The sequence below is a fragment of the Adelges cooleyi genome, unplaced genomic scaffold (genome assembly GCF_023614345.1).
Source record: "Adelges cooleyi isolate 19-005CV unplaced genomic scaffold, UGA_ACOO_1.1 ACOO_flye_CR_arks_rails_tigmint_CR_PRNA_30, whole genome shotgun sequence".
Classification (NCBI taxonomy): Eukaryota; Metazoa; Arthropoda; class Insecta; order Hemiptera; family Adelgidae; genus Adelges; species Adelges cooleyi.
Window position 1 is genome coordinate 2257014 of NW_026095971.1, and position 144179 is coordinate 2401192.

At 30.9% G+C, this 144179-nt stretch overlaps 9 protein-coding genes across 12 annotated transcripts; 6 read left to right on the forward strand and 3 right to left on the reverse strand.

Moving 5' to 3' along the window:
- Positions 1-20546: 20546 nt before the first annotated feature.
- LOC126839238 (calmodulin) lies at positions 20547-28631 on the forward strand. Of its 2 annotated transcripts, none has more exons than XM_050574410.1 (4): positions 20547-20957; positions 24271-24445; positions 24516-24758; positions 26587-28631. In XM_050574410.1, the coding sequence occupies exons 1-4, from the start codon at positions 20955-20957 to the stop codon at positions 26613-26615; spliced, it is 450 nt and encodes a 149-aa protein (XP_050430367.1). In that variant the 5' UTR covers positions 20547-20954; the 3' UTR covers positions 26616-28631. The 2 variants fall into 2 exon arrangements, with proteins under 2 accessions (XP_050430367.1, XP_050430366.1); XM_050574409.1 differs by lacking the exon at positions 20547-20957 and adding an exon at positions 21974-22098.
- Positions 28632-34019: 5388 nt separating this feature from the next.
- LOC126838974 (uncharacterized) lies at positions 34020-37257 on the reverse strand. Its single transcript, XM_050573815.1, has 4 exons — positions 37016-37257; positions 36760-36937; positions 35184-35254; positions 34020-34245 (listed from the first exon to the last, which is right to left on the reverse strand). Exons 1-4 carry the CDS (start codon positions 37145-37147, stop codon positions 34033-34035), a joined length of 594 nt encoding a protein of 197 aa, XP_050429772.1. The 5' UTR covers positions 37148-37257; the 3' UTR covers positions 34020-34032.
- A 1278-nt stretch (positions 37258-38535) lies between these two features.
- On the forward strand, positions 38536-43444 carry LOC126838774 (calcium-binding protein LPS1-alpha-like). The gene is made up of 7 exons (XM_050573464.1): positions 38536-38726; positions 41102-41212; positions 41314-41485; positions 41576-41652; positions 42032-42197; positions 42365-42598; positions 43253-43444. Exons 1-7 carry the CDS (start codon positions 38637-38639, stop codon positions 43297-43299), a joined length of 897 nt encoding a protein of 298 aa, XP_050429421.1. The 5' UTR covers positions 38536-38636; the 3' UTR covers positions 43300-43444.
- Positions 43445-52419: 8975 nt separating this feature from the next.
- LOC126838492 (uncharacterized) lies at positions 52420-89717 on the forward strand. 2 transcript variants are annotated; one of them, XM_050572982.1, is made up of 4 exons: positions 52420-52526; positions 83245-83462; positions 85142-85310; positions 88972-89716. In XM_050572982.1, the coding sequence occupies exons 2-4, from the start codon at positions 83264-83266 to the stop codon at positions 89339-89341; spliced, it is 738 nt and encodes a 245-aa protein (XP_050428939.1). In that variant the 5' UTR covers positions 52420-52526; positions 83245-83263; the 3' UTR covers positions 89342-89716. The 2 variants fall into 2 exon arrangements, with proteins under 2 accessions (XP_050428939.1, XP_050428938.1); XM_050572981.1 differs by lacking the exon at positions 52420-52526 and adding an exon at positions 71511-71540 and having other exon boundaries at positions 88972-89717.
- LOC126838493 (la protein homolog) lies at positions 68651-69884 on the forward strand. Its single transcript, XM_050572983.1, is given in 3 exon segments — positions 68651-68734; positions 69277-69501; positions 69504-69884. Coding segments are annotated over 2 exon segments (504 nt in total). The 5' UTR covers positions 68651-68734; positions 69277-69281; the 3' UTR covers positions 69788-69884.
- Positions 89718-94691: 4974 nt separating the features above from the next.
- Positions 94692-107878, forward strand: LOC126838118 (uncharacterized). The gene is made up of 20 exons (XM_050572261.1): positions 94692-95048; positions 101813-101991; positions 102078-102284; positions 102351-102506; positions 102753-102886; positions 102957-103107; positions 103198-103376; positions 103461-103786; positions 104247-104419; positions 104483-104700; positions 104775-105220; positions 105279-105483; positions 105551-105824; positions 105900-106033; positions 106132-106243; positions 106349-106783; positions 106876-106993; positions 107089-107249; positions 107326-107474; positions 107544-107878. The coding sequence occupies exons 1-20, from the start codon at positions 94994-94996 to the stop codon at positions 107731-107733; spliced, it is 4002 nt and encodes a 1333-aa protein (XP_050428218.1). The 5' UTR covers positions 94692-94993; the 3' UTR covers positions 107734-107878.
- Positions 107879-109207: 1329 nt separating this feature from the next.
- Positions 109208-114557, reverse strand: LOC126838119 (TATA box-binding protein-associated factor RNA polymerase I subunit B). 2 transcript variants are annotated; one of them, XM_050572263.1, is made up of 10 exons: positions 114028-114557; positions 113205-113515; positions 112914-113088; positions 112741-112853; positions 112288-112515; positions 111966-112186; positions 111710-111890; positions 110830-111017; positions 110522-110753; positions 109208-110236 (listed from the first exon to the last, which is right to left on the reverse strand). In XM_050572263.1, the coding sequence occupies exons 1-10, from the start codon at positions 114118-114120 to the stop codon at positions 109777-109779; spliced, it is 2202 nt and encodes a 733-aa protein (XP_050428220.1). In that variant the 5' UTR covers positions 114121-114557; the 3' UTR covers positions 109208-109776. The 2 variants fall into 2 exon arrangements, with proteins under 2 accessions (XP_050428220.1, XP_050428219.1); XM_050572262.1 differs by having other exon boundaries at positions 109209-110236; positions 111710-111893; positions 114028-114411.
- A 3590-nt stretch (positions 114558-118147) lies between these two features.
- On the forward strand, positions 118148-121228 carry LOC126838355 (co-chaperone protein daf-41). The gene is made up of 5 exons (XM_050572712.1): positions 118148-118394; positions 119966-120152; positions 120217-120408; positions 120666-120818; positions 120891-121228. The coding sequence occupies exons 1-5, from the start codon at positions 118381-118383 to the stop codon at positions 120960-120962; spliced, it is 618 nt and encodes a 205-aa protein (XP_050428669.1). The 5' UTR covers positions 118148-118380; the 3' UTR covers positions 120963-121228.
- Positions 121229-123496: 2268 nt separating this feature from the next.
- Positions 123497-124849, reverse strand: LOC126838356 (proteasome subunit beta type-6). The gene is made up of 6 exons (XM_050572713.1): positions 124644-124849; positions 124451-124518; positions 124260-124391; positions 124068-124197; positions 123872-124016; positions 123497-123799 (listed from the first exon to the last, which is right to left on the reverse strand). Exons 1-6 carry the CDS (start codon positions 124725-124727, stop codon positions 123618-123620), a joined length of 741 nt encoding a protein of 246 aa, XP_050428670.1. The 5' UTR covers positions 124728-124849; the 3' UTR covers positions 123497-123617.
- Positions 124850-144179: the final 19330 nt, after the last annotated feature.

Below are 144179 nucleotides of genomic sequence, written 5' to 3' on the forward strand. Positions count from 1 at the left end.
ATAATTGTAGGTTTTGGCTAAAAAAAACTTAATATTTCATATTGTACTAGTATATTTTCAGTTCGACTTTGATTTCTTCTTGCAATCTTGGCCATTTTTTTATAAACACATTAGCACGGGATAATGCATTATGAAAAGATTATCTAAAAACCCTGCGTTAACCTCCCTATCATCGAAATGCATAAACAAAGGTGTTTTTTTTTTTCATTAAGTGATTCGTATATTGGCGCCGCGCTGTGCCGGTCGAGTTCAAAACGGTATCGACAATGCTGTGATCATAAAAGTAGTCGGTGTTGTGTTTATATTTTAATTGGTTTTTGTTTTAAATAAACTTTTAATTGTAACGATTTTAATTAGACAGAAAGAAAGAATCGACCAAAGAAACTTGTTCGTTACAGTTAATTGATAGCGGATAATAATTGGCTGAACTTATATAAAATAACTAATAACTTTTTTGTACCCACACGTAATACGGTTTAACTTAATTTTAACTTGTTTAATCGAATTAATTAAACGTGTTTTGATAAATGAAACTCGTTAGATTCAAACGCGCGTTCACCTCAATTAAAGTTAGTGCGGTTCATTATTTAATAAGGTAACTTGTGCTGTTGAAAGCACACAACTTCGTTAAGCAAACAACGGCTATCGCTGTGACGTTACAATTTCCAGACTTTCGTTTGAACAATATTTGGCTGAATTCAAACAAACCTTGTTTTTTTGTTATTTTTTGAAGTGTGGTAATTAAATAAATACACAGCGTTTTACTCAGTACTACCTTTTTGCAACGTAAAAAAATTCAAAATTCAAATAAACAACAATTAATTCATATTTTTTGTTTAGAGGGTAATTAAGGTTTGTCCGACTATGTATAAATGTTATGCAACCTCGGATTCTTTTGTTCGAATCTAGAAAGGCCAAACAGTCTCGTTACAAAAACTGTGGCCAAATCTAAGGGACCGTTTTTTTAAACTTACTGCAAACAATAATACTTAGTATATCGTTAAATTAATAGCATTTTTGGCTCACGTTTTCAAGGTATGTGTGTACACATAGTGTGATTGACTGTCGTGTGACAATCAATCGAAGCAAAACGTTATGCGAACAACCCAGTGTTATTCTAATAATTATTGTTGGCCTAAACTCGAATAAAATCGCCTAGTGGATGTTTTGGGCAATATGTCTCAATTGTTTATAAGCCATAGATAATTTCTGTAACTTATTTCTGTTTATATAAAGTATACATGTATACTATGGCTACATTCCGAAATCCATTAAACGTCCGCTTACGGTGATTGTACTCAAATTTGCTTATTCAAATTATCAAAACTGCAAAACTTGTATGTCCCTATTTTAGAATATTATTATTGTTAGGTATAGTGAAAATCTACACGTTGGGTGCTTTCCTGTTAAAGGGCGGATTTACTTTTCTCCGTATACCTAATAATCTAGATCCGAGTTCGGGTTCTCGCGAGTGCGGCAGATTTGTTTAATTAAATTTCTCGGTGGCCCTGTAATCTGTATAATAATGCACTACTTTAAGGAAGGCAGAGCATAAGGGCTTAACGTTCAGAAATCTCAAAGTCCTCGCTCGACAGTATTTGTACTAAGATATTGTTTGCACTAATTTTCTGTGTTCAGCCAGTTGTTAAAAGATTTTCTCGCCATAAGCTGCAACTTGCTCTGTATGATTCTCATAAATATTACGGACGTCGTGAGTGCTTGGATTACACAAAACGAGTAAATTAAGTTGTACTAAGGCTTCTAAAGTTCAATTCCTCGATAATTTTCTCTCAATGCTACACCGAATTGTTTGTTAAACGTCATTTAAAGCGAGTACTGATTGTTGATATTAATGTATATAAATTTACTTATAATAAATAAATATTGTATATAGTATATATAGTACTAGAATCTTGTATGGGAATGTCCTAGGTAAAACCAAGTCGTATTAAATACAAATTTTCTTTACTCAAATAATATGAACTATTGCTACTTTCAATAAAAAATTAAAAATAACCCCTTACTGTTTACAAAATCAATTGTACTAGTGTTTCAATGACAGTAGGAAATTAACAGTAATTACAGTTAAGTGGTAAATTTAAATCTGTGGTGAGCGCACGCAAATATAAATCTAATAAGAAATTTAACAATTTATTGATTTGGTATTATGTTTTTAACAATGGTTTTCGCACAAAACTTCTTATTCAGGCAACTTTTTATTAATATTTCCATTTTAATAATAGACTTAAAATAATAGGATAACTACTTTTAAAAGTCGTTTTCCTACTGTCTAATAAATGTTTGTAATATTTGTTATTGTTCGGAACAAAATTCAACAGAAATAACGTACCATAATATTACTTAATTTGTCTTGAACTTCAATCCGAGACACAGACATACTACAATAGTATAATATGATGTTGAAACTTGTTTTGTTGAATATATATTTTCGATTTTTGAATAAGTAATATTGTAAAATTCGAATACGATACAGCGTTTTAAAATATATTCAACTCCGGTTCAATATTCTAAAACAGAGCAATTTCTGTTACCAAACAATCTACATGAAAAATTCACGAAAACTGAAAACCCTAGGGAGAAAATTCTGATTTTTTTCAACAATTTTTAATTTGTAATTTCTATTTACTATTTTACCAAGGTTACAAGTGTTTGTGGTTAGTAGTCATTACGTCAAACAAAATAATGTAAAATATAATTTTTCCAATTTTTAATAACATATTTAAATAATGGTCTTAAATCTATAATTTGTAAGTCATTATAATGTTAATAATTAATATAAGACTATAGAATAAAATGTGGCTAATACAAGTAGCTAATAAGTAGTTTTTCTGTGAGTTAACAAATGTCGTTGAACGAATAGAAGCCAACGTAATAGTCAACGGTCTAAAAAATCTATGATCCAATTACATCAAGATGACGTAACTTTTCCAGAATACTACTAAACAGTTATTTTTTATTTATAATATTAAGTATATATATATATATTGTATACAGAAAGTTTAATTTTCAAATTATAACTTCAAGTATTACAATTTACAATAATTTTTTATATTCTATAGTCATTTGTTTCATATAAAGGAAAATGTCTATGAAAACTATAAGACAACAAAATCAAATCAAATTTGTTAATAAAAAAAAATAAAAAATTATACCAATGACTGGAAACCACACGCTATAGTACACGCTTTTAAAACAACACAATGTTTGCATATTATATGTATGATACAAAATAATAATAATAATTTATATACTAATTTGTAGTAAAGTTTTCTGTGAAAAATACTGTGTATTCTAAATGTTATAAAGAAAAAATATTTGTCCATTTATGTCATTATACTATTAATGTTTTATTAATAAAAAACCAAAGTTGCAAGTTTATTATTGAATTTCGATAAAGCCTTAAGTCATAAGGGAAACAAGGGCATCGTTTAGATTACTCGATAATGTGCGGAAGGAAAGCAATATATTTTACAATGTAATATATATATATATATATATTAACAATACAAATGCATTAACGAAGAGAATACAAAGGATTATATCTTGAAAAATCCTTTTTGTTGGCGAATAAATTATCAAGTAGACGCACTTATTGAACGCTTGAAGATATATTGGTATCTAATATTACAGTCCATATTATTTTATATTTATTATTAAAAATTCATATTATATTGATATTTAAATTGAAGAGCTTGAAGCTATAACCTAAAATGTTATTTACATTTTGGTGCAACAAATAGTAAAATCGAATTATTACTTACAAAGATATTACAAAACCATTATTTACCGCCCATTGTAAAGTAGGTAAATGGGATACAGAATTTTCTATTAGTCGTCCTGGAAAATATTAAATGTGGATTTAGCTGGTTGTTGCTTCAACCCATTCTATACAATTATTTTGTTATATAAGGAGCCTCGTTGTCATAATTTATTAAAAGTAGCCGTACAGCTGTAAAATATTAGAAATTTTTATTTATTTAGACAATGTGAGACTTTGTGTACATAGAGAAGAAAATAATTAACATTTTTCTTGTTTTCAATTACTTCCAAACAAATGTTTTAAAACTCTGTATCAAAAACACACACGATGTATATAATACCATTTTTAAGTTCAATTTAAGTGTTAAGTTTTACAGCAATCATTTAAAAATAATGTACTTAGTTTTATAATTACCAAATTACTTTTATACGGAATTTGGCATAATTTAAATCAATTGTTATTTTTAAAAAATGCATATATTAATACCATTACATTCTACTATTAATTTAAGAAAATTTTTTAAAATAAAATATGTTTTCTCAAAATACACTTCTATCGTATGTTGTTTTAAAATAAACACCTTCATAATGATAGTCAGAAGAAAAATTAAAACTTAATTAGCCCATTAAGATTTAACAAAATCGTCTGGGTCGAATGCCTTACATTCAACTTCGTTGAATTATTATAATTTTAAAGAGAAGCCTTTCAGGATTATATTTTTGCAACATTATTTTCAAAATAATATTAGCTAACTAACTATTTTTCTTGTTATAAATTTAAAATGCAATTTTCTCAAAATACTTTTTTCCTGGCACACATGCGAAAAAGTAGTATTTGACCTATTGAATTTTTTGCTGACATTTTTTAAAAACAATTTACAAGCTCTTTCAGATTACAACTTTTTTGGAAAAAAAATTCAATTTCCAAAATTTGTATAGCCCAATTAAATTTGTTTCTATTCTTATACTTAAAAAGGTTTATTTTAGTTTCCATCAAAAATTACAACAAGTAGGTTGTACGCCATAATATGCCGACGAGATAAATTTTGGCGGGAACAACACAGAAAAAGTGTTCATTGACAATTATAATATTGTGATGAAAAACTCAATTTATAAAATATTTATCACTTGTACCCACTTAATGTTTTTTTATAAACAGAATTTGGCTGTTGTTCATATGACATTCCATAAATTATTATTAAATTATTAAAAGATTTGTCGTCATTTAAAATATGTGTAAATCCTCTAGTTCTACTAAGATACAATTTTATTTAGGAGCTTTGTGATAAATGGATGTATCAACATTTTGTAGTTTGTATCACCGTCCGCCTCTGATAAAATTGTATTAAAAAAAAATAAATCTTACCAAATAGATAAATTTAAACCGTTATCCGTATTCAAACAATATTTATAGGTTAATTAGGTTGATGGAGATCTTGCGTGTAATGGACGCGAAGGATATCTTACAACGTTAGAATATAAGAATATATAAAACGTTTTTTCTTGTGCATAGACAGCGAATATGTATATAGTATTTTGAGGAGTGTGGGAAATTCTCAGGGGCGAATAAAACGGGCTTTCCGTCGAAATCAAAAACGTTTATCGCGGACTATAGGCCCCCTTTCGATGGTAGCACTCTCGCCATGACAACCGACATGTCCGTCGCCGCCGCCGCAGCTGTCCGAATACGTTATGTATAATAAATAATGTTTTGTGAAAATTTTGGACGAAAGGAAAAAAAGATACGGCTGAAGCGGCGATGCTGCCGTTTCTTTTACACTTCCTCCTCTTTTTTTTGCTCGCGTTCAAACCCGCCGTTATCTTCTGTAACTAACGGTCGTCGCCGAAGCGTTTGGGTAATGGAACGTTTTCCGTGTCTGTGTGTGTGTGTGTGTGTGTGTGCGTTTGTATATACATTATATATATATATATATATATATAACAACGCGTTAGGGTATAGGAGAGGGGAGGGTGGTTAGTTGCGACGACGGTGGATTAAGAGTGGCGATGGTCGGTGGAGGATGTGGAGATCAGCGCTGGGAAAAGCCGCGGCGGTGGCAACGGCAGCAGCACCGCCAACAACCGCCCCTATCCACCATATAATATACCATTCCGCCGTTCTATTCTCTTTTGAACGACGATAGCTACGCGTATATATATGTGTGTGTGTGTGTGTGTGTAGAAAGCGGGGAGAGAGAGAGAGAAAGAGAGAATAGGCAGACACTCTCTGTACAAAAGGAGAAACGAGGAGAGGTCGTTGGTAAAATAGGGACGGCGGCTGCGGCGGCGGCGGCGGCGGCGGCAAAAACAGGATCGATACTGCCCCAGTCCCGGGGACGCGGTCCAAATGCTCCACAGCTCTGCCCGGTCGCCGCCGCTTTTTGGCCTCGTTACGTGCCGCGAATGAGAGGCGTGACATATACGTAGTATAGCGTGTAAGCCTGTACACCAGTATAACCCACTCCTCCTTATTTATGTGTATAATATAATTTATTATATATATATATATATATATTTATATAGGAATATCCATTCCCCATATATACCCGCTAAATCATCCCCTATACACGGGCACGGAGCTTATAACCGTCTGCCCCGCTCGTTTATACGCCCGGCGAGCGAGATGAAGTGAAGGCGGGTGGTCGTTGAATAGTAAACTGAAGAAATATATGTGTATGGATATACCGCACACCAAACGAGGACGGCTATTACTAGTGCAGTCGGTGATATATATTATTATTGTATTATTATTATTATACATACCGATCAAAAACATACCACAAACTTCGGAGGCTACGTTGGTGATTATGTTTTTAGCGTAGGTATGTGGTTCTCTTTCAATTTTCACACAAATATTATATTATATTCTAGAAAGTATGAAAAAAAAAAACTAAGGACAGATTATATAAAGTTTTAGTTTGACGAGTCATATTGAATACCTGCAAAACATGGCAACTGCAAAAAAAAGATGAGAAAATTCCTCAGACGAATGAATATATCCAAAAAGAGTAAGCAAACAGAAAAATGTGAAATAAGGTTAATACCTAGTTAAAAGAACTATTAAGACAGGAAGGCATAATTAAAATACTTAAAGGACGAAAAGTGAGTTGGCTTGGGTATGGTTTGTGATCGGGCATTAAGGCGAGAGATGCACTGATAACGAAGCTAGATGATACGAGACCGATAGAAAGACCAAAAAAAAAAGTAGATGGATAATTTAAAACAAGACCTCCATTGCTGAACTTGACGATCAAAAACTAGTGGCAGGCCATAGAAAACTATGAGACTTTGGAGGAGACTGTATGGATCAGGGCCTAAAGGCCTTTTAGGCTAACAAAAAAAAATTATAAATATATGTAAAAGCATTTAACACTATCGTGTTCGTGATGTTTTTCTTCGTTAGGTACGTTATATATACCTCTATGGTATACTTAACCGACTACCAAGGCAAAAGCGAGATTTTCAAATAATACTACTACTACAATATTATTAATAATAATTATTATTAGATTTCCAGAATTAAAACAATGGAATTCTAAGGCTATTAATATTTATAAAAAGTATTAATACTGCATTCCTGCAGTCATGTGCATATCCGCAGGAGCATTGAGTGTTTTATACAATCACGATGATTTATATCGATTGTAGGTATTGTTATGTAAGATACATATAAATTAAAATTATTTTTAATAATCAGCGCATTATTAATTTAATCGAACAAAAAATATAATTTGTTAGTAGTTGAATTTTTTTTTTGTTTAATTAAAAGCTTAAGTTTTTTAAAAGAAACAATTATCAAAATGCACTTGGTAAGTTAGAAGGGCGTGAGGGTATAAAATATAGGGTTTTCGGTAAAATTTCGTGAATTTTTTTTTAATATTATGGTAACGTATTCAAAGTTAATTCATATTTTCAACGGTTATAGATATAAGAAAAATAACTATATTATATTCTCAAAACGATTTTCAATCATGCACTCGTGTGTTTTTGCGGAAGGGATTTCATAAGGATTCACTTTCGGCCCAGCAGCCAATTCGGCTTTATATTTCTTTCCCCAAACGCCAGTTAAAGCGAACGAAGTTTTATTAAAAAAGTCTTGTTTTATATAGAATGTGATTCTATTTTTTTTTTCTCTCTCTTGGTTTCTTCCATTTCTAACTTAGAGCTAAAATCATGCAGTTACATGTGTAAGTTAATATTTTATTGCATAAGATATTTCCAATTGAAATCCCGTTTGTTTGAAAGATTCATCCTTTACCATTTTTCGTTTATAAATTTCTACATGAGTTTTGTTATCATACCCGTAAATCACATTTTTTAATATTAAATTTGTTAAACATTGTAAATAGGAATTATTCAAAATGTGGAAATATTACACACTCACTTTGAATTGCTTTATAGTTAAATAGTGTTATATTATACTTAAATATGTTTACAAAACTAGAATTGTCGAAATTATATTATTTTCCGATTATATTTTGACCCCGTCTCGTCTTGGCTTTAAAAACAAAATGCCATAAAATGGTTACTACGTAGCTTTTATTAATCGTAGTATACAGATGTATTTAATAACTCTTATTTTTATTATAGAGTATAATATTTGATGAGTTTTTACATCGATGAAACACATCATAGTGAAATATGTAGTTTATTGTTTAGGTCAGCACATTATTACAAATATTTAATACAAACATAATAAACATCTTCTAGAAGTCTTTATACGGGCGTCCATATAAAAGTTAAATTTTTTTTAAACTAATTAGTGATATAGATTTGATAGATTATAATAGATTAAACAGACGTTATAATCTAGATACTATGGATTAATTCTTCTAGAAGTACCTATATTGGTGAGCTATTTTGAGTTTCATACGTGTGACGATTAGAATTTCACAACTTGCTAACTTCACACATTACTGAGCAAATAAAAAATAACAAAATTCGCCCTTAAAACAACATTTTATTTAGGTTGTCCAAACTGTTTTAAACGCGTGCGATCCGAATTCTCTAATAACTGCGAAAAGGATCTACTTGTCCCTCAAGTCGAAAGTTAGAAAGTACCCCTGATGTAGTATGCAGGCAGAAGCTTGAAGTTATTTTGATAATATAATTCGGATAAAACGACCGAAATTGCGATCTTGGCCGTTTGAAAATTATTTCGTGGGTGTTGGTGTTTGGATTATTCTCAAGGAAATCCCTTTTAATTACTGTCAAAGTCCTCTTACAAAAAAAAAAAAATACCATGTAATGTTGTAAAAATAGTAAACAGCTATTAGTTTTACGAAGCGATGTCATATGACTGTTTTTTTCAAAAATAATTTGTTAAGTACAAAACCGTCAAATCTTCTTTAATAATATTATTATGTGTTAAGTATCGGAGGTAATATGGAGCATTCTATATTTAATTTCTGGCATCAATGTTTACACTAAAATTAAACCGAGCGTTAAATTGTTTTTTTTTATGCGTGGACTTGGTTTTATTTAAAGCCCAAACGAAATGTTTGTTTTTTTTTTCATTCCTATTTATTGGACACCCGAAAAGAACAGTTACCGGTTAAAAATGTTATTACTTATTAGGTATAATGTTTTTATAATATTTTCAATAAATCACAACGCACAATCGTTTTGCAAAAATAATATCCTGTCGTGTTTCCTTTGCTTGATTACTTTACTGCATATTCTACGAGTAGCTGAAATATTTTAGCGTAAACATTAAAATGTACCTAAACCAAACGGATGCAAAATAAGTAATTAACAGTGACAATGGTTTGATCATTCATGAACGGAGACGGGATTAAGCAGTATTTGTTTACTGTCATTAAAATTAATAGAGTTTATAATCTAAGTTTTGGTTGAACAACTAGAAAATCTAAACTAATTGGACAAACACTGTTAATAAGTTTTTCTAATCGCACTGCAATTTATAAGTATAATTACTTTCTAAATGATTTATTAAAGTTTGAATGAGATTATAAAAGTAAACGGTGAGTAGGCTTAATACGAATTACATGAGTCCCGTCAGCGGTCAGAATATTAGTTTCTATAATAATATTGAAGCCTAATCGACTATGGATTGTTTATATGAATCGCTTCATGCAGAAAGGGCTAACTTTAAACTTTTGGAAAAATGAAAAAACCGTGTGATATGTTATTTGATATTTAAGATGCTTGTTTACAATGAGTTCTAGTAATGGGACTAAAGCCGTTTTAACATGAATCGATGCGTCTAAGTAAAGTGATAACGAATCTATAATAATCACGTTTTTGATAAAATGGTGATACTTAGGCCTTTTTTGCACGAAGCAATTCATATGGTACAATTCTTATATTTACCTTGTGATGTAATATAATTTTGTATACATTTTCATAATATTTTGTACTATAAAATATCGAAAATAGTACAATTTTACATGGTAAAATAATATTTAGGTGCAATATGGGTTACGGTCACGACACGCATTATACATTATATTACTAGCGCCCTATCATACATTATCTATATCATTATCGTGTTATAATATATACTATTATTATTGTTTACACACTTTGGACAATTTTTTATGCATTATTAACACCTGCGTGTATGAACGATAGCGTTATTTATTGATGTATTTATTTTTGATAATAACATGTATAACATATATAATAATTTGATTTATACAATTATTATAATAAAAATAATCTTTTAAAAATACATTAATTTAATTTAAAAAAAACTTATTTGCCTTTATAAACTCTTTTGAAACGATATAATTAAAATATTTTTAGTGTAAATAGCCATTTGTACAAAATGTTGTCCTAAAAGTTGCAACGCATTAGAAAATCAATAATAAAGTAGATATGAAAATATGTATTTTTATTACCATGTACAGTACATTTTTCAAATAGGTACAGTATAACTCGTGTTTATTATAGTTAATTATTTAAACTATAATGTAGAATAATTAATAGTAAATATTTTAAAAACTGAACTAAAAATTGTGTTAAATATTTGATTTCCTTTCATTCAAATAGTTTAAAAATATTTTAAACATTTTTATCAAATACTGTAATTTTTCAATAACATGTTATTTAAATATTTTTTGCAATGTGTCATTTATAAATACGATCAATTTATAATCAACGGTGGTAGACTTTCGAATTTAGTTATAAAAATGGTTTTAAATTAAACGAATATATCTATGCTACAGACAGAGCCCTTTTTTCAATCTCTATATTCCTTTAAATCACGAAAACAAGGCCAAACAATCTGCATACAAAAGTAATTTTTAACTTTGGTATTTTTTAGCAAGTAATATATATGAATACAATTCTATAGTGAAAAAAAGGTCAGTTTATCCTGCTTCCAAAACCAATATAAAAGTCCCTTCTCAATACTCATTTCCATCAGCCTTTTTTTGCCTTATAAGTTTGGAGCTTAATGCAAAAACAAAAGCGGTCTGCTGGCCTATCGCATGCACACTATTACGTTTTATCTTTTTAAGGGGATTTCTAATGGGAAACTGCGAAAAGGCCGACTTGTTCGAAATTGCTGATCGGATTCACTCCTATCCGTACATTACATTATCGTTATATTATTCTTAATGGTTGCAGAACGTCCAGAATCGTTTAGTATTCGGCTTTAATCTGTGTGCAGCTATAATATTATGCGCAAAAGGGTATTTATCCTAAAAGGGGTTCAAGGCGAGCCGAGTACATTATTTTGAGTTTGAAGAACCGTGAATTCTAGAAAATTGAGGGCGTTTTAAACAAAAATTTCGTTACATGAACAATATTATATTATAACGCTGCTGTGTTATATAAGTTCGTCGCCTCTTTTACGAAATAAAGCCCGGCATTTAGGTATGTACCAATAGATACACTGTACATATATATTATATATATTATTATATGTTTACGTTGTAAGACAATTATTATTTATGAAAAGCTGTGCGCTTATAATCGTGTTGAACAAATGTGTAAACATGTGCTAACCGTTCACGCAGTGGCGATCGGAGGGAGAACTGTACTCTAATTTGTAGGTTTTTTTTAATAAAAAAATGTTTACTACACGTTTTTGACATTGTTCGTACAAATCATAAACTATTAACCGTGTAGTCGCCGGTTTGTATTATTACAGACTTCATAATATTTTATTTTTTTAAATAGCGGCGGGTCGGATGGGTAAATCGAATAGCAAAAATACACGAAATTTACAGCCGCCGCCTTCACACGAATTTGACCTAAATTTGAATTATAACACAGAATACCTATACTTGAAATTTGAATATATATTATAGTATAATATCGCATATTCCACAGACCGCTCCCTCCCTCTCATTTCGTTTTATAAAAAAATCAATTTGCAATCGTCTAGCTCCTATATCATACTATTGGTTTGCATAACAATACCACTGTGCAGCTGTTTGCCAACTCGGGAGTAAAAAATGACTCGACCGACCGGCTGTATAACAATTTTATTTAATTGGTATATAATTCTTGGGCTTAAAACCAAAACGCGATCCCTTAAGTAAACTTTTAGCATTTTTTTCCCGATCAAAGTATAAATTAATATTTTTGAAGCTTTAACAATATTGCTGTAAATATAAATACAAATTTCGTATAATTTTGAGCTAAAACTAGAAATATAAAAGCATGATAATGTTTTGGAAAAAGTAAATGCTTTAAGGTATGGGTTAAATTCAATTAAAGGCGAAATGTTGACAAGACTTTTTTTAAATTTATTTACAGACCATTGAATTGCGGAGACCTTCAAAATTAGTACAATTTTAAGAACAGGTCTAATGTACTAATATAATGATGTATTCTATGTATTCACGTTTTTAAGTTTACACTTATATTCTTTGCCATAAATGCTTATTAAATGATAAATAGCTTATTTGAAAGGAAAACTAGAAAATCCTACATTAAATACCGTATAGTGAGATTGGAACGATCACAAGAACTATTGTAATAAAAATTGATAAAATCACACCAAAGAAAAGGAGCTTTAATCCGAATTAGATGATGGTAATAGTATTAAATATCTTTTAAAAGTACTAGGATGATTCACCGGAGAATAATTAAAAAACCAGCGAATTAATGTTTAGTAATAATTTAGTGGTTTTTTTTTACGTTGTGACTACGCCTGTGAGTGCCGATATTGTATGTGCATCAACACTCTGATCAGGACGGTCTGAATGACTGTATAGTCCATAAATACCTAGGCTAGATTAAGAGGTACAATCGAGAGATTAAGACCTCTAATATGTACGACTTTGCTCTACAAACTATATTGTAATGTAACATAAAGAAATCGGTAGTTATAAAGTTATCGCAGGTTCTACTTCAAATGCACACAATGTTTTACGAAAAATATCATTGTAAAACCAATACCTTTTTAGTTCGGCATCGAAAAAAATAAATGAACATTTATTATTTTTTCAGTTCCGTGGTGAGCCTCATTGGTTTTTTTTATAATTACAATATTATTTATTGCCATAATATACAATTTTGTAGCTACGTGTGATGTGTTCAGTTAAACTTTATGGCCGTTACAATGCGTTTGTCTCCTCGTTGGCCGTCGTTTTAACGAAACTCCCAGCCGGGGCAGATGTCACTGTAATTACTGTTAAAATTTCAAAAACAGTTTGGCCTAGGCACGTGCACCTGCTGCTGCCATATTCGTTTTGCTTTTTACCGGGCGCCGGAGACAGGAGGCAGCCAGGTGGCGGATACGGTTATGTTCTTTTTAAGCGCATATTTTTAATACAGTCTTTGCGACAAGAGAAGCGCCTAGAATAAAGCCGTGAAGTATCCACTTAAATGTTATTTATAAACTTTCAAAATTAAGACGGACACGAACGGTCGACATTGCGCCCATGTCGCGTAACGGAAGCCATGTTTCATAAAGTAATAATCTAAGGAATCTAAGTTATTTAAAAAAAAAAAAAAAATTTAGGAATTATAATGTTTAAACACATTTTGTAGTTAAGTTCTTTTTATACATACTAAAATGGCAATCTAAAATGACAAATTGCACACTGTACATGCCATGCAAAACATTACTGTTATTTTATCATTTATTGTTTTGTTGCATTAAAGCTCATGTTATAGCTATAGCTTGTTACACAAATGCTAGTACTGGTTAACATACACTAGTTAGGTTAAACCGCTATAGTTCTTTGAATACTATATAAATATATCTATAACAATTGTCTTTTTTAAGCACAACGGATGATGTTATCCGGAGCTCCGTGTATATATATATTTCGGAGCAATAATATGTACTGGTTAATGTTACACAGCTCTATATATATAATATAGAGCTGTGTAACATTAACCAGTACATATTATTGCTCCGAGATTAAAATGTGAAACTTTAAGTATGGTTTTATTGTTTATTCGGACATATGATTCCAACAGTAGTTGATTTATTGTATAATATAACGAAAAATAGTTACAGAATATAGTAGGCAGTTGCTGAAGGTTTCGTGTACCAAACATTTTAAATTAGTCCGACACCGATTCTAAAATATACTAATTAGTTGACTTTTTTGGTATCAACTACAAAAAAAAAACAATTCATTAGTAATAAATTGTATTTGTATAACTCAGGTATGTTAATTATTTTTAGTTTCGATGCAGAGCTGAAAATATATTGATTTTACTACGATGTGTTATTTTTTTTCTATTTTTGTGTCTTGACCCGCGATAGCTCTTAAAGCTGAACTCATCTAAGTCGTACCTACTTGTTAGGCCAAACAATTAAAGAGTTCACTCCTTCCCCTTTAAAAATCTAAGAAAACACACAATAAATTAACGTGTTTTCAACTTAAAATGATGGCGCTCTATAAATAATTATAAAATATTCCGGAAAAAAATGTTTACATCGTCATAATAATACCTATGTTGTAGTTATAACAAATCATGTACATTTTAGCTTAGTAAGGATTTTTATTTCTGGTTTTAGGACTTTTAGTCTGAAATTTTAATTGAATGGAGGTTCCATACATTAGTACGTACGTTAATTGGCATAGAAAAGAGTATATTTTGTATAAAACATCTATATTAAGAATTGTTTGTTCAATATCTGTAATTATTTACTTACAATATAAATACTATTTGTAATAATTGTAAATTATTAGTACCCGGTATTCGTACCAGGTTTTCAACAATTTTTTTTTTAGTTTTCATAATTACTGTTGGACATAATAACATTATTTATTGCCTGTGCACTGAGTTATTTTCTGGCTTCTATTTAGTAGCCATGTATTAAATATCTCCATTAAAACGTCACACTATGCTTATACAGTAAATAGTAATATAGGTACTAATACTAATAATAATTATAATATAGTAGCGCTATGTTTGCGTTATATTACTATTGATTTTATAAAGTCGATTAGCCGATTATTTATTTTTGCTATGTACTATAAATTGTTGCCGAGTATTGATTCGGTTTCCATTAGGCCAATGTGTAGGGGGTTGTATTAATTTAATATGTTGCAGGTCAAGCAGATCTATATAGAAGGATCAGGAGGCAAACCAAAGGGCGTATCCTTCGTGTTTAACTTTAGGGTTTAGTACACCTAAATCCTATAAAACATAAATTAATGCATTAAAACTATGATTTATACTTAATATAACTTTAAATAATAAAAATAAAAAATTCTGAAGCTATACCTACTATATGTTTTTATTTTTTACACAATTTTGACTTTTAAGTATGTTTATTTTAATTTTGTTTAACGTATCTACTACTATATAATATGCTATATAATTACAGTAAAATTACATTTTACAGACTAAGAGCTCATTTCTTTGACGCGTTTAATTAGGCTTGACCAATGCCATTAGTCACAGTACATATCTACCGTGATATATATATATATATATATATCATATTAAACGTGTGAACATGTATAATATGTGAACGTATTGCAGTTAACCAACGAAAAACAAGCAATCGCTTTTTTATACAGTGACAAATCACCTGTTGGGGAACTATGGACAATCAACAATGTATTGTATTACTATGTATAAATTATAATTGCAATAGCTAATCATATGAAATATTAGAGTAGTTATTTTACGATTAGGTGAAAAAAAAGGAAACCGTTATAAAATTGGAATGTGCAATCAGGATGCGTCACTTATTTGTATTTGTTTTTGCTGCTTTGACGCGAAGCTGAGTCTTTATTGTTTTTTTTTTTTTTTTTTTAATAAGACCATACTTATTCCGTCACGAGCTGTTGAATTGCTTCTATTTCGACTGATACGAACGCATACGGGCAAAACTTTCGCGTTAAACCCTAAAACTCTCACCCTAAAATCTATTATAAATGTGTACGACGTTTCGTAGTCTTTGTTCAAATCGTATTTAACCGATCTTGACTGACACTGGGTGTAATGGTGAATTGTGCGGTTTCGCGGAATACATACCTAAATCGATAATACATTTGTCTTGGGCTTTTACAGTCGCTCTGGATTAACACTACTCCTTTACCTACACCCTCAACACTCTGTCTTAACAATCTTATCCTGTTGGTATCGTATAGGTATAGTATAAGTTATAGCCACGTTTGATTATGGGGTGCATACGCCATTACGTCGTTTGCGCTTTGATTCGTTTCGTTCGTTCTACATTCACTTTACGCCCCGAATGACTTATGTATGGTAACCACCTGAACCGGTGTAATTTTTCAACTTTGTGTTCTATCGTTGTTATTCAAAAACACGTGGAAAAGAAACGACGTTTTGCCTTACTAATAGATACGGGGTTTAGAATCCTACTTGGCACTTGTGTGCAAATTCCAAATAGTCACAGTAACGCGTTAAATAAAATATAGATTGCTTTCTGTTCGGTTCAAGTAATTCTACATCGAATAACAGCTATTTTCTATATGGAATTGTTAAACGGGCCGTTGAGTTACCGCTTGTGTTACAATACAATGATTTCAAATCCGAATTGTCAGCAACAGCTAATCTGGAATGTAAGACTTAGGTACCCATGCGTTATACACGCTAGAAGGTAGGTAACCTAATACCCATAACGAGCATTTTAAACACAGACTCGTAGCAGTCATTCTAATTAGTGCGTTTCTTGTAAAGCGATATTAATTTAAAGATAATTGGATTTCATCTTAATGCCACGATGGCTTTGAAGTCGAAAACTTTAGTCTTTACTTATTCGTTCGCTTCGACGGGTTAGGTTAGGTTATGTATGTTGTCTGTTAGAATTATTTTATATTAAATTATGCGTCGCATGCCATATGTTGGTTTTAGTCACACGCCGGCCACCCTGTGGACGTATGTGTGGCCAGATACCAAAAAATAATGTTACATATTAATTCAACAAGATTTTTTCTCCCGATTCCAAATCTGAAATTATTTTTTTCGTAAGACAATTTTTTAATGAGATACGAGTTCTATTTTAAATAATTTTAAAATTAAAAAAAAAAATGAACACCATTTTTTGTACCCATAGAGCATCCTGAATGTCTCAATTGAAGCTCGGTAGAACTTTACATTACACCCCGTATATTGTACTGTAAACGCACATACTTAAAGATTTCAAAGAGGCTAATATCCCCCTAACGATGGTCCTAGCTCATTTATGTTTAAACTTCAAAAACAACAGGGGAATGTCTGATTCCCTGAATTTACATGCCTTAAATTCTTCATTTTTATTAGGTAACATTAAATAATACGTCTCCACGGCATAACAATAATCTTATTCAATACTACACACATAAATAAATCTTGCAAGTTAGTTAAATTCTAAGTCTTTACCACGTACCAATTTACTTTTATATAGAATATAGCTTTAAGTCTAAATGCGACGTACATCATGCAGTGTTTTCAAATTAAATAAACTTTGTTTTCTTTGCGGTGCTGCACTTAGTTCTTATTAAATTAAAAAATATATTTATTTGCAAACAAAATAAACATATTCTTTTATTTAGCCCTCAAGATGACACACATACACTGACAATTATTAATAACTATCTATACACAATTCAGTAGTAAATATTACTTTATAATAGCATTGATAATTTTGTAAAACTAATAAGCAAACTTAAGAACTATCTGTTACGCAGCTTATATTTTTTGTGGAGTTTCTAGGAAAATGCGAATTGGCAAATCGAAATTGTTATCCGCGTTTTACGCGACATTTTCTGTTGTAGTTCCCTTACCGTATAGTTTGTTTCTGAAATAATAATTATTTTCCTTTTATAATTAGCTGCGTAAATAGAACACGAGTTGTGTGTAACACAGCATTATTATTAAAACCTGACTTGCTGTGTGCTTATGCAATGTTTCTATAAAGTACAGTAAGTCGTGTGCAAGAGAGTTACACAGAAACTACTAACTACTCACTACACAGTAGTTTTTATTTACTCTGTAGAACAAAATAATATAATATACTATACCTATTTTATAAAACTATCGTTTCGCACGGTAAAATTACTGTATATTAAAATACATATTTTAAATGTTTGGAGTAAAATGCAATGTCGTTCTACGGCGTTTAATTGTACAGCTGGCAGCCGATTTCTATAAATTCATGAGATATTATATGTACTACATTTTATTTAATATACTGATGGTAAAAGTTACTATACGACTCTGAATATCAGCATTTTCCAACAGTGTGCATAGATTTCTTACTTTTAGGTTAAAATCTAGTATTTTATAACATATTTTAATGTACCTATAATAAATAAAAAAATATCCCAAGTCACTAAATTCAAACTATCTTAAGTCATTTACCCGTTAGGGAACCTCTCCCAGCATGCAAACTAGTAATTACCTTTCTCCTCTGGTAATACTGACAAAGTTTTGAATAACAATAGAGGGGTTCGATAAAAAAATACATTTTTCTGATGATTTGTTTTTAGGCTAGGGTGGCGATAGTGAAAACTTGTTTGCGCACATGATAAAATGTTTGCCAAATATGTAGCATGACTCGTCACTCGTATGCACACATTGTTATCTTATATTTTTTTTTCGGATTAGACCTTTTTTCCGTTGCATAATAGATCGGGAGTTTCTGTTTTCCGCCAAAAGTTACACTGCGATTTCCGACAAAATAAAATAAAATTCGGTACTTGAAATTGTTTAAGAAAAACCTGAATCTAAATCTACAAAATCATTACATTGTTAACAGAGTCTTAAACGTTTTGAAGTGAAAATTAACAATAGTTAATACTCATAGATAGTTCACTATGTCAGTGTTAAATTAATATTAGTTAGTGTTATGTCTACTTGTAAATGTGCGCAAACGACACTAAATTTACCTAAAAATAGGGCAAATGCACGCGTTAATGAGTACCAAGTTTTTGCACAAACGAGTTGTCTTTTAGGTAAATGTGCAAAGTGGGATGTAGCCGTTGGCGATGTGTGGTACGATTAGTCGTGAGGTATCCTTGCTGTTATATTCACTCACGAGTGACACATGTTATTTATTATTCATATTTAAAAAAATTCACACGCTCGCCGTTGCTTGGATTATAAAATGATGGCATTGATGGTACTTCCAACGCATTTATAATAATGAGATAAAACGCGTCGAATAGAATTTGAATGTTACATTAATTCGTAATTATACAAAAAATAAATGAATGAATGCATACATTTGAACAATCGACATTCGACGGTTATTGTATAGTTGGTGAATGAATATACATTTTTTATTTTGTTTGTGGGAATTCCCGAAGGTTTTTTCTATTATATTTATAAACTTTGCTGTTTGAAGCTAAAAACTTCAAACTTCACGCGTCGGTTGTTGTTATAAATAATACTAGTAAAAACTAAAAACCGTACAGGTAGATATAGAGATACACACAGCGAGCATATAGAATAGGCTACTCAAATAGGCGAACAAAACCACACATACCGGATTTTTTTACTTTCTACACTCATAAGTTTAATGCCGGCCAACAGGTATACTATATTATTATAATGTAAAAAAACACAAAGTGCTCTCTTTTATCAAATTTGTTAACGACTTTCTCTTCGAGCCCCGGGTGGTTGCGTCCGAGTATTAGACAAAACCAAATGTCTGAACGTATTGTCATCAGTTATCACTTGTCGCCTACGCACAATTAGCGAAGCTATCAATTATCTAGTCATAATACTAATAATACTAAAATCGAAAGTAACAATTAGTGTATGCACCAAACCGGGATCGATCGCGCTTAGGGATAATTTATATGAGTTGTCGCGCTGTTTTTAAAAATTTGGTAATCGCGCAGTTCCAACGCCACTTGGCGCATTGCAGGTGCCGGCGGGCCAATGGTTGGCGGCGGCACGAGGTTCGCCGCGTCGTTTGCCTGCAAAAATCCGATACCGCCGCTGCCCGAAAATGTGTCGGCTCGTCGGATGACCGTCTGACCGGTGTAAAACGGACGACTATCTTATTATCGTTGGAAGACAAAAGGGAAAAAATAACAATTACACGCAGACGCCGTGCACGGGATACACCGGCTGTACGGGCAACTGTTATTGCGTTGTAACTCGTACCTGTATTGTATTACGATCATAATGTTCAATAGTAATAATAATAATAATATAATATGATAATTATTTGAAAAATGTATTTTTCTCCTCTTGCGCAGAACGGTCTCGGAGCCGCGTCGGTGCACGCATACGACTATTATAGGCTAGGAGGCGGCGGCGGCGGCGGCGGCCGTGGCGAACAGGCGCGCGCCGGGGTGACGTCACGGCCGCCGTCGGTATCGCCCCGGTCGCACCGCTCCTACCGCTGCCGGCTGCCGTCCGTCACCAGTTTTACACTGAACGCGGTTACGACCACACTATTCCGGTATTACCGCCGCCGCACACCTTTTATTCTCCGTGTGTACCGTATAACCATCAATTTTTGCACGCGCGTTCAACAATCGTGTAAAGTTTTTCAGGTTCGTTCGGTCGTAAAAACGTTCCGTGTTATATTACGAAAAATATAAAACCACCGCCGCCGGCAGCCGAGTCGTCGAACGCCACCGCACACACACACACGCAACGGTTTTCGGTATCTGTCGGAAGCGCGCGCGTTAACCGCTGACGCCGCCGCCGCCGCTCGTCGGGTGACACACCGCACACACGAACGCATCAACTCACGGACGCGCGTCAGCTACGTCGTGTGCCCACGTCCGGATTTCTTCAACGTAATCAGATAATAATACATTAAAATGGTGAGTTACTCCGATTGTATTACTAGTGTAATTATTGTTGTTATTATTATTATTATTATTTTCGGGGCCACAATAATTGCCGACACTGTCGTCGTCCGCCGGCGGCGGCAGCGTTTTTCGGGTCGTTTGGCGACACCACCGCCGCGTTGCCCAGACAGTTTTATTTTTAGCACCCGGCCGTTTATTTCTATTTTTTCGCATCTCGGTCGTTGATATAGCGAGCGGCGACGGTTTCTCCGTTGTCCGGTCACGCCGTCAAGATGCCCAACATGGCGCTGACGCTAGTTTTTTTTTTTTTTTTTTTATCGTTTTGTACAATATCTGTACAAATGCCGGTATTTTTGGTGTGATTACACATATAGATCGCTTTCGCTAAACCGTCGTCGGGTGAATAAGATAATAGGGGAAAAATCGAAATTCTCTCCGCTCTCGTCCCGGTCTGCTCAGCGACCTTGACCCGTCGTCGCGTTGCGTGATGCGATTTTTTTCCTCCATTCAAATGTTTTTTCTTCGCCGAAACGCGGTTACGAACGTGGTAACGAGGTCTCGAGAGTTTTTTTTATCTCATTCTGATAATAGTGTGTAATGAGAACGATAAGCGTGTACACGTAAGCTGAATAACAATAATATTATTATATTACCTAGGATGTACCTACGTAAATAAAAACGGTGTAACGGTAACAAATATTAAATAATAAATATTCAAAATGGCCCGTCTCGCCATTACCGCAAAAAAAAAAAAAGAGCTGTGGACCCGGTCGTTTTCCCCTCCCGTCAGACTCGCCATAAAAGGAACGAAACGCCATCTAGCGTTAGCATATTGAGATTTCCTCGCCCCCCGTCCCTCCCATACTTTGGACGGCGGTGTGGAGTAGACACAGATTATAGGTAATTCATACCTACTGCAGCCAGGTTTCTAGTCTCCGGGGCTTTTATTTTTTCTTGTACCCACGTTCAAATTTTCATTTCGTTCTTCTCGAGTTTTTATTTTATTTTGTTTGAGTAGTCTGGCAGATTTGTACGTTTTTTAATATAATTGTGTTAGACAACGGTTGTTTTTGAAATAAATCTGGAAGCTTTATTTGAATTTTAAAAAACCATAGATTTTAGCCGAAGATTTATATTACAAATCACAATGCTGGTCGGTTTGATTTCATGTTGCCAATGTTCTCCGTTGTACAACCTTTTTTCAGCATGCTAGACATAGGTTGTGTAAACTAGCCATTCTATTACTTATAAAATTCTGCGTGTTTTGTTTTAATTGCACCTCCAAGATTAATTGAATACTAGTCTTATTTATTATTAAGTTCACCGTAACATTTGGGGTGTACCTGCATGGCCGCTACTTGGTGGTAACTGTAATTCATGACCTTGATCTATTGACCTCCGATTGATTTTTTCTCAGACTGTTGCATGATTGAATTTCTATCCTTGTTACATTTTTTTTAAGAAATAGTTATCATTTTAGCTTTTTTGGGGGAAATCAGGTTAGGATAATCCCTAAATGTTTAAATACAAGACATTTCTAGTACATTACTAATGTCTTTCTTAAATTATACCTTATGTTTTTTTTTTTTAATTTATATTATATTATTTATATTTTATGTTAACAATGAAACTATTAGATTGGCTTTCTTTAGATAAAGTCGATCAATTAAAAATTGAACGCCGAAACTTTTTTTGGTAATTAAAATAAGTAAAATTCCATACTTTTTTTGTTAATAGCAAAGGTCCCTTACATCACTTTTATATATGCATTTATAAATTCTAAAATTAAGATGTTTTAAGCTAACCTTTAATAAAGACCTTAGTAACATCTATTTCAGTTTTACAATAAATTGACCATTTTAAAATAATTATTCAAATCGCTATGAAATCCTATCTATATCACCAATGTCCCTTTTTTGATGAAAGTCAAAAACAATGAATGGAAATAGCGCTATATTACTTGCAGGAGTAAAAAACACAATTTTTACTTTTTATGGTTAATTTTACTTACTGTCAACAGACTAACGACCTATTTCGAAATAGTAAATACATTAAAAAATATTATTATATGATAATTATTATTACAAAAAAATATTACTTATATTATCTGGCAGACCACAACTAACGTTGACCATCAGGCATTAGAAATCTATATCAGTGGTAACCTCCACCGAAAAGATGGTTTCTTAGCGTATTCACTTTTTGGGTTGGTCGCTAAAAAAACGGATGAAAGATCTGTTTCATTGTACAGTTTTATTTTCCATAATTTAGCTTCTTGTGACTTGAGTTTCAAACCATCTACAGTGATCTTGACACACTGCCTATTAATGAACTCCATCACTCTTCTTCCTTTATAACTTTATGCATCATAAAAATATTACCAAGTTTTAACATTTTAACTGTTACTTAAATTATTGAATTTTTTGAATTCTTTTTAATGATATGAAGTAATTAATAAGTTAAAGTACATTTTTTAAGATTTCTTTATTGGACAAGCTTATTTTTTTATATAGTCGAAGCACATTACATATTTGTTTTAAACTACAATGTTAAATATATTGGTTCATTATCTCTGGGGATTTTTTTTTTGTGTATTTTCTTAGGATATTAGGTTTTTTTAGTTATGAAGAGGTATTGTTTTTATCTTATTACACGAGTAATACAACTTTTGTATATTTAATTATTATTGAAATACCTATGATAATTAACTTATAAAATTCTGTTATCTAATGTCTTTAATTTGTGTTTTAAAATGTGAATAAGACTTGTTTTTTTGTTTACAATGTACAATGTGCTTTATTCAAAATATATATTACAAAATAAAATTATCGAAACCGTTTCCTACAACTTAAAACAATATAATTGTTTCAATACAAAAGGCTGTATTTAATTATTTAAAACAATTATATTATACTTGCCTAATGTGCTGCATTTACATAACTTGATTTTTACATAAAAAATCTCTTTTGGGTTAGGTTAGGAAAAAAAAAATCACTTAATTTTATACTGCTCATAACGTCGTTATACTTTTTTTAAGTAAAAATGTTTTTTATATGAATTATTGACAACTGTTTATTATTGTTTTTTGTTGGTACAATTTTTAGACAGTCATTTATTTTATATATTCTTGTATAAATAATATTGATTTTCTTAAAAATGGTTGTATTATATATAAATAATTCCCTTTTAAATAAAAAATTGGTTGCGAACAATTCAATACATTTATTGTAGTACGTATTTAATACCATAGAATTCAAATTTAGTAAGTTGATTGAGCGGAGCTAAAATTTAATAATTAAAATGTATTTTGTTCTTATTGACTCAGGCTGATCAACTAACTGAAGAACAAATTGCTGAATTCAAAGAAGCGTTCTCGCTCTTTGACAAGGATGGTGATGGTACCATTACCACCAAAGAACTGGGAACCGTCATGAGGTCTCTTGGCCAAAACCCGACTGAAGCTGAACTCCAAGACATGATCAATGAAGTTGATGCTGATGGTAAAATAAAAATCTTTTCAGTAACATTTAAATTCAATAGTAAAAACATCTGTGTGGATTATATTCTTAGGAAACGGTACGATAGACTTCCCAGAGTTCTTGACCATGATGGCCCGTAAAATGAAAGACACCGACAGCGAGGAAGAAATCAGAGAGGCTTTCCGTGTCTTTGACAAGGACGGAAACGGTTTCATCAGTGCAGCTGAACTGCGTCATGTAATGACAAACCTTGGTGAGAAGCTCACCGACGAAGAGGTAGATGAGATGATCAGGGAGGCTGACATTGACGGTGATGGTCAAGTCAACTATGAAGGTAATTTATATGGAAAATATATTTTAAAATACTAAGTATTAAATACTATATAGTATAAAATCTCTATAGTGTAATGTATTATAAACAAGACCTAAGTATTGACAGATATTTTTAAAAAATAATATATTATTTCAACTAAATGTGTTATAAATCTCTAATAATTGTTCTTCCTATAATTTATTTCCATAACAATTATTGTGTAGCATTTAGCTGATTTAGTCTACATTATTTTTTTTTTTATTAGTTAAAGTTATATACATATAAAATACTTATTATTTATTAAAAATATAATATTTTTACCTACTAATTTACTAAATAAACATTAATTTCATAAGCCTTTTTGACAATGAATGGAAAATTATTTGACATTACAATTTGGATTATTAAAAAAAACTCATCAGGTGAATAATAAAAAGGTTTATTTGTTAAACAGACACTGCACATGTGAATTCACTACTCCCATTGAAATAATAGATTATTTGTCAATTATAATGAATTAAAACAATCTCATGAATTAGAAAATCTCAACTGAGACACTTGACACTATCAGAATTTGGTATTCTAATAAACAAAACAAAATATTTAAGAAATTGGATTTGATACATTCGCCACATTAAAAATTGATCTATTAAGCTCTAACCATCATAAAATTGATAAAATTATAGTGATGTGTAAATAAAAATAACATTTTTCGAGCGGAGTGTCAACATTTTAGAGCACATTAGACCTGATGTTGGCTATATTCAAAAGAAGCAGCAAATGTGTTAAGAATTTCAAAATGTATACAAAATATTATTTATTTCTGTATTATATTTGTTAGAAAATCTGATTTAAAAAAAAACAGTTTTTTGGTTTTGGTGATTTTGTTATAATAACGCCCAAAGTATATTTTGCTATACAATTATTCTACATGATATCATTAGATAAAATAAGTTGTTATTTTCACGTGTTTAACTACATCGTATAACACAGACAATATTTTTAAAAACTTTTAGTCTATTTAATTAACGCTTAAAACAACCCACCATTGACGATTATTTTGGACCTAAGTAATATCTATAAGAATACACTCAAAATATCGTTATCTTAAAGACTGATAATGTATAAATTCTCTTCTATTTTTCTTTCTTTTTAACATGTTTGCAGATTTCCACATTTTAGCGCGGACCATTTTCTTACGTGTTATGGTCAGTGTTAATTTCTATTTATGTATCTTTGTTTCTATATTATCTTATTCTTTAATTGTTAAGTTGAATGTTATCGTATGATATACACCATCAATGCATTGTGAATAAAAATCAAACATTAACATATCTAATGAACACACAAATTGTTATGTGTACAGCCGATTTTCTTATGTCGTACACAACGACAATACTTGGCAAAATTAAAAACATTGTACGTGTCTTTTTAAATTATTTAGTTTTAACACTAGCATTATTTAGAGCATGTGCGTGTGCGTTTTTGTTCCCCTAACAATGTTTATTTTAAATTTATTTATTTCTCCTGTCATTGTTTTCCATTTGTGTTTTTCCTATGTTTATAGCTTATATACTCAAGTTAAAAAACCAAATGGATCAGTATTTGGTGACGGGCAAGAAAAAAAATAAGGTCAAAAAGAAATTGTAGTTTTATCACAACCCGAAATCAGTCCTTTGTTGTTGTTGTTTAACATTCTTATAAATTTCCATCAATTCCTCGGTTTCTGTAGTACGGTAAACGCAGATGTGATATAAAATACTTTTTGTTTTTATTATGTTAAAGTTTTTTTTAAGAAAAGTGTAACATGTACCTTAACTCATCTGTTGTTTGTTTGTATCTGTTTCAGAGTTCGTGACCATGATGACTTCTAAGTGAAATGTGTTTCATTATTAATAACTATTATTATTATTATTATGTAATTTTTTTATCATATATATAATTTTTTCAAAAAAAAAAAAAATTAACCTGCATTTTTTTTTTTTTTTTGTTCAAGTAAGCTTTAAAAATGTTTATGTGATTGATCGAAATGTAAAAAGGTTTATAATCTTTTTACCACATTTTAAACTTTGTGAACATTTTTTTTTTGTGTTAAAACCGTTATACTATTGCCTTCTAAGGTATAATATGTTTTCATTTTTTTTTTCGTAATCGAATCAGTTTTTATTTGGCGGGTAACCTGCCATGTAAATTTTGTAAAAAAAAAAAATTAACAAAAAGAATGAAGAAAAATAATAATCCAGCATTCACATATGTCTTTTCTTTTTTTATTATTAAAATTCTTTTAAATTTTTTTGGCCATCCAGTTTTGTCTTATAACATTACATTATTATACATAAAATTATGGTAATATGACAAAAAAAAATTATCTTAATTATGGAAAATTATATTAAAAATATATTATAAATAATTTGTTTTACACTTAAAACATAATTTTAAAATCTTGTAATTTTTACGATTAATTATAATCTCCAGTGTTTTTAGTAATTTATTATTATTATTATATTATTATTATCATTATGATTATTATTATTATTATTATATAATTATTAAATATTAGGGACGTTTTCACATTCCTCATTCAGACCCATAAAGTAATATAAAAGTACATACATTAATATATATATATATATAAATAAACTCAAGTACCAACCAATTACATTTTTACAATTTCGGTATGATAATAATTATTAGCCTATTGCAGTAAATTGTAATTTTTTTTTTTATTTATAATTATTATTTTTAAAGTATATATATATATTAAAGACACACATTAAACGTTTTATTTGTTCACTTGTAAAAAACCTGCAAAACCATTTTTTTTTTTATTTATTTATTTAATCCTTATTTATTGTCTATGATAGAAACTGGTTTAAAACTTTTTGTGCACGTTAATCATAAACAAACACACCATACACGTTAATATTTATTTTTTTAAATGTTAAAAAAATGTATGAAATACAACACACACTTTTAACATATGTATTTACATCATTAGTTAAGTATATGATAACTACTATGCCATTATTTAGGGGGAAAGGGGCGAATTATATTTTGCCATAAACACATTAGAAAATAATTCTGTAATTGTCGTTAAGAAAATAAAAATAAAATGTGAAGAAAAGCAATTCGACTTTGGTATGGATATATATATATAGATATAATAATACTTTTTTTTGTTCTCGTGTATACACTTATGTTTTCACTATACTATAGCTAGTATAAGCTATCGTCGCTTACATAAACATTGGTGGACACCTCGTGAAACAGGTTTTTAATTAGATTAAGAATATTTGTTTCTTTTTATACTTAAATTTTTAATACCCACTGGTGTTCGCCGACGAAGTACTGTTCGGGTATTCGCTATAAAAACAAATGGATAATATATATTATACTAATAAACAAAAAAATTAATCACCATTATAAGCTTTTTCTGCAAAAACTCACAATACAGCTCAGTATTATAAACGAGGCGCCTAGAATTTTAGGGGTATGAGTGATATTTTATTGAGTTCGAGAAAATCAAGCTCAAAATTTACATTTATATGGCGGTTAGGTGATATGCTACCAGACCTCGGCAAACTGTGATGAATTATTCACTTGTATATCTTTTACCACCAAATAAAATGGACAATTTGTAGTTAAGCTGTCGACATAACTCAGATTTTGTAAAAATGTCACTTATACCCCTCGTGTTCTAGGAGGCGCCTCAATTTAAAAAAATGTGTACGTTGTTATACGGCGAGCATTACGGTACAGAAACATTTCTTCTTCTATTTGTTTTTAGGTTAATTTATAAGTTGTTTTCTGTTCTACTAGATTTAAACTAATAATATGGTCGATAACCGCAGTTGTCCTACTTTTTGTCTAATAAACACGTTTTATCATTGTTTACTTGTGCGTGATGTGTCTTATTTCTATATATGGTCACCTTCAACTCGCCACAACCATAGATTGTGCATTATAAATAACATTTTGTACCGACGATATGTTAACCAAATGTGTATTTATATGCAGGGTGAACAAAACATTTCGACGTGTCCAACAAAGAAGGACACGATTTTTAAAACAACTTTTTTTTTTCTTAACTGAACACTCGTTTTTTTTTTATACCGGCGAAAAATATAGTAAATGAGTGTGCAAGTAGATTTCAGTTATTTTAAAGGGGAGCGAGATACTTTGACCAGCTGCTATAAATCAGGATTTCATTTTAAACATTTGGTTTTTTTTTATGATTCTCTTATATTGATTAATACTTTAGTGGTTTCTTTCAAGTTAAAAATCGCTCTCCTGTAAAATCACTGAAATCGACTTGTGCACGCTTATTCACAGTTGTTACAGATTACCTACCTTTAGGAGAAAACAAAAAAAAGTAAAAATTTGAATATTATCTAATATTGAGCATATTTTTAGTCATTAAACAATATAAACTAAAGTGTCTCCAAAAAGAAAAAGACACAAAATTGCAATTATTCTAAGAGAAAATAAGTTGTCTTAACTGCACAAATACCTATCTATGAAATTATCTAATGGTACTAGACTGGGCATCTAGCAATTAAGAGGACGCCACACCGACCATTTCTAAGGAGTAAAGTATAGGCAATTTTTCGAAAAATCTTAATTTAGAGTTTCAACTATAATGTATACGAATTAATACAGTATTGAGGATACTTTGTTGATTGCCATGTTTTGTGTCAGACTATCACAGTCATTTCTATAGGATAAAATACAATTGTTTTTTGCCATCAAAACTGCTTTGCGTGGATTAATATTTCTCAGGCTTCATACATAGTTAAGGAAAGAAATTCATACATATTATTTATCACAAAATTATCTGAGTTCACAAACTCATGAAAGAGATTAGTTTTGGTAACCAAGCTTTGAACTCATGAAAATTTCATTTCCCCTGAGGTCGCGCCTACGGTGTTTACACCGCCCTGAAAAAACTAAATGCATTGCGTTTTTTTCGGCGATTGTAAAGTGCGCCCAAGGCACAGGTAAACACAAAATCATACACATAAACTGCGACCGAGTTTTTATCAGTGTAAAAAGATTACATGTAAACTGCGCCCGAGTTCTTATCAATTGGTAAAAGGTGACATGTAAACTGCATTGAAAACAACTTGGTTCGTTACAGCCATATAATATTATACAAAAAAAAATTAGAACAAATAATAACATATTATTGATACATATTGATAAATTGTGTTTCGCCGCTAATATATTTATTTAATTAAACTTTAATTTTTCACGTTTTTGTTTTGTTTTAGAACTTTTATACTTGAAAGGTTCATTTATCCTATTGTTATCCATTTAATGTATGTTTCTGTTTGAATTTTTTTCAACTTTTCTATAAACATATTTGGATGAGTTGTATAAAAGCTAGAATTAAAATGGGAATGGAATTACTCACATGCATTGGTGGTTAAAGTTTGCATTTCATACCGATGTTAAGAAGCTGGGCGCAGTGTTCATGTAACCTTTTTCCGCACTTGTTAAAAACTCGGGCGCAGTTTTACATTTACCTTTTTTGAACCAAATTATAATCGGGGCACAGTTTACCTAAAACAAGGTAATTTGGGCGCAGTTTACGCGTAGGTATGCCCGTTTTTTTAGGGCGTGAGGTGGTATTATTCTTTATTCTCTGATTAATTGATTATCATTGTTTACAAATCTTTTTCATTTTTAGTGACTTTTACACGAAATAGTCTTAGTTTAAATTTTTACCGGTCTAATTAATTTTTGTCGAAAATTGCCGTTGGCTTATTTAGACCTACAGATTTAGACTAGTCATCTGTGTGTGTTTTTTTAGCAGTGTATTCAACATATATCGAGTTATTCAATGAAAAACAATTTTAAACCTTAGATCGTCATGACAAAAATAACGGTGGATTGAGTATATAATCCTAACACATATACCTGTATGATGTATGATGTATACCTGTACTTGCCTGAATCACGTGAGTTATAATCAAAGGACGTATTCCTTTAAAAAAATCAATTTTCGGTATATTACACTATTTAAAAGAAAAGAAAACGGCGTCGACTGGTATATTAATGATTATATTTTAGTCATCGGTGTTTTTTTTTATGAAATGTGTGATAAACAGTAAGTAATTGTCATTGAAATATATAAAATAATTTAAACGTTTTTTTTCTTTTTACTGTGAAACATCTTGTACATACAATAGACACAGCTTACAGTCTCTTTATTAAGTTTACTATCATATATTGTTAAAACAGAAATTGCGTTTCACGAGACGGCATCTACATGACCGATATCCAAAATCTTTAGTACATTAGAACTTTGTGTATTCAAACATTTCTACAAGAGAGCACCACTTGTTTGCTGTTTGCATATTTGGAACAAAAAATAATATAACCTTAGAACATACTCGTATAATGATACTCAATGCTATTTGAACATAAAATGGGGTTGGTGTGAAGTAGTTCCATTTAATATCATAATAATAAGTACCTAGTGATAATAATGCTAATGAAATATTATGACAGAATTTTTTTGGAAGTTTCTCGTCAGTTTTGTAGAGGAAGGAGTAAATATTTTTAACTTATGACCTTATAAAGTACCTTCAGAATTTCTGTATAAAACCCCATCCCAGTGGGTTAAGAGATATCGTGGGTCCAAGCACACATAACAACAAAATAATTAAAATATCATTGTAAAATAAATACCTTCTCAGCTCTGCATCAGAGCTAAATTGTCATATACATTAAATGTTATTATCAATAATAAATGGGCAGTTTTAAATCACGAGGAAGTATCAAAGTCATCAAATTTTAAATCTTGATAGCTATAATTTCAATGCAAACAATGGAAAGTAAATTCAAATTTTTTAAACTTCATCATTGTTAATTAAAAATGATCTGATTTTTTTTATTGTTTAGGCTGGTTAGGTTACCTATGTGTTTAACATTTTTAACTCGTTGGTCTTAATATTATCTAATATTATTATGTCGCTTTAGCTTAATGCCTGTGGTGGTTTTATAATCGCTAACACATATTATATGTTAGGAGAACGTTACACAGATTTTAAACTTAAAGGTATTCGAAGTGTTTGAAATAAGTTTGCCTTAATAGTGTAAATATTGTAAACAAATAGTTGAGTATTGTCTAAGCCGTCATGACCCAAAACTGAAACAAACACCAACACAGTATTAACAGCTTTCGTATACAGTCATTCGTGTGTTTTAAATTCTAACATCCGTACAACAGAGTTGTTTTAATGTTTGTTTACTATAAGAACTAAAATATATTTTATCCGATAGAACAATACAAAACAGCTTGATTGTAAAAAAAATCTAAAAATTTAAGCAAATTGGTTAAAATACTTGAATTTTTTGAAAATATGATATAATAATATACTTAATAGAAATAAAGAACTCAACTAAGTTAAGTATTATAACCTAATAGAAAATGATCAAAATACTTATTTTTAATGCTCATAGAGGGGGGGAAAATGAAAATTAATTAGCAAAACGGGTAAGATTTTAAACAGATTATCAGTGTATACTGTAGAGGAAAAATGAAGAAAAAGTTCGAGTAGATAGAGTGAAATCAGACTGTAAGAAAAATAGCGGACGAATTAAGCTAAAAAAAAGATAAATTAGGAGAAATTTTATTACAAAAGCTGTTCTGTTCTGTCAGTATAAAGAATTAATTTCTCCGTAGTGTGTTTATAAAATATTTATTATGGTGCTAGAGATAGGTAGGGAAACAAGTTCCTAAAGAATAAAGAGCATAGGGCTCAACCGCTGCGTATATCCGAGTTTAAAATGTTCTTCCCGAAATTAAAACTGGAGCGTTTGTCTGCATTCGGCCACTATCCATTTTTTCCAATTAATAACAGCTTGTCTAACTTTATTGGGTATTTTTTTTATACTTAACCACGGTAACTAATAACCCGCTTGGCCGTATTTTTCATATTATATTGAGTCTGCACTCTATTAACATTTTAGAATAGGTAGTTATCATAGAATGTCGTTAATGATTGTCTATCGTTGTGAAATATTATTTCCTGAATAATAATTTTTTTTTTTTTAAACGCCAATCACTCACGCGGTACCATTCTTCTTAGTAAGATTTAATTTGTATTATTTTGACCATTTGGTTATTTTAATCATCTTGTAAACCTAAATGAGCTGTATGTTGTGGCGGTGAGCAATTATGATTAAATTTTATAATCGTACTAGTTGACATGTCGCTGATTAATATGATTTATTTATTTATTATGTAATTCGTATGTCATGAATAACAAACACACATTTGTTGAAATTTAAAATTTAATAGTGTATTATTACGTATTATGTGTTTGTTATTCATGTCATACGAAATAAATGAATTAAGTAATATGATAACTTGACAATTAGCTATATTTACAATAATTAAAAATATGCAAGTAGGTATTGAAAAATCGTCGTACTAAACATTTATTGTATAATATGTGGTACTTTTACTGTAGTTAGAATAAAATGAAATAAACCTGACTGCAGTAAATATGTTAATTAATGATAACGACAGTGGTTAACAATAGATGAATGTGATGTCATTAAACACGAGTTTCGATACGTTATACAGGGTGTTCATTAAGTCTGGAAACTTATATTTAATACCGATAGGTATTCTGTCTGTTTTCGATTTTAAAAGTTCTTGCCTTTTTTACATAAAAACTAAGTTATGCAATTTATTTTTAGAAACTACTTTTTTTTTTTAAACACTATTTTTGTAAATTTGTAGGAAAATAAAAACTGTACAAGTTTTATAATTTACATAAGTATAAATAGTAAATAAAAATTGCAATTTTTTTTTCTCAAATAAATTTGTTTAATTGGGACTTTGCGGCAGAAGACGGTATTAACTATGGTAATCAACGGACCTAGGTAAGCTATTCAAATTAATATTAAAGCAGACGAGTGTTAGATAATTTCAAGTTGATATAAAACCATGGGATTGTGGTAATTTCCACAGATCTCGTTGTGGACAATCTTTCACAATAAATGTAAATGATATAAGGGTATCATGGGTATGTTAAAAGATTAAAAAAATATGTCTTTTCGTTATTGAAATTGTCCATTTATAGTTAGTAAATTACAGAAATTACATAATAATGTTATCATAATATACAATTAAATATTTAACAATATCTAACCATTTATATTTAATACGATAGAGACCTTTAAATTTGAAACAATAACAATTTTTTTTTAACGTGAATGTTTTTATGATTAAGCGATTAAGAATCGTGTATTAGCTAATAATAGTAATTAGTACTACAAATTATGGGTTCTTATTCCCAACGCTCATATTGACAACAGCATTAGAACCTTCCTTATGTAAATCTCCATAAAAAACATGACCATATGAATTATCATAGTTTAGAGTGTCAACGAGATGATCGACTTCTTCGTCAGAGTCCATTGACCAGTTTTTTTGCTTCTTTCGGCGTAACTGTACATTTTCTGAATTCGTTGTACTTAATGGAATTGTTTTCTAAAATTAGATAAGTTTTATTATTTTTAACCGGTTAAATTTGTATAGCTCTTATTCAAATAAGACTGCGTTTATTACTGTCAACATTGTTTTTTTTTTTGGAAATTTTTCTATTCTAAGACGGATAGCCATTCATTTTTTGTGATTTTTTTAATTTTTGTCAATGTCAATATTGTTAAAAATGTTTGTCATTTCGTTATTGAATTTTTAAAAATAGATCAACGAGGATATTGTACTACTTGTTGACGTTACTAACAAGTAAAAATAAATGATCGTGTTTCTATAATTTCCTATTAAATCAGGAGCTCCTCAAGGTGGCCATATCTCACCACTACTCTTAGTTCTATTTATTAATGACATTAAATACACTATTAAATGGGCTTAAGTTAGCTTATTTGCTGGTGACTTAAAACTTTATATGCAGATTCAATCTGTTTATGATTGCTTGAATCTTTATATATTGCTGCCTTTGTGAACTGGTGTACAATAAAAATCTCTTAATGTAAACAAAAGTCAATCATCTCTTTTTCGCGTATTTGCAAACCTATTCATTTTGAATATAAAATCATGAATTCAATACTTCCTAGCGTATACTCCAGGAAATTATACTTAGGTGTAATTTTATATAGTAATTTAACCTATAACAATCACATGCAATCTTTAATTTTTAAAGCAACCCGTGTTCTTGGCTTTATTTTCCGCTATACTACTGAATTTACTAGTTTGTACTGATACTCTAAGCTTTTGGGCGTTTATAAATAAATAAATAATTAATGAATTCAAAAAATCCAGTACAGTGAAGTTGGGACATTATAATTTATCATTTAACTTATTATGGGTTAACTAAATTTATACATTGATACAGTTTGTGCAAAATGGATATAGTAAAATATTGTACCACCTACGCATGAATATAAAATTGTAATTCATTATAATACCTCTAGTTTTTGAGATTTGTTATACTCGTTTAACAGGATCAATAACTCTTCAAAGCTAATCTTCTTATTTCCTGTTTAATACATACATAAACAAGTATAAGATATTAATTCAAACCTGGGAATTTACGCGTTAAATCAACTTTAAAGACAAGTTTAAAGTGAAACAGATGAGATGAATTGAATTTTTTCAAGTCAACTTTAGGCAGTGTTGGGCATTTTTTATTCAAATAACGAATAATAATTATCTAATATATTTTAATGATCTCTTTATTTGATACTATTTAGATGATTATTCGAATATTTTTTTTTTCGACTAATCTAAATAATGCCCAACTCTTGACTTTAGGTAATAGTAACATTTATAATTGGAAAATTTAAGGAAAGCACTATGGCCTTACCAGTTAAATAAATCGCTAAATACAGAAAGGGCACTTACAAAAATCACTTAATTGCATAATCATATACTTAACACATACATTATATACTTAATTGCATGATATGTATACTATATATTGTATAATTCATGTGTACTAAATTCCGAAAAAAATTATGAAAAATTTCGTTAATTCAGATTGTAATCTGGACAAAAAATTATATTGTAGTATTGTAAACTTGGTGAAAGGTGATTACAGTTTATTGTGAAATGCATGGTGGTATTTTTAACTGATAACATTTAATTATTTTTAAGTAAACGAATCGCTAAATACAGAATGGGCACATGTCCAGATTTTAAATTTTCAAGACAAAAACCTTAATATTTTTGGAAAAAAATTGAATTACAAATTTCATTTTACTAATGTGTTTTATTTTTAAATTAACAAATGGACACATTAACTGCCTTGCATTACTTTCTAGGTTAAATTTTTATGTTCCTTGTCGTATGACTCGTCAGTTGGATACTTTTTATGTGCTGCTGTTCCAGCGCTCAAACTATTGTCGCGATGCCCCTTTAAATCGAATGATGCGACTAGTAAATAAAAATAATATTGATTTATTTGGTAAAAATTCGTTAGAAGCTTTTGTTATTATTTTAAATAATCTAATTGTGTAAATATTGTTTATCTTTATCTAATAATCTGTGTTGTTGAAATCCATTTTATTTGTCAGCTGTTATGTAACTGTATACTTTTATTTTTGTGTAAATTCTATGTTTATGTGCCTATTCTTCTTATATTTGTAATTGGGTAATAACCCGTTTAAAAATACAATAAATTAATAAATTAAATAATATAGCATTAGACATTATATACATGTTTCTACAATTATTTAAAGACAATTTATAGTAATTTGATGCATAAATGGCTTATGTTCATGACCTTAAAACCCTTAAGGTAAAACCCTTGAGTTTTATAATACGTTAATAACGTAAATACGTAAATAATTGTAGAAATAAGTATATTTTGTTGTTCTATTATTAATATAACATGAAAAGTATAATTAAATATTATTCAGAAAAATTATTTATTAAGTTTTTTGTCTTCTGAAAAATTTAAAAATCTGGACACGTGTCCTTTCTGTATTTAGCGGTTTGCCTACATTATTTGTTAAAAAATGTAATTTATTTATTTTCTTTTACCCTGGCTCATGTAATCATTTACAAATTGTTTGAATTTTTCTAAATTCTCATTTTTGTCTTGCGAACAGCTGAAAACTTCTTCTAGTTGTTCTATTGTAATTTTAGCGGTTTTATCGGGTTGTTGATTGTCGAAAATGGGTTGGAATAACTTACTTATTTCGTCTGCCGTTAAATAGTCCTTAAAACAGAAAGGTAAATATTGAAATAAGTACGAGTAAAAGGTGCTAGTATCATGCACTAATATTGTCATCCTTACCGAATATTTATGGTTTGTGGTGTCGAACAGATTGTCGTGGACGATGTGTTTTACCGGCTGAGTCACTGTTAGCATAACACAGTAAATCATACATGTTGAAAGTGTTAGTATTAAACTCACATTATTTTTCATTTTTAATGCAGCTATACTTTTATAACACTTAACAATTAACTTGAATTATTTAGAAATTCGCAATTCGTTGTAGTATTTTTTTTTTTCAAAACCATACGTTCAAAACAATATTTGAATACTCGTGTATAATATGAATGCATACTCAATAATATGGCCTTACTAAAGTTTAATAAAAACAACAATTTGTTATTGACACATTCTGTTTTTTAGTTACGGATATGTTAGCATATTATATTTGTATCGATTTGGATTTTGTAAACATTAAACGAGGTGTTTATGCTGTTGATCTTTACGGAAAACCACATAGTTGACTTCCATTGTTTTGACTCTTTACTCACATACTAGTATGGTTCAGTTTTTGTAGGTCAAATGGAATAAAATATAATACACTAAAGAGGAAAAATAGGCAAAATACAAATAACAAGCAAATTACAATTTTGCTTACTCAATAAAACACTTTTGAAATACTTAGTAGCTAGTTTAATAAAATTTTCAATCAGTAAATTAGTTTTAAAAAAAAAAATGTTTTAATTTCGAGTTCATGCTAGATTATTTTTCAATAAAAAAAATGTACCGTTCTATTTGTCATCAGAATCGTGATGTAAGCTTAATGAGCCTTGAAGGCCCAGCGCTGCCATCATGAGATATGGTTAGACAAATTTGCTATCCGTCTTCAGTCCATTACTCCCTTTATCGTTCTATTTGTAATAGAATAAAAAAATGTCAAATGAATAGAGTTTTAATAGTGTGGATTGGTTGTTTGTAGCATGGGCTTAAGCGTGCGTTTTCCTACAATGTGTCATCTTCGCTTTCATTAAATCTATTTTACCACTTTAATACCATTGTTAGAAAAATAGTTTTCGCTTAACTTTTTGTTCAATTATTAAGCAACGACCTCGACGTTATGACTATCTACGAATATTTCAATTGAATACCTATTTCTCGCTCTAGCGACGATTTAATGCTTTTGAGGAAAGAAAATAAGTTTAAATTAAACTTATAAGTGTGCTATTCTTTAAGATAATGGATGCATATTATTTTGACATACCAATCTCATATTGACAACATGAGAATAAACAGAAATAAATCACTAGCCCACCCAGACATGTAGTAATATATAATAAATAAGATATTCTGTATTCAGTATTGCAAATTATGAATTATGTAATTGTACGAGAATGAAAATACTCAAAATACTCTTGAAAGTATTTATGCCTCAAAATTAAATTGTGTTGGCAATGCTTAGAAAATATACCATATATGTATTGGCACGTAGTTAAAAATGATACCGTTTAAAATGAAATACGTCATTCTGATAAACACAATTTGCACATTTTTTTTTATCTTACAAATATTTGTACATATGCTTATGATTTTTGGTTTATATTGTAAAGTTAGGAAGATCTTAAGTTTAATATGAATAACATAAAGTAGACTTAAAAAATACACATAAAGCAGTAAACAGCTATACAATTTTTCATTCGAAAAAATGTATTTTCAATTTGTTGTTATTTTCAGTTTAGTAAACTATGTACAATTAGATATGACCAACGCAGAAGAAAATAAGACGTCTAGAGAGGTAAATAATATTCTTAACTTTATATCAGTTAGTTATTTGTTGCGTTGATATATTGATTACTGTAGGTAAACGCTACGGCGCGGCATTGATAAAGTTCTTCTCTATACAATGCGAATATCTTTCACACAAAGTAGGTATTTCGTATTAGCTTAAAATTTAAAATACATGGTCGAGTCGTTCTGTCGAAGCATCAGATTTTCTCCGAGCAAACTCCTTTGAAGATAAATTTGTATCAACCACTCCTTTGGGAGACAACGTTGGAAAAACAGAATACAAGAGTAACGTTTGCGAGTCTGTTAATCCAACTTGGTATTTCTTGTCCACACATCTACTGTCAGTACTGGCCTCACATACTTGTCCAGCGCAAAGCAGTTTTGACGGAAAGAAATTGCAATTAATCCTACAGAAATGACTGTGACAAAAAATGCCAACCAATAAAGTATCCTCATTACTGTATTAATCAGTGGCGTGCGCAGGAATTTTGTATGGGGGGGGGATGCCATAGGCTAGTACAACGATTAACGAAAATGTATTTCAATCTTTATTATAATAACAAAAAAATATTCGCAACAGTATTTATTACTGTTTGCTATTGAACTGATAATATTAAGAATTATGCATACTTTTAAAGAATTATTAAATATTTGTGTTTACTAAGTATTACGAATATTTATGAATAATAACACTAAACATAAAAAATATATACTAAACTATTTAGTAGGTAACTAACAAAACTATAGCTTTAATCGAGACGGAAATTCATTCTCCTGGCTTTTACAGAAAACTCATTTATAACCTGTTCTGAAGTTATTGGAATATCTCGATGAATATTCATTAATACCAACCCATTTAATGTTGACTGCCCAGTTGTATTTCTTATGTATGTTTTCAAACGTTTAAGTGTAGAAAAAGAGCGTTCACTGGTTGCTGTGGTTACTGGAAGTGTAATCAGGATTTTTAGAAGTTTGTTGATGCATGGAAAAATTGTGTTATCACATTTACAAAACAATCGCACAATATTTGTAGATATACTCATCGATTTGCACTTGTTTTGCCATAAATACATTTCTCCTATTATTTGCATTTCACTGCAGTCTAAGTCAACTTTGTAAGTTTCAATAAGTAACTTAAAGTCATTATCTGTTTCTGAATGAACTTTATCCTGGAAGAAGACAGCAAAAACATTGCAAATAACTCTCGATGTTTTAAATAGTCTATTCTACATTAATTTTCTGATTTCCACCAACTTTATATGTATGTACTATAACCACGGTCCACGGGTAGAGTGTAATTGTCGTTACTGGTTAGTGGTTAATGTTTGTGGTATCGCTTATCAGTTATCACTACAGAGCACATATTTGCGATGATAAATTTTGTTTTCAATGTGTATGTATAAATACATATTATTTTGAATTTAATAAACTTAAATGTTAATTTCATGTTGATGAACTGTCATGTTTAAAATATAAAAAAAAGTCCCATGGGGGGGGATATATCCCCCATCATCCCCTCCCCCCTGTATACGCCACTGGTATTAATAAGTAAACACTATAGTTCAAGCTCTGAATCAATATTTTGAAAAGAATTGCCTACTACTTTACTCTTTTGTTATGGGCAGTGTCCTCTTAAAGACATGTTACGATCAACCCTAATAGTATTCTTCCCAATACTCAAAATTTAATTTTCAACATATTATATCTTTTTTAATGCTGTTATCGATTTTTGTATTTATACTATCTACACATAGGTATGCATCGCATCGTTTATTTGAAAATTATTTTATCACTTTTAGTTATAATATTCTCTGGGTAGGAGTGTGGCGGAGTGAGATAAGGCGGCAGTGTATCAACGCACAGTCACCGGTTCAAACCACGGCCACTGGTGGTTTGTTCCTCCGGGCGGGCAACTGTCTGGGGGAGAAATGGCCACTCACAACTCACACTGAGGCCAACTTGTCAGGTAGCGTTAGGTCGGCACCAGACCCAAAAATGCCAATCAACCGTTTAAGCCCGGAGGAAAAATGCCAAATACATAACCCGTGACCTCCCCGGTCCAATATGCTGCGTCCCCATTATGCCCCGATCCCCTTGTACTGACTTTTTATTTTAATCTTTAGTCAAAAATGTATCCTAAGATATAATGTTTTAAAGTATGTATAATATCTACTATGTGATATGGTGTCATACATACTCACTAGTAATGTTTTTTTGCTAACCACAAGGTTTAGGATGACGTTCGTAAAGAGTGATTTTGGCATAAGAGTCATTTAGGCTGGGTTTAGATTAAATACATTTGTTTATTATTTTGCTAATATCCGTGAAATTTTTTCTATTACTATAAATTAAAATGATGGTTATTTATATTTTAAATTGTAGAACGATACTGTGGCTAAAACACTGTCTGATAGTCAAGATCTGATAAAAACTGTCATGGGTCAATTGTATCAACCGAAAATTGACGTTGACATTTTGCGCAAATCAATTGAGGTTGGTTCGACTTTGATATTAACATTTTAAATTGGCATATATATCTTAACTCGCATAACAATTTATTAGTTTTTTTTATGTTATGGTTTTTGGTCTCACAGGATTCTAAGCTAACCAATAAAGAAATTGAGGAGCTTGAAATTGCATTCAAAAAACACACAACACAAGACAACGATAATATAACCGCAGAACAATTCCTAACTGTTATTAATTCTCAGGGTGTAACATGGACATTGGACGAATGCAAAAATTATTTTAAAGCTTATAATATTGGTAGATGATAAAATAAATATCGGCTAACGATAATAATATGCAACCAAGTAAACAATTTTGAACATCTAATGAGTTTTTTTTAATTCGCAGAAAATGAAACAATTAATTACGAACAGTTTATTGGTATGATAAAACGTCTTCATAAAATATACCTTACACCATTAGAGGTAATTTTTTCAGTTTAGATTAAACTTAACATTTTTCAAGGATTAACTTTCACAGTTCCGTGTATTTTCTTCTTCAATTTTTCATTTTAAGCCGATACACTTCATTCGTCAGGTGTTTTTTTATGTTATAGGGAAATTATTATAATAAAAATCGGTTAACCAATCAGTTTTTTTGTCAGTTTATGGTTTTGACTTTACGTGTATAATCTTCTCCCTGTTGAGAGATTTAAAACTGGCATAAAATGCAAAAACTGGGTTAAAAAAAAAATGTGTGCATAAGTTCTGCTAGTTTTTTATTTTTGTATTGTATTGTAACTTACGAATTGATTGATTGTAAAACGTTGATGTTGTATTTTTTTACTTTAACGGTCATTAATAGGCAATGACAGTGGAAGATATCGAATGGTTAAATATTTTCAAAATATACGACCTGGATAGAGACGGTGAAATAAGTGCAAAAGAGATGTACACAGTATTGAATTCAAACAACAGATCGTGTAAAATGGAATGCATCACATCACTTATTGATTTACACGATTTCGATAGTAATATTTACCATTTCAATTTTAAATCGCAGATATTAATTATGAAAATTACAATATATAGAATACAATTACCCATTAATCGTTTATCATACATGTATATTTGTTATTTAAAAATACATATGTTAACAAAAAATAAAATAAAATTATAATGCGACCTTTTTTTTTAGAAAACGGTTCACTTAATATTGAAGAGTTTCGATATTTTAATATGATTAAGGGAAACGCAAAAGATCATTACAAACAAATGTTCAATATTATTGACGAAGACAAAAACGGATTGATTAGTAAAAATGAGCTATCCCGTTTTTTAACACTTCATCACTTTGGGATGAGTCAGGATGCTATAGTAAATCTCACGAGATGGACTGACGAAGATGATGACGGCCAAATTAATATGAACGGTACATTATCTAAACGACTATAATATATTTCTTTATGATTATCCTAATAACTATCTAGAAACCGATATGCCAATTGATAAAAATGCAATTATTTTTTTTTTATAATCATCAACTTGGAAAGAACTACAACACATATGTTTTAAGACAACTAAATACATTTTTTCTCTTTTCATAAGTAGGTACAAAATTATTAAAATATCTCATTTTTCCCTTTGTTTCAAATAATTTGTCTTAGTTTTGCTAATATTGGTCCGAATATGTAATAAAAAAAATCTAGAGCAAAATTTACAATTAATAACTTAATAATTTTTGCATAATACTCTTTTTGATGTTTATGTCTCTGACGAGAAGTTCTGATAACATTTGCCTGAAAATATGTATTCGTATACTTACCCCAGGAAGACAATATTTTTGTTTGGACATTTTTTTTGGCTTTTTATACTATGTAACTAATATAAGGAAATATATTTTTAAGAACAAGTTTGTCAAAATTGATGTACTATCATTTTCTATTATAATGCCACAACATTTTATAATAATACAAATTTAATAAGCATAAAATTGTAAAATATGTTTATTATTTTTTTAATTGTATTTATTATAAGGAGATTTTTAACTTTTTATAAAAACTTAATTCCAGTATTTTTATTTCAGAGTTCTTTAATTATAATAATATCAAAGACACTACCGAGGAACATTAGATGATGTAGTATTGACTTATATCTACATAATAATAATTAAAATTATATAACACTTATGATAAAAATAAAATAAAAAAATTATATATAACCTATAACTATGTATGATACACCATAAAAAAGATTTAAAATAATAACAACTCTAAATAATAAAAATAAACTATGTATGTCAAAATAATTATAAATTCTGAATAAACCATTAGAATAAATACTTGTGTATTTTTGTAAAAATTAAGTACATTGTATTTATGTGCTAATTAGTAGCCATTACCTATGTCTAGTCTGGACTTTTGTGATCATTAATACAGCATTTGACTTAATATAATATATATTTGAAAAGAACTGTATAATATTATGTTAAAACCCCACTCTAAACCTACTATCAGTAATTTTTAGATTTTAAGTACTTAAGGGTTTTTGTTTGTCAACGTTTATTGGTACAGCTACAGGGTTAACGTAAGACGCTCATTTTCAAATAATAATTACAATTTTATAGTTTTTTTCTTTTTGGAATCATTTTAGTTGAAGCTATTTTACAATATTAAGCAATATTCAATAATTTTTGGTTAACTCTAGAATTTTAAATTGGAAAACATTAGCCTAGAGGCACTAGCGGAAGAAACAACATCGTAACCAGCACGTAACACAGCTCTGAAGATGAAAGGCTTCCGAAACGTTGACGAAGCCGATTTGTAAATATACATTTTGTAGGTATAACTAAAAACGATGTAAGTATTTTATTTCTAGAGTTCCATCGACTTTCGAAACTTAAAAGGTAACGTATATACATTACTACATTTTTTTTTAAATATAATTAATGTAGACCAAATGTTAAGAGACTGTACAAAAATATCGTTGTTATTACGAGCAACAGGCAAACAATTTAATATTGCTTATGATGTGAAAACCCTAATCAAAATAATCGATACGCTGAAAAAACAAAATGGAAGAGTAAAACTATCGAAGATTTTAATAAACCAATTCGTAATGGCGAAATCCTTAATGACACAGTTACTCGCAGACGTACAGGAATTGCCTCTTCATTTAATGCCAGAATTTGATCCATTTCAAAAAATGATTACAACGGATGGCATACAAGAAAAAGAAGAAAAAGGAAAGGATAAAATAGAAACGAATTAATTTACTAAATAATAGATATTTTAGAGATGTACGATAATCAAATTGGACACACTTAAAAAAAGAAATATCAAACATAAAAAATTGAAATAAATATGTTATATGTATTCATAATATTACTATTGTTTATGTACATTTTGTTACCATGAAATTTGGCTTAAAAAAGGCTTAGCTCATACTAAGTAACTTTTCAAACATATGGTCATTACATTTAATTATTTTGTAAAATAATGCATGAGTTTGCTATAGTGCTATAAATAAACATAACTTTTAAAACAATGATTGCATAAATTAAGTATTTGTATAATATTAACATAATTAAATGATTGTGTATACTGTATATAATAAAAAATCTAGCTCGTTTTGAACAGGAATCAATAACTTTTCAGCTTAGAAAATAGCATCGCAGCTGTAACATCTCGTTATACGATATAATTATATAGTGAACTTTGAACTTTTTCAATTATATTTAGTTTGCAAATAAAGTGCTGTAGATTTAGAGCTGTTTCTTGAGTTTTAAATGAATAGTTTCTAACGACCTCAAAATGTACTCCTGACCAACAATTTAACTATTTACCGTAAAACCACTTCATTAAAGTTCCTTATGCAATCTCAAATATAATCATGCATAGAAAACGCCTTTGGATATTCTTTAGGTTACCGTTAGACAATTTGAATTATATTCTAAAAAACAAAACCATAGTGAATTAACCTTTTGAATTTTTTTTTTCAAACTTTTTAATAGCTTTTCTTATTCATATTTTAAAAGAACATAGTAAAAAAGCCAGCACAGTGGGACGGGAAAGTTACAGATCTACAGGAATTTTTATAACTGAAAGTGATAAAATCACTTTAAATTAAACGCTTCGTTGCGAATCTATGGATAGTGGGTTCAAACTAGTACAGTCCAAACCAACCACTGTATAAACCAGCATAGTAAGAAAGTATTATACATAAGTGAGTAAGTAAGGGAGTCCAGTGTTCACATATAAAAATACAAATATCAATAAAATCGTTGTACCTAATGACAATCATATGCTTAAAAATTATTTGTTAGTATCAGGGTGGATACGATTAGGGTTGATCGTCTATCTATACAATTGTAATGCCGTAGCATCATAATTAACAATATAATGAACATTTGTTGATTTATTCACACGTAGCAACCTGGAAATTGACTACAGTCAAAGTGTAATTTTCCCATTTTTTTTTTTTTTGAGTTTTTTCTTAATTAAAAAAAAAATTGATTACAGATTTTTGAGAAAATGTTAAATGTTATAGTTTCATTTTAGATCTACATTCGACCTAATTTTCAGGCCTAAAACTTTGCTTGGAAAAGTGAAATAAAGTAAAAAATTCTATCCTTTCTAGGGAATAAGTTTATGATATTTTTTTTTGGTTTGTCAATGTTTATCGGTAATTCTATGTTTAAAGAATACTCCATAAAAATGTGTAACTAATTCGACAATTTTTTTTAAAAGTTATAGAGCATCGTAATTTTGAGTTGAAGAATATGTGAACCGCTAACTACAGAAAGGGGACAAGTCCATTTTTATCAATTTTGATTTTATTATCATTTTGAACTAAGCACACGTAAACGCATCGACTACTGCAGAAAAGAGAAAAATTTGACGAAACGTCTAAAAGTAGCGCTTGGAAATTCCTACTTACAACAGAAAGAGGACATCTCCATGACATGTTCCGCTTCTGCAGTTAACTGATATTTTCAACAAAAAAAACTGATATTTTCGTTTTTGTCAGCTATAAATTAAATTATATATTATATTATAATATAATTTATATTAAATTATAAAACTCAATAATAAAAATTATATAATAATAATATGAACTAATTAAAACTAATTTCCATTATTTTATACAATATACTATTTCGTTCATAATTAATTATATTAACATTATTTATTATATAATTAATTCCAATATTATATAAATCATACATTTAATTTTTTTATATTTACAGTTTTGATAAGGGGGATGGGTAATTGTACCAATAAGTTCAAATATTCATAAATTACCAATTTTGTTAAAATATTAATTACAGATACATTTTTAGGGATAAAAAATGTGATTATATTTTATCTTAGCTACTAGTATTATTGTTATGTTTGTAATGAAAAGAAAATCAAGTAAAAAATCATTAGTTTCCTATGAAAAGTCTACATAATATTCAACATTGTACCTTAAGTTATTAATATTGTTGAAGAAATATGTTTTCTGTACTAAATATTTTTACTCGCTATTGTCGTTCAACCTATTTCACAGACAGGAATGATGTAAGCCAACAGTGGAGATGATGTTGCAGCGGTAGCGTACTTAAGACAATGTCTTTGGTCGCGATAAAGCGTGTGTCATCATTTCGCTTTAATACCGAAAGTATTCGCAGCACGTTTCCGCTTAATAACAATTAATAATCACACACTTCGGCTGGTAAACTATATAAAGAAACTAGTGTTCAAGGACACTGAAAGTAGTAAGTCTACACTCCGCATCATGTGGTCTGCTCCGGCAGATATGCAAATCACTTGGGTTTCAAAGACCGCGGTATACTAAACACCGAGATAGAGAAAGAGAGAGAGGGAGATTAATAAAATCATAAGTAATTATTTTCTACATCTACATAAATACATCTATCTCGGTAGAACAAACATAGTTAGTCGAGACTTTTTTCAGTTTAAATTTCTGATTTATAACGCCCCCTCCAAATAAGCAAAGCTCATTAATAAGATATTTTTAAGACAAACGGCGTTTATGTTGAATATGTACAGTCTACTTAGAAAAAACCGAATATATAATATTTATTCTAATTTCTACCCAGCTGTGTTCACGGTTGAATGTTTTTTTTAAATTTAATGCTTCAAAATTCTACGAAGGTATGGATTTGGTTTTAACAATGGGAGGAGGTCTGAGAAATGTTAGACTGCGATGGTGATATCGCTATGTTGTAGCAGCGTCTTAATGTTAATATTTAAAGAATCGACCTTATTTATTTACAGGTCTTTAGAATTTTTACACATTTTAATAAATTGGTATGCTACTTGTGTAAATAGATTCAAAAAAGTGCAGAGTATCTACGAAATACCAAACATAATAAAGTAAAATTATACATTTTTAAAGCGTTTAATCGAAGCAAAACAAAAATGTAATTACACAATATCACTTTTATCGATGATGTTTTCAAGATTCTACAAAATGTAGATGAAAAAAATGTTTTCCTCTCTAGAGGAAAGATTAATGTTTGATCGGAATATAATAAAAAAGTACCCAATCATTTCCGGTACAGGGTAATCGGCAATTTCAGGTATTTTGTTGGTTCGGATACTCGGTTGTTCCGGATGTTAGACGTGTTTGCGGGTACCTGTGTAACCAGCTATATTACCTGTACCAGTAATACCCGTTAAAAAAACAAAAGCTCTATAACATAGAGATGATTATAATCATTCAATCATTCACTCATATTTAGATTTTACTATTAACGCATAATTATATGTTTACGTCCTCAAACTTTGTTTCCGTTTTGTCGTGTGATTTTCAGTCCTACTTTGCTTGATGAAACTTAATAAAGCGTGACTATGTAATTGACAAAAAGCACGCATAAGTATCTAACAACCCAATGATCATTCGTGTAAGCACAGCATGTATATCCGGCCGTGGAACGTTCAAAATCCAAACTAACTCATAGTAACTACGTCAGGCATTAACAGCTCGTCTCTTTGAAACACTTCACGAACTGCCTTATTGAATAATTATTGTTCATCGCCGTTCAGCTTGAAGATGTATTGTTTCCATTTAATTTAATTTAATGGGAACTCAATGCGAGTATTCACATAGTTAAGTTACATTGAACGTTCAATCTAATGACAAGTTAAATCTAAATAACTACGACTGCAACGGGTACAAGCATGGAAAACTATTTGCCTTTCACTAATCACTATGGTATCTTAACGAACCATTATAGTATAAATACAATTTTCAGTACACCCCCTTGAAAACATCTTACACGAATAACTGTTTATTATTTGACAACAAACAAAACGTTGGTTTTAAATTAATTGGTCGAGTAATTAAAACTTCGGGTGTTTCGACTAGTGAATTATATTGAAAAATAGAAAATTACAGACAGACAATAAAATATTTGGATAGACACCAAATTAATAAAAGAAATGATGTTGATTATATTAAGTCGAAAGCCAAACTTAAAAGCCTCAACCTCTCTGTCTCTAATTAACCTCGTGAATGAGAAAACATATAATATATATTTGTTTTTAACTTGAAGAGCCTATAAATGTAAAAAAAAACACATCGGTGCCAAATTGAAAAATTAACAAATTAATTTGGTCTTTCATAAATCAATTAATATAAAAAAAAAACTAAAAAGTTTCAACAGCTTAATAGTATTCAATTGTCTGTCTTTTTCAAACGAATTCCTATGTATTTTTATGATATGTGTTAGATGCGGTATTTACGAACTTATTGTGCAATAATGGAAATCAGAAATGGCCCATTTAAGTGCTATAATAAATGACTATATAAAACTTATTTTCCCACCAATCCTTACCGTAAACTAATTCTTTTTTATTTGATATTTTCTATAGATTATTTTACGCATTTTGATTGTAGTTTTAAACAATAACTCAATAATCAACATTCTATAAACGTCTACCTATCCTAATGTGAACAGGACAGAACAATTAAATACCGGTGTTGGATCTAAGTTTTCAACTTGCTTGCTGTTCGTGTAGACTAGGTTCTCAAATCGACAGCCGGAAGGTAGAACTCTGTAGCGGAATGATTGCATTATAATATTTGAGCGCTAAAGAAAAATTTAGCTATTTATTAGAGTAGCTGTCTTACATATTGTATAATTATTATTCATTAATCCAAGAGCGGACCGCGTAATAATGAATGATTATGCGCAAAGTGATAATTCAATTTAAAGTTAACTACAACTCAAAATTTGCTCAGGAAATGGAACGACTAAAACGTTTAATAGTGTTGTCTGCAACATTTTCTACCGGTCTCTTATCACGATATTACTTGGAAATAATGTTTTAACTTTTTGTTGTCTAAATGGCATATTCATATGGCCATTTATTATTGAAATATACATCAACGGTAGGGATAAAGGTAATCACTGTCTCTAAAATATCATTCATAAAGAAAAGACTATAGAGCATATGTAGTATTCTTAAATGAATATCGGAAAAAATGTATTCTTACAATATTTAATGCAATTTGTTTTTAGTGGCCTTTTTCTATTTATTAAATCACGCATGATATTTGCAAACAAAGATTGGAAACAATATTTTAAAAAAAATAGTTAAGGACAACTAATACTTTCTTCCGCTCGATATCTTCTCGTTACCTAGGTCTAATAAAAGACAACCGATTAATACATTTTTAATTAGCAACATTTATATTGACCAAATAAGAACAGTAAAAACAAAAAAAATTAAACAGTTCTTTTTATTTGTAAGTCCAAAAACTAGGACTACGAAAACCAAACAAAATAGTTTCCATCCTATCAAAGATAAAGTCGTTAATGATATTTTCTTAGTTTTAACTGTATATTTATTATATCCTACAACAGTTTAAAATTAATTTTTAAATTTAAACATACATATTATTTTATTTATTGAAACGTAAAAACGTTGTATAAAATTGTATACCTTTATATATGAAATCGTATGTATTGAAATGAAATATATAACGTAAAATAAGAAGACAGGTCTATGTACCTTCAAAAAATAGCACCAAAATATTAAATATTTTAAAATACTAGGCGTAGATATATATTTTTAATAATATCAATTATGATGATTTCTCAAGTCCAATCTAATAGTTTTCTAATTAATTATTATATTTCTACATAAAACGCTGGTAATACACATAACGATTAAACATAGATACATTTTGACCAACCAAATTGCAACAAAACACATTTTAATTATACTAAAACTAATTCCTCAACTTTCAGGTACCGATTAAATTTAAAGTTTAAACCTATTTAATACCCAGTATCGTTTCCGCGCTTAACCTAATCCACCGTATCACTGAGATTAATTGGAAAATCGAATATGAACTCAAGCGAACTAAGCTTCGGATAATACCTAATTATTCATTGCCTAAAATGAAGACGTATAAAAAAGCATCGTAATGGTAATTTATGTACAAACCTACAATGCTTTTATTTCGATGACAACTAATTTAATGATTATAACAATATAAAGTATAACATATGACCATGAGTTTTGACTTTGACTATTTATAGGTATTTATGCTGTTAATATGTAAATCTTTAGCTTTCAAATAATATGCGACAAATATGTATACCGTTAATTTTTTTATTACTAAAAAAGACTATTATATGTATAGAGTTCTTGTTTTTAAATTTTACTAAGTAATGTAATAAGTATGCTAAATGGACTTTAGTATAATTATTAGTAATGAAAACATGCAAGCAATTGCCGGGATATCTTTTTTTTTTTATTTACAAAATTTATAATACGTAATGGCCCTACTGAGCGAGCTTAAGTGAGTGCCCATGAAGTCTTATCTATAAACTAAACCATAAACTAAATCGCCACATTACTTAAAATTATTAGTAATACAAATACCTAAAGACATACAAAACGATAATATAAATACATATTGCAGTTGAGGAACAGTTAACAAATTATAACAATATAGGCGCAAATTTTGTAGCTTGTTACATAAGTCAATGTGTTTAATTAACTTAAGTTATAAGATATAAGATAATTGTATTTTGTATCTTGTATATTGTACTTAGTCGAAAAGATACTGTCTTTTGCCCATCCCTGGATGCACCCCATGCAATTATGTCATAATTATAGGAGGACTCTACCAGTGATTTGTAGACCATTTTAACTTGTTTATTGCTTAAAATAGATCTCAACTGTTTTAAGCCATAAGAAAGTTTTCTTCTTTTTGTTACTAATACATTTTAAATACTAACCATTTTAAATTACAGCTCATTTCTATACCTAAGTACTTGATGGTAAAATTAATTTTTAATTTATTATTACAAGAGCATGAGTTAGTTGAATGTAATAAAATATGGTCTGTATTTGGAAAATCTTTATTGCTTAGGTAATACGATAAAATAAATGTTTCTTCTATATTTAAAAACAATTGCCGAGTTATAAACTTGTTTCGCGGGTTTTAATACTTATACCAGAATATGATTTGTAATGACAAAGTTTTTAATGATTATATGTTGAAAAATGTAGATACATCATGAGCGCCACTTGTGTTTGATATTGAGTATTTTTGCTTCCAAATGTTTACTATTGATTAATAATAACTTAATGCTGCACTGTATGATATTTTTCCATAAAATATACAGCCCATAGTATTGAATTAGGATTTTAGAAAAAAATAGTACAAACAAAATATATATATTATTCGATCAGAAAAATATTCGATTGTACAATATTTTATTAAATTTTGTATACACAAATAAAAAAAATGGTAGTCTACTAAATTTCCTGAAAAGTTGCCACAATGCATATATGTATGCTCTGTTATTTAGAGTAAGGTTAAATTAACATTTGTTCTAATTACTCAACGAATACTTTAAAAAATAATATTTTAACGTTTTACATTTTTTTTTTTGTGTATTTTGATTTAATGAGTCACTTTTAGGTGTGAAATTGGGTCCTAACAGATTGATATTGTATAAATAAATAAACGGTAATTAATTGTTGTTTATAGCTTAAGTTTTCACCAGATTGACGGTGTCATAGTTATACTAGCTTTTATTTATACATTTCCAATTTAATACCGGGCCTAAATATCAACAAACATAAATAACCGTTTGTCTGTATAGAGATACGAACATAGCTCTTCTGTCAGGAGGTGGGACTTGTTGCGCGCACGCTGAAAAGAGTGGTGTAGAATATTACCCTCTCGGTTGTCTGATCCACCCTCATCGAGTGCGTAGTGCACGAAACAAGCCTTGCGTATATATAATATAGAAATGGAGCAGTAGATTTCACTCTGCTGTACAGTATCACCGTTTGTACCGCAAACTGGTCGTGCGCTTCGGGCCACAGGTAAGACACATTTAAATATATATATATATATGTAAATATTTTTTTAATCAATTTTCACTTATTTAATTAATACACTACACAACATAAAAAATATTTTCGTTAACTACATATTTATCCAAATCACTATTTAGTAACATTAGTATATAAAATATGGTTTTTTTAAGCAGGCACACTGGGGTTCGGGATAGTAGGAAAAGAAAGATATTGGGATCGGGAAGTCAGTCATAGCAATTTTCAGGATAATTATAAGAATATCGAAAATAATTATAAACGCTTCGATGCAAATAATGTAAAAATATTAAATACCGATAAAAGCATTACAAATGTGTTTAAAATTGTATTTTTTTGTATTAAAGTGGATACGATTTCAGTTGATCGTCTGTCTTTTTAACAATTCGTCGCTGTTACCAATAGACGAATTATAAACATTTTTATGAAAAATGTTTTTCGTATATATTCACATAGAGAGTAACCTGGAAATTTAATACGACAAGTATGATTTTTTATTTTTTTTAATTGGGGGGGGGGGGGAGTTTAAAAAAATAAAGTTTGGCTACAGATAATTGAGAAAGTTGTACATGTAGACATGCTACACGAAGGAATCGTTTCAGCGGTTTGGTAGATGGTTTTAGACAAAAAAATAAAAACTCGTTGTTAAAACAATACCTTGTAGCACCTATAGTCCTAACATGCAAGGAGCTCAATATTATAAATATATTTTATCGTTATAAAGACTCTTCGACGATTAAGACGTTTTTAGCTTTATTCAGATAATAATTTAAATTAAAATCCCAAAGCAAAAAACATTTTAGTGTGCTTGCATGGTTGTTTAAAGTCATGAGCATTTATAAATGTGTATTAAAACTTTAAATAATTTTAAAGACACTACGTTAAGACAAATGTTTGCTCATCGTTTTTCTCGTATTGCTTGTAAAGAGCTATGAATAGTTGTATAAATAAATAACAACAACAATATACAACAAGTATTTCGGTTTCCGGAAGAAGATATAGCGTTTTGATAAATAAACTATTCGATGATGATTTCAAAACGATACGTTAATGCATGGAGACTATACATTTTAGTAAAACCGGAAGAATATTCCAATCAATTTAACATGTCGATACAATTTTTTTTTTTGTTAGTAAATGATGTGACAAATAAAGCGAGATACTTCGCACGGTCACATACACAGTTGTGTAATGAAATTGCATAACTAGAGTGCCGTCTTACAAAACATTGGTCCCACAAAATATATTTTAATTATTAATATATTATATCATTATTAGCTTAATACAAATGCATTAGTTGTACATGATAATACCTCAAGTCTTAAAATTCTCTACTATTATACTTATATTTTGCTTATTAGTAAATACATTATAAATTGTATAAATAGTTTTGTATTTTTTAACTTTACACTATACATTTTAGAATATATTTTCTTCCATATGACTAAATTAATTTTCAAATATTTCAAACTTCTCTCTGAAACCACATAAGGAAGAGAAAGAGAAAAAAATCTAAAAAAATAAGGGTTTTTTTTCACAATTTTGGAACTATTGACGGGTGGTGAAGAATGTTTTTTATTCACATAAGGACCACCATTATATATATATAACAATAAATGTATTTATTCTTGTATCGCGAAATTTTTCATTCTATAAGCTATGTTTTAGTTATAGAATAATAGATATATTTAGTTGGAACATTTTTGTATGTGATCTAAATCCTAAGTACTCAACGATTATGCTAATATATATTATAATCGGCTCTATGCTAATAGTATACAGAAATCGAATAAATTAATACAATTCAAATCTCTCGATTTACGTATACGGTCAAATTTTTGGATTAATATTTCCAGAAAATTAATTTATGCAAATTGTATAAACTTTTTTCATATTCCATACCGGTTACTAAATTAATATTATTAAAAGTTTTTTAAGTCGCCAATTGGTATTTAATACTTGAAACAAAAATTAGTTTTTGAATATCCACCGTGGAGAACATATTAAAGAGTAATTGAGAATTTCAGATTCTGAGTAAAATATAAATCAAGTATATAAGTTTTAAAAAATCAACGGTTTTCATAATTTAAGTCTACACCGTTAGTATCTTTTAGAGTTGAAAATATACGTTAAATTACCGTCATTTGGTCTTCTTTTATTTGTCTCAAATCTAATTTATTACATTAGAAGATCAAAAATCCTACATATCACTTTCCAAAAAACTGACAAGCGTTGAATAAAAATAACTGCATTTATAATAAAAATTTGGTTTTTAAACAATAAAAAGTCTCTTTTGCTTGAAACAATGTAATATAATTTATAAAAAAAAATATGCAACCGAAAAACAGCAACCACTAGTTTAGTTTGTAGTTTTTAATATAAATTATATGTCTTTACAATTTACTAAAACATGTGTTCATATCATTGTAGTAATTTTTTATATTAAGCTATAAACCTAAACTCTTGAACCGGATCCCTAATCAATTTATTTTATCTAAATGTAATGCATAATTTTACGTACTAAAATAATATTATTTCAAACACCACAGTTGAATGAAAACAAAATAAATATTAATTACGTTAGAAAATGTAAGGATTTGAGAAATAAATTATGTTTAACATTATATTGTTTCCTAATAATGTATGGTGCACATTTCGGGATCATTTATTAATACAACTTAGATGCTAGATAAATGAAATCTCTTATAGTCGTATACAAACAATAACAAGGCTGCCCAAATAATTAACTCCTAGTAAATAATTCCATTAATTCGGGTTTGCATTCAGCATGAACACAGATAAGAACAATGAATGAATAGCACAAAATGAATAGTATATACAATGATAAACCATGTGTTGCCTACATAACTAAATTGTGAGTAATTTACTCGTAACACACGTTGAGGCAATCATTTTGGAGCGTTATCGTAATAATTTAAAACAAAATAAAAACAAACAACAAATTTGTCCGTGCAATGTTTGCACCGAAAAAATGTGTTTTTCCGAAAATGTGTAATCGAACAATTACATTTTATTTAATGAGTAAAAATTAAGCGTTTAGGTGTTCAATGGACATTTATCCCAAAGAGAGAAAGTCGTGTTATTTTAGTTCTAAGTTCTAAATCTACCAACAAATGTTAATTTATGTTTCTTAGCGATTCAAGTGATTTGTAGCAGATCTAGACGTTTACTTATTTTTTCAACACATCGTCTACACTCTTTTCAATTCTGCATCTAATCTAATAGTAAAACAGCTGAAATGTAATTGTTTTTAAATCCATGCGACCATATGGAGAAAAGTGACATTTGGCTATTGTTATAAGTTATTACTATACAATTTCTATTGTGCAAACACATTACACAGTAAGAACTATTATCTGATGATTATACAATGTTTTTCCATCCTTTGTAATCGAGTACTATTGACATTTATGCCTTCTTTCTTTTTAAGTAAACATTTAGAATTAATATGTTATCATAATTATTTTCTACTTTAAATTAAATTTTGTTTAATGTCAATGTAAAAATTGATACAGGTGACGAGTAGTTGTTCTGTTATTTAACTATTAACTTAACCTAACTGAACTTATGCTCATTATTGCTTAACATTTTTCTGGTCACTAGAGAATATTATGGTATATTAGCTAATATATATAATATTGATAATAAACGATAACTTTATGTTTTTTGGTTAACATTAAAGAAATTGCTTGAAAATATTACTTAGTAGAAAACGTTAAGTTTGCAGTTGAATAATATTAAATTTTATTTTTACACTTGTCCCCGAAATGATACCGTTGGAAGAAGAATTATGATATTATCAAAGTACTTATAACATAATAAGACAATGTAACATAGTAAGACAATAATATTTGTAAATACATTTTGCCTTTCTTTGGATAATGTTTTGCAGACGTCCTTGGTCGAAACCTAATGGCAGAAATCGAAATTCCATTTATGTTTTTCTTTGTTCGAATGCGATGACGATATCGACCTATTCACGAATAAATATTTACAAATAATTATTATCGGACAGCTCAAATGCTTATACACTTGACATTATTATAAAGGTCCTTTTTCTTACATGACATGTTCTTTTTGCTTTAGACGTTTACAAAAGCTAACGAATCAGTCGATTAAAGTAACACTACACGCTATAGTACCATAAGCAATAGCTAGACCAATGCAATGTTTAGTTATAATAAATTATTATTAAGTCGTGTAACGATTGGCAAAGAGAAAATTTTGTACTGTTTTGTGATTTAACTTAATTACATATGTTTAAAAACCGCACGCCGCCGCTCGTATTCTGAATAATAGCATATTATTTATGTGCGCCTGTATAACTAATTTTCGAAAAATAACATTTTTTATTAAATAAAAAAAATATATATACAATTACTGTTTCAAGATTGTTTTTCTTCTATCTCCAAATATAATTAATAAAATTACGGTTAGGCTGTACTACATACGCTGTATGATGAAAATTTGTAATAATTACAAGGATTTTCACAAATTGCTATTTTATTAAACTCGAGTAGCTCGCTCTTCTGCATACCATCGTCTTGTCGTCGTCAAGTACCATTTTTACATCTAACACGAAAACAGCCGAGAGGATCTCATTAATATTAAACGCGTTAAACTCATTAGACACTTAATTAAAAAGTAAAAAAAATTGGTGAAATTATTAAGTACTAAAAAAAACCCTTTTTTTGTCATTCGACGTATCTTATGACACAATCTGAATCAACATGAAAGTTGATACAAAGTGTTCTTAAAATATATGCATGATCAGAACAATGATAATTACACCTAACTACAGCAAACGATAACTGAAGCATTTTTCCTAGCTCTGTGGACAGATATTAAAATTGTTTTACGGATAATTTTCTGTAAAATAATGTACGTCATATAGTTAGAAGTTGAAGGAACTCGTTTGATGTACTATAAAGGACGAGTGGCAGCGATCATAGTACCTTTAATCTAATTCTAATTTGCAGCGCGTTTGGTTTATAAAGGTATCCTCTGAAATACTAACAAATATCTGTATGCGTCTTATGCTCAGTTATAGCAGACCTATTTTGTTTTGGGCTTATTCGAAATTTCTCTGTCGTCCCAAAAGATGGGTTAATGCCAGTTTTGCGAATGCAAGATGTAGGAATAATATTAATAATTTATCAAAAAACTATATTGTTTGACCTAGAAATAACCATCATTGATTTTGAAATGGCATATACTCGGTAACCGCGACACTACGGAGACAAATTACTTTCTTTGCAATTAAGTTCATGTATAAAATTAAAATAATAAATTGTTTTCGTTTATACATTTAGTCGCCGCAATGATATTAATTTTTAATCATGCTAAACTTTTTAACTAAAATCTCCACGGTATTTTAGTTTGATATATACTGTATACACATTGCACATAATGTATAATGAACCAATATAGACAATAATGTGTGCAAACATTATGTATGCAACATCATACAGTTCTGAAAACTAATTTTAAAATGTTATACAACAAACTTCTCATTAACGAGAAAAGTTGAAAGAAACGGTACTAAACATTATCCCCACTTACATTACAAAATTATTAAAAAAATCTTTAAAAATAATTTTATTTTATTTAGAAAGATAAAAAAACAAAATACCAAAACTACATTAAAGAAACACAGATTAATAAAAACCATATTTTTAGGTTTATGATTATACTGGTCAAAAATTGTCAACTGTTTGTTGCCTCAAAAATGTCTTTCAAATAAGACATAAATTATTCCCAAAATAATGGCTATACTACATTTTTTGTAATGATTGTATAAGTTATGCATTGTTAACTATGTATACATAGTTAAAAAACATTTTGTTTTATTTACATTTTTTTTTCAATTTTCAATTTTAATATAAATTAGCATTTTAGTTACCATAAAATCTTAAACTTGTCTAATATAATCTCTAAATTTTCAGCGCAATCTCGTTTAATCAATACTTTATGCACAGTGTAAAATATTACGATTATTTATCACGCATCAAATACGGTATGCTGACTTTATCCTATGACCGTTAATCTACTAATAATGAATAGTAGAGTCAGTACAAGCTTTTCACTATGCGTTTTGGCACGTATTTTATTTATCCGCCAAATGTATATCTAACTATACTGCAATAATAGTATAAAACTATGAAAAATAAAATAATTACATAATACAATAATTGAATACCGTTCTAAATTCCAAATAATAATAATTGTTTTAGGTAAAAAGTTTTAAATAAAAGCTGTATTCGTTATTACACTGAATGGTTTATATACATTTTTAACGTTTTAATTAAAATATTAATTATTAAAATTATAAATATTGTATAACATTATTTCAAATGATTGTTTTAGAGAATAACATTTATAAGTTAAATAGCAATATTCACCTATACCTACATACAATTGTTGTTAACCTATTTAATACAAAATAACACAATACGAATAATAACTGACCGATAACTAGTTTTAATTGAAAACGTATTAAATTATTGTGTTTAAATAAATAAGAGATGCGAAGGCGGTAATAGACTGTAATGGCATTATCATCTACGTTCATGTGATTCCCTTCACGCTTATACTAATTAAATTGCTAATAAAAAAAAAAAATACTTATTGAATATTATTTATCTTAATTTTAGACTAATTAAAATCTATTTTTGTAATCATTAGTTGTATGTAACTTTGTAGGAAGTAACACTGTTTATGTTATTTTACCACTGTACATTAGTTTAACTTTTTCCAAAATTTGCTGCATCTAATAAATAAAAAAATATATCTTTAAAAAATTAGATACCCCCTAAAACTAAAATTAAAACTATCATTTAAATAGTGGTTATTAAAAAGTTTGTGTAGTTATTTATTAATGGTTTCATTAGTTTAGCTTAGTATTTAAGTATAGTTTAGCCTAAAATGTTAAAATTGGTAAACTTCACTTAAATTTTAAGCTGAAGTGGTTAGATTGGAAATAACTTAAACAGCCCATGAGGGCATCGATGCCCCCGTTTAGAGAGGAGTATTTTTGACAAATTTGCTACCTTGGACGCAACCTGTCCTCCTTCCTGAACACTCACCTGAAATACTGAAAACGGCCATTAGTAAATATTTTATTTGTAACACTTTTAGAAAACCTAATTATATTATAGTAAAATATAATATAAAATGGGTAGTAAAATTAAAATTAATTTTTACAACAAAACAAATTTCCAACTAAACCCCTGGGTAGACAAATATATTGTAACACACACACATATAAATAGTATAAAATAATAATAAATAGACCGTTAAGATTTTTATTGGTGTCTGGGTTCTGGACGTTTTTATTTACTAAGGTTATTGCCGGAAAAAATATAAAAGACTTGTGACTCGCTGTTCAAAGCTTGTGTTAAACGTTCATGTATGTATAGAAAGGTAGAGCATGGCAGTGTTGTACACTCGTAAGTGTGTGTGTATAAAACTGAACACGTCATTGTATACCTAATATTATTATGTTCAATTTCATTGGGAGCTAGGAAATTTTTACGATATCATAATAAATTGGCTCATAAAACGTCATTTGTTAAGAAATTTGTCAGCATGTTTTTTTTCGATTTTAATTTTACCATTTTCATAATACACATATATTTTTATATTTATGGACAAATCCGGCCTTAGGTTAAACCAAGTTGTGTGTCATTTGGTGGACACGATTAAACTTCAAAATAGTAACACACAAAAAAACGTTATTTTAAATTCAGGTTAGGTATTATCGGGTTTACCACTATCCTTAGAATATCTTAATACTTCTTGCATCAAAATACTAAATACAAAAGTACAACCATCGTTGTCGTCGCAGTAAAAATAATAATTAATTTTTAGTACTTTTGCGGTCGCTGTTTTAAAAAAATAAAATCTTTTGAACTGCTATACAAAAAAATAAAAAGTAGAAATTACTTTCAACCGACAATTTTTCTGTTCTAACAAACTTAGGTGTTGAATATTCACTTTTATTTCACAATAAATGCACAAAGCTAGAAAAATCAAACACCTAATCATATTACTTCTTAAGGATCTTAAGAACCAAATTTAAAAAAAAAAATGGATGTCCATTGTTAAATTTTACAACTATTATAGAACAAGGTTTCGGATTCGTGGATATTACAAAATACGGCAAATAGAACCCATATCATAGCATTATAGTATACATAAAACTTCTTACAATTTCTGCCACAGACCTTCGTTAAAAAAACAGCCAAGTTAATTTGTGTTTAAAGCATTGATCAATTAAGTTACAAGTTAATGTTTAACTAAATTTTCATTAAACTTATTTAAAATTTAAAACTTATAACAACTTAATAATTTAACAAGTTGATTTAAAAAAACAGTGTTGGTACCCCATTTTACAGTTTACACACACCAAATCGAAGGGTTTCTTTTTATCTTATCAATTTTCTTATTAAGAAGTTAGGTATAGGTGATTTTTTGCAAAATTTTAATTTAAAGGTTAAACTGAGGTGTGTAATATTATTTTAATAATTAGAATTTTTTTTTTAGTAGTCAATTTATTTATCGGACTATCACAGCATCTTAGTCAGTGATTTCAAAACATTTTTTCATTTAAACATAGCATCGCAGAACGCGTTTTACTCGGTAAATAGTGGTTTTAGAGTCTTCTCAGAACCAACAATTCCGTAAAAGCTTGTCGTCACAGTTATGCTTCTACTCTAAATGCTCCTCACTTGACTATTTTGGAGTGCAAGGATGGAACAGCATAGATACATTAAACTATGAAGAGTTCATAGCAGGCAATAAAGTTGGGTTATACATTTTATTATTATTTTATATGACTCATTTTAGAGTAATAAACAAATTTCTACAAATGATTAATTTAACGAAACGGTCCTTGCGTGTGTTTTTAACTTATACATTTTCCCGATTGCTCCGTTTTTCTTTGTATTTTTCTAATATTTTGAATTCACTTTTGGCCTATATCGATACCCGGTTGTGTATATGTCGCAAATATAATTACTTAGTATAAAAACCACATGAATGACGGACTAGAAGATATTCATTGAAATGCGTTAAATAGGAATATACATGACAGTACGGACTTGATTAATTACTTCTAAACACAGGTACGTGTCACGGAAACGGACCGATAAAACCCCATCCCTCATACCTATGTGTAATATATTGAAACTACATCTCAAACAAGTACATTATTAGAAGCTATCACGTTATATCAACTAAAAGTGACTTGCGGCAGGGTTTATCTGTAGGTACCTGTGGCATACGATACGTGCAATAGTTCTAATTACCTATTGCAGATTAATCACTGAATGCGTTATGTTATGTTCTATAACATTAAAATATAATTGCGTAAGCTAGCCACAATGTATACTATTATAGATTACAGACTAGCCGTGAAATTAATCATTTCACGAGCAGTTAATTCATGGACTAAGTTAATGTCACTATATTATGTATCCATTTTACTCAATTAACATTTAACACACATAAACAAATATTTGTGTATAGTATAGTACGTATAATATCAACATTAATATGTACTGACAAATTTAATTCAAATAAATTAACAAAAGTGAAAAAAAGTTCTCCTCTTTCTTGAAAATTAAAACGGGTTAAAACTTTCCGTACCCAAAGTAATGTGAATCAGAAGAGTTAAAGGCTACAATATTTGTTAAGGGTCTACATAAAATTCCGGGCAAATATCACATTTTACTCACTAACTAAAAAAACAGTGTTTACAAAATTAAATATTTTTTCATAATTGACAAATCATTTTACAGGCTAAAAAAAAATTATTTTATATATATTTAAAATAATTAACCGATCCTGAAAAACATTTGTTTTATATTCTATTAACACAAATTGTTGTTAGTGAATAAAGTGTGATTTTTATCCTGTCCCTTAATATTTGTCAATGAATCCTTTTTTATTTACTGTATATTAATTAAATTTTGTTTTATTGATTTTTAAAGCCAACAATTTTACTCTTCAATTAAATTGGAAAAATCCTTTATACCTTCTTGATTGCCAGAAGAAGGTTATTTAGAATTATTAAAAATCAACTATTTAAACATTAAATAGTAATGAACGACTTTACCTATCTGAGATGGATTGTGACATTTCACACATTCTTTTCAACTGCCCCTCTCTCCTCCTCAGTCGTAATTTACTTTTTCCCCTTCTGTCCTCCATACGTTATATTTCTCCGGATATCCAACTCCTCCTTAATATATCTTGCTTCTCCTGTAATTACAAAAGCAATAAAAAAAAAAGTAATGAACTTCTAAAAATAGTAAATAATGATAATTTTTAAAATCCATTTACAGAAAATTCAAAACGGTTAGGTTTCAACTTTTAATGTTGGATAAATAATAAAATTACTTCGAAGAAAACGCTTTGGTTTTACTTTCAAATGTTTGACTACTTTCACGTCGGTTATTACCCTCAACCCCACTGTGCTTACTTCTTACTCTACTGTTGTTTTATATTATTTTAATTTAACTTCTTAAGTTTTACATGAGCTCCATCGCACCCTGTCCGTATTTGTTATTTTTAAGTATACCACAAAAAATATTAGTTTCGTTTATATATTTTGTTTTGTAAGCAAATCCACGAGTCTTAATAATTAATTATTTACCTTTTCTGGTTTAACTGGATATCTTACAGTTGTCTACACTGCCCGAATTAAACCATACTACTGACTATTAAATAAACGCAATTTGTAATTAAAATTCAAAGTTTTGTTTCAAATATAAATAAACCTAGTTTTTGAACAACAACCTTGAACTATTTTATTCGGTTTTCTAGTGAGAAGAAAACAGTTTTGGCTCTGAATTATGATTTAGTAAAAAATTGCATATACTTTAAACTAAATGGGTGGGTAGCGTCCTCTTAAGGGGTAACAGTATAAATTACTTGACTGCAAAATATCTTTAAAGGAGGACAAATGTCTTACTTCAAAAACAGTGCAATACGAGTAATAACAATAAACACGGATATTACACTTCAGCTTGAAAGTGGCAGGTGCAACGTTCAAGCGTGGTTTGACGTTTCAACAGTTTGTTCGCATTCGTTTATGTAGTGTGTACCTGTATATGAATTTGATATGCGTTGTCAAAAGATCGAGTACTGTTGTGCCGTTGGACAAATGTCTGCACCCGTTTTGACTGTGTAATTTCGGGGCGTAACATTTGTCTGTGTAGAAAAATGCGCTGCACTTCTTATGAAATGTACAAACGTTGTTGTTATTTATGAGTTTTTCATGTTTTACCACAAAGCAATTACTGATTACTAGCGACACGAAAACGGGTCGAAGTAAAATACAAAGCCCGTTTTTACCCAAAAGTTTGTTTTGAAATTGTATACATCTATAGAAAATACGAACTGACTTTCGGCGATTTCCATTTAGGAGCGGGCATGAGTGAAATATGATATCCAAATTTTTAGACCGCTAAGATTCATGCAACAATATCTCGACAAAATCTTATTAAAAAAAAAAAAAAGTTATTTTTAATTAAAAATTATACGGATTGTACGTTTTATAATTAGAAATATAACGGCTACTGCTATTAGTGGCAAGTAAATATATTACTGCTAACTATTTTGTTTTATTGATATCTGATCGCCAGTCAAAACATGATGTGAACATATTTTGACGGTATTAAAAAATATATCATAATTTTTCATTGAAATATTTTCTAAGTACGTTATTCTGTGTAGGGATAGTTATAATAGATAAAAAAGTACTAATACAAGCTACCTCATTATTATCAGTTGTTAATAATTGAGTACTAACACATGAAATATGTGCTTAATATTTATAATAGGAGGTAAATACGGTGTTGTTTATACATAACTACAGTTTTAGTTACTATATTACGTATTTGCCATGATAGCAACCAAGATGTAGGTAAATATACTTGCGTAGCTACTTGTTGAGTCCATTGAACATATATGAGAGGTATTTGCTTTAAAATACCTCTATATTAAATATTACTACTCTCTTTCCAACTAATTTCTAACTTTAGTATATCTAACTGAAACTGACGAAATTTGTAGAATTTGTCTGTTTCGAACATATCTTATTAAAGAATATAGATAGTATTAGCCGTTATTAGCAGCTATTTTACTTTGTTTTACTTTACTTTTGAGATTATTAACTCTACCTAGATCACAAACATCTGAAAAGATAAGATGGTTCTCCCTTTCGACGAACTTCTTTATAAGTTTTAAAATGTATACGTGTGGTGAATCACCGACGAGATTTTTAATGCTACAGCGCTATCAGCCTAATGATAAATTTTCTTTTTGGCTTAAAGATATTGTGGTTTCTATTTTTTTCTCGAAACAACATACTTTTAGTCTTAAAAATGTACTCACAAGAATTTACTAGACATTAACTTAATAACTGTAATTATTAATTTGTATGAAAAAAAAAAATAACACGTTTTCACTTTTGCGAAATGGTTATATTGAAATAACTGACCCTTTCCTTGGAGGGCTTCAGGTCCCTACAAAAATTATATAAACAATAATCTATAATACACATAAATTAACCATTGCCGTAAATTAACCGTATTTACTTTTTAATAAGTCAATTAAGTTTGAGTAATTAATTAAATACAGAACAATGGTTATTTTTTTTTTAAAGATAATCAGGTTTTTTAGCATCGTTACGGAGTGAGAAGGTATTTATTTTTTAATAATGATTTTTTATTTTATATTACTTAAAATTTCAGATGATTTTTACTTAAACTCATATACTACGACGAATTGCAAATTTAGGTCACACAAATTCACTCAAGTGCCAAAATCGTGCAATTATACTTATTTTAATACGTTAAAACTAAAATTCTACTTTTTGCTTGGGTTTTTTTATTTATAGTTTATTTGTTAGTTTCATTCGGTTATCGATTTTTCTAGTTTGTGATTAAATGTAATTTTGTATTGCGCTAATCATAGTGTAGCCCTACCTCGCAGACCTTTAGTATATATCAAATAATATTAAAATAACGAATTTAAGAGCCGATAAAGACCCGTTGCTAAGCGGAGTTATATCCTTTTAAAATTTACGTTAAACAGCAAAGTAGGCGTAAAATATCTAAACGGCTTATGGCAGGTGTGTTGTATAGCGTATATACAATGTATAGAATCCAACCCGAGTCGCTCCGACGAAGCAAATTGCCGTTTATCACATGAATGATTTTCGGATATATCCGTTAACCGACGTTTCGGACTCTCTGCAGAGTCCATCTTCAGGGATTATGTTAACTGTTAAGGCATTCATTTTAAAATAATATTCTGTTACCAACTGTACTTGAGCCCTCTTGGACGTTTACCCTAAATAAAAAAAATAAATAAACAACCCGAAAACGTTGCCGACAAAATAAACTAAATTGTTTTTAAGGAACTGCGACATTTATGCTTGTTTATTTCAAACAGGTATACCCGAAACATTAATTAAAATACAATATTTGAATATAAATACTTAATAATAAGCTAATGTGTTTATATATATTTTATTTTAACCCAAATCAATATTTCCAGAATAATTACTATATTTAAATTATACTTCTACTTTTAATTTTGAACAAGTATACGAATAATTATACAAATAATCCGGGTAAATTAGGTTGCGCCGAATGATGAAAATCTATTCTACAGCCATGCACATAGTCAAAATAATTTTGTTTGGTATGCAGTGGCGTGCACAGGGGGCGGGATTTATGGGCCTTTTTTTTTGTACTTTTAACATGACAGTACATCAACATAAAATCAACATTGAAGTTCATTAACATACTATGTAATTTTTACGTACTCGTTTAAAACAAAATTTATCATCGAAAATATGTGCTGTGGTGATAAATGGTAAGTGATACCAAACACATTAACCACAATTACGTGACATTATTATTATGGAATCCCCCCCCATACAAAATTCCTGCGCACGCCACTGTTGGTATAAACTTGTTCGCTTAAAAGCGAGTGTACGGTGTACAATAACAGATGGGAATAGATAAAGTATAACTTACAACACGGTACCAGAAAATATACTGTAGAAAAACAATGAATCGGATTATTCATAAAACAAATACAAAAAAGTGAAATGTTGCTATGAAAACACTCAAAAACTAGCTGTGTACGTATCATAACGTAATAAGAAATAACTCATATAGGTATAGGTATAAGCTACAGCTGACTGCATTTTTGGGTGCTGAAAAAAAACAGACAAACTTACTGGTTTTTCGACAAATTGAAAAATAAATAATACAGATAGTCTTCCTCTTCAAAAATAATTCGTTTTGCGCAGAGAAAATACAATGTTGATGTTTTTATTATGGTTGCACTCATATACATTGACGCGAGTTACACACGTGGAACTTGAAATATAATCGAATCCATTCGAATTCGGTTTTACCGTTAGCAGAATCAATGTTACCTAATGATTAACTGTACCAGAATATAGTAATCTGTCTAAGTAGAATTGATTATTAAATGAACTAATTTCTCCACGGGGTGATCAGAGGAGATAATATATCCACGTCGTTATTAGAAAGTAGAATACAATGAGTGTGAATTGTGTGACATCATTTTGTTGAGTTCATTTATTAAAGACAACAAAGATTCAATTATTATGAAATATAATGTTTCGCTCTATTATCGTGATTATTTTATAATACTCGTTAAAATAATTTTGTGTAAGTAAATGAGTGTCATATTATTACGTTATTTTCTAATAGAATCTTCTTATAATATAAAGCGGTCAAAAATTGTTTATATATACCCTGAATATTAATTTTTTTTACCCTCTTTTTTTGGAACAAAAACAAAAGAAAAATATTCAAAAGTGGACCATTAAATACAATGTGTGCCCTCCTCTGACCAAAAATATAGCTAAAAGGAATGTTCTGTAATTCGTTGGGCTTTGAGGAATTTCGGGACAGGCCGTGAAGTGGTTACAAATAAACAAACAAACTTTCGCGTTATTTTTATATATTATTAGTATGAATATGTTTAGACTGTCCCCCCTAAAAAAAATATTCATCGAAAATAAAATCCTACAAAATGTCAGCCTTCTAGGTCAATCCTAAGTGCTTTGTTTCCTGGTTTTAACATAATATTATAGTAATAATATGTTGGTATACGTAAAACTGTTACAATAATTATTCATACATTGAGCTATCAATAGTTAAATTTCAAAACGAAAAAGAGGGTTTGTTAAAATATTATATTTAAACGTTAGAATTCACAAATAACACAGAATTACTGATTTGTATACGAGTTTATTTTAAATAAGTGAAGAAAACATTTTTTTTACGTTTGATATCATAACAAAGTTGTTTTAAAAAGTCTTCTAATATTTCGTTTTCCGGGTGTTATATTTTACTTTATTTTTTGACACAATTTTGAAATTTTAGTTTTAGTTGAAATTACATGTACTCATTCATTAATTTTATTCAAATACATAAGTAAATATGAGGATGATAAGTATACAATTGTCCGTATCATCCTCATATTTACTAATGTATTTGAATAAAATGAATGATTGAATACGTGTAATTTAAACTAAAACCTCTTTAAAAATAGTGTCAAAAAAAAAGTATTTGTTAAGTATACAATTGTCCGTTACATTGCGTATCTGTCTGTCATCAGTTTCACTAGCCCACAATTCAAGTAAAAAACCAGCGTCAGTCAACAGAATTGTTCATCAGTTAGTAAAGAATATCCATGCTTACAGGAAGGGATATTAATATCATTACACATTATCATTATTTAATACATTATATGTGTGCGCAAACGAGTTTTCACTAATTAAATGTATCAATTAATTATTATTAGCTTACTTAACATTGTGTGAAAAACCAACAACTCAAGTAAGTAATAATAAAGAAATAATATCTTACAGTAATAGCATGTAAATTATTACACAAATGCATTTTTAATTAACAACAACTGAACTTTATACAACCAATTAAAAGTGGGTATTTTTTTTTCGTCCCTAATATTATAGTAAATCAGCGATAAGATGACGGCGGGTCATGATATGTACGGCTGGTATAGTACATACCGGTCAAATATTATATCAGTCAACGGCTAACGTTTACTTCGGTCGCCTCAAAACCTTGTACATCCGTATTCGACCACTGCAACAACCTATGGTATGCATACAATTTTTTTAATAATTTTCTACTCATACAGTCTCATACCTACCATTATTACTAACATCAATATGATTAACTGTTTGTTCGTTTTTTAATTTATGACTATCAATAATTGTGATACATCTAAGTGAATAATTAATTTCAAAAATGACATAAGTGATTTTTTACAATAATGACTTTTTGGAAAATTTGATACATTTATATGCTAAAAAATAAATGTTTGGGTTATAAACCTCCAACTCCTTCAGCTGAGCTCCTGGTTATCTGCTTATTTAAATTATCAATAATTAAATTTAAATACCATACTAATAACTATAATAATTTTATTCTTTTTATAAAATTGTATTTTGGTAAATTATACTCATTTTTTACTTTTTAGTTCACTTTTTTACTATTTTAAATTTTTTAGAAAAGCATGTTTTTAAAAAGAAAAATGTTTTATCTATTTAATTCTTATATTTTGGCCTACCTACTTTTCCTTTTTACTTTCATTGTACAACGAATAATACATGACTAATAAATTGTCCATGACGGTTTAGCAACAATGGACGTTAAAATTGTGGAACAATTGGAATTCTATTTTGGCGATGCGAACTTACCTTGTGACACATACTTGCAAAATCAGATAAACGCTGACGACGAAGGATGGGTGAGGTCGATGTCCGGGGACCCAGCCGTTATAGCAGCCGCCGTTCGGGACGCTCCACATGGTACTTTAATCGAGGTAAACGACAACAATGAATGTATCAGACGGAAGCCTGAACGGTCCAAAAGACACTCAAAGACATGGTAGACCGCACAGTCTACTGTACTGGTTTCCCCAAAAACGCAACACAAGATGATTTACTAAACTTTGCCGATTCCCTCAAGCCAGAGTTCAGCGTCATTAAAGTGTTTCCAGGCAGAACAACCGTCTCACAGAAGTTTACAGGAACGGCGTTCATCACTTTCGAAACCAAAGAACAAGCTGACACGTTCAGGACAAAAGACTCGGTAATATACAAAAACACTATTAATCTGCGGCGAATGCGTCGCACGTTGTTCATATGAGTAGCAAGCAAAGTAAACTAAATATAATTGTTTTTCACTAAAAAAAAAATATATTATTAATAATTAAATTATTTTTTTTATTTTTATTTAATTGAATAATAAATGCTAGTATTAATTTTATATTGTTTTTATTAAAATATACAGTCTTATTATATAATATATTGTGTGTATTGAACTGAAATCTTTATGCAAAAATTACTCAACACCCGCAAGTTCAAAGAAGGTAATGGACTATAAAAAAAGTCACCATAGTGGGGTTAGAACATAGTGTAAACGGAGCATAGTGACAGGGAGGTCGGTGTAGTCACAAGACTGTAAAAGTTCACTGTGAAAGTATTAAAATAACTCTAAAAAAACTCGTTGAAAAATAAAATCGTTGGTATACACATACATAATAACCTACAATATAATAAAAATAATTTATTAGATACCTGTTAACTGTTGACATTAATACCGTAAGTTGAGATTAAACTACTAAAAATGTTGATTAGTCGAATAAAAAATTTGTAATATTCTTAAATATCCAAAAAAATATGTTAAAAACTAGTTACAATTATTTCCAAAAAAAAATCCTTCCACTAAATTGATCACTATGTATACATTACAAAAAATAAAATCTGATAAGTAATAATTAACCGGTAACTATCAAAATGTATAAACACTACGACGGGGTACCTAAAAGAAACCGAACTATTTTTGTACAAAGTGATTTATTTAATTTTTTTACAAAAAACCGTTAATTTCCTTCAAAGTACTCTCCATTCGAGTTAATACACTTGTCTAATCTTTTATTCCACCGTTCGAAATATTTTTTAATTCATTTTTTGTGATGCCTAACAGCGCCTCCGTCGTTTTTGTCTTTACTTCAGCCACGTCCGCAGCAATTTTCATTCCTTTTGTGTCACTTTTCATTCGGGGGAATAAGAAGAAGTCACAGAGGCTAGATCAGGTGAATAGGGGGGATGGGGCACAATGGTCATACCAATTTTGGTCGAAAATCGGTGCACAGAGAGGGCTGTGTGAGCGGGAGCGTTGTCGGGATGGAAAAACTAGTCCTCCGACTACCAAAAATCAGGGCTTTTTTTTTGCAAACTGTTGTTCAATCATTTCAAAACTTCCAGATAATAAGCCTGGTTAACTGTCTGACCCGGTGGAACAAACTCTGAATGGACGACTTCTCTCACATCGAACAATTTTCGAAATTCTCGTTACTTCACGCCGTCGAAGGACGTCCAGAGAGGGTTTGATCATTAATTGATATTTCCACACTTTTAAAACGGGAAAACCACTCAAACACTTGAGTTTTCCCCATAGCATCATCCTAGTAGGCCACTTTTAAAATTTCAAGAGTTTCTGTGCCAGTTTTCCCGAGCAGGAAGCAAAACTTAACGGCCGCGCGCTGTTCGCGAAAATCAGCCATCACAAAAACGACGAGCGCGCAAAACAACTGTCACAAAAAAATTAACAGATATCAGTTATCTTTAAAACGATTTCGCGATTTATGATTTTAAGACATAATGATTTTTATTAAACAAAATATTGATGAATTTATTAACAAATTGCTTACATTTTTCTCTTGTTATAATGAATCTGGTATAAAAACCTATTTTAGGATTGACACACTTTTGTCATGCATACTTCTAATTTAAATACCGGTCATTTATATAATTTTAATTATTTCATGACCTACAGGCTACAGTTGCAGTTGCAGTACGCAGTTTGCGCCCTCAATGAAGCCCGTGGCCGGCAAATCGTAAGCCTTTTTTATCCTAAAAATAAATACTTATATAAATAGCTTTATTTATATAAGCTATAGCTTATATTATTATACAGCTTATTTATATAAGTATAGCTTATACTAATAGCTATACATGTACATGCTCCCAAATCAGCTGGACAAATCCGGACGGCAGTAGGTATTATAGCTTTCTTTAGATCCGATTTTTATAACTGGTGTGACTAAAGTAACTGTAGCCAAAAATCTTTCAGATTTACTTGAACATGGAAACGTCTAAAACTGTAAAATTATATTTACTTAAAATATATCTAATATACCTATAATAGCGGTTTAAAGGCAATTACCTCAAGCTGTTTGTCTGTATTCAACGTTTTTTTTTATTGAAAATAACGTTACGAAATTAACGTGTTAGTATTTTTTTATCAATTTTATAATTATAATTATTATTTATTATTCAAAAAATATTGTAAACGAAAAACTACTAAACGTGAACGACGAGGAAAATATTTATACATATAACTGAACTATAATGATAAATGTCCCACCTCAGAATTCTGTGGTACCCCGATAACGCGGATAACGGCTCTGAAGGAAGACTAGTTACTTTTGTCGATTTCTTAAAATAAATATCATCTTTATTTCCGTTAATATCAAGAATTATAAAAAAACATATATAAATATATATTATACAAGCTGTCCAGACCCGGCGTTGCCCGTGTATTAGAATAGACACACAATCAGCTGATCGGATCACTGTATCCCTGTGGTATGAAAAACCATAGAGATGTATTGATAACTATTGATAATCATAATTAATCATTTTAATCAATTAAAAATGGTCTATCGGATCAAATTGTGAATCTAAACCTTTCTCGAATCAACTTAATCGCGCACACAAAATTTCATAAATATCTGTCCAGCCGTTTAGGAGGAGTTTGCATACTTACACACGGATAGAAGAAATTTATAAATAAAGATTTAAGTGTAGAGTTAATGTTTGTATGTATATTTCATTTAATATTCTAAAACAATACTAGTACACTATACTCTATAGTTTTTCGCAAACAAGAAATAACAATTAAATAGTGTCTTCCTCATCGTAGACACAGTCTAATAATAGTAAAACTATAGTCTATAGGTAGTAAAAAATGAATGTGTCTTATTGATAGCGCGGTCAACCTTGTATCAGTACTTAAAACTTAAAAGGATTTATAACAGCCTAGTTTAACAGGCGAGATTTGTACTATCGCTTCGGGCAGAATGATCGATACCTACATAACATTATAGCTAGACATTATTCGCTGTCAAGTGATTTATGCTTGTTGAAGTTGTAAACTGTCTAATCCTAACCTGAATAATTTGTAACACCATCTAGTTTACCATTTATTATTAAATAAATTATATGATACACATTTAGAATAATGGATAATAATTAGTCCCTGTAGATAAATAGAAATGTTATGCCTAATAATGTATGAATGTATTAGATATACGACCGAAAATAAAATGATGAATGAAAATTGCAATTTTAATATGAAAAGTTGATAAGAATACTTTTTGACATTTTCATGTCTTAGCTCTGGCACATAACCGAATAACACTGTTTTCGGTTACTTAGTGTTACCAAAAAAGCGTTACCACACGGAGATGGGGTTGAGGGTGGGAATGGGGATGGGATGGGGGGTGGAAAAAAGGGGTGATAGATTGGGGTGAGAGATATGTTGTATTCACAACGATCAAATTATAGCTGAAAAATAAATTCAATGTAATTTAACAGGTCATATTTCCTATGAATTGTTTAAGGCCAGATATTATGAAATCACTAAAATATAAGCCAGAAACTTGATATGTTTACTAGCTACCTTAGATACTAGATTGTTAATATACTATTTCATTATCAATAATTCCACCACTATTATAAATTTATTCGGTACTTCAACGAGACATGAAAATGCTCTTTCGTGGTTGCAAACTCGGCAGAAAAACGTTTTAATGGCTATTAGATACATGTTAACTCTTGACATCAAAAAGTGATCTTTAATCTATTTCTGTCATAATATATGATAAATTATACGAGGTGTTTAACATTTTATAAACCAGTACTTTTTTTCAATACAAATTTGATCGCCTGACTGATTTCTAAAAAGTAAATTGGCAATTAGGATGAATGAAAGTAGTAGGTATATCTGACTCAATCTAATAAGAATTAAATTTATGAGCAGCAACCTTAATATTTATAAGCAATATTTTTATTTTCTAGCCAACTTGTTAGTTTTAGATGCTTTATCCTTTCAATTTACATATTTTAATGGATATTTTAAATTATTATTTATAAAACCGACAACGGACATCCACGACCTAACAGCTTTATTGTAAGATTGAACTACACGCATACAAATAAATAATAATTGATGTACTCGAGTTGTTTTTTTTTTTTTTTGGAACTTTTTATAAGTAATAAGTGATAATTTGTGTTGGCAACAACGATAAATAGTTAATACCAACTCTTGTTAAGATCTGATCGGGATAACTCGAAACGGCAGCAGTTTTTAAATAAATAAAACGCATTCTCAGGAATAAATGCGAACACGATGATCTCCTAAAAATAATAAATTTGATTTGACATTATTAGCCATCGAGATGCACTTTTAAATCTTAGTTAAGTCACAGACTTGATATCTCGACATGTGATGAACTTACACATCCTTAAGACTCGCTGACAGTGTGATTAATTTGTACGATAAGGATTTATTACTGAACTGTTCAGCGGGATTTATATTTTAAGTCCGTTCGCCTAAACTTCTGACTTCACTGTACACGTTCAAATGTATAGCACACCTTGCGTAACTACAAGCCTTCGGGATTTTTCTTGTAAATAAAGCAGTATTATAACAGATAACATAGGACGGTAGCTTTTCCCATTTTCGCTCAACGAAGGTAGAATAAACCTGTCAAAAGCGTTTTGAAAAATCTATATACTATTACCTATAAAGCCGATTGACACCGTGGTAATCGCAGCCATTAGGTTCGTACTTCCGAGTGTATACAATCAATTTCGCGTTTACAATGTCATGTTTACACAGTTAAACCGATCCCCACAACAAAAAACTAACAGCTGTTACCTATAAATAATGAGCCTAGTGTCGAAGGCCAACTGCTTTTAGTTAACGTTTTAATTAATCGTTAGCACACTTGTGCGGGGTGTCGCTATAATTGTTTACCGCGGTCCGATTATTTTTACTCGCATGTTAATAAAATAAAAACACTACGTACCCAAATATTAATCACGCATATTGGCAAATTGATTGGAGAAAATCCATATACCTTATCCTCTAACTGTGTCCAAGTATACACAATCAAATATTAAAGTACTTACTTTTTCATATTTAAAATACTCAAGAGGACGGTTAGACCCAGTTTTAATCATATTATCTTTAATAATATAATAATGATAATAATAATTATTATTATTTATTTTATAAAGTGCAAAAACGTTATTTTGAAAAATTACTTTGATATCATGATACTGTTGAAGTTTACTTAATTTATTAAAAATATTTAACAATCTTTTATCGTCATTATAATTTAATAATAAATTAATTACGACCAACACGTCTTAAATATATTTTCCATTATTATTTATAGGTACCGGTTAGTTGTAGATTTAATATTTCAAAACAGTAAAAATAAATTTTCACAAATCGTAACTGTCCAACACTTTGTTATGCCGGGTTTGCACCAAGTCGACAAAATGGAAACAATTTCGCGACATTATCCAAACTGGCGACACAATGTTTCTGTTTTTGGAGACATTCTCGTGTCCCCTCGAAAGCGGTAAACACCAAAGGGTTTATGTTTTGTTTCTGTTTTCGGCAACATCTGTCTGTTTAGTGTAAACAGATGTTGCCGCGACATATTGTATTTATAAATATAAATGATAAATTCATTATCATTATCACCAATCAAAACTATAATTGTTATTTTCTAATTTTACCGCGGAATATATAGATAATTTTACTACTAGGAGCGCTAGTGTGAGAATGGAATTTTTTTTAAAACTACTTTTTTAATAAATATGTTCTGGCTAGAATATAGACTGATCGTTTACTTTTAAAAGGAGTCAAATTATTTTATTATAAGAAACAGTGCTATGAGAAACAGCTTGTTTTTAATTTCCCGAAAGTTTTACCCTTTGGTCTTAACCCCTTTCATGAAATATAATCGATTTATGTATGAATGCATATTTTAATACTTTATCATTAAAGCGTATTAATAGTGGTTATATATTCTCTCTGTCGCTGTCTCTATTTCCATTTTATTGTTTTTTTATGTAAACAGAATGTCTGCATTTTGTTGCCGTTTCTAATTGGTCGCCAAATTTAAAAATTCAGTTTGTTGCTGTTTTGTCGGCTTAGTGTAAACCCGGCATTATGGAACAAAAATTAATATGAAACCAAAAAACTATAAAGTTAATTTGTATATTTTAGTATTTTTTATCAGTCATTAGAACTTTATTTTTTTAATTTAATATGTATTAATCATATTAATATTTCTAAAGAATGCTGAATACGAGGAGCTGAAATTAACCAAAAGATGTTAAACAAATTTTCCTAACCTTATGATTTCTTAACTTTTAAAAAAAATATTATTTGTTACTTTTGAACATTCTTATTTTTATATATTAACTGGATATATTGTTATACTAGTCCTGTTGGTATGGCAGAAAGAACAAATCCCAAAAGAATGGAAAACTGCTATCATTTGTCTCATATTTAAAAAAAATTACCCAAAATGAGTAGTAAATTATAGAGGAATATCTCTACTGGATGTAGGATACAAAGTTCTATCGTCTCTCCAGCTGGGAAGTTTACAAACATGTGCAGAAGAAATTATTGGCAGCTACCAGTGTGTCCAAAGTGAAACTAGTACACAGTTTATTTAAGACCAATTACTACGTATGGCCGTAACACATGGGCCACAACAGGAGGGGACTACAATAAAAATCTATGGCACTGTATTCGACGACGTTGAGCAAAAATGGATAAGGAGGTCAAATGAGGAACTAAAGAATCTGTATACAAAAGAGGATATAGTGTAGTTTGCAAGGAGTTCAAGACTTGCTTGGGATGGTCATGCATGGAGAGCCGATGGTTCTTTCATTAAGATGATAATGGTAAATTTGATAGATCGGGGAGAAAGACCAAGAAGACGTCCAAGGCAAACATGGCTTGATGTGGTTAGAAAAGGCCTGGAGGAGTTAAAACCGGATTGGAACGGAGACTTGAACCTAGCTTACGAACGAAGAGCCTAGAATCAAAGAGCCTAAATGGCTCGTAAAAGCTTAAAAATTTTTTTTTAAAAACTGGTTATATTGAAATATGTGCTTTATATAAATGTGCATTGATATAAGTAAAAAAAAAATTTTTTTTATTATGTCTGGTTTTAACATTGAATTTATCGTGTAAATTATTTTGAAAGCCAAAGCGCCTTATCTTATTAATATTGCAAAAAAATATGTGCTCATGCCTAGATTTATAAAATACAAGTGTTTAGAAAAGCTATATGGAAACTGAGAATTATTTTTCGTATAGAGTCTTAAGAATATCTTACTTCTAGGTATGACTGCAGTTTATTTTTCTACGTCCAATTTGATTTTTAATACCCTCTGTACGATTTGGAAATTAAAGAAAAGTTGGTAGATAAGTGATTTTTAAAACAGCCGCCTCAACTGATACCTGTTATTTGAAATAATTTGAAGTTAAATTGATGGTAATTTTAGAAAATTAGATGTAAGAATAATACCTTAACGTTTCTTAATTGTGTTTAACAAAACATAATGCTTACTGGGTAATTAAAATCAAGTATAGACTAAAATTAATTTAAATTCCTAAAGACTATTCGCGTCCTCGGCATGGGTCTTTAATATAATAACATTTCTATGGTTTCTTTGTTCTGTCTATTTTTTAGCTTAACAAACAACACTATTATTATATTGTTGCCAATTTTATTTGCTACTTAGCATTTACATTCGGTAAAACAATGAGTTTGTTCATTCTATTTTTTTCACTGAATGCGTTCTACACTCCAACGATGTAAAACAAATTGAATCTCGTCGGGGGCACAAATTGAATGTAATAAAATCACAAAAATGTTGTTCATAAAGTACGTAGTGCGCGTTATTCAATTGTGCAATTGTTTAAACCGTTCAGTGTTTAATTAGGCCTTCGGCGTTTGAATCGGGTGATGTTTATACTACAGCTGTGCTATTATAATAATTTCAACTTGCAAATAAAGTACACTATGATAAAAACACGATTTTGAGCAAACAACGTAAAACCGGGAAAATGTATTTAATATGAATCTTAGTACTTGGGATCAGTTGTGTAATTAATGAAGCGATTGAAAGTATTATGAGTAGAATAAAGTGCGGTTGGATGAAGTAGAAAAAAGTCACATAGGTGATTGTGATAAGCGACACGTAGTATAGAGTGAGAGATTAAGTAAAAATAAAAAAAAATGTTCAGAGAAAATAAGTGTGTTATTCTAAATTAACCTCCTGGAACGCATGTGTTCTCATTTATAAAATGTGCATACTATGTTCACATACACATAATATACATATTGACCTAACCAAGATGAAGAGACAATAAAAGGGACAACTATAAACATTCCATGTTAAAACAAAAACTAATTTCTAGGGTAACGCGTTTTGGTTTGTGTGGAGGCATGGTCAGTTATAGATTAACGAACAGAGCCCAGAGTATACTGTATAGTATAAAAATCCCTTAGAGTAATATTATAACGGTCGGGTGTAATCGTAGCTCTCGAATTCAAGTATAGATCAAAGGTATTTTAGCGTTTAACCTGCGTAACATAAAACTAAATTTTGTGTTTTTTCCTAGACACTTGAAACTATAGAACCCTATCGTCGGTGTTTCGTTGAGCGTTCGTACATATTATACATTATTGCTTATTCCATTGATACGAAATGGAAGAGGTATTTTGTCGATGGTTTGAAACGTAATACATATACCTATGCACTGTTAAGTAGGTTTTGAAAACGAATAAGCGTCGAGTCGAATAAGGACATTTAGTATAACTTCACCGCTCGTCCTGAATAAATTACACAAAGGCATCACGTGCTCACAGCGCATACCGTTCCTTTGTATTTTTTTTAAACTTAAAATAAGGCGTAAAATGGAGCAAAAAAATAAACAGCCGTTGTATAGTATATCAAATTATCTTATTTTTCATTTGATGACGTCGTGTTAAATTATGCTTTTTCCCTTTACCGACGATGCTAAGTGAAATAAAATTATTATCAACCCACGGGCCACCGCACACGTTAGATGTGCCAAACATAATAATTCTCAAGCCACTCACTCTTCGGCTTGATCGTGACCAAATATACCACACAAAATATATATATATATTTATATTTTTTTAATAAAAATTTGACAATTTTTCAAAAAATATACATATTATGTTTTGATGTATGGGATATAATCGAACATGGGGATAGGACTTTGAAAGAAATATATTAGCTAGTTAACGCCTGAATTGCTTTTGAATGAAGAGAAGACATCATCAATTTGGCCGTCGCGTCGAGATCAATTCCGTTCGATGATTTTCGCCTGGTCGGTGTTTTCTCTAACCATCAGAAAGTGTTATAAATTATATAATAATATATCCACGCACGCGAATTTGATTTAATATGAAAAACGTTTTACTATAACTAATGGCCTTTTTTTTTTATCGACACACGCACAGTAATTTTACATATCAAATGCAAAAATGTATCATACAAATACGTATTATGTAGCTCGTGTTGTACACTAATTTATAATAAATGTACTTTGGATTATTACAAACATATAAAAACTCATACACCAGAAAAAAATGTTATCCGATAAAATTTCTTTTTATTAAACTTTCAATATTTTCCTTTTAAGCACCTATTGTATGCTCAATATTTTCAAAAAAATTTCCGGAATAATTTGTATCCTCAGTTATAAAATATTAAATAATTAAAAGATAAATAGAATACCTACTACAAAACACTTTAGACACTCTTTTTGTGCTAATTTGTAAACTAAACTTTAATTGCAGCAATCGTTTGGCAAAGAATTTCACGCAAAAATGAGAAAAACCATAAAATAACGAAGACAAGAATTCAAGAAATTACCTTAATTCGTGTTGTATCACCGAGAGCATAAACCTGATTTACCTACGAATCTGATAATAATATAAATCTTGGGTTTTCTTTAAAAGCACGTTCCACAAACATGGACTGTGGTAAAATATTAGTCCACGAGCTTACTTTCTTACTAAATTATTAAATCGCTTGTCAACTAAAAGAAAAACAACGATTTATTCATTCTACAACATTACACTATTTTTTCCAAACACATAAGTATTTAAAAGAACATATTATCGTACTTCTTTTCGATCACAAATCACCGTACAGATATTAGACACAGCCCAAAAGTTTTTTTTAATAAATAAACCTCATGATTTATTTAACCAATACATTTGTCTAGGTGACTTTTGTTGATAAAAATATAAAAGAGTCCATCAATTTTGTTGAATTCAAAATAATTCTGATTTTTATTGAAACTTGAGATCCTCTTCTAGGAGATAGGGGTTTTCTTTGTCAACCTAAATTAACATTGAACTATTAATGTTTTTTTCTCAATAAAGTACTTTCATATACGCGGCTACTGATCAATAAACGTGTTATATCATAAATATTTCGGCTAAGTTGCTTTGGAGATATCTTAAGTCTAGAAAAATAAATAAAAAATAATATATAAACACATATTGTATATTCAGCTCCACATCTAAGCTAACAATTCTCATCCGACATGAATAATACTATGATTATTATGTCATATTCTTGAAAGTTGTATAAACGGTGAAATAATGTGTTTCAACCCCTATCACGGAAAACGCTAATCACATTATACAAAACAAAAAAACTGGCTGTTAGACAGCTGTGGTCGAGTAAAGTCTATAGAACAAAAAAAAGTTGTACAAAATGTGTTAAACGCAACTACGTAAAGTCACATGCAAACTAAATCTTATAATTTTCCATATAAAATTTAATTAGTGTATTACCATTATCCACTTAAAAAATCTTGTTGGTATAATTTTGTGAGAATATTTTTGCTAAATCAACAATCTAAAACACAACTACATACTATTCAAAATAATACACGCTACATTATTATATTGTTACACAATAGCACCGCTTTTTTTACTCGAGATTCGAGAAGATTTTATTCATATATTCATTTATTCATTTGGTACGCAACAGCGAAGGATAGGTAGAGTAAAAGATAATCATTGTCTTCTCGTTAACTGTTAGTATTACATAACTTATTACTAGCGCTGAATGTTCATTTTATGGTGTGAATAAAAGCAAATATTTACAAGTACTTGTAAAAATTCAAATTTTTATAATTTGTTATATTATGAAGAATTTTTACTAAAATGTCACAGTTTTTGCTTATGAATACACTTTATATCACAGTGATGTGGGATTATTTTTGGGGCAGCTTTTGGACCCTTTTAATAACAAAGTCTCCCCGTTATCAAACTGGGGCACTATTTACACTCATTTGGATATCATGGGAAAACTCATCAGTCATCGAACTTGGAATGGTCCCAGGTTGAAAGGAAAGTTGACTAGCTTCAAATGCTACCTATCTTTTAAAAATTTAAATGACGTCCTTACTAATAAAACTTGTAAGTTGTCACAGGTAGATATCGAAATATTTAACTATTATAATCAAAATCATTTTTTAAAAAAAAACTTAACAAGTAGTAAGCAGAATGAATCATAAAAAAACGTTTCAGCTTTATTGAGTGCATAATCGGAGAGAAGAAAATAAATATTAGTCTGCGATATTTTTAGATTAAAAAAAAGTTTTAAAAAGGCTACGATCGCCTGTGGTTGATGGGTATTATTTACCGTCGTCTCCCATTGTATTTTTGTAACAAAAACAAGAATTCTCCAAGAGAAAATTAGAGAAAGAATATTGTAACCGTTTTTTCAACACTGTTTTTAGTCATATTGTTTGTACATTCCAATCGCGCGAGGTAGACGCGGTGTATAATCGGTATCGCTCATATTGAATTCGTTTCCAAAATTTCAAACGTTGAGGCGATGGTAAAATAATCGTTTACCGATTACCGGAGTAACGTGGGGTGTAGAATATAAATTGTTTTCGCTTAAGTCCGAACATGTTTGAAACTCGCGTCTCAAGAAAAAATAATTTAAAACCCAATTTATAAAGTAGGTGGTTTTTATTAATATAATAGGTTTTTTTGTCTTGTTTATATTCGTTGTATTTGTTATAATTATGTTAGTCATACTTAAACAATGTTTGAATTGGAAACAAAAAAGGCCAATTCTGGTAGAAAAAAATATCTAAAATTATTAAAAACATTGTCATCCCTTAGTTTTTATCTTACATGCCGTCATCTGTTCAAGTATTAAGTAGTTTACACATTTTATAATTTTAAATATTTTAAGTTTAGTTTGCTAGGGCTAAAATAATTACAAATAGGTTAAAAAAAGTCATGCTGTATATTGTAAAGCTTTAGCATACCCCGTCTGGGTTTTTTTTTGGATCTACATAATATGTACATTACATTATATTGATTATGTCCCCCTCTTACTCATGGGTCCCAATCCCAATCCCAGTTCCAATCGTGAAAATGTTTAATAGCGTCCCCAAAATCGTGGTACATAGAATCGGCTTGTTCCTTTAATCATCACCTACCATTCGATAGAGTACCGCGGTTACCATGGTTACAAACCAAGTGTTTATTTTGGGTTAGCAACGAAAAATATTTCGTATTTGAAGTACAAAATTCGTGCTTGAGGCCACTCTTAGGGGTAGAATTTTCGAAAAGTCTATGCCAGTTACCTTCGCGGGAGTGTACTCAACAACTTTCCTAAGTTCATGATCGAACGGTGTACAACTAATGCATAAAGGATACACAAACAGACATACGTTCATTCATTATCCCTGTGGATAGGAGAGAAAGAATACTTCCAAGGTTCTCGCGGCTGTCGTAAAAGGCGACTATTGCGACGTCGAGCCGAACGATAAGTGGCCTTCAGTCGATCCACTTCTCTTGTGACACATCTTCCTATATACTGTCATAACAGTAGTGCTATATGTACATCAATTGCTTAAACTACTGCTATAGCAATAGTTGTCCACGAATGTGTTAATAACGTATACGTAGAACCCCGTCCAGTTAAAAGGCCCCGTCAATTTCTAATGTTCAAAAAAAAAGATTGAATTAAAACGAAAACGTAAAACTAAAAACATGCATAAAGTCTGTCGCGTACGTTGTAATTAAACGTGTTATGTCTTGAAAACAATTTTAAATACACGTGTTAACAAATTAAAGTCTCGGTGGAACAACAACGGCTGCAACGATACTTTTCTTAGCGCTAAAGTCTTGTTACACATAGCCTAACCGTGTACAGCGCAACTTTTCGAATAACTGTCGTTAAAACCTACAACAAGCTCATGATATCTTAGATAAGTACGACGAACACAGTATTCTGTTTGCTCGTGAATTGCACGCGATTCCCGCGAGTCAAGTAAAACGACTTCGCTAAATAGGAGGATCTCTAAACTTCGTTTATTAACTATACACCTAATTCAAGATCTACATTACTTGGCCATTGTGTTCGCAGTGCTCAATTAGGGTTTCCGATGACGTACTGGACCGCAGTGTTTCTGATGGTGGCTGCCAGCTCTTTGGCTACGGTCGCCGCCGTTTTGGACTATTCCAGAAGCCAACGTTACTGGGACGAACTCAACCCCGAAGAATCCGGCCGCTATCCCAACGAAAATCTCAGGACTTACGTGTTCAAAGGAGGCAACAAACATTTCGTCACTCCCGTGTTTCCAGGTAATGGCTTCTATTTATGTTCACACTAAACTAAGGAAGCCAGAAATGTGTTGAAAAACCGTAGTAAAAATGTCTACATTTATACTATTTTATTATGGCCCATTATTGTTTTTAATGAAAAATCAAATTGATAATAGAAAGACTCGGTGCAAAAACAAAGTAGGTAGCTCACAGAGAAAAGTTATTTTAGAAAAAAAAAAAGGATTTATCTGGTTTTTGTACTAAGTAATTCAACCATCTAATTTATTATTTTCAGTTTATAATAAAGCTTTTATTTATTAATGATAAATACATATTTAATACTCTTACAATAACTTCGTCGTCTCAAAAAAGTGTATTATTTCGAAATATATAAAATATGTTTATCAAATGCATAAATAATTAAAAATTAAAGCCAAAAACATAAAATGTGTTAAATCAAATTTGTAGTGAAATATATATTGTGATTTTTCATTGATATCAATTCCAAAATGTTGTTCATCAATATCCCAAAATATTTATTTTGTCTTACTCAGTAACACGCAGTGTGCGATTTGGAAAAAAAACCCTGATACGTAATTAAGTATTAAAATTTGCATTCCAAACGCAAATTGGTTCTCACTAACACATGAAAGGGCTTCACACCCCATTGTACATTCCCATTTATCAATATTGCTGCCACTTTTTTTTTTCAATTTAAATTTCAAAATTAAAGTCACACGTCAAATATGTTCTTCTCGTTTTACTTTGAATAATATAATTGAACAATTTTAAATTATTGTAGTACAAATATTTTTAATACTTTAGTCCATTAAAAAGGGGTTCAAAATTAAAATCACTCTTAACACTACTTTAACAAAAAAAAACTTACAATTAAGAATAAAAATATTTAAATACTTAACCATATATCGATAAATTTATTTATACTATTATCCCGTATTTTTAGTATCAATGTTATTAAAAATGCATAATGTATAATATCGAATATTGTATTATACTTATTTTAGGCATAGTAGGACGCCACTCCGTTAATTTTAAGGAGTAAAGTATAGGCAATTTTATACAAAATCTTAATTTAGAGTTAGAACTATACTGTATAGTAATGAGGATTCTTTATTGATTGCCATTTTTTTTGTCAGATTATCAGTCATTTCTATAGAATAAATTACAATATCTTTCCCATCAAAACTGCTTTGCATTAGACAAGTATGTGTTGGCAAATAATACCAAGTTGGATTAACAAACTCGCATACGTTAGCTCTTGTATTCCGTTTTTCCGACGTTGTCTCCCAAAGGAGGTTGATACCGATCTCCTTCAAATCAGTTTATCTCAGAGGAAATCTGATGCTTTGACAGGACAACTCATCCCATAACATGTGTATTACATTTTAAGCTACCTAATACGAAATATTTTGTGTGAACGAATTGTGAAGAATATGAGGGCGGTATTTACAGTAACCGTATAACATTTTCACAATGTATAAAGAAGAACTTTATCGATGGAGTAGTGTTTTAACGTAAAATAAAAGTCATACATCTAAGTTTTTTTATAACATTATTCAAAATTGCATCATGTACAAGTGTACCTTAATCTTTAATGTTGTATGAATGTTCTTTTACAATTAAATTGGTTAGTCAGAAGAGGGCATCTCTTGAAAAACGGCGTATCACATTATGACAAGGTTGTATTTTATCCACAGAAATGGACGCCAGAGGCTTTCACGAGTACGTGTTTGACGGGCTACAACCGGACTTTCAGTGGCCGTCAATCAAGTACAAAAGGAACTACTACCCGCAAGGCATTACTTCTAGAGGGTTCAGCGATGACATATTCCATCAAAGCTTTGGGATGTTCGAACCGTTAAAAAGGTAAAAATTGCAACGGCCTTTAAATTTATAGCTTTTTTTTTTTCTCTCGATAGAAAACGATAGTTCTATTTTTATCAATAGAAAACATCCTACGTGGCTTAAAAAATAGATACTCAAACCTATTATTATCGACGGATTTGTCTACCGGCTTAATTGATTAAAACACGTTTTTCGTGTTAAATGAAGTACCACAATCTACACATTCACTAAATCTTCATTTGAAATGATACTACTCACAATGTATTACAGAAACCGATTGTGAATATTGTCTATGTACATTTGGCCGTCGATAATCAATAACGTCGGAAAACTAGGAAAATCATTGGTGTAAGAAAAGTAGTTGAATGTCGTGGGTTTGAAGTAAAGAATTGTTCTTTTTCTTCTGGTAGCATTCAGTACTCTCTAAGAGTTTGAATTCATAGTATACATATTCTTTACACGTCTACAATAAAATCGAGCTTACAGCAATAGTGTTGTGGTGTAGGTATAAAGTTAGATTGTTTGAAGTATGGGAAGTAGGACAAGCCAAAATTAGATTTTAAAACGATAAATAATATAGATGTCTCGCGGGATAGGTTCCAAAAGTTCTGAATACTAAATGAACGTGCTAACGTCTAAAGTCTAAACTTCATAATCAGATAATAATAATAAAAAAGAGAAGTGCTTACAAATAGTGACCAAGAAAATGTTTAAAAAAAACTTGTCGAAATCAAATTTTAAAAAATCAATATATGTACGTTTAAATGTTTGTTGCAAAATATCTTATTCAGAACTAATTTGAAGTTGAGGAAAAAAACATGTTTTTGATTTTAGAAAGTAACGGTTGTGGTCGAATAAAACTATCAGAATAAATAATTAATGAAATAAATAAAATAAAGACATCTGCAAACTTCTATACTGCAAAGTGATTTAATTTTGCCTTTTTGGAATACATAACGCGTCCATTTGTTAGCGATTTTCATCAGAGACGGTAATGCAAACTGAGATAGTTCCTCGAGGAATTTTTTTTTAATTTCACAGATCAAAAACTCTGTAAAGACTTTGTGTAGTCGAAAGTCGGCGTTGCGTGTACCATACAATTGAGTTTTAAAATAAAAACCGTGATGATTATCGAGTCTCGTAAAACGGAATTAAAAAAAAAGTTTAGACGAAAAAAAGGAATCACGACCCAATATAACCGCCATAAACGTTAAAATAGTTGTTCGGCCTTCACATTAAAGCAAATAAAAAGACCTGGTCTCGATCATTAATCAAACGCGTAAATACAACAGTTTAAAGTAGTCAATCACAAATTACGTGGAAAAATGTTGTAATTTATCTAAAAAAAACACACGACGCTATAATGAGATCAATGATCATACAAATACAATACTAAAATTAGAACAATTTTATTATCGCATCCTAATATTTTTAGCTCGCCAGTTATAGAAATAGGTACAATGTTTATCAATATTATCGATATAATTGTATTATTCCTGCTGCAAATATACCGTTTCCATAATACTTATTTGACACGGACCGTGTTACTTATTGAACATCATATCTATCATGAAAACTCTATTGTATCTACGGCTTATATTTTGTATGATGTTTTGTTGCAACACATTGCTTGTATTAACCTACGTTATCGATTAACAACACTTCTACTGAAATTTAACACAAACCGACATCCCGGTGACATACATTATACCGCAATGTTACCCATTTCTTGACTTCTCACTAAGTACTTACGTTTCGGGGTCAAGACTTTGCTTCTAGCGTTATTAACTTGAAAATAACGTTAAATAATTGAAGCAAACACATTTTTAATTAAGTATTAACGTCGTAATAGCATGTCGCATCCGCGGTAACAACTAAGTGAAGCTTGACTACTTTTAACATTTTTTTCTTAAAAAAAACTTTAGAACAATTGAACTAAAGAAATTAACTTATTATTTCGTTTTGATTGCAGCGCAAGTATGGTACACACTAATTAGTTTATTTTGTATTCATCACCGTAAAAATAATATAGCCCGATGAAGATTATATTAAATGAATTATTAACTCAATGATAATTGCCGAGTGAAAAAAAAACATAAAATATAATTTAAGTATCATTACTTTAAGTGAATTCTTAAAACCCCGCTTAATTAAAAACAAAAAAAATTATCAAATAAACGGCAAAAAAGATCAGAGCAAAACAAACACTCACTATAAATGTTTCAAGGAAAATTTAAAAACTTGAAAATGCACTTTCAAAAACCCATGAACCTCCTTAACTTAAGTAAAAGGACATAATATAACTACAAATATATTGTAATAACGAAACACGTGTTAATTTTATACTTACCACGCCATGTGACACTTAAAAAATACTATCAATTTTTAAAAAAAATAATTGGTCCTTGAAAGTAATTTAATTTTTGAGTATGACAGTTTTTCTTTAATTTAAAGAAAGTAGATTGACAAGGCTAAGCTAAATACTAAAAAAACTTAATTATAACAGTCCAAGTCTATTTCAAATCACAAATCATGTAATTGAATTATATTATAAAGAATTTATGAAGAAGTTTCCTTTATATAAAAGTTTCTAATTTTTAAGAAAATATTAAACATTACAAAATAAAGTATAAACTTTAAAAAAAGTTATAAATTACGTATTATTTATTTATGTATATTTTACTTAATTTAAAAAGTTAAATTTTTTATGTTGTATACAATTAACTTTGATGCATGGTTGGCTTAACAATATTATTTGTTTTTAGTTTTTTTTCTATTTTCTATTTCTTGTCTAAAACCCACGATAAATGTTCAACCACTAGACTGATTTATTTATGTAGCAAATCTATAGATAGTACAAAAAGTAATCAACACTGCTAACGTTTAAAAATTACCTCCCTTCTCGTTCAAAATAAAGAAAAAATGTACATAATTTTCTAATTAATAGTCCAATTTATTGGATCAACTAGATAGTAGGGAGCTAGGAGAGTTTAAATCAAAATGAATCCAAGGTAAGTTGGACTAAGTAGGCCAAGGTAAGTTACCTAAAGTGTCTGAAATTTCCCAGTCCACTCCCTCTAGTTACAAAATGGTTAAATTAAATCCACATTTGAATAGCTTATTCCTAACAGATACAGTTCTACGCAGCCAAGTATAGGCAAAATTATTCGAATAATGATTAAATCGGTCATTAATAACATAGGTACAAATTCGGTGATAATAAACAAAATATATTTGTTCATGAATGATGAACAAGCAATTAATGAATAATGAACGAAAATCAATAATAATGAATAAAATGTATGTAAGGTATGAATAATTGTTTACTCTGGATAACTATTTAAAAAAAAGAATGTATAGAATAACGCTCATCCCGATTAGCTGTGAACAGTCAAATACCGTCCACTGTTTTCTGCAGTATGACCAGACTTAACTTCAAAACTTTTTTAAGAGTTTACAAATTTTAGCTCAATGTTAAGTGTTATTGCAAAATCGCCTGCGTATATTGTATATTAATAAATGCTAGTTTATTGACACCTGAAGTGATTTTACTTAAATCAGCATTCGAAATAAATTTGATTTGCCTTTTTTTTTTTTCTTTGGTGGGGAGAAGATTTGGCAGGATACGTTGTCTTTATTACCCGTTGTTTTTTCTTTTTTTTTTTTTGCTTTGTGTCATTAGGTCGGTGTCCAGGACTTCGCCAGCCGTGGCCAAATTGTTGCGTCGCCTAAACCCGAACACTACTGCGGTGAAACGCAGGCCCGAAATGGACGCCAACGGATTCCACGGCGATTCGTTCACCGACGGAATGGACCGGTTCGACACGATGAAGCGCCGGCCCGAAATGGACGCGACCGGTTTCCACGGCGATTCGTTCACCGACGGAATGGACCGGTTCGACACGATGAAGCGCCGGCCCGAAATGGACGCGACCGGTTTTGAAGGTGACTCGTTTACCGGTTTCGGTCGGTTCGAGACGATGAAGAAAAATGCCCACAAACCGTCCGACACCGTCGCAGCTCATTTCAACGACAACATCAACAACGCTTAAAAGATCAACCATCTTTATAGGAGCCGAGCGCGCTATTAGCGTTTTACGAATCGTAGAAATAGTTCATCCATACAGTGTTATTATAATTCATCTTTTCATTATTATTACCTATTATTATCGTTATCATTATAAAAATTTAATTATTTTATTCCATAGTTAATACATTTTATGAAACATTTTCCGAGAGCTATGGTAAATATGTGTACCTTTATCAAGACAATATATTTGTTCTGATGTGAATAAATATTTCATTAAACCTCTGATCCTGAACACCGTGCTACTTGCAAAGTACAGAACACCAGAGGTGGAATCACACAACCCGAACTTCAATCCATATGTGTAAACAAATCTAATTAATACTCATTTTAGATACAATTTGTAGAATATATGTTAATTTCAAATATTTGCTGAAAAAGTTGTTATAAAGTCAAAATTGAATTAGAAAACTTTGAATAATTTCTAATCGTTTTTTTTTTTTACTACATTTTTACTTAGAAATTTGTTTATTAATATATAATTTTTTCAAGACTTAAAAACAGTAGCTTCTATTTGTTTATATCTATGTAGACGTTGAAAGCCTCACGTCTACAGTATACTGTAGCTATGATAAACCGTATGCAACGGCAATATAGAAAGTATGGTTTTGGATTTTGATAACGAAAAAATAATGTGTAAGAATGTTAAAGTATAAAGTATATATTTATATTTTCTTGGGCATCCGAATCAAATGGCGTTCGATTTTATCGATTTTTGTATTACTCACTTATTCTACAGTTTTACGACAAATAGTTGTGTCAATAACCCTGAACCCCTGTCCTTATTTAGTTTAATAAACGCTTTTGGGTTACTGACTACTGTTATAGCAAATAAACGGCAAACCTCTTTCTAATGCATTATAATGTCGCTACCGAGTACCGTATATATACCTTTTGGAACTTTTAGAACTATAGCAATGAAAACTCCATGCTTTGACGTAGAAACTTTCTGTTTGTACTGCAGAATAGCGGCGATGGATAGGCCACGATGAAACGATAAGAGGTAACAATAAAATAAAGAAACAATTCCGGTAGGATCCTATCTAGTAAGACCCGACAGTATCAACAATATTATTTATAACAAATTCATATTAAAATTTTCAAATATATTATTTATCGAAATCACAGAACCTCACGTGACGCGCATGCCATTTTGGGGAATATGTGCACTTAATTATTCAAAATAAACAAAATTGAGTGGTTTATTTTAAAAAAAAAAAAACGACAAGCATTTTCGTGTCCAGACACTAATCGGACACGGATAATCAATTAATCTGTATTAAAACATATATAAATTAAAATACATGTATATGACGTGTGGGTATAATTTTGGATCGTGACTAATTACTATTGCTTGGCTAAATTCAAAATACAACAAAACGCGATCCATACCTACTAATGGAAATTACATCATACACAGTGTACTACAATAATAATAATATTGTTGTTGTATTGTATTGCAGTACCTAGCAACGATGACGGTCTGCAGAAATGTCTAAAGTTCTGTCAGATTCTCTACTGTTTCCTATTATGCGCACAACGCCTACATTAGTAAGACGGGAAGTCCGTCTTGGATGTACTACATTATTATTAATAGCACATGCCATGCAATGCTGTGTAGATAATGTATTAAGTATGATAACAGATTAATTATTTATACGATAGACAAAAGCTGATTAGAAGTTACATACGAAATTGAAAATGTATTATCATTGGGTCAGCTTCATTGATGTATTTTTACTTTTTAGTATTTGATATATTATTTATTAAACTTGACTAATAATACAAAAAAAAAACAATTATCTATTTAGTCCTACAATCCAAGGTCAGGATCATACATTTCCACTTACAAACTGTTACTGTTTTTATGCCCTAGGGCACAATGTCACATTGAACCTTTGTTTAATGTTAAGAATTTAAATACTAACAACCAACAAGTGATTAGTTACTTAAATCGTTTTACTACGTTGGAACACAAATACCACATATTTTATCGCACAAAATAAACCCAATCTAAATTGTATCTAATATATTTATGTACCGGTTTTATAATATTATAGACTCAAGTGATCTATCTATAATTACATGATGGAATAATTCAAATTATTATAATATTTAAATAAAGATTATTGTGTTTAAAACACTATACAAATAAAAGAAACTTGTTTTAAACGTAGAGCAACTAAAAAAAACTCGCTGTAGGTAAAGAAAAACTTTACCTACATTATATTCGGTACATAAAAGCGGCTAGACTTAAAAGTACTAAGTTTTGCCCGTACAAAGTGACGGGAAAATGTTCGCAAAGAGAAACACTTCAATTACCTTCTAAGTGATTCGGGATACGGAAACTTGTGGGCTTAAACGTCTTGGCATCATCATTGCGGTCATAATACACTTTGTACTATCATGTATTTTTATAGTAGTTGTTGTTGGTTATTACTTATTACCAACTAAAGCCACATTGTGCTTTTGAAATCGATTTCCCTTACAATTCTGTCTTCCTTTTCCAGCAACAACTGCGGATTATCCATCGATCGCACAACAATTAATTAGATGTCATAGGCGCCGCGCCGTTGACCAATGATCAATATAACTATTATAAATGGTACCTAATTAACCGCATATAATATTCCTAATACGTCCGCATGTAATCCGTCCGATCTGTCACAGTTCACAAATATTATGGAAAAATTACCATCTGTTAAAGGTGCTAGCGGTCATTGTGATAATATTACTAGTTTTATTATTTTTATGATGTACAGAGGTACATTTGAAAACGATCGTGAGCAATGCGAAAAATCTATTCTGTTCAACATGTTGTATAGGTACATCGTATGCGAAAAATGAAAATCCATAATAGAAATTGACCATCGAAGCAATTTTTTTTCTGTCTATTCGTCCTGTAAACTGATTTCGTTGTACTAACTTAATCAAGTAACCATCAGTGCTTTTCGTTACCTCTAACATAGTACTTTGTTCGCATTCTCCTAATTTGGCAATCTATTCACCCTCGATAATTGCGATTTGCGCTCTTCCATCCATGAAACGGTGTAGTCAAGTAATATTCGTACGATAAAGTTCGAGTTTGTACGAACCATCAAACTTAGTTTTACCCTCGCCACACCTAATTCCACCAATACAATAATAATCAATAGACAAATAGCATTTTATAAAAATCACTCATCTTTTTATTTTTTACTTAATAAGTAGTACGTAGATATTTTGAAATGCAATTAAAATTACCATTTTATGAAGGTTTGTATTTTTTAACTGACTTAGTTATCCAAAGTGGATATCTACAAATTGATAACAATTTGGAGGCAGTAGGAATTTAAAGAATATATATTTTTAATTCGTATCTCAAAATTTTGTTTTACCGATTATTTTCGGTACTTTAATTCATATAGACTAAACTATTTTTATGTATAAAATATAAATCCATCTTTATTTAGACATTATATAGTAGAAATACAGGCATATGAAGGGCACAAGGGAAAAACGGTAGTAGTCACATTATGAAAATTTTAGAGTGTAGCAAAAACAAATTTCGTGAATTCCTCTCCCTTTTACATAAGAACAAAAAAAATCACAATAAATGCTATTCTAATAAAAAATGTATTTATTTAAACAATCTATTGACATAAATAAAAAAAATTAATGACATAAATTGAAAAAAACTATTTGAAGAAAAACAATTTTCATAATGTGACTACTACCGTTGTTCCCCTATGCCCTTCATATAATTTATGTAATATATGTAGTGAAAATCCCAATGATTCATAATTGGTAATGTTGCGGTTTGCTGTTTGATGCCTCATTCCTAAAAATAACAACCGAATGTTATCACAAAACTAATGTAATATTATTGTTTTAAAAATATAATATTATAAAACGCAAACGAAAATTTCGATAACAATAATGATAAATTTTCAGTGGACAGTGTCGAAAAAATATCGAGGTCTTTATGGCTAACGTATCGATCACATGTTTAAAGTCTAGCTATTGAATTTATTACATTGTCTTATATGATGCATTCGAATTGAAGTAACAAAAATAATAATTGTATTTAGATGGTTAATTGCCAATTCAGTCGATTTTTTTTAGTACGTGTGCGGTGTGGTAACTGAGGTTTTTCTCCTTTAAATTTCTTAGAAATCATAATGATTTTTAAGAAATAACTAAGTAATGACCTATGTGTAATCTAGAATATAATTATAATGTTAGAATATACATACTAAATATATATATATATATATATATATATTTAATCTATATTTTTATAGATGCAACTTGTGAACTTTTTTTCATTACTATTCAAATTTCATTCCAAAACGGTAGCTTATAAAATGCAGAAATAAGTAATAACCAACGAGAACTAAAGATGAAATCTGAGTTATTATACAATGATATTTCAATGTTGCAATATTAAATTAAAGGGAAATTCGATCGGATAACCAAGAGTATAAGGTATCTTACTTTGAAATCAAAGGCCCAATACATATAAGATTAAATTACATTTAAGGAGAGAAAGACCCGAGCTTGAAGAACGTCTAATCTCGCTTTGAAACAAAACAAATGTACATAAAATATTTTTAAATCTCAACTTCGTAAAAACATTTTTAATAATCTTTTACAATACCATTTTTTTTTTCAAATATATAATTGTATTTTAAGCATTATATTACAAAATTTCTTAGATTTGAACGTTACTACAAAAAAAATATGTATTTATACATCAAAAATAATTTTCAATATATTATACACTTTATAGTACAGTCATGCGTGTAGATAATAAAATCGGGTGATTATGAATAGTCTAAAACGGTCTTGATGCGAACATCGATAGTAATCGATTCGTGGCACCGGCAAATTAGGTAGAATGTGTAGGGTATACTATGTATTTAGGTACCTAACATTAATGTACATACTTGTCTGCGTGCAGGAATTCGGTATGAAGAAAAATAGCGCGTAGAACATAATATTGTCTGAAAGTGGCAGGGAAAAAATGGTTTAAGCCTTGTACAGTTGTACCCACGGTGATAATATATTTTGTTACGCTGCCTCGCTTTATTTGTATTAAAGCATGGGTGTACGCTTTAGTGTTAAGTTAGAATTGATAATGTATTATGTATGAATAATATGATTAACGTATTATGTTGAGTTAATATTATTATAGGAAAAATGACGGTACAGATAACACACAATCTATACACGCGTAAAGGTCCATAGGTCGATCAGACGTCTGAAATTGGCCGACTCGACGACCGCTCGTTTCCTACCGAACGCCAGTATACCTGTGCGACGTGATAACAACGGAACACAACTTTCTAACCTTTATAAAAAAATATATAATGTTTTTTTTTTTTTTTTTTAATTCCGAGTGTGCATAGTGTTATTTGATTCAGCTGACGGAAAATTGAATTCGTTTTTCTACCCTGGGATTCCTTTTTCGGCACTAACGCACAGCCCCGGAACATCCCAGACCGTTATGACGTGATTCGATACCGCCAACCCTGAGTACGGGTTTTTCGACACCGTTAACACCGACAACAGTTGAAACTAATTCTGACAGTGATCGTCACCGAAACGCATATTCTGGATCGCTGAAGGCGGCGCCATGTCCTCCTCCGGCGACACGATGAGGATCGTCGCCATCGTCGCCTTCGTGTCCTGTAAGTGAACGTACTTCCGGTGTAGCTCGATCAAAATGTAGGTTACGAAACCGTGTCAGTGTCGGGGTAAACGGCTGTATTACACCGTGAACCAAAAGGTTATCCGTCATTTTATTGTGCGTGTTTTTAACACATGGACACGCGCGTTAGAACCGCGTATGTTAGTGGGAATACAAAAATATAATTTTCATAAATGCTGCAAAATTCAAAGGTCGCCAGCAGATTTCTCGCGTTATACAAAATACTGCAAATCCGAGTTTGAGCACGAGCAAATAAATGTATTTAAGGTTTAGTAATTTAAATCGCGCGCAAAACCGCCGGGGGGATCAAGTGACGTCATAGAATTGCACTCCATACCTATATCTTAAAAAAAGAAAACACGAGAAAAACAAGATTAGTCGAATTACATCCACTGTACAATTCATAGAAACTTAGAAACTTGGCTTATGATTTTCGCCTAGACGGAATCAATAATAGTTAAAAAAGCGAATTGTTGGAAAGTCGGCTCCAATATGGTAACTTATGAACACACTGGGCTGGTACTCATGAACACAATATCATATACTTACAATTCCACAGAGAACATTATCAAAACGTTAAACTAGATATTTATCTTTAAAAACATAAAAAAAACTAATTTTTAAAAACTTTGATTACAATTAAAGCAAGTGAAATATTTGCATTTCAGAGTTTTTACGAAACCTTAATTTAAAGCCGTCATCACTTATCACTTATCACCTTATCAGCGATGAATGATGACGGATTTAAATTTGGGTCATAAATGAACATTTGTTTTCCATTTATATATATTTAAAAAATATTTAAATATATATATATATATATAAATATTATTCAATATTTGTTTATAAAGGTTATCAGACCGCACGATATTGCTGATAAATTTTAAATTTCATTTAGTTCAATGATAAATTCAATGATGAATATAATTAATTTTTAATTTAATTAAGGTATAATAAACATAATCAAACAATAAAATCAATGTAATAGAGTCGCAAATGGTAACAGTTAAAATCACAAACGATTCGAATTGGTTATAGCTTACCAATCAATTATTGAGTTAGAGGTTATTCAGAAAGATTATTTTTAACAGCCAGATATACATAAGACAGATGTTGCGTGGTGAACAATAGTGTAATTTGTGCTTGAACCATTATGGTTATTAGTGAAAAGTGAAGTAAATGACTAATGACCTGAACTTGTTTACCAAATAATGTATATGTACCCTACCTGCCCTCAAAAACGTCAGTTATTACCCACAATTCGTCATTTCATTTTACAAGTAGTGTAATCATTATATTATTTCGCTTGAAGAATTACATAATTGATACGACCATCCTTTCTGGATTTCAACTGAAACTTTATCTTAAACAATTTAGTCTCTGTTATTATGTTTTTTTTTTATATATATAAAAAGTCAGCTATTTTTTTTTTTTTTTTGGCTTATTTAAATTTCAATAGTAACGTAAAACCGGAGTTTTTGAGTTTCATATTTCGGTAAAAAATCTCATTAAAGCGTTGAAAAAGACACCGATTTCAGGGTTTTTTTTTAGTTCTTGAATAATATTATAATTATGACTGTGTAGGTATTACATAATTATTATGTTACGATTTCGACCTCAGTTGATGACTAAGCCAATATTATCACCGGCTAACACGTCACGCAATTTAATATCATTAATATGGTCTGTAATGATTGTTTATTAAGTGTGTCAACAGTTAGTTTTATTTATACATTTTTTATTGTCTACGTCCAGGAATGTTCAGTGAACAAGCGACGCTTGTCAACCAATGTTTTCACATTTGACTATATCGTCAGCTGAAAGCCAATACATATTGTTGTTAGAGCAACCATACAGGCATACAGCGGTTCTCCCAAAATTGAATACATTTTTTAAATTATCCTATTACATAATAATTGAAGTTGATAGTTTTACCGAGCAATTGGCCTGTATAAATCGAAAACAATTAACACGTGATACTGGGAACCATAAACCATTGTAATATTTTATACCTACTACAAAATGCATCGATGCTCTTTTATTTATCATCAAAAATTATCTGCATAATATTTTTTGTATACCACAGTTATATTCATAGACAAAAATAATTTATGTTTTATAATACCACTAAATACTATTTTTAGTTCGAAGTCAGCAAAATTACTGACAAATACACAAAATATAAATGTAAGTTTACACGTTCTTCAAAATATATACATATTATTTATACATACTTATTATTTCATAGTATACTTTATATTTTTATCGTAAAGTCAAATTAAATGTGTATATTTTGGCAATTACAATCTTCACTACTACGTTATTTTGAAAAAGACATGAATAGATAATATTTCAAATTTAAGCCAAAGATTTAAAGTTCCGATAATATTTTTGTATCGTTATGAATTGATCTATAATGGCATGCCTAGAACAAATAATTCTGTTAAAACAAGAATTGTCTATACTCATAAGTAATAATATCTCAGTAGTACAAAATAAGTAAATCAAAGCCTGACACTAATTTTTTTTCATATATTATTTTTGAATCCTTATTTGCATAAATTGCTGCTGATTTTATTTCATATGGTTTTTGGATTTGTACTACGCCCTTCACAAGTTTTGTTACATTTATTGCTTCCCATTGTTTTCCGTATGGATTTTAATATTCAAGTGATGTATCACATATCTTTGAAGACTTTCAGTTAAGCGAACTTGCCAAGACCATTTCCAGATAAACAACTTTTTGAATAACATTAAAATTTCCAACCATTTTTATTTCCACCCTGAATTACCCAAATTTGGTTTAGACTTTAGTTGTTCGATGCATTTTCATATAATGATTAGAATGTTAAGAACAAACGATAAATTAGGTAGAGATCCACATTTTCGGAGTTCGAGCCGTTCGTTGTGCTCATATTAACCTAAACGAAATTTGTTATGTATTTGCCAATACCATGCAATCCCAATACTATGAATTAAAAATAAATTATCATTTCATCTGAATTCACTATTCGTACAGAAATTAATAAGGACGATGAACACGTGCTAATTGCACGTGTAGGTACCCGTATTTTACAAAGGTACATGTAAAATACAAACATCTATTGTTCTTAGGTCAGGATTTTGTTGTTATTTGGTACCATAAAAAACATACTATATAATTAATATTTATTATTATGTCGGTAAAACTGAAGATAAAGTATGTAAAACACTGATATGGTTTGTTGTAGATCAATTATTACCTAGTGTACATAACAGCTGATAACGGAGAAATTTATATAACCTAATATTACGTTGAAGCACTAGAATTTTCATGTTTAATTTTACTACAAACAAATACTGCCAGTATGCCATGCGCTTTTTTTAAAGTAATAACAATGAAATACAGTATAGAAATAAAAATTAGTCATTTGTCGGGTGTTAACAATATTGCCTAACCCTAACTCAACGAGGAGTTAGATGCAAATACAATAACGATGATAAGTATTTTTTTTTTTTTAAAAAAAGCTCGTGCTGCTTTTTGTTTCCGTAAGAAGCAAATTACCATATATTACAATTATACTTTGGGTCGATTAAAGTTAATTTTAAGAATTTTTGAAATTCTCCAAGCACGTACGCCGAATTATTAGCATACTTGCGCACTAATATAATCGAATTTTCCTTCGGGTACCACCTTGTAAAACGTATCCAATTTACATTTAAAATGTTTTCGCTTAAAGTTTCCTAAATAATGTCGTTTTTAACCCGTCGTTAGTGTCGTCCTTTTTTTCTACGTCAGTGATCGTGTGATGAGAGGTTCTCTCACTCTTTTTTATATACAACCTTAAATTGTACTAATTACCCAAAGATATATACCACAAACGCATTATTAATTATAAGCCTATATCATTCATAAATGTAAATCCATATGACACCCATCGTAAAATAAAAAACTTGCTTAGTCGCGAATGGAAAATTCTATCACTTTGTGTACACTAACAGCTAATTAGTAACCTGTTAAACGGTTACTGATAATAAACGGTTAATCATTTTTTCTGTGTGTATAATTCTATACTTAGACTATCATGTTATTGATAAGGTATATGTATGAACAATTTGTCATAAACAAAAATAATTGCCAGTAGTGACGAACATTATTTTATGTTGAGAAAATCTCTCACCACGTGACCGACGACGGGTAAAAAAATTGTTAACGCGATTAGAGAATTGCCTTTGCTATTAGTCACCACAAACGTTAAACTTATAAATGATACATGACATTATATATAATTTAAAGCCATTTAATACAGGATATTATGTTCTTGTAATAAATTATAGACAATCCTTTCTTGTAGGTTTTCGAACAGAAAAGTTTTAAAATAAAAATTATCAGTACCTACCTATTACAAATAATAATATTTTATAACAATCGTCAAGTATAAACCCTAAAGCGGTTTATAAAATGAAATAATAAGTTTTTAAAGTTCGAGTATTGATTATCATGGGAAAAAAATTCATAGTTAAAAGAGACACCATACATGTAGGTACGGTTAGAATAACTATATAAAAAGCCAGTACCCCCCCTCCTCCCAAAAAAAAAGGAGATAGTAGGGTCGATGCATAGTGGATCGAAGAGGTCGCAGGTTTTCAGGAATTATTATAACTGAAAATGATAAAATCACTTACAAATAAACGCTTCAATGCAAATCTGTAGACGGTAGAAATATGAAATTTCAGGAGTTAAAATGGTATTGTTTTTACAAAAAAATTTATTTTATTTTTGTGCCTGGCCAAAAATTAAAAAAGTTCGCCCTTTCCTTTTAAATATAAAGAAAAACACCTAAAAAATGTACATATTTTTGAACTTAGGTAAAATATTGACAGTTCTTCTTCTTTTTAGCTTACCGGTCCATTAAAGACCATTGCTGCCTTTAATAGGTCTATCCATCTCTCTCTCTGTAGTAAGTCGACTCATATGTCACATTCTGGTCTATAGCTTTTAGATCCTTGTCAACTACATCGATCCACCGGGTCCTGGGTATTCCTAGGGGTCTTTTTCTGTTCATTTTTTCCACGAGTACTCTTTTTATTAGTTGGCCATCCGCTCTACAAGTGTGTCCAACCACTCTAGTCGTTTATTCCTGATAAACGCTAGAATGGTTGGTCTGTTGTACAATTTCTGTAGCTCTTCATTTTTTCTTCTGTCATACGTATTTGTTTCTCGGTTGAAGCGTGGTCCAAATATGTTCCGGAGTTTTTTCTTTCAAATATTATTACCTTTCTCTGTTCTCTAATCGCCATTTTGTTAATGACCGCGTCTCACTCGCGTACGTCACTATTGGTCGCAAATAGCTGTGGTATAGGCGTATCTTTGATGTCCACGATAGTAATTTAGATTTTAGGAGTTTAATTATACTATAGTAACACCTGTTCCCGCGCATGATTCTTTTATTTATCTCTTGGTGCATACTATTCTTGTTTTTGACACTATATACCTTTTTTAAAAATTATCGAATAAGTCCAAAGGGCAAAGATGAAAGGCGAAGATGAAGAAGAGAAGATCGAATAGTTCCAATTTGTAAGGAATATTTTTAAGATAAAGCACTGTCGATAAACATCGACAGACTAAAAAAAATATCGTAAGCCTTTTTCTAGAAGGGGTGGAAACTTTTTCTTTATTTCTCTTTTTCCAGTAAAGTTTTAGGACTTAAGGTCAGAAAATTAGATGAAGGTTTAAGATCTAGAGTGGTGATAACAACATATACGGTTTTCATCAAAATCTGTACTCCAACTTTTTTTTTTATTAAGACAACCCAAAAAAGGGAAAATTACCTTTTGACCGTTGTCAAATCAATAGTCACCAGCTATGTATTTAAAGATATTTTCATTTTAATTACAGTTCATGGGTAAAACCCCTAATCGTGTTCTTCTAATACTTAAAATATAATTTTAAGCGTATAATAACTTTTACACTGTTTTTATAGATTTTTGTATTTATAACTAATGTGTGTGTTACAAATATCTACTTAGAAAATTATGGATGCACATGAAATTTGTTCATTCTATTTAATTTCCCATTAGAACACTTAATTATCCAAAAACTATATCGAACATTATGTTTAATTATTATGAAGTAGATACAAAAGAAAACAACGTGTGCTCTTTTTTTCTGATGTAAACGTTATTTTAATTACTTAAACACTATATTTCACAGCCAATCGGATATTTGTATAATATACAAATTTTAGAAATAAGAACATTTTATCCGTTGCAATAACAGACTAATTTGGCCTATTTTTTACTAAACATTTTATTGTGAATCGAACGTGCACATGATCGTGAATAAAATATAACGAATAATTAAATAACTACTGCTATAATTCCAAGGCCAAAGTTCTTCTTTAGTTTAGTCGAAAACGGCGTAGTAGAGAATGCTTTCCTTCCACGATCTAGGCTATCCAAAAGTGTGTGATCGTTACGCGGTCTATGCTGGCCATTGCTGCGCTGCATTATTGTGTACATGCTATGAATTACGTCATCATTCTCACAATCGGCTTTTCTATTCTAATTAATCTAATTTCATTTAGTTTAGTTTAAAAAAATTCCCTCAGGTCGGGCTACAAAAACCTTTCGCGTGTTACAATACATCATTAATAACTTATTTTCCCAATACGGGCAAAAAAAACAACAGATGAGCAAAACGTGACGCATTCGTTAATAACTATAGCCTATTTTAATGATTATGATGGATTTTGTTACACGCAGGTTATCTGATCTATCCGAGCCATTGTAATCGCCAACTGTTCCCCGATGGCTTTCAGCTCGGGTACCGATGGAGTGCAACTACGCACGTGGGCACCGTGCTACCTTCGAAACATGTCACAAAATACTCCTTCGACGCATACTTTTCGGTCCAAAACTATCAAAACTATACCACTTTCCAGGTACTAACACTATCCGATGGTTTATCCTCGGTCACCACAAAGCAAACTTCTTGTATTTTCACATAATGATATGTTATTATTATTAGATTAAAGAGTTCCAAACGTCAGAGAAACAACAAGAGTTCCCGTGGATCACTCTGCCGTTTCGATGTGCTTACAAAGACGGAGAAGTGCAGAAAATAGAAACCGAGAACGGAGACGTTTTCGGCTCGTTGAACATAAAAAGGGCCTTAGTCGCCATGTTTCAGTTGAAACTAGAATCGCTTTCGCAACCAGCATTTGCCACTCAAGAAGTTCGTGCTTATAATGACCTAATCCTAAGGTCATGGATAAAATTATGACTATTTGACTATTTACAGACCGGCGTCCACGGAAAATGCGGTGTTCAATATCTAGTGACCAAAGAAAACAACGTGACCAACGTAAAGAAAATTGTGAATTTTTCCGCGTGTGACAATAAACTCGGCCAACAGTGGGGCAATACGCCACCGTTCACTTGTCCTTCCAATTACCAGGTAACCTTTAATAATTGTCCTATGTAAAGCGCTCTTTATAATGATTTTTCGACTTGAGTTCGACGTTTTGTATGAGAGATTCTCTACCGAGTCCTCAGCTGTCCTGACATATTAATTATAGACGCCGCCTTTGCCTTGGTTAGTCCTGCGTACAATTGTACTTGCCAATAACTCGACATTTATTAAGACGATCTAAACGTTCAAAAAGTTTGAATCGAAATATAAAATAATATTTGATTTCCGTAGGATGGAAGCATAAGTCACAGCGTCCGATCATACACCCTGGATGATAAAAATATCATTCGTCGTCTCAACGTTATCGGTACGGTGGAGTTCCAACCGTTTCAAGCGTTGGCTGAAGCGCATCGCATATTTGTCAAGTGAGTTGAAAATACAAATTTACTCAAACCAGCAAATTTATTATGTGTATTGCAAATATGATTTTTTCAGCCAAACGTTTGCTTTGGAGTATATCAGACCGTTAACCGATCCAATAACGATGTTTACCAAGTCCGAAATAGCAATCGAATACGATTTTAACCACTACGAAGATCCTACTCTGGGCTATAAGCCGTCCAACAAAACTCAACTCCTCACCGAGGTAAAACAAATTATATTTGTACTAGTATTTTTAGTCGCAACTCCGTAGTAAAGTATGATTTTTTTAATCTAATATTGTTTGCGTTTATAGATTCATGACATTCTCGGGCAACTGACCGAAAGTCTCAGTTGGGAATTGGGCACGTCCGACTTGGATAACCAGACGGCATTCAGGGCTTTGGAACTTATGTGGTGGCTGGACACCTCCGACTGGGTAACGCTGTATGACACCATCAAAATCGGGACGAGTTACTCGCAGGAAACTATACAGTTCGTACGATTTAATATATGGGATGTAGTTGAAAGAAGAGAACGTGCAAGATCCCAAAAACTATAATGAATTTCGTGTTTCAGACACTTCTTTTGGGATCTCTTGCCGCAAGTGGGGTCTGCTTCTTCGGTGGAGTTTATTCGTGATTTGGTCAAGACGCAGAAGGTCAAGAGTTTCCTGGCTACCGGACTTCTAATGACCTTCCCCTATAATGTACGATATCCAAACGAGAAGCTCTTACAAGAATCCGAAATGTTATTGTACCTGGACAAAGATATTAAAGATGTCGAAATTAAAAAAGTTGCTGTTTTATGTTTTGCTTCTCTGGTACATAAAACTTGCGGCAATATCATGTGCTCGACCGACACTCAAAACAAATATATAAAACTATTTTTGGATAGATTCATCGGTGAGTTTTTTTAATAGTACAACAACAATACAATCGATTCAATATACGTACTGTAATATATCATGTATCTAAATTAATAGAAATTATTCAATTAATAGAAAACTATGAAATATAATATCTAAAATATTTTTAAAAGTTATTTTACAATTTCATGATTTTTTAATGACTGTTGTAATTCATTCGTCCCGAAATCGAATTCGCCAAGAAACCATCTCATAAGGCAGCGGTGGGTCTTCAGGGAGTATTAACCTACACAATGATAATAATAATTAATTAATACGTTAAAATTGTACTAAAGAGATTTTATTTGTTTCCAAAACGTTCCAGAGAGAATAACTCATATCCAAAAACATAATTTATGTTAGGGAAAAAATGAGTTAACAGTAAAATGTGAATTTTATTTTTCCCGTAACAAAATCTGGTTAGGGCCCTTGTTAAAATATAGTGTATTGCATTTCAGAATCGAATAGTTATGGAGATCAAATGCTATACATTGAAGCGTTTAGCAATATGAAAATCGACAACATTTTAGATTTTTTGCAACCGATTATCAACGACCGCAATCGTTCCAGACACATCCGATTAGTAGCCATTTGGGCATCAAACCCTGCAACTACTACTTATCCAGAAAAGGTGATTATCAAACATAAAATTAGTTTGTTCGAGTCCATAATTTAACTGGTATATTTTGTCCAGGTAGCTGATGTTTTCTGGCCATTGCTGACAAATCGTTCGGAACCACTGGAAATTCGAACTGCAGCACTTAACATGTTGCTGATGTCCCAGCCGACAATATCACGATTACTGACACTATACTGGTTTATGCAAACGGAACCAAATCAACAAATGTACAATTACTACTACACAACTATTAACTCCATGGTCAACTCCAAATACCCCTGCTATAACAAAAAGTAAGCAAAAACCACTTGCACCCAATGACATTGACTGCACTGACCGTTTTCGAATTTTTTTTTGGTCTTTGTAGCAGTAGAGCAGCTTCACAAATCGTGAGGTTCGTGGCCCAAAAATGGCACAACTGGGCGACTGGAAACTATTTGTTAGACTACGAAGACCCGGTAAGGGGATATGGTGGAATCGTTCAGACGATCCTAATAGCCAACGAGCGCACAGGTTTCCCTTCGGTATTGCGACTGAAGGCTGAACAGCATTCGTTTGGCATGTCTTCGGAGTTTGAGATTCACATCAAGGCCGAAGGGTTGGTCGCCGGTATAAAAAAAGAGATATTCAGTTCATTTGGCAAACCTCCCGCTGAGCCTATAGACGTCTCCGAAATACTGAAAGCGTTAGAAAAGGCTAAGCTAACGATACGAGAAGATGAAGAATTACACTTTGAAATGATAATCAAAATAAACAAACAGACCATTTACTGTCATCATTTGAACAAAACCTCGTTTGAAAATTTCGCTAATAGTAAGCAAGTCAACATAATGTTCCACTTTTTCCTTATACTCGTGAATTCATATTTTAGCGATGAAGAGGATTAGCTCGCTGTACTTCCAGTTCAGCTTCAACTATCAACGACTATCATTCCCAATATGGTTCCAGAGAACTCAATTTACCGATTTCGGCACACCGATACTCTTGCAGTTCAGGACGGCTTCGCTGTTGTCGCTGCGAGGGAGTATCAAACAAGCGGAAAGCGGCAAGTCCAGAGACGCGGAATTAGACTTTAGGTAAGGCGAATATAAACTTGATAAATAGTTAACGTTGCGCTGTTAACCGATGTGGACAATATTATAGGTACTCCATGGACACAGTGACTAGTCTGAAAACTTTCAATCCACTAAGCAACACTTGGCGTGGGGCCGACCGTTTTCGGTGTATTCACACGAGGATACCGTTTTCCACGGAGATCATCACACATTTTTACAGGTCCTACGTAAAAGCGTCTGCTCACAGATACAAGAATTTTGTGGACGGATCGAAACTCGGCGTAGTCTGGCATTCGGCGACTAAATTATTCCCGCTAGAGGAATCAGTGACGAAAGACACTAAAAACGATTTGCTCAACGACGTAAGTATTTTTAATTAAATTATACACTAGTTTGCTGTTAGTACTGTAATTGTTTATACGAGTCGTTTCCAAAAGGACTGGGCGTTTGAATCGAGAGACTTGGGCGCTAAAATAGCCACAGCCGTGTTCGACTGTCAGGACGATGGAAAATTTTCAAACTCTCTGATGATCATCAAAGAAGCCTTCCAGATCAACAACAAGAATTACAGGTAAATTACAACAACGCGGTACACAATATATCTACGGTATAAAATACACGCTAAAATATATGATAATATAATATGGTAAAAATCACTTAATCCATTAGATCGATACCGGGTGGAATGGCGTTCTTGGGCGTTTACTCTCTATCGAACTACTTCACTTTCATCCCTCCCGAAGACAGCTGCGGCCTTATATTGTCCGTGTCGCCTTTACAGGTTAGTAAACGCTAGTCAGTCAGGTTCAATAATTGCAATCATTACATTCTTGGATTTCGGCTGAAATATCCATTAATGATCACGACACGCCGTTGCCGTTATTAGGTAATGCCCGTCTACGTCCAAGAGGGCAACACGATGCACGTGACCATGAACCATTACGACCAAGTGCTGTGGGACCTGAGCTCTCACTACACCCGACTGGCCGACGGAAACCAAGAGCTGTCATTCCGTCTGAGCCATTCTAATCGAGAGCGCAACATCACCATCACTAACGGCTATTGGAGACTGTTGCAGTTCGAAGGCGCGTTCGTTTTACCGTCTCGCAAGTCCGGCGCCCTGCACCCGCCACCGCCACTGCACGGGCAAGCCGTTGTGTCCTGGGGATACCATGACTCGGCCACCACAATGACATTGTCCATCAAACCGGAGAACGCGCACGAGAAATGGCCCGAACAATGCATAGCCGATTCGTCGACGTGTCTGCAAACCGCCAGCGACATATCCACCAGCCAAATCATATCACTAGAGTTCGTCAACGTGAGCGCCATAGTCATTCAATTTTGTCCGCTGTTACACGGCAAAAAAAAAAAAACTATACGCCTATACGTTTTTGTTGTGTGTAATTTCAGCTACCGAATTGGATGATAATCACCATGCACTCGCTGTTCTCGGACTTCGTCCATGACGACGGTAACACGACCACGGCGAAATTCACGTTCCCGACCAAATTGCCGTGGACGACTAGAGGTACTTGGGGGGGGTGTTTGTTGAAGTAAAGGGGAACGACTGATGTAAGCAACGCGGGAAGTAACAATTTACGGGGCCGCCGTGCACTTTTTCAGGAATCTGTGCGGTCAACGAGAAAACCGTGTTAAACTTGGACAATTCGACCACACACAATTTCGACTTGAACCAAGACTGTTATTCTATAGCGCTGGCTGACTGTTCGACTGCCACTCGGTTCGTGGTCGGTATCAGAAAGACTCCTACTAACTCGACCCTGGTAAGCAGCAAAGTAACGGGACTTGGCAACTATTATTATCGATTAAACGTCCGGTTGCTCACGCGTGTCTTTTCAGGACGTCCGTTTGATATCCCAAAACACCGTCATCGACATGATACACGACAGTTCCAAAGTCAGAGTGTACATTAATGGCACCGAAATAGAAGTCACCGAAACCAGCTTACAGTATCCGCCAAAACCCAAAGACGAAACGTTCATTTACAAGTAAGGAGAACGTACGACTTTTCAGACGACTCGCTTGAAAAAAACTAAAATGACATTTTTTATTTTTAGAGTAAAAAGATGGCATGAAGAAATGACCGATCTAGAAATCAACCCAGGAGTAACTATTCAACATTATGGTCAAACGGTACTTTTATTAGTAGAAAGCAAATTTAGAGGACACACGTGCGGCCTGTGTGGCAACTTTAACGGCGAAAACAGTGACGAAGTAAATGACACGCCAAAATGTGTAAACTTGTAATAAAAAAAAGGCGATTAAAAAGAAAATGTTATTTAAAATACAATTATATCGTACATTAACATATAGTATATATATATATATACAATTTTATACATACATCATAATTATTATGTAAATAAATTGACTATTGTTATATTAATTTTAATATTGTCTCCGATTAGTTTTACTTAGCACACGTTAATCTAGTTGAAGAGTGAAATAATATTATTATGCGTATTTTTTTTACGACCCTTAGATCAGTTTGACAACTCTTGATGTAACAATAATTGCATCATGGGTAGTGGATGATGGTTTACCGTTTCCTTCCGCAAGATTAGGTATTATGTGTATAAAATCGATTCATCATTGGTAGGTAATTAATAATAAAACATCAAAAACGACGTGCACGAGTGAGAATGTAAAGAATATAACAAAATTATATTTTTTGAAAAGTAAAACTTAACAAACAAGGATAAGTAAAAATTACGATTTAAGTATATTTAATAAGAGGTAGTTATTAGGAACATTTCCCCCGAATTCAATATTGCTTATGCCACTAGCCACACATTATCATTAGAGAAAAGTTATACAAAACGCTATTGCATTATACTTGTTTAGTTATATTATATACTTACATATATATATATATACTGTTTACAGTATACTTATCCCCTTTACATATAACCATTCAAGTATTTAACTTGATCTTAAAGCGCGGTTATTATTACTTACACTGGAAAGAAATCATATGGTTTTTAGTGTTTTAAGTATAAAATAATGCCATTAAAACGCTGTTAATTTCAAACAAAATAGAAATAGAATGTTAACTACTTATATTTACACTTTCCTAGTGTTTCTACACTAGCATTTATTAAGGCACATTGTATAGGCAAAATTTTCACTAAAACTTTACAATAAGCTAAAATTTGTATACTAATATTCAATTTGGCTTTCCAACTTCTCTACAACGCATACAGGTTCTAGTTTTTTATACAAATTTATGTTTCTACTTCAAACAGGAAGTTATTAAAAAGGATTTGATTTAAATTTTGAAAAAAAAAACATATGGATTATTCATTACGTTTACAATGTATCAATCGTGGCAGAAGTTTAAAATTATTTTTAGTTCACTAATAATTTCTATATGAAAAATCGCAATTTTTTTTTTGCAAGATTTTTACAATAAAGTTTAAAACGGAAATTCAAAGTGCACGTTAATCAATATATCCAGCAAATATTGAAAAATCGATATTGGTTTTCAAAACTATTGTCACACCATGCGTTTCTTCAGTGTTTACTGTGTCATAATTTAATTACACGGCTTGAAAAAGATGAGCATTATACATTTTGACATTTTGTTAAATAGCTTTTAAATACTTTTTTATTTCTTCTAAATTTACATAGAAATATAATTACTTCAACTTTATAAAAAAAAACGTTTATAAAATATTCTTTTATTCCTTAAAACAAAAATTTGTATTACTTTTACAATTCATAATACTGTACAAGTATACTGCCCTCCTAAGCAAAAATGCCATAACTCGAAAAACATTTTTTTTTTTAACCCTTTCGTTCCTGGAAATTTTTTTTTTTCGAAAAAAAATCAACAATTTTTTTACGTATTGAACTGATATTGATTATCAATATAGCTGTGTCGATTTTTTTATTAACAATCTATACTAGAACTTGCGTTTAAAGACATTTTTGATAATGATAGTAGGTTGTTGATATTTTATTCAATTTTTTTAAGTTAATTCCTCGTACGAGGATGTCAGTAACGAAAGAGTTAAACTGATTAAACCAAGTAAGAAACCATTTTACTTTGTTTAACCGGTTTTTAACAAAAAAAAATGTTTTTTCGAATTACGGCATTTTTGCTTAGGAGGGCAGTATACATATTATTAATGAACTATACACCAATTACATTATAAACAAAAATCAATATTAGATTTGATAAGTTATTGCAACTTATAACTTAACTTTTATTAAATATTTTAAAAACAAACTTTATAAAAACAATAAAAAAAAGTATAGTAAAAGTCAAGCTACATAACGTTATGTATGTTACAACTTATTACAGGCAACAAGCTTCTGGAAGTTCTTTTCTACTCTGATGAGTTCCATATACAATTCGGTCAATTTACAATCGATTACTCTACGACACTGTTTCATAAACCACACAAAAGAATCTGGCAATTGTTCATCAAATACTTTATTTACTTTAGCCATGCTTGTGTCTTTTAAAAATTTCATTTTGAAATGCAAAGACCAGTAGTTATAGCCTTTTCCTAGAAATATAGTGTTTGGTTTTTCTTTAACTGCTGTATGTACATTTTCTGGAATTTTGTTATCTACTAAAGTATAATTAACGAGATTAACATTGATAATAGCTGTGGATAATATATGCTTCCCGCAATGTGGACCAGTCGTATCATGTTTGTCTTTTTTTTCTTGCACATAGTGTGATGGCTTTTCGTATGAGATTTCTATAGGAACGTTACATTGTTGAGATAGATTTTTAATTCTGTAAAAAGCAAGCAAAAATGTTCTATGTAAGCGATAATAAAAAACACATATACACTTAAGTATAACTAATCACAACAATTGTGATATATACAATCCCATAATTAAGTAGATATTATTAAATGACAGATTCAGCTTGACGGAATAAAGAAATTAAACATAATATAGAGTAACCTTTATATATTTTATTAGAAGAGAGCATAGATTGAATGTCAAATGAAATGAATAGACACATGTAAAGTGGTTTACACTTAGTACAAATAATTTAAGATAAAGATCAAATCACCTTTCTTCGTTTGTTAAATATGAAATATCAGTTCGAGCGAAATCTTGTTTTAATATTTGAGAAGATCTTTCAGATAATTCATGCCAATAATTTTCAAAAATCCATTGAAGAGTAAAAGCCAACGGTTTTGTTGTGTTTGGTATTTGTCTGAAGTTCAAGGGACCTCCACTTTTTGGCAGTGCTTTAAATAAAACCTTAGCATTATCAGTGATTTTTTTATTTAATTGGCCTCCTAAAAAAATATAATAAAAAGAAAGTTAAAAAATATTGTAAAAGCATAACCCACTACAAGATTTTTGGATATTTACTTTTTTGTATGGGCAACGATGATTGCATCATCATCCAATCGTTAATAAATAGCTCTGTGTTGCGTATTCTACCACCGTATAAATCTGTATGCAGCAAATAATTGTGTCTGGAAACGACTGCATTTCTGCATTCTATGAATGTGACATAATCGTTCCAATTAAAAAGTTTTTCTTTCAAATTCTCTGATCTATAATAACATAATAGTATATTAGTAGCATATTCAATTTTTATTTTTAACACATTCAACACTGCTATGATGGTATACAAGCTGAAGACATAAATTATATCAACAGCAGCGTATATACTGTTTATAATGTGGTTATATTTAGTTTTAAAAAAGTTGCATTTTCAGTAATAGTAAACTTATTTAACAATACTATACTTTTTTTATATCTACAATACTAAAGAAAAAAATTAACCAATTAAAACTTAATAATATCATTATTTTACAATATTCCAACAGTTTCTTACTCTAAAACTTTAATTTTGAAAAAATGAAATTACCCTATTACATTTTTGAAATACATTTCTTACTATAACATAACTCAAACTTTGAAAATTATGGCTATGACATTACACATATGAAACAAACAAAGGTAACAAACGTATACGATTATTTTCTAAAAAAATTAATTACAGCAATGTAGTAATTTTTATTATTATTCTATACTATTTAAACCTAATCATATATTTAAAAAAAAATATATATATATATATATATTTAGTATTTTCAAGTACCAATTACAATCATCTTTTGAAACTCGAACGGTAATATATATATATATATTTAATTTTTAAATCAAGAAATATGTAGTGATTTGTTGACTGGTTGCTTTAAATACCTAGGGTCTAAGTAGTGGTTTAAAGATAAGTTTTTACTTGTTAATTATTTCTGCAAACTTTGAAGAGAATTCCTCAGTACTTCCATCAAGACAAAACAAAATCTTTGCAGCAAAAAGTATGTAAGCCATTACTTTAATCTCGGGGTCAGGCAACACTGTTGTAATCTCCATGTTTGGCGGTAGCAAGAGTAACAATTTACAAACAAACTTAGTAAATCCTTCTATATAATAAAAATAAAAATATTACATATATTATCATATAGAAATAATAAATAAATCATAGTCAATAACACCTGGAAGTTGAAGTTCCTCACAAAATCTAACTGCCAATTGTTGTAAATCAATATTAGGCAATTGTTTAAAATGTAAATAGCGCAACAACATAATGAATTCCAAATTTAAAGCATGTCTCGATGTATTTCGTATCATAGCGGATAGAGGAATACTATGACGAGCATCTAGTGGTAAAAACAAATTGACACGGTTCACATGAAAATGGCCTTCATGAATCCATCTAAAAAAGGAAAGAAAAATAAGCCATTTACAAATAAGTACATAATGTTTGTTTGTTTGTTACAGAAAATGTTTAAACTTGAAGAAAATTCACCAAATTACCTGAGCAAATCTGAAATATAAATATTATCTTTGTTAATCATTAAACCTAACTGTATTATTGATATCAACTTTTTTATAGTCAAATGATTTTTTTGGTCTTGGTATTTTGATTTTTCCCACAACTTTTGCATATTTTTAAGTACAAATTTTGAACTATTATCTGTTAAGTCCACACTTTTGGAAGCCATTGACTTCATTGCGTTTTTCATAAGTGTCGACAATTGAACTCTAAAAAAAAACGAGTTATTATCACTACTGACTTCAGAAGTATAATGAGAAGCAAACCAATTGTTAAGATAACTAGCAACTAATATGCACTTAGAAGAGAGATAAATGCACAAAGCAGGGGCAACAGCACACAACTCAGGGATAAGGGTCATAAGGGTACATGCAGAGCTATGACTAATTATGTTAATTCGTTAACATTAAAAAGTATTAATTTTTTTCTTTTACTTGGCTTTTTCTATTTTTGTACTTCTTTGCAATAAACTCAAATCATTTGATATAGGTGTATCAACATTCGTTGAATTCATTAAAGCATCTATTTTACGTAGTCGACGGCTTTGCTAAAATAAAAAAATTATTTATTTTACTTATAAAAAAAGTGTAATTTTTAAAAATATTACTTTCATTCGGGTTTGAGATAAATTCATAGAGTCTGATAAATTACCAGACTTTGCAGAAACTGATCCTCTTTTTGATTGTACTTTTACTTTTTTTCCATGTCTCCTTTTTTGTATATGTTTTGGTTCCAACAATTTTCTTTTAAGGTTCTTAATCCCATAAAGGATTTCACCATCTCTAATATAAAATATTAGATTACAGATTTATGACTACTAGACAAACAGTTATGACGATATAATACAATAAAGCTCTCGTAGTATTTAACTTCTAAAAAATAAAAATAAAAAACTTACGTATTAACAATGCAAGTATTTAGTTTGGGAAGTTTTTGGGATCTTTTGGATGTGAATGCGCCTTCAATGACTTGCAAATATCGAACCCATATTTGTAATACTATAATTTTCAAAGATGGATCTGCTCCGAGTTCTATAATTTCATCTGTTAGTCCCAAAAGCATTAAATTGAAACATTCCCAAGACAGCAATGTCTTTGGTTTATCGATTTGAGTACTGTTAACTAATTCATGATCTTCTTCTCTACAAAGTTCCTCCCTTAATGCAGTCCTCAAATGTCCACTAAAATCAACTTGTTCTTCTCTCATAGCCTGTTCAAATAGCAATTATGTAACAATTTCACATTTGTATTTAATTCAACAACGTTTTAGTTTTGGTGCAATGCTGAAAAATGTTATATGTTCAGATGTATTTTTTGAACATAAGAGACTCCGATAAGGTTAAGTTGGCTATCTTAAACTGTCAACAAAACCAACATAGTGGAAACAGAACAAAGTGGGTTTGGAATGGTCACAAACTAGTAAATATTATTTTGATATTTAGTCTAAATATTAGATGAAGAAAAAATCAATAAATGGTCAAAATATTAAAATAAGGACGATATCTTTTTCCATAATCTTTAGAAGTTTATAAGAGATCAGTACCCATTCTACTTCTGAACTGCAGAGAACCAGTTCTTGTGTATATACAATTTAAATGAAGAGCTCGGTTCAGCGTTAAAAAAAAGTGTGGCCCAAACGCATACAAATACATTGTTGTAAAACTTTAAGTTTTCAGCTTCGCACCAACGATAATTTTATTAATAGAACTATTTCACACTTACTGTAGATTGCACACCACACTCGTTACAGACATATGCCCCGTTCATGAGGGTGTACTCGGTACCATCACACACGTGACAGTTGACAGTTTCCATATTCAAAATACGTAAATGTAGTGTTATGGGAATGTATAATAACTACACAACTATAACTATGTATAATAAATACTGGTAAATAATGGTAAAGACGAGAATAATAATAATAATAACCGACAACACTAATAATTATGTCATGCCTATTGGCTATTGCACAGGCCACAAACTAGACTCTAGAATCATAAAAAGCAGGGATCATTGAAATAGGTATTGACTGCTATAAAAATTAAAAGGTAACAGGAACTAAGTACTAACAAACGGCAAACACGTGCGAGGAAACATTGATAAGAATGAATGTTATCTCCAATCGGTTAGGTTCTCTCAAACGTACATGACAAAATATAAAGGCAGATACGCCACCTACTTGTGATAACCATCAAATGGTTGCCGGTGTTCTCGGACGACAATCAGCAGCCATATTGTTGATATTGATAATACGAAGTGACGACTTACCTGTTGGCTTTGTCCATGTATTTGTAATTTGGACTCGTTAGCTCATAAAAGTAACTATAAGTAACTCAAATCTTTATATTAACTCTTTTTAGGAACTAAGGAGACAATCCATGACAATATGACATTACTAGCAGCAACTAGACAGTAGACAGCCTATGAAGACTCATACAAATTCGTTAAACGGTTTAGATACAGCTCACTAGGCTCTAGGACAACACGTAAATTTGTCATGGATCCATAATAATTAATAATAAATTCGATGGCGACACTATTATGTGGGCTATAGCCATGTTTTGACGAAGTCATTCTAAAACTAAAGCACGTAGCAATTATAATGGACCGCAACAGACGTTATGTGAAACAGAAAAATTTTCACACATTCAAAAGGGTAAGCTTAATGTTATTTAACATTTTTAAGTAAAAGGTATTATAAATTGCTTTACTACTTTACTATTTTATATAAAGACATGAGATTTTGAAAAACTTGGGTCTTAATACCTATTAGGTCTTAATCACAATTTTTCATAATTATAGGTATTTAGTTATATATTAATTATTTCTAGGTATAGTAAACTATCTGAAAATGTATAACAGTGTTTGGGAGTTGAAGATCCCGCAATATATGTAATTGGCTTAGATAACTTCATAAATCACAAAAGGAAATTGATGACTTATATGTCTAGCTTAAAAAATTAAATGAATATTGAAAAAAAAGTAAGTGTACACTATATTTAATATTGACATTGTAAAATTGTGTTCTAATTGACTTTTTTATCTGATCCTCCAGTGATTGATTTTTTTTTTTTTTAATTAAATAATATTTATTATATTGTCTTTGATAGAAAAATGTAAAACATAAAATTATGTAGTGACGAAGCATCATAAGTTTGCTTCTTTTATTTAGTTTGAATAAATAATTGTATACAAATTTTAAGTTCTATATTATTTAATTGTCGCCTTGACTTAACTCACCTCGCTACTAAAATTATTTATTATGTAATTATAAAATCTGGCAATTTAATCATCCTGATTAAAAACGTTTTCTTGTTAAAGGGATAAATTAAATAACATAGAGTGTGTCAAAGTATTCACGTTTTAATACATTGTTCTGTAATATAAATTAATGGTTAAATCTATATTCATTTTGAGGAACAACTCTCATATAATTTTAAAAAACACCGCTTTTGGCTTTTAAAAATTAGTCGAGCTACTATACAGATAATGTTAAAAATTCTACAGCTATCAATACTAATAACAAATACAGTAATAATAATATTTGATATTATATGAAATAATTTTTTTTAGGTCATGTATTCACAAATACATTTAGCAAAATTTAACTTTTAAAAAGTGTTGGGAAGCTTAAGGATTTGTTTTTAAAAAATAAATAAATAAAAAAAAACTTTTTTAAAAACATGCTTTTCTAAAAAAAAAAAAAAAACAGTAAAAAGTGAACTAAAAAGTAAAAAATAATTTTATACAAAAACAATTTACCAATCAATTGTAGCATATTTTATTTAAAGTGTCAATTACTTTGAAAACAATCGAAAATTAATTTTTGACTAAAAAGAAAAGCGTGGGTCCTATTCAACAAAGTCCAAATTCATTGAGTTAAGTATTAAGAAATGTATGTTTCACACACTAGTATTAAACCAAATTTAAATTACAAAAAAACTTACAATACAAAACATCATCTAAATTTATGAGGGACTTTGTTGAATAAGGCCCACGCTTTTCTTTTTAGTCAAAAATTAATTTTCGGTTGTTTTCAAAGTAATTAACATTTTAAATAAAATATGCTACAATTGATTAGTAAATTGTTCTTGTAATAAAATTATTTTTTACTTTTTAGTTCGCTTTTTACTGTTTTTTTTTTTTTAGAAAAGCATGTTTTTAAAAAAGTTTTTTTTTATTTATTTTTTTACTTTTTAGTCCTATTAAAGGTATTTAATAAATGCTGAATAGATTACTAAATTAATTTTGGAAGATTTGGAAAAAAATGAAATTTTAGTGAAATGACCCCCTCATTTGACCCTGTGTAGGGCGACATGGATGTCCGAGTCGCAATATTATTACAGGATATTGCGTTATCATCCAAGATGAGTGTTTGTGCCAAGTTTCAGACCTATACGACATCGGAAAGTGGGTTAAATTAATTTTGCAAGATTTGAAAAATAGAGGTACAAACGTACGTACGTGTACTTGCTACGTGTTAGCGAGCTAAAGAAAAGCATGTAAAAATATATAACTAACACATGTATATTTCAATATTCTTAGTTATTTGGATATTACATTGATATTTTGGCCACATTTTTAACATAATTACATAATTTATTTGTTTAAAAAAGAAAAAAGTGACATGTCTTATTTTCCTGTAATCTTATACTTAGTATTTCCAATTTGAAATTAAGTAATTTTATATAATACCTTATTATGTCTCATTCAATAATATTTTAATAGTATAACGTTAAAGAATACCTCGTCTTATTTTTTTTTTTTTTTCTGAAAAAAATTGTATGTCATTAATAATTAAAAGACCAGCTATTCAATTATAACCTTGGTTTAAATTAATAACGTATATATGAATTATATGAATTTTGGAAACAGAGTAGTTTTAGCTGATATATACCCATTAAAAAATAAAGATACTTTTTGAAATTACTTTGTAATAATTAAACTAACTCATAATTTTGTTATAAATATAAAACTATTAAATATTTTGTTATGATTAAATAAGCATTTATAAGGTTACATTAAAAAGCAAGGTGTATTTTATAATATAGTGAAAGTTCTCTGGTCATTATATAATAAATGTATTTGTCATATAAACAAACAAAATGTACATAAATTATAAGAAATAAGTAGTCGACATAATGGATTTAGTAGTCCATGAGGTCCAAAAGGTTAGTAGAGTTAATAAAAAAGTTTAAATGCAGGTGTCTTTAGAAAAACCTTGTATATTTAAATAGAAATCTGAATCTAATTTTTAGACATAGTACTGCTTTTATGTAGTTTTATACTATAATTTATATTTTATATAATAGAAGATCTTTTTTTAACTTGCATCTGAATTTCATACTGTATGTATAAATTTATATTGAGACTTGATTATCACGCAAATAAATTAACTTTATTACTATGCTTGCATGCAATGATTGAAAACCTTTCTAGACTATAATTCACGTTATTTGTTATAACTACTAAAAAAATTGATTAATATGATATTCTAATAGCTTAACAGATTTTGAACTTGTAAAAAAAATAATAAACGACATTTAAAGTTAAATACATTTTTTGGAACGATATAAACGTTTTGATCCAAAAACATCATTTTATAATGTTCCAAAAAGCATTAAAATAGTCATTTTAATCAAAACGTGTTATAGTTCTAACAAATAATGTACCTACATTTTTGCTTGGAAGTTGGAAACGTCATATTTAAGAATATTTAGCACGGTGTTATTCATTGCGCGCTAATTCGGTTTTTCTTCCATGAGCTGGTTAATCGTTTGCTCCATGAAAACACCCCCGCGCGCCTCTTCACATTGTGACAGTGTTGTTTCTGTTCTACAGCCGCCTCCACCGCTAGCTCGTTGTTACTTGTTTTTTCTATTTCCAATCGAGCCGATCAGTGAATCAGTGTTGTTTCATTTTTGCCGGTTAACGACATCTGAATTTGTTTTTGTCAGTCGCATTCGCATTGTCCTGTCCTGCAACCGTTTAACGTTTTGTACTAGTCTTGCGTCCCAGTGCACGGTTCACGTTCAAACACAACAGTACAATCGTATACAAACCAACAACGACATAATGACCAACGAACAGTAAGTACCTCCATGCAACGGTTCCCGGTAACCGCGGCGTACGAAAAATCGTCACGAGGCGACAGACGACGCCATTATTTAAAGCGCTGGAACGTTTTCTCGTTTCGTCTACGATTACGGTGCTAGGTACGCTTACTGTGCTTAACAACACGTGCTACTCAACCCGGGCGGCGGTGGTTTCCGCGATGTTGGCCGGCCGGACGCCATAGCCGCCGTCAACCCTTGTACGGCGGGTGCCCGCAAACACGCTAGCCCTCTATTAGTAGTTACGTCATGTTACTTTATCGACGATCGATTCCCATTTGACAAATCCAAACTCGCCCGCGACATCCCAAGCCAAACTCGATCTCACCCTAAACTTGGCAGCGAGTTATGGTTCCAAGGTCAGGGATGCCGGTTGATAATGACAAAATCTAACATTCTCATTTGGTTTTTTCTAATATAAACCCTTTGTTTTCACAAATACGTAGTTTTTAAGTTCACCAAAGAAATTGGTTTCGTGCTATACATTTATTTTTTCTAATCTAAATTATTCTATGACATCGACATTATTTACGATTTAACAGTCTTCAAAATAATTGAGTTTAGTCTTCAAAAAAAAACTCGCAAGAGAAGACCATACCTGGTGCATAAAATTAAAATGATTACACATAATTGATGGCTTAAAGGTCAGCTGTCGAACATTATTTTGACGGGGGACGCATTTAAAGCTGGGTTCACACGACTCGTCTATTCGCCAAATATTCGGTATTCGTATATATTAGCCATGTCGTGGGAACAGTGTATTGTTATTCGGTATTCGTCCTCTTCCCGCGGATTGTCGGTAAATGCGACACGAGTCATAGGGATACCAAATGTACTCACTATACATTCGGCAAATAGACGAGTCGTGTGAACCCGGCTTAAGACTGAATACATGTTTAATCAAATAAGTATTCAATTATATTGTGGGTTTTGACAATTTGTTAAAACTAAGAATATTATAATATGAAATTTAATTTGTTGTAACCTCATTTTCGTCCAATGAGGTTTACAATAATTGGCCTTTTAACCATCAAAATATAATATTTAAGTTAAATGCCTATTATGGTTAAAACCTTGTTATGTTAGAATTGAAGTTTTCTGCATTTTAAAACAAGTTGGAACATTGAATAAATAGAAATGATTAAATCAAGTGTGCTGATCATTTCTAAATGTACATATGCGAGTGCTATGTCAGTGTTTAAATTTGTTAAGTAGATCAGTGAATGCTTTTAAAACAGTATTACATAAGCCATTTGGGTTAGGTCAATTATATTTTCCACTAGAGGTTTATGGCAGACACAGGTGATCATATAACTTTATTAGTCCACCTGCAACTGTTAACTCGTTGGTCAGTTATCAAAGATAGTTTAAAATTTGTATAATACATCAAAGTTTATAGTAACCAAACCTTTTTGTTTTTCCTAAGAAATATTCTACACAAAAATAATAAGCATCGATTATGGCAATTAACCTTCATACAATTTGGTTTAGGAAAAAAATTATTTTTCATCTAATGTCTATAAATGTACAATTTTTTATTTATTCAGGCCTCTGGTAGCACCAGTAATTTGGGCTCAACGTAACACAGTGGTGTACATAACCATTTGTGTAGAAGATTGTAAAAATCCGGAAGTTAAAATCGAACCTGAACAAATATATTTCCACGGTGTTGGTGGAGTCGAAAAAAAAGTATATGAAGTTACCATACCATTGTTTGGAAAAGTCGAACCTGAAGTACGTGCCAGAGGTTTATTTAGCGTTGGTTTCTATACTTATAATTGTACTTTGTAAATTACAGAACAGTAAAACGACAATTGGTGGCAGGTACATTGAGCTACTTTTACAAAAGCCGTCTGACGACACAAAGTATTGGCCATATCTAACCAAAGAAAAAAAGAAATACCATTGGTTAAAAGTAGACTTTAAGAAATGGAAAGATGAAGACGATACAGACGAAGAAGTGGCGGGAGGTGACGGTAACATTGATGATGTATGTCGATAACAAAAAATAACTGGACATTATGTTGTACTCAGTGGCGTAGTCGTAAGGGTATACGCTGTGTGTGCTGACCTACCACTTTTCTGTATATGTGTATACTTTTAACAAAAATTGTTTACTCTATTTGGGGGCATATGATTTTTGTTGTAAGAACGCATGCACGAATAATGGTATGTGCGTACACATAACGTAGTCCTAAACGACTACACTACTAATTGTTCTAATTTATTATTATTATTATTGTGTAGATGCTTAGTATGATGGGCGGCGGTGGAGCTAAAATGCCTGGTATGCCTGGTATGGGAGGACTTGGTGGCTTAGGAGGAGATTACAATGAACCTTCCGATGAAGATTCTGATGATGAAGAAATGCCAGAACTCGATGACATTGATACTGAAGCAGTAAGCACTTTATTTTAATTTTTTTATTAGACAAATTAATTTTATAACTACTTTTTTTTTCGTCTTGTATAGGGTAAAGGTAAAGACAAAACTGAAGATGATCTGCCAAACCTAGAAGAAGTAAAACCGGCTACAACTGCCTAATCCCTACTATCGTCATTACCTCATACTTCCGAATTTTCGTTCACATAATACGGTTTAATTTAATTGATTTTATATGTGTAATTTTTTACATCGATTAAACTAAATGGGGACATAATTCATGCTCATGTGTGTGCATCAATGTTTTATGTTCAATTCAAATGCCGTTTCTTATTCACTTATTTTATTTGTGAAACCATTGTTAAAATTTATTTTTTCTTCTCCCCATTCCTTATGCACGATCTAGAAATAAAATATTCTTTATTGTATTTCTTAAAATTATTTTTTATTTACATAAAATGGTAATCTATCTTCCTCAATTACAAAAATTATCTATAACTGGCTTAACAGTATGATGTGACAAACAACTAATGTATTTTCTACAGTAGTTAAATATTGTTTGTATTAATATATTTTGTTTGTGATAAATAATAGATGTAAGAATTCAGTACAGTTTTTAATATCTTAACTAATTATTTGGAAATTTCAATTGCTACTGTTAAAAATAGAGTATTGTAAGATATTAGTTTTCTTTAAACTTTTCCAACACTTCATCATGTGATTAAATAGAAATATAATAACTTACACAACATTATGGTGAACTAATACAAAAATGCAAAATTATTGTTTTTTTAGTTGTATCTTACGTTAATAGTACATCATTAATACAACTAGTAACATTATGCTCAATTTTGTTAGATTATTTTGAACAAAATAGACTGAAGTTTTTTAAGTTGCTTTACTATTTACAAGAAGAAAATAATGGTGTTTCTTACCTATGATCTGCTAATTGTACTGCAGGACAAAAGGCTATCAGTTATAATCCAACTATAGTGTTAAATAATTATTAGTTCATTTTTATCAAATAAAATGCTATACATCCCTATTAACTGTTCCCCTTCATTGCTTGAACCGTAATTATTAGAAATTTATGCGTCCATCTTTTTTCTTCCAAGATAACTTATGATTTCATATTGTAAACAAAATTTCTCTGATTTGTAACTTGAGTGGTTAGGCATACATGATTAAAAATATAAATACATTTCATTTATTATTTGTAAAGTTGAACCTAAAGACAGTTTATAAAGGGAAGTACTTTATGTTAGCTAAGTAAAATTATTTTAACACAATAAGAAGTAAAACCAAAAATTTGATAAAAATAATTATTTTATACTTGAATACATGTGTTATAAATTTAATGTTGGCACTTGGCTTAATCAACGTGTCAAAAACAAACATTTTTTTTTGCATTTTAGTTTTTAATACTTTCAATTAATTAGATGACACTGTAGGTTAACGAAATGAAGTATTTCTGTTGTACATTTATTACAATATTAAACGAATATACTTCATTTTTATGTCTAGTCTGTATTAAATTTATTTTTTATGTTTAGAAGAAATGCCTACTTGATTTTATAATTTTGCAACAAGGAAAATTTTGATTCGGTTTTCAGTATGAAAAAAAATGGAATTCTATATTCATAAAATCTTATTTATTAAACAAATTATATTGTTTGAGCAACTAAATAAATTATTCTTAAATACATAAAATTTAACAGGGATGGTGCAAACAATAATAGCTTTTTATTGATTATGCTGTTGATTTTAATTTTATTAAAGAAATAAAATATTATTTTAATATTTTCATAAATGAATGATGTGGCGGCCCATAGTATATCACAGTTGAAAGAAGAAGAATCACTTTCAATATAAACAAAAACGTGGTAACCATGTTCTATACCTGCTAAATCATAATAAATTATATCTATACACAATTGAAAATAATGTATAGATATAATTTATTATAGTTACTTACTCTCCCTGACCCCCTTCATCAGAACCACCCATAATGCTTCATGTTACGTTTGAACTATCGAGAATATTTTTAAAATTAATTAAATGGAAATTTATCAAACTTCTGTGTAATAATATCTAAATCTCATAAAAGTTGTTTCCGGTTAAATTAACTCCAAATCAGTCATACTCCGTGTGTACACCTCTCATTTTCTTAAGTATGCATATATTTGCAACGAAAATCCCGTATCCACAGATAGGGTATATAATTTTTGTTAAAAGTACATGGGAAAGTAGAAGGCACGGGTGTGCATGTACACACAGTGTATACCCTTACAACTACACCACTGGTATTATCATCAATATTACACAATTACTACCAATAAAGCGGTAATGCGGGCCATAGGAAATTCATGTATCTAACTTATAAAATAATTTTTAAATAAATTTACAAATGAAACGCCAAAAGTTAACAGACAATATAATGTAGAAATTCTTAGGTCATTATCTTTCATTAGATTGATGTAATTGCTTTATTTTATTTGGTTGTAAGTTTATGTTAAAAAAAGTATGTAATTCCTATAAAATACTAACTTTGCTAGTAATAAGATAATTAGTAATTATTGTTTTTAATTATGATACATTATTATTCGTATATGATTTTTTTTATTTTAAAACATTTGTTGTCAATATATAATAACTGTTTTTACAATTATTAAAAAAATTGTTTTTTAGACACCATGTTATTTAATACACATTGCCTTTATTTCAATCAATACAAGAGTGAATAATAATTAGTAATTACATTTTACCAAAATGATTAATAAATGATTGCAAAAAAAAAATTATAAATTTATTAAACTATTAAGCCATTGGGGCATCTTCAGAGTGTGGGCCTCCTGGTTTTTTTACAAGAACGCCATCATAGAATTTTGGCAATTCATTTCCAAGAACTAATTTCCTTTGAATAACCCCAGTATGATCAATTGTTCCTAAACGAACAACACCTCCACTGGATCCATCACGTTTGATACTCAAAGAAATGGCTAAAAAAATTAAATCAAATAGTAAAAAATGTCTTATCAATTATACAGATTTTTCAAGTAAAGCATACATACCATTAAGAACTAAGTCTTCGCACGCTTTTCTAGTCATTCCATCTTTGTACTGAGAGTCCATAAATCCATATAAATAAGTACTACCGGAGCCACCGATTGAAATGTTTTGTTGGATTATCATACCACTCACGGTAACTGTATATACCTAATAAAAAAAATGTTTTAAACACATCATTAAATATTTTATGATACATACTTGTCCTCCAAATTTCTTGTCCCAACCCGCAACAATAACACCAGCAGTCAACTGATGTCTGTTTTCATAAATAAGACTTCTAAAAACATTGGCTGCGGCTTTGACGAGAGGAGGCTCTCCCATTTGAATGCTAAAATATAATTTAATTTAAAAACATAAGTATTTTTAGCTTAGTGCAATATGATATATTACCTCGATAGATCCATATAATAGGAAACTATGTCAGTAATAGCTTGTGTATCGGCAGCTGATCCTGACCGACAACAATAAATATTATCGGACACTTTTGTTAACTTATCAGTCACTCGGTTAGCAATGTATGCTCTGTAAGTCAAACAAATTTATTTTAAAAGCTTCTTTAGCTGGTACCTAAATCGACTTACCCGGTGGTAGTACGAGAATCAGCCCCGATAACAACGCCTCCGTCATAACTAGCAGCAATAATAGTAGTCTGAAATCCAATAAAATATCTGTTAGGTACTATATATCATCACCCTTTCAATTCTAAATCTTACTACAAACAATAACCAAGAACTATTGTTTAAGTAGTACTTGAACATTAAATAAACTACTTACACCAGTGGAAACTTCATCTTTTTCAAAGTCTGGAATATTACTGCAACTATCACTTACATATCCGCAATGACTTAAGAGAGACATTTTAAAGTTCTGTGGGTATAAATTTTTTTATATTTAATGCAATTATTTTTACTGAGTTTATTTTTTTTTACTACTAAAAAAACGTTCTTCAGTAACAAAACATAAAATAACAATACAAAATTTTTTGCTGATAATAAAACTCATATTTGTACATAACCTATACATAAAAGCGCATAATCATTCCGTTTGTGATATTTTTTGTTCCATGAAAACTAAATGATATTATTTGTAAATTTGAAATAATTTCAACTTTTTGATTATAAAGTTTTGAATGCCTTTTGTTGGGTATTATTAACACCCAACATGATTATTTTAACTATTTTTAAAGATTATTTTTATTTTATCATTTTTCTTGACAATATAAACGATAATGAAGACGGAAACATTAATATTATAAATATATGTATTTAGATAAAACAAAAACAAGTAGCTATAGTATAGCTACTTCCCTACCACTTTGAAGTTATTAACGTATTTAACGTACTTTTACACTTTATACATACTGTTTAAAAAATGAGTAAATTTATCACATAGTTATTTTTTTTTAATTGAGGTTTTTTAAAATTGCCTATCCACGCGCCTTAAATTTGAAGTATACTCAAAAATACTTTGATATAATAATTTATTATATAATATCGATAACGCTTCATTCGGGCGGTAAATTATAATTTTTAATATGTTAGGCGTAATATAAAAAAATGATTATAAATTTAATGAAGATAAGTTGAGTAAATAACCAATAAGACGACCATTTACTATACATTTTAATATTTTTAATTGTCTACAAAACAAGTATTTATAGACTTTATACATTATATATATATATATATAATAGACACTAAACAATTAAATTTTTAAAAAAACTCATTGCTACATAACTACATAACGATTTGGGAGGTGCATTAGTCATGTTATGGATTTAATTCGTATTTTTAATATAGTAATTAATTACGTTTTCAACAGCTACTTATTCGATAATATACTCTAATACTAACTCAATAATAGTCGATTGTGAAAACCAATCAGAATAGCTATTTTACATTACTTTTAGAGAACTTTAATGGAGAAACTTAGTCGTAGCGCTCTTAAACAAATCCCTTTTTGTTATAAAGATGTACCTTAAAAGGTATTAATTACTTATTAAAAAAAAACAAATAGCAATCTTTTAATAAATGATTAACAATAAGTTAATATTTAATATTTACGTTTTCAATTAATTTATTGTACGTTTTTTTTAATACTTTTAAATAGCAAGCGATATAAATAATAGACTCCGTCAACATGTGATAACGCGAAATGTCCTTTTAACAGCCATAAAGTTTTTCCTTATACGCCATTTGCCAATACACATATTTTTATCGATCGTTATTAATACAAATACTTAATTTAAAAATAATTTACATACATATTTTGATGACTAATTTTCTTTGATTATCTTTTTTTTTAATTTCATATAGCATATTATTAATTGATGAAAACATTTATGAGCTCTTAATTACTAGCAAAGATAAATAACTGAAATAAACATGTATACAATTATAGACAGAAACCATTAACTATAAAATAGAAATAAAATAAAGTGACTGCAACACACGTATCTGAACCTCCAGGCTATTTAGCCAATCTTGTGTCTCACCGTCTCCTTTGTGGAACCCTTTGATTGTCTTACATTTTACCCTACCGGGCGATACTCAGCGAGGTCGACGATCGACAGGGCAGAGGAGGCACGAGGACCTCGCCGAGCCACTCAGTTAGGAGTTGATGGTGGCGCTGGGCGCGAGTGGCCAGGTGGCCAGGCTGTTGGCCGCGGTTATCCCTGTGGTCAGGGGAGAAAGAATTCTACCAATACACCTGTCGTAAAAGGCGACTAAAGTGACGTAGAGCCGTCCGATAAGTGGCCTTCTAACAGGTCACTTCTTCTTGCGACACACCTTACGCGGCCCGCAATTAGCACCCAGTGCTACTAGTCGGTCCGCGGTCGTAGGGGATCCCTTCGGGGCGAACCACTAAAGCCAAGGAACACCTGTCTTAAATTTTATTAGTTAAACTTTATTGAATTTTTGTAATTAATTTATTTTCAAATTTTTATAACTGAATTATATTAATGAACTATTCAATGTTCAATAATGCATTTTATTAGTTTATTATGAGTAGTTTAGCACACAATAGCGTGTATAACGTTACCAGTCGATGGTAAACATTTTAGCACTTTACGTAAGACGCATACCGTTTATTACAAAAACGTTAGTAAAATGTATTTTGTGTTTTAAATATTTTTCCTGCTAGTTGTATAAATGCTTGGACAAGTCGAGTTGTAAACTTAATGAATATATCAAGTAGTTGTTCTTACAAAAATTATTGATAAATAATAACTTCATTTTAGTAAACCGATATCAGTCTTAATGCTACAGCAACAACTTCGTATCAAGAGGAACTAAACTTTTTGATTTTAAAATTTAATATTCTCTAAGCACATTGGCCAATACAATATTTGCAAATGGCACCCGCCAAGTTGATACCCAATTCACAAATTGAATAGTGCCGGGTACACTTACTAAGGTTATTTATATGAATGCGGTCCCTATCCGGTCCGGGTCAATAAGTATATTACCAAAGGGACTACAAAATAATATTATACCGTTTTCCCATCTATAATGATATTTGTGATAAGCCTACCCATATCAGTGAAAACACCCTTACATAAAAATACAAATTAATTGAAGACGTCAGCAGTATTAAAAATTAACCATAATAGGAGCACAACAGCTATTGAGGTTATGGTATATTATATTTTTAATTTATTTAAAACTGATATAGAAATAACACTATAAAAATACGCTAGCTTAAATTCTATATAACTGTAAATTATATTAATCCGTTTCTAATAAACTCTATACCTTTAACGTTGGAATGTTTAGTATATTAACGTTGGAAATAAGTTTTCTTAAAACTATTAAAAATAACCAACAAACGTTTAAAGAGACGGTACAAGAGACGCAGTACGTCCAATCGTGTATACAAGCGTTGAAGTCGTTTATACAGTTGTCAAATATTATAATAATATGCTAATTGTTAAGTCACACGACTATGTAACGCTAATTGAAAGTCGAAAGTTTCTTCTCGCCGTCCTTAGTGCGGTTATTATGTTGTATTGTAACAGACACATACTACAACACAACAAAATATAGTGCAGGGAACGGAGACACAAGTTCCGTCACAAATATCACCTAATGGGCTGGAGGGTTGGATGGCCGCACCACCTACTACTTAATATATATATTTGTATATATACTATATTATATTACACTACAGTCTACAACTGTTCTGTTTATAGTTATACACCCTCAGCACAGCAAATAATAGTATTTGCAAACTCTCACATACACATATTTGTGGCGACTGCCGTGTGTGTATACGTAGTACACTGTTCATAATAGTACTGCGGCCAAGCATATTATCATCATTATTATTATTATTATTGTTGTTGTTGTATTTTGAACGGCAGATGTCTCGGTCGACCTCGTGGGAAACTCTTTCCGAAAACGGTCCATGGCACCGGCAAAATGTTGGTCAAAAACTGCTCCTTAACGCCTCGGAAACACCTTACGCACAGTCGACGCTAGTCTTATAATATCATAAAACATATATTAAGGATTAAACAAAACAAAAATAGTTACACATTATGGTTTATTTACAAAAAAAAAAACATTGTCCGATTATGAACAATACAAATTTGAGAATATATAGTTATTTTTTCTATTTTAATATTTTAAATAATATCGTGAACGTGCAAAATCTATAGCCAAAATGTAATTAAATCACCTAATTTAAATAGATATTTAGTATTGTAAATTATAAATTATTGTTTTATAATGTTTGATTTTAGCATCAATGGGCCCGAAGTAGTTTAAACTATAAAAATATATAAAACATCAATTACCCAATGCAATTGTGAAGCAATACTAAAACAGTTAACAGTATTTGGTTATACAAAGTACAATTCATAATTATTTCTTATGTCCAAAGTTTCGTTTTACGATAACTTTTTAGTGGCTGGACGTTTTTTTTTATACTATATACTATTACGCAGTAGATATATAGACTAAAAATCGTTCACCAAAAGTACATTTTTAAGACCAATAATTGTTGATAAAATTCTACTTTCTTTATCCAAACACCTTGAAAATGTACATTTATTTAAACATTAATTACAGCATGCTGTAGATTATCAACAAAAGTGTTCCAAATAGTTCCAAATTTGGTTTAGATTTGGTTTTAATTATTTAGACATTAACAACACACACACAAAAAAAAACCCAAAACTATATATAACCCTTTTTGGAGAAATAAGTGGAACCTTCTTCTTTATTTATGATTTCGGCTGTAGGTAATATTAGGACTTTGAAAATTATACTTAAGGTATTCTAGCCAAACTTGAGGAAAAAACTAACAATACAACTATAATTATATGGTCACGAATAAAAACTTAGTAGTCAATATTTACAACTTTTTAATATCGCATTTCAAAGTTTCAGAACTCCACTTGGTTTGTTATGTATTTTTAAAACTACTGTAGCGCGGATTAAGAACTTTCTTTCACAACTCGATCCATGTATCGATTCGTTCGGAAACATACCACAAGATGGTGTAACTAGCTCATTTTTACGAAAAATTGACCATGGCCGTTTTGACCCACGGCCCTTTTTAATATTATAATATAATATATATATATATAAATACCCACAATTAACAATTAAGGCTTATGAGTTATACTTGTAAACTTTTGTGAATTATCGTTGTAAAACTTGTTCACGCATGACGTACGTGCAACAGTGCTGAATTAAACAATTTATTATGGGAAAAAAGTAATTTAAATAATTTTTTTTTTATTTAATTGCTCTTGTAAAATTTAAATAGTTATAATAAGAATTTAATTTATACTGATAAAAAAGTGTATCCAAGATTGTTTTTACAAACACAGTAAAAATTAATTATACATATTTCTACGTAAAATAAGCATCCGTTTAGTTTCAATTTACAGTATAGAATTTCTGTATATTTTGTACATACAACATATTTTTTATTTTTATTACAGAGCAAAAGTTTTGAAAGCTGTTGATTTTTTCAATGAACTATTACAAATATCATTTCCTTAAAATGAGATTTCTGTGAATTTTTTAGAATCAATATCGTTCAAAGATTTTATTTAAGGGGCCTGCGCAATTTTGGTCGAAAACAACTGATTCTACTTCAAACGTACTGTTCCTAAGAATACTCCGATTTAAGTTTTAACAAAATATTTGAATTCTTTATAACATTTTTAAGGCATCGATCGAATTTTAAAATTATTTTTTGTTAATTAATTATTTCATTTAAAAAAAAGTAAAATATAAATCTATGTTTTATGTTGTGAGAGGAATATCTATCATTATGAAGTATTAAAAAACCGCTCGAATGTTTATTGCTTTAGTGTTGTAAAATAATTCGTTTTTAACCTCTCCCGTTAAGTCAAAAATGCAAATTAAGCTGTAGAAATTTAGTGTAAACATTAGGTAGACAAAATTAATGATGATGTTTAAGTGTCAGTGCATAAAATAGGACAGCAAAAGTGTAGTGTCGATCCCACAAAAACCTTTAGCCGCGAATTAGCTATTTTTAGAATTATGTTTATTCTTAGGATTTCACTGTTTATGAATTGACTGAATTTACTAATATATAGTGAGGATATGAGAAAAAAATCACAGCAAACATAAAGTAATGAATATTTTGTTTTACAGCTCACTTATTAATTTCCAAAAAGTTGTATAGGATTATGTTCATTATTACACGGTTTTTGGTCAGTTTCCATTTGTATATCAAGGTGTTATTATTTAACGGTTGACCTGGAAAGAAAATGTATTTTGTTTTGCCTAACGAATGACAACTGTTGGCGAAAATTTAGGAGGGGCTTTGGTTGCTATAAAACTTGAAGTCGGTGCTGTTTAAAATAATAATATATTTTAATAAATTAATTTTTCAATGAGTGATTTGTTGAACATGTTCAGTTCGAAAATTTAAATTTAATATGTTTTTTTGGTTAACCCGCCAATGGTGAAAACGACAGGGCCGGCTTGAAGGCTGTGTGAGATACGTCCTTAGTCCTGGGACTTAATTTCAAATATTTTAAATTCATAATTATTTTAATATTTTTTAGTAGCAATTTAAGATTTTGCCGGGTCTTTCTTACGATGTAATTTACAAAAAGTACATTTATGCATTTATACACCATTGTATCGATGAGCAATTTTAGTTAGTATATAAAATACCAATTTTACAGGCTTAAGAGGGCGTCGCACCGCCCATTTTTAAGGAGTAAAGTATAGGCAATTTTTTTACAAAATCTTTATTTAAATGTTAAACTGTGATGTATAATTATTAGTTCAATAACTAGGACTCTATTTTGGTAGTTATTTTATTTTTTGGACTATCACAGCATCCTTGAAAGCGATTTAAAAATGTTTTTTCATCTCAACTTGTTTAAGCAGACTGAAAATAACTCGCTTAATTTTGGATTTGGAGTAAAAGCACCCATTATAAAATTAAAAGAAAACAATATTTCGGAGAGCAAGACGGTGCGTTTTTTTCATTATTCTAAGTATAACGCTCAATACATAGTTTAGAAATAACGACTATTTTAACATTTTTAAATGACTGTAACTTTCCAAAAAATTAATTTTTTTTAAAAAACGCATCGTCTTGCCCTCCGCAATATTGTTTTCTTTTAATTTTATAATGGGCGCTTTTACTCTAAAACCAAAATTAAGCAAGTTAGTTTCAGTCTGCTTAAACATGTTTTTACCACTGAAAATCACCGGTGCGACGCCCTCTTAATATTTCGATTAAGTGCAAGTTATTATTCAATTATTATTTGGGCTACTGGCTATTCGTGCCGTTTGGATTCCTACAAATTTTATTGGAGTACGTTTAATGCAATCATACACAATTTTGGAAGAAAAACTGAAATTCTTAAATTTTTAGGAGTTTTTTCGCATAATAGGACGTTATACTCCGTATTTATTATAGTTAGGTATAAACAATTTTTTGCAAAATTTTAATTTAAAAGTTAAACTGTGATGTTTTAATTATTAGTTCAGTAATTAGGACACTTTTTGGTAGTTAATTTATTTTTCGGGCTATCATAGCATCCTTGACAGCGATTTTAAATATTTTTGTCATCTGAACATAGCTACGCTGAATCCGTTTTACCAAGTCCATAATTGTTTAAGAGCAAATACACCTGTAAAATAACCTATACACCTATATGATAACAGCATTTCATAGACAATGTCATATTCGATTTTGAAAATAATACTGTAAAAAAAGTTATAATTATTTAAAAAAAAGTGTGATTTTAATTGTTAAATATTAGGTTTATCAAAAAAAAAAAAAATATATGACATTGAATCCACAAATGTTGTCATCTTTCGTTATAAGAATTTTTGCTCTTTCGGTCATTACGGGATAATGCAAAACGCATTCCGCGTAGGTATGTTTTAGCGCTAGAAAATTGGGCGTACAACGTCCTCTCAATCCGTATCTGGAGTCAGATATTTCTTCTACGGACCGCTCAAATTAAAAAAAGACCCCTCAACATAGTTGCACATAGCCTCGATATGTTACAAGCCCGAACGGTGTTGAATCTGAAGATTTTGGGTAATACTTACACAATTTATCAAATGTGGATTATCCTACAGCATAGCCTCATAAAAAAAGAAAAAGTTATCACGAATAAATAATAAATCGCAGATACCGTTGAATCGCAGAGGGAAATTAACGACTCACGTGTATTATAATATATTTTAATTTCGATCATATACACAGATTCGTATATATATATATATATATATATATACACATTATACGACGGTTGGCGAGGTAGCGAATATTGTTTTCGCCCACCAAAGTCCGTCCAAACTCCGCCCAATTGACGGTCGATACCGGCACCTTAGGTATTTACATATATGTTCGTGACAATGGAGAACGACCACTGGGCGATAATAATACTCTCTCTCGCTCCCTCTTACACTTTCGTCCCGTCTCACTTCTTTGCCCGTTGACTCACTCTCCTGCGGCCCCCTCCTCCCAACACTCTCTCGCTCACTTTTTGCTTCTCTCGCGTGCTGTTTCACACACACACACACACACACACATATATATATATATATATACACACACAATGTATAATATATACAACGTTAGCCACACGGTCAACGAAAGACAAATAATAAAAGCCCGCCAACGTTATAACTCTTTAAATATTATAACATACACACACACTTACAAACAATAATATCAGCTCTGCTGTGTGTGTGTGTGTGTGTAACAAAAATAATAATAATGTATAGTACGGTCTGTGGGAGAGAAGATAGATTTTTTACTACTAGCTCTCTCTATTAAAAATCGAAATCAATAAGATGAAGAATTTGTCCCATTCATGTTAAACTTATTTCCAAGTAATAATAAATACTTCCCGTCCCTTACTCGCATTCGGACGAGACTACGTTGTCTCATCATAATTTATTTATCGCCAAAATATTATAAAGAGAAAAAAACCTTAGGACGAGACTATTTTTCTTATTATTATTTTTTTTCACTCTACTCGACTAACGCTAAGAAAATCAATATTATTGTAATATTCCTTTCGATATTCGCACAAATTTGTGTATAACTAAAAAAAAACTAATCATCTAGGCATTGCCACTATTTAGTTACACACCTTTACGCATCTATTCTGTCGACTTATTCGATATCGGCGGTATTGATTTTTATTTTTACATACATACGGTATGTATGTATATTTTTTTGCAGTGTCCATCTTGTCCGAGTTCTCTCCTCCGTCTCGCTCATCCGATACCGCTTCAACTTTTGAACAGCATACACGCGAATGCGTGCACACTTTTTACACCCTCGGACTACTTTGCGCAGGGGTGACTTTCAAAAAAAAAGAAATCTCAAATAAGCGGACAACTGTCAACTAAACAAGTTATTTTAATATATCTATATGATATTTTAATTGTGAAGTTTTCGCCAAAATTAAAATGTGTCAACCATAGAGTAATATAGAGGAGGCTTTCCCTAACGCCTGCATTTCACATTGACCCGACCAAGTAATTCTTATTTGTAGTTTAACCATAGTCACGAAAAAAAAAATTATATGTAAAACGGTATGTTTTGACAGTCTGCTCCCATAATTCCATTTTTAAATAATTAAAGCTCAAAATTTAGGGCGGGAGGAAGTGAAGAGTGAAGTGTATATAGTTATTTTTATCTGCACACATTACTCAACCGCGCTCCACCTTCTGTCCTAAATTTTAAACTTAAATAACTTCAAAATAACTAGTCAAAAATAAAATATTTAAAAAAATATTTTAAGATTAAACTAGTGTAGGGCGTTAAAAAAACCACTGGTTTATTACTCTATCGTAGTAACCTAACCATAATGTATTGTACATACTACATAATATTATATATTTTTTTAAATATAGTGGAGTTTACACAATTATATATTGTCAATTAAGATCTATTTTTATACGGTGTGCGACCAAATATCCCCATAGAAATTCTAGCGGTCGTTATTGGACTTTTATCGACATACCTTCGTACAGATAAATACATAAACGCCAATCGTCGATGTCATATTATTATTATTTGCAATCTATACAATACCGTTGTAATACTATCGGTGACCGAAATGCTCAAAATAGCATAATCAATAGGTATAGGATAACATACTCATAAAAAAATAATGTTGTACACGATTACTTACTTAAATTTGAATCCTTAATACTTGATATAATTTTGCAAAAATTTGCATTAAAAATTACTCACTCCAACTCAAACTAATTATAATGCCATAATGCCAATAATTTTCAAATGACAAACTATATAATATATTATATGTTTATATTTAACTATTTTTTTGTTTACTATGATATTTTATTACACTCTTTCTTTTAGTAAATTACTCATAAATTATAGTTTTTACTTCTAATAAGTATTGACTCTCGTTTGTTAATTACTTAATAATATTAGACTTTGTTTAACGTCTGCTTATGTGAACGGATTCTTCGTCACTGGTCGCAACCGCGGTAGGCTAGGTGTATAGACTGTAGTGTGTTTTGGGCAGATCTGCTTAGTGTTTTATCAACTCCAGCCAACGACGTTTTGTCAGGCTGGCTTTATTTAGTTCCAACAATTATTATTGGGGTTAAAAGTCAGTAAATACTAGCCAAAATTTTCGAGGAAAAAATATAAGAATTTCACTTCTCCCTTGAGCTGAGTTCGTATGATTATTGTTATTATTATATGTACATACGTCACACGTGCGTTGCCGGACATCTTGTATATAGCAGTGGGTTTGACTTTAGTGACACAGCTGCTGCGTCGATAGTAATTATTTGGACCCCCTGCCGGATCTCGGTCAATATTATGTATTAGCAACGACTAATGGCCAGCGATTAAAATAATATAAACTGAAATTCGGTGTCGGCAAAGTGTAAGCTTCGCATCACCGAATGATCGGCGTTTTAAAAAAAAAAAAAAAAAAACAATTACTACACTAATTATTTATTCTCCGCTATCGTCTTAAAAGTGTATGTCGTTATGCTGATGTAGTTTTCGAATGAGACAAGGATGAGATGTAGCCTTGGATCATTTGTCCTAAGCATTAGTATACAATATAGTCTATGCGCAGCTCGACGGAACACGGAACACGGCGTGTCGGTTTTTATTGTACGACAAATTAACATTACCATTATAATATACACTATTGTGATAAGAATATTGTTGTTATATTTAAAATATTAATTTGATCATTGTATTAATAAAATGGTGTTTGGCAACTGGCAAACGTGTGAGGTTGTCACACGGATTCTTTTGTCTGCCCAGCACAGTATCGGCTTTTGGTCAAAATCTGGTTGGAAACATCTGGAGTGCACCCTAGTTTGTCTGTTTTATTTTTCGTTCGCTCATTCACGCGAAATATCAACAGCGGCGGTGTTATAATATAAAACCAAACTGATTTTTTGTTTGATTATATTTTTGTAAGTATGTTAGACTCAGTTAGAGCGATACTTATTTTTAAATATTTTGGTTTTTTGAAACGCATACGACACCTACCCCAATTTCTTAATTAACTTTAAATACGTATGTATGTCAATGAATTAAATTGAAAGAAAAGCACATGTGCTGTATCACCTTCGAAATGCCTATCGTACGGCTTTATTAGCTATAGGTACAACAAAGAAGTAAAAATTGGTAATTTTGAATTATTTTTTATCAAATTTGGTTGAATTTTACTAGAATCTAAATAAACATAAAAAAAAAGTATTGTTTTAATATCACGAATTTATTAAATACTATTTTTAAAAAATTAAATTTTTGTGTAAAATAAATTGTATAAAAAAAAATTCCAAAAGTAATGTTTAATACTTTTTAATTTTTAGATTAATAATATTAAGTAATTCTAACTAATAATTTAACTTAGGTCAAAGATTTTTACAGAATAAATCATCATCAAATTTATTTCTGGAAAGTTTTTGTATTTTATGGTAATTTATGTCAATAATCTGAACAATTTGTTAGTCCCAGAAAACAAAATTGTGAGTAGATACTGTACAGTACTTCGAGTTAATTAAGAATTATTAAGTGGAATTACTTAACTTTATCACTTTTATTTATATTATATTTTTTGTATTTTCTACTACATTTTATTAACCATTTACAATTTTCTCCTATTATTAAAGTCCCAATGTAATAACCAACCAATCTTTGATCAAAATCATTAATTTTAATTGTTTTGTTAAACTATGGCATTATTATATTGTATTTTATTACAAATGGCATCTAAGTATTACGAAGGCGATTTGACACGTACTCTCTTTATTAAATTTAATTAAAATTTTGCATACCCTAGATCTTAAGGGTACTTGGGGGGGGGATGGTAAAAATTTAAACAAAAATGTCTACTAATGACCACTTTAATTAGTACATAAAATTAATATTACTATTAAGTGTTTTAAAAACGAATCAAAACAAAACAACGATTTTATCCAGCCGATTGTCTTTGTTTTGTGCTAGCATGAAATACCTTTTTATTAGTCGACAACAACGCTGTACGTTTCTATTGCAATATGTGCATAACTTGTTGTGCTTCGAATACAAAATTTTGTTTTTTAAATCTAATGAAATGCTGGTATCCGATTTGGGCACCACTTATTCGTGTGTGGACATCTGGGGGCACGGTGAGATGAAGATTACCGCTAACGTCCAGGGTAACCAAGCGACGGCCAGCCGTGTTGCGTTCACGGACACGGAAAGGATGGCCAATGGAGGTGATATGGCCAAAAGCCAGATATCCACGCACCCCAAGAACACGGTTAAACGGTCGCAAGTACGGCGACCCGTGCCGCGGACTACCGAAAATTGCGGTATAGTACAAAGGAGCCGATAAGCGGTTGGCGCCGGAAGAAGTGAGTTGCGCGGTGGCGCTGGGCAAGACGAGGGACGTGGCCGAGGCGCGGAAACTGTAAGAGGAACTCTTCTGCGGCAAACCGTTGAGTCTGTCCGTCAACCCCGAAGAAGCAAGAAGCCGTGCAAGCGGCCATTATCAGCAGAGACACTAGTAATTAGCGTACGCCTTGCAAACGGTAAAAAACCTACACTACTCAATTCGACCACCAACCGTACGTGACCATCGATGCGTACGAGAGCGAACGGCCGATAACCGCCGACAATAATTTTCTGGGCAATAAATATAATTAGAAATGTATCTAAAAAGTAAAGTTATTTAACCATTTTATATTATTAGAGGTAAAAGGTTGAGTATATTCATTCAGGACAAGTTTTCAAGCTTACTTTGTATTACAAATTGAAATTTACCTTTAAACACACGATACACAATTCCAGCGATACTTACACGAGTCACGAATCACGATTCATTATTTTTATAATTTTTTTAAAATAAACACAAAACATTGTATTAAGAAAGCCCTCCAAAATATATATCCGTTTTACGTTCGTCACATAGGTCCAGTGTAAAGAACTATAATTGAAGTATCAAATAAACACATCGTAGAAATGTACATATAACGGTTACCTATATAGAACTTAATCCAACAGACTTCAGGTATAAAACCCACATGAGGATAACATAATATTTACAGCTGCTATTGTCGAGCGATTTAGATACAGTGTTTTTGCTTTAGGTTATTTTATGAAAAACAAAAGTAACGTTTTCGACATGCAATATGAATCGATGGAACAGAAATCGTCCAAACATTTATTTTTAACAAGTATACAAATATTGCATTATTGTTTGATTTTTCTAGGCAGAGTCGACTAGGGACAAATAACAACCGATCGGAGTTATATATTTTATAGAGCCGCAAGTGCTCTCGGAATGGTTAGCCAAGGCGGAGAACCGAGAACAGCTAAACTCTACCCCATTAACAGCAATAGTATATCATAATGTATATAGAGTCGATACACCGCTGACCGCGTGAAACACAAGAAGTCAAGAAGACTTTGTCCGGCAACGACAGCTCTTGGTTTTACGTCCTGAGTATATTATATTATTTAGCGTTATAATTTTGATTTTCATTGCAATTTCACCGTATCAAAATAATCGTACATCGCGTCACGTCGTACATAAGACCGAGTAAGGTGTACACACATACCTATACACTTAGCGTAAGTGTGTGGGTGTACGTGTGCGGTGTATGTATACTTTGAAATATTACGCCGAATCCGTGGCTGTGGCGGTTCGGGCGAAAGGGTTGGCATACCGGCTAACATGGTAGTTTAATTACGCGGTCCCTTTCCTCCTCTTCACGTATATTTACCCCGCTCTTCTGGTCTTCCCCCTTCCCACCTCACTCGCTCCTTTACCCCTAATCCCCTATCCGTTACCATCGTCTCTTTTGGCTCTCTCCACACACACACACACACACACACACACACATACTGTGGCCGGTCCGCGATAAGACAACGGGCAGTGTGCGTGGAGTGGTGGAACGCGGGGGTCATAATGGACGTCGCTGACAGTGGTCGCGGTGTGCGGCGGTCGAGCCGAGGAAGAGGCGCGGCGGTGGCGGCCGTAACCCCGACTCTGTCCCGTCCTACCCCACCGCCAGGCGCGCGTTTTCGAGTATGTAACTTGCATACTGAGTGTCCGGCCGCGACGGACACGCGGCGGCGAGGTGGCGGAAGCGCGGCAAGGGGTGGCCGGCGGTGACGGCGGCGGCGGCGGCGGCGGTCCCGGCCAAACCTCTGCGGGCCGGGCGGCGAGGCGCGGTCTCTGCTCTGCATAAGATGAGCGCGCGGGCCTTGGTCAGCCCCGATCAATATGGGAGGAACGCTGTTCCCTAACGTCGACGAACCGAACCGCCACCGTCGTCCAGCCTTCACGCGTTAACTCTCACTCGCCCTCTCCGCCAACACTCACCCCCTTCTGCCGACGCTCTTGGGTCCACTTTACACTGCCCACGCCGCGGTGGACCCTGGAAAGTGTGTGTGTGTGTGTGTGTGATGTATGTGTGTGCACACGTGCGCCCTGCCCCGTCCGATCCCTAACTTTTGTCTTTTGCATGCGTAAGTGTGTATGCAATGTGTATGCGTGTGTCCGAAGGGAGATTTTTCCGTTGCCGAGCGAGCAAAAAAAAAAAAAAAAAATACATATATACATATCTCCGCAGAGCGACGGCACGTTATCGACCACTACGGTGGACGTAGTCGCCGTCGGTTGACATTATAAAGTTTTTTTTATTTTATCTGTAATCCGACGTAAATATATTATACTTTCTAGGGGGAAAAAGAAAGAAAATAAATAATCAGAAAACGTTTTTGACGACTAGACGCGTCGCTCAAGCATTCATAATAACAATTTTGGTCTGTTAAAACTTAAAACAAATAATGATAATCACGATGATGTCGCGCCGTATTATTATGAGCGAGAGTGGAAATGAAGCGCAAATCGACTCGCGGCAATCGCTTTTGGATGTAAAACAGATTAACGAGGGAAAAAAAATAAAAACTCGGCGAGCGAAAACAATTGAAAGAATAGAGGCGTGCCGCCGTCGCGGACAACGCGGAAGACTTTCGGGGGATAAGGGTTAGTCGTCGGGTCCGTAAAGCTTTGAGGGTAGCTGTCATTAAGAAGGTAACTTTGTTATATTTTCTTTTTCCCTTTCCCTTTTTTTTTTTTTTAACTGAAACAAATCGTCGGCGAACAGGTAGTCGTCTGTTCCGCCGTCTTTTCTCGACCGTCTCCGCCACCGCACCGACCACTTTCCATTGACGACTCGATGGGTTTTTAAACGTTTCAATCGACTACACCCGCCGCTCTCGCCCTTATTACGGGCCATTCATCATAATACCAAACAGTCGTATACGTGCCATTATCTTGTGGTCACACCGCTACGATAACTCTGTAAAACGCATACATAACCGAGACCTCTACATTAACATTTTATGAAAATAAATTATGAACGACTAGATTGGCACGTCGGCGGGAAAGATAGAGGAAGGTCGTCCGGAGACGATCGACACGCCGGAAACCGGACACGGCGGCGGCAGTGATCGGACACCTCTATTTTCCGGGGTTAGTTTTTCCACCCCTGGTCACCCCTCACGTCCTCATTCGTCTTTAAAACTGTACCCGAAACTAAACCTCGTGCCTACCCCGCTGCCGCCGCCTTTTCCCATACGATTCGGGGTAGTACTCAAAGTTTTCAAAAACCGTCTAGACGGCTCGGCGGACTGCCGCGAAAAACACATCATCGCGCATTGTCTCCCATTTATATATATTTATATACACCACGTCCGCCGCGTTTCCGGAATCTCTGTTGTTTTCCTTTCATCGTCGTCGTCAGCCGTACAATATTCCCGCGATATCCTCTCGCAATTGATACTATACATGTGCCATTTTTCATTTGCAGCTACATACTAAGTTTATAGTGTAGTTATCTATTATTTATGTATTGTATACTTTGGCCACGTAATACGGAACGCAAATGTAACAACATAATAACAATAATAAGTAATAAACATTAACAGCCAAAGGTACTTTGTGAATTACGATTGTGTAAAAAAAAATATATTAATGTTTAAACCTCAGTCTCGTGTGTGTGTGTGTGTGTTTTTAGTGACAAAAGAATGAGTATTGATCGGATCTTGAAGGTGAATATCCAAGCGGGCGAAACGGTCGACGCGGGTGATGGCAAGGAGGAGGGTGCCGTTAAAGTCCACACGCTTAAGTTTGAATAATTAGTTTGGTAAAAGGATGGGGTGCGGTGGGCTTAACGGCGGCGGTGGCGGGAACAAGGAGGAGGAGATGGACGCGGTCGGCCGGCTACGAAGCGAACGGGGTAAGGCGGTGCGATAGCGTTGGTCCGAAGTCCAGCGGTATATTTATATATATATATGCATATACGTGTAGCGTATATATATACATAAATTTATACGTGTAGCGTGTATATATGTATGTATTATATATATATATATAGTATGATATATATATAGTCGGTGCGTGTGGACGAGCAAAAAGCCGACGGCGGCGGTGGTGGCCAGTCTCTATGCCGCCGTCTCTTTCTCTCGCCATTTATCAATATGCTCACGTGGCCGTCCGGCAACGGTGGCGGTGGTCCACCCCGTTTTCTTGACACCCCTTTATTGAAGAATCGATTAGGTTAGAGGGAAGCTGTGAGGCTATATATATATATATATATATAAAGAGAGAGGGACTGGCGGCGCGCAAAACGGCCGAGGAAGTGGGGGGGTGTCACTCGGTATGGTGGTGGTCGAGGTGCTGCGGCGCGAGGAGGAGACCAAGTGATGGCAAAAGCACAAGCTCTCCGGCCAGGGCGACGGCTGCGGGTCTGAAGGGACGGGGGACGCTGTATTTGAATAATCGCGCGCGGACGGCCGGGAAAGCGCACACGCGTGGTGGTACTCTCTCGGACATCGGCCGGTAGGAAGGCGGCGGCGGCGGAGGAAGGAGACTGGCCCTTCGCTCGCGCCTTTTCCCCCTTTAGCTGGTCGTCCACCACCCTTCCACCGGCCAACTAGCTTTTCTACACAGCCACGGTGGTCACTACGTCACGTACATGGTCCGAGAGAGGAGAGCTTTTCTCCGAAAACCGAGTCGTGCAACCCTTTTATACACCGCCGGCCCACCGTGGCCGACCACCGCGCAACGATTTCCATATACGCCTCGCCGCCGACACCGCCTATTTCCATACATAAAGAGCTTTGGCCAAAAATCTTGCGGCCGTCGTCGCCAAAGGAATTTACCGTGTTCCCCACGGCGGCAGCCTCCAATATAATACTACTACTACTACTAATAATAATAATAATATATATATATAATAATAAAGTCCGTTGTCCAATTTCCATCACATATAAGATTTAAACGGTCAAGTCGACGTGCGTGTTTGTGTGTAAAATATATAATAGTCTTGTGTCGGGCGCAAAAACCTTATATAGTCGTATACAATCGATAAATACTGCCGAGCAACTGTAAATGCACGCGAAAAACTTTATGTTCTCAACACTTTATATAGAAGTTTATCGGATCGGAATTAACGTCAATTGACCCCAAAACGTAAAACACAAACAATTACATTATATATATATAACATATATACGAACAACGCTCGCCGAATAACTATACTACTCTTAACTCTTCTATCATTTAACGGCTTTAAATCATGTTCGTGGTTTCGATAAAACTTGAAAATATTGTGTTCGAAAAAATAAAATTTTCTTAACGTCTTACTGCGATGGTGGAATACAACACCTAAAGTTGAATGATGTTAACTCCAAAAAAATATACTTATGATTCAATAAAAATATGTATATGATTCAGTGAAGTATATATTACATGAAAGTAATGAAAAAAACGTATTTTCCTAAATGATTAATCGAATCGAATAAAATAGCACTATTTGGTAATGCGTGAATAAAAGTTTCGATAATAAGCCATTAATAATGACAAAAGTAACCAAATTTGTTTTAATTATTTATAGAAAATAGGCGAAAGTAGAAACCGACTGTCGTTACTAAAAAAAAAAACGCGTTGAATTTAATTTTTAACATCTAAACGCAGTTTTTTTAAAGAATTAAAGTTCTTAAATTACCTATTCATATTTTAGAAGTTTTAATAAAACAAAGTGTTAAGCAAATTAAGAAAGTAGAAATTCTGGATCTGGTTTGTTTATTTTCTCAAATGTATTTATCTCCCGTAGAAACTTAAGCTGATAAAGTTTTCTTTACAATGATGAAATAAAAAGTTTCTCAAGTTTATTATTCCAAATGTCAAACCCGTTAAAATATAATAAAATTATTTTACGCATTACTTTTTTTTTATAATATCAAAATTATACCGGGTGAGAAGTTCTCAAAAACGGAGCGTAAAAATTAACTACGAATACATAACATACTAGTGTTCTAAAAGAAAAAACTTTTTAAAAAAAATAACATACATTTTTAAAATAATTTAATCAAATATAATATTACAATAATTTATTCTAATTTTCATGAACTAATATTAAAAATTAAATGGACAATAAAATCTGAAAAACTATTATTACAGCGTCATGCGTTTTTCGGTAAAGATCATTTTAATTCCATTTCTGTAATGATTTATACATTTTTGTTTAGATTTTACTGTTTATATATTTTTAAGTTCTCGAATTTCAATCAAATCTCTAGATTCGATTGAGAATGATCAATGATAATTAGTTAATCTGGTTAGGGAAAATCGAAATTATATTTCAACAAGCATAATAGTATATAACTATACAGTATAGCATTAAACTAAAATTTATATTTTTGTAATAGAATATAAATATATTGATTATATGTTCAATGCAACTTTGTAATTCGCAAATAAATGTGTTATTTTTTTTGGTTAGATAATATTACACAAAAATGTATGTATGCATGTCATTTAGTAAAAAAATGTATTATTATAATATACTATTGTAATTTGCTTGCTTTGCTTAGTCAATCCAAGCTGTATAGCTTTTACCGATAGATGTGTAGACGTATTCATTTCTAGGCGGGATTATTATTCGGGTATAGTTTGATAATATTCATAAATACTGTGCACAATACGATAGCAAGTGAACGGAATGAAAAAAAAAAAGTTTAAGGAAACGTTTAATCCCTGTTGTGGAAGTCGCAATAATTTATCGTTAGAAAATACAGATAATTTATTGTCAATATCATCAATCACAATATTATGGTCAATACAATCACAGTAGGAAAATAGGTTACATATATGAGGCTGTGGGTCAGACGCCGAATGAGATTTGTCTAGCAACTAGCTTTGACCGGTGTTTGGGCAGTAGGGATGTAATCTAGGGGAAAATCTCGGATTTAATGTTACTGGCCATGAACGTCATCGCGCGTTAA

What these genes read in the sequence shown, in the direction of transcription:
- LOC126839238 (XM_050574409.1), top strand. An exon ending in CAATGAAGTTGATGCTGATG is followed by an intron (nt 24,446 to 24,515) that starts GTAAAATAAAAA and finishes TTATATTCTTAG; the next exon opens with GAAACGGTACGATAGACTTC. An exon ending in TGGTCAAGTCAACTATGAAG is followed by an intron (nt 24,759 to 26,586) that starts GTAATTTATATG and finishes TATCTGTTTCAG; the next exon opens with AGTTCGTGACCATGATGACT.
- LOC126838974 (XM_050573815.1), bottom strand. Translation starts at nt 37,147, where the DNA reads ATGAAAAATAATGTGAGTTTAATACTAACACTTTCAACATGTATGATT. An exon ending in AAATGATTACATGAGCCAGG is followed by an intron (nt 35,255 to 36,759) that starts GTAAAAGAAAAT and finishes TGTATTAAACAG; the next exon opens with GAAATAAGAAGATTAGCTTT. An exon ending in ACAAATCTCAAAAACTAGAG is followed by an intron (nt 34,246 to 35,183) that starts GTATTATAATGA and finishes ATCTAATTTTAG; the next exon opens with AAAACAATTCCATTAAGTAC.
- LOC126838774 (XM_050573464.1), top strand. Translation starts at nt 38,637, where the DNA reads ATGTATTTTCAATTTGTTGTTATTTTCAGTTTAGTAAACTATGTACAA. An exon ending in TTTTAAAGCTTATAATATTG is followed by an intron (nt 41,486 to 41,575) that starts GTAGATGATAAA and finishes TTTAATTCGCAG; the next exon opens with AAAATGAAACAATTAATTAC. An exon ending in CGGCCAAATTAATATGAACG is followed by an intron (nt 42,599 to 43,252) that starts GTACATTATCTA and finishes TTTTTATTTCAG; the next exon opens with AGTTCTTTAATTATAATAAT.
- LOC126838492 (XM_050572981.1), top strand. Translation starts at nt 71,518, where the DNA reads ATGAAGCCCGTGGCCGGCAAATC. An exon ending in AAGCCCGTGGCCGGCAAATC is followed by an intron (nt 71,541 to 83,244) that starts GTAAGCCTTTTT and finishes TTGTGTTCGCAG; the next exon opens with TGCTCAATTAGGGTTTCCGA. An exon ending in ATGTTCGAACCGTTAAAAAG is followed by an intron (nt 85,311 to 88,971) that starts GTAAAAATTGCA and finishes TTGTGTCATTAG; the next exon opens with GTCGGTGTCCAGGACTTCGC.
- LOC126838118 (XM_050572261.1), top strand. Translation starts at nt 94,994, where the DNA reads ATGTCCTCCTCCGGCGACACGATGAGGATCGTCGCCATCGTCGCCTTC. An exon ending in CTTGTCCTTCCAATTACCAG is followed by an intron (nt 102,507 to 102,752) that starts GTAACCTTTAAT and finishes TGATTTCCGTAG; the next exon opens with GATGGAAGCATAAGTCACAG. An exon ending in GTTTGAAAATTTCGCTAATA is followed by an intron (nt 105,221 to 105,278) that starts GTAAGCAAGTCA and finishes TTCATATTTTAG; the next exon opens with CGATGAAGAGGATTAGCTCG.
- LOC126838119 (XM_050572262.1), bottom strand. Translation starts at nt 114,120, where the DNA reads ATGGAAACTGTCAACTGTCACGTGTGTGATGGTACCGAGTACACCCTC. An exon ending in AGTGTGGTGTGCAATCTACA is followed by an intron (nt 113,516 to 114,027) that starts GTAAGTGTGAAA and finishes CTATTTGAACAG; the next exon opens with GCTATGAGAGAAGAACAAGT. An exon ending in ACAAAAATAGAAAAAGCCAA is followed by an intron (nt 112,516 to 112,740) that starts GTAAAAGAAAAA and finishes GTTTTTTTTTAG; the next exon opens with AGTTCAATTGTCGACACTTA.
- LOC126838355 (XM_050572712.1), top strand. An exon ending in TTGGAAAAGTCGAACCTGAA is followed by an intron (nt 120,153 to 120,216) that starts GTACGTGCCAGA and finishes TGTAAATTACAG; the next exon opens with AACAGTAAAACGACAATTGG. An exon ending in ATGACATTGATACTGAAGCA is followed by an intron (nt 120,819 to 120,890) that starts GTAAGCACTTTA and finishes CGTCTTGTATAG; the next exon opens with GGTAAAGGTAAAGACAAAAC.
- LOC126838356 (XM_050572713.1), bottom strand. Translation starts at nt 124,727, where the DNA reads ATGTCTCTCTTAAGTCATTGCGGATATGTAAGTGATAGTTGCAGTAAT. An exon ending in GATTCTCGTACTACCACCGG is followed by an intron (nt 124,392 to 124,450) that starts GTAAGTCGATTT and finishes TTTGACTTACAG; the next exon opens with AGCATACATTGCTAACCGAG. An exon ending in TATTATATGGATCTATCGAG is followed by an intron (nt 124,198 to 124,259) that starts GTAATATATCAT and finishes ATTATATTTTAG; the next exon opens with CATTCAAATGGGAGAGCCTC.